The 142,745-nt window shown below is 43.3% G+C and overlaps 6 protein-coding genes across 17 annotated transcripts in view; 3 read left to right on the top strand and 3 right to left on the bottom strand.

Annotated features, from left to right (window-relative positions):
- The window catches only part of CAMK1 (calcium/calmodulin dependent protein kinase I), a 48,030-nt gene extending 21,498 nt beyond the window's left edge, over positions 1–26,532 (bottom strand). The window contains exons 1-3 of one of the 4 annotated variants that reach the window (XM_026682620.2): positions 26,328–26,532; positions 13,778–14,006; positions 7,238–7,369 (exon numbers count right to left, since the gene is read on the bottom strand). In XM_026682620.2, coding sequence (XP_026538405.1) covers positions 7,238–7,369; positions 13,778–13,863 — 218 coding nt within the window. In that variant the 5' untranslated portion in view covers positions 13,864–14,006; positions 26,328–26,532. Of the gene's footprint in view, positions 1–7,237; positions 7,370–13,777; positions 14,007–14,783; positions 14,842–15,837; positions 16,158–17,999; positions 18,263–26,327 lie in introns of those variants that run through there. The other 3 variants (XM_087954475.1, XM_087954473.1, XM_087954474.1) reach the window with 3 other exon arrangements.
- A 5,058-nt stretch (positions 26,533–31,590) lies between these two features.
- On the bottom strand, positions 31,591–45,635 carry TADA3 (transcriptional adaptor 3). The gene is made up of 9 exons (XM_026682633.2): positions 44,802–45,635; positions 44,439–44,658; positions 43,399–43,640; positions 42,719–42,824; positions 40,926–41,067; positions 39,878–39,981; positions 38,650–38,759; positions 35,706–35,891; positions 31,591–33,899 (listed from the first exon to the last, which is right to left on the bottom strand). The coding sequence occupies exons 2-9, from the start codon at positions 44,643–44,645 to the stop codon at positions 33,707–33,709; spliced, it is 1,290 nt and encodes a 429-aa protein (XP_026538418.1). The 5' UTR covers positions 44,646–44,658; positions 44,802–45,635; the 3' UTR covers positions 31,591–33,706.
- A 214-nt stretch (positions 45,636–45,849) lies between these two features.
- On the top strand, positions 45,850–58,116 carry ARPC4 (actin related protein 2/3 complex subunit 4). Its single transcript, XM_026682626.2, has 6 exons — positions 45,850–45,981; positions 46,442–46,560; positions 53,251–53,362; positions 53,453–53,548; positions 54,240–54,410; positions 57,133–58,116. The coding sequence occupies exons 1-6, from the start codon at positions 45,979–45,981 to the stop codon at positions 57,136–57,138; spliced, it is 507 nt and encodes a 168-aa protein (XP_026538411.1). The 5' UTR covers positions 45,850–45,978; the 3' UTR covers positions 57,139–58,116.
- A 4,626-nt stretch (positions 58,117–62,742) lies between these two features.
- TTLL3 (tubulin tyrosine ligase like 3) lies at positions 62,743–104,627 on the top strand. 8 transcript variants are annotated; one of them, XM_087954483.1, is made up of 16 exons: positions 63,337–64,026; positions 64,212–66,062; positions 75,551–75,613; positions 80,710–80,822; positions 82,868–83,042; positions 85,510–85,562; positions 86,890–87,018; positions 87,969–88,083; positions 88,963–89,091; positions 90,412–90,604; positions 92,662–92,810; positions 93,761–94,004; positions 96,074–96,509; positions 98,408–98,905; positions 104,066–104,223; positions 104,493–104,627. In XM_087954483.1, exons 2-15 carry the CDS (start codon positions 65,996–65,998, stop codon positions 104,138–104,140), a joined length of 2,439 nt encoding a protein of 812 aa, XP_087810609.1. In that variant the 5' UTR covers positions 63,337–64,026; positions 64,212–65,995; the 3' UTR covers positions 104,141–104,223; positions 104,493–104,627. The 8 variants fall into 8 exon arrangements, with proteins under 8 accessions (XP_087810606.1, XP_087810603.1, XP_087810605.1 ...); XM_087954480.1 differs by lacking the exons at positions 63,337–64,026; positions 104,066–104,223; positions 104,493–104,627 and adding an exon at positions 62,743–63,253 and having other exon boundaries at positions 65,978–66,062; positions 75,547–75,613; positions 98,408–100,136; XM_087954477.1 differs by lacking the exons at positions 63,337–64,026; positions 104,066–104,223; positions 104,493–104,627 and adding an exon at positions 62,743–63,283 and having other exon boundaries at positions 65,978–66,062; positions 98,408–100,136.
- A 3,135-nt stretch (positions 104,628–107,762) lies between these two features.
- RPUSD3 (RNA pseudouridine synthase D3) lies at positions 107,763–122,160 on the bottom strand. Of its 2 annotated transcripts, none has more exons than XM_026682636.2 (9): positions 122,008–122,160; positions 119,681–119,820; positions 117,936–117,980; positions 117,527–117,623; positions 116,348–116,455; positions 116,067–116,151; positions 115,558–115,684; positions 112,581–112,720; positions 107,763–111,145 (listed from the first exon to the last, which is right to left on the bottom strand). In XM_026682636.2, exons 1-9 carry the CDS (start codon positions 122,082–122,084, stop codon positions 110,939–110,941), a joined length of 1,026 nt encoding a protein of 341 aa, XP_026538421.2. In that variant the 5' UTR covers positions 122,085–122,160; the 3' UTR covers positions 107,763–110,938. The 2 variants fall into 2 exon arrangements, with proteins under 2 accessions (XP_026538421.2, XP_087810610.1); XM_087954484.1 differs by having other exon boundaries at positions 121,645–122,113.
- A 192-nt stretch (positions 122,161–122,352) lies between these two features.
- Positions 122,353–125,498, top strand: JAGN1 (jagunal vesicle mediated transporter 1). The gene is made up of 2 exons (XM_026682638.2): positions 122,353–122,480; positions 124,166–125,498. The coding sequence occupies exons 1-2, from the start codon at positions 122,392–122,394 to the stop codon at positions 124,626–124,628; spliced, it is 552 nt and encodes a 183-aa protein (XP_026538423.1). The 5' UTR covers positions 122,353–122,391; the 3' UTR covers positions 124,629–125,498.
- The last annotated feature ends 17,247 nt before the right edge of the window (positions 125,499–142,745 follow it).

Raw genomic sequence — 142,745 nt, 5'->3', positions numbered from 1 at the left:
CACAGGGTCCCCAATCTTTTGGCTACCAGGAACCAGTTCCGCAGAGAGAGGTTTTTCCACAGATTGGAGCGAGCTTGGTTTCACATGCTGCTGTATCCCACGGGTGGGGCTTCGCTTGTTTGGGCGGCTCATTTTCTGGCCTGCCGTGGCCCAGTGTTGGCCCACAGTGTTGGAGACCCTTGATCTATCGGACAGATCCACTGGTCAAAAGAATTGGACCAGATTAAACATATTGGGAGTGTAGGAAGTTAGCACCCAATTTTCTCTCCTAGAAAATTGAAATATCCTAGGAAATATTAAAAAGGCAGAATATTTCCCCTAAAAAGAGTAGAAACTCAAGAGCAGAAACTCACCTCAGAAGCAGATGCTCACCTCCACCTTTGTTAATGGGTGGGCCATTAAGGCCTGGGCCAGAATACTTTACACAACAAAGATCTCCAGGTAAAGGTATAGCAATTGCTCAAGAGCCCTTTCAGTGCATCATCATCACCCAGCAAGGCTCAACCAAGCCTGGAACTCAGGACAGCCTACAAAATTAGCTAAGACCCCTGTCCCTGGGAACCTGAGAGCCAATGGGATACAGTTCTTACACAGGAACAGGAAACACTAAGGTAGGGCCCAACAGAGGGTATATAACTAAGGGTCTCTCAGCATCTTGGCCGGCCCCTTTTTTCTCTTTTCCTTCACCTTGGAGCATGTGATCATCCTTCTTTGGAGCTTCGAGCCATGTGGTCCTGTCCACCATTAAACCATCTTTCCAAATAGCCTCTATGTTTCCGGTGTCTTTTTCCCCACTTGGAACTGAACCCAGAAGGATATTTCTTCCAACAGGGGGATAAAGCATTTGATTCAGCGGTGGTATTCAGCCAGTTCTGACAGGTTCTGGAGAACCGGTAGCAGAAAATTTTAGTAGTTCGGAGAACCAGTAAATACCACCTCTGGTTGGCCCCGCTCCCATCTATTCGCTGCCTCCTGAGTCCCAGCTGATTGGCTGGGTTTTCTTTTGTTGCCCTGCACAGGAGAACGGAGCTGGAAAGCAGGTTAGTGGGGTGGGGAGGGAATGGGGATTTTACCGTATCCTTCCCCTGCCACACCCACCAATCCACGCCCACCAATCCACACCACACCCACCAAGCCACGCTCACACAACCGGTAGTAAAAAAAAATGAATACCACCACTGATCTGATTATCAAGTAAAAACTAAATTCCAAAGAAAGAAATTTAGAATGAGATGTGAATTTGGGGGGGAAAGTTCTTAAAAGATCAAGAACATTTGACTGATCTGTAACAAAGGACTGGTCTAATTAATGCCCCACTGAGAAACAGTAATTAACAGATATAAACATCATTGGAATGCATTCCTTGATTTCTGTTTCCTTTTTAAATTACCAATTAAGTTCTTTTTGTCTAATTTGTTTCCCTGTGGCTAACTTAACCATGGTATTCAATTAGCTTAAAGTGTGAATACTGTAGCATAAACTAGCTGCATAGGGTTAGGCTCAAAGCATGCCAGACTTAAACCCAGTCATCTCGTTGGGATTCAAGTTGTCTCATGAACACAGCCTCCAAATCTTTTCATTTGTTTCCTCCAATATGAAACCTTTACCCCTCTCACAAAGTCACTTAGATTCTTTAATCAAGATGCAAAAGGCTTTCCACACAAACAACGGGGGGTGGAATTCCAATTATTGCCCTTGCTACCCTAATTTGCTTGTTTATGGTAAGAATTAATGAGCCATGGCACAGAAATGACAATAAAATGCTAAATGGAAACTAGAGAAACACAAAATCACTATAAATCTGCCCTTAAAGGGAGAAAAAGGATACAAGCTTTTTTTTTTTTTTTAATGGCAATATATTGTTGTGCAGATCAGTTTGCTGATATCAAATTGGTTTTGGTTTTGATTGCTTTTGAAAGAGTGTTGCAGGCACTTTGACAGAGGTATTGTCTACTCTAAACCAGTAGATAAGTTTAGGATCCGTATCCCTAGGAAATGTTTGATTAATGTTCACATCCCCTACAAAAGTAATTGTGACTTATCCCTAAGGGACACTCACGACTGTTTATTGCAACCCCTGAAATTCCATCTCTAATCCTCTGGGGTGTGGGCACCCTAGGTTGGGAACTCCCGATCCAAATTATAAGAGGCTGTTTTCTATATGACAACATTGAAGCCTATCAATGTTAGAATATAATTTTGGTCATCCCTAATTGTGATAACCATTGGCTAAAACATCTGAGAATGGGAAAATTGCCTTACCCAAATGGTTGAGACTAGATTTCCTTGGTGAGGTGATTTTTTCCTTCCTCCTTCCTTCCTTCCTTCCTTCCTTCCTTCCTTCCTTCCTTCCTTCCTTCCTTCCTTCCTTCCTTCCTTCCTTCCCTTCCTTCCCTCTTCCCCCTTCCCTTCCCTTCCTTCCCTTCCCTTCCCTCCTTCTTCCTCCCTCCCTCCTCCTCTTTTCCTCCCTCCCACCCTCTTCCTTCCCTCCCATCTTTCTTTTTTTCTTTCTTCCTCCCTCCTTCCTTCCCTCCTAATCTCCCTCCCTCCCTCCCATCTTTCTATCTTCCTTCCTTCCTTCCTCCTTCCTTCTCCCTCCTCCTCCTCTTTTCCTCCCTTCCTCCCTCTTCCTTCCCTCCCTCCCCCATCTTTCTTTCTTTCTTCTCTTTCTTCCTCCCTCCTTCCTTCCCTCTTTTCCTCCTACTCCCTCCCTCCCATCTTTCTATCTTCCTTCCTTCCTTCCTTCTTTCCTTCCCTCCTTCCTTCTCCCTCCCTCTTTTCCTCCCTCCCTCCCTCTTCCTTCCTTCCCTCTCTCCCATCTTTCTTTTATTCTTTCTTCCTCCCTCCTTCCTTCCCTCCTCTTTTCCTCCTCCCTCCCTCCCATCTTTCTCTTCCTTCCTTCCTTCCTTTCCTCCTTCCTTCTCCTCCTCCTCCTCTTTTCCTCCCTTCCTCCCTCTTCCCTCCCTCCCTCTCCCATCTTTCTTTCTTCCTTCTCTTCCTCCCTTCCTCCTCTTTTCCTCCTTTTCCTCCTCTCCCTCCCTCCCATCTTCCTTCCTTCCTTCCTTCCTTCCTTCCTTCCTTCCTTCCTTTCCTTTCCTTCCTTCCTTCCTGTTTTCAGTCCCCTTGTCCATGGAACTCTACTTTGAAGTGAGATGTTTAGAACTGGGTGGAGGAGCGATAGTTCCCCAATATGATCAAGTTTCCATTCACAGTTGCTTTAAAGCAAGCACATCAGTGGCCTTCTGCACCAGCCAGATAGCCTTTTTTTTTTAGTTACCGTATCTGATGTGGAATATCAGCTTTTCTGAAAATAGTCCAGGTTGGCACCACACAGTGTTTTCTTGTGACCAGAACAAGCCGTGTGACTATGACCATCCATTGCTCATGCTTCATTAGGGCACCCTATCTATCTGCGTGCTTTGGCATGACCCCTTTGCTGACTATTCAGCTGAAATTATCACATTCACTGTCTGTTACAAAGCTGGAGCTCTTCCAAGACCTACTCGTGAGTTTTCAAATGATCCGCTCTTGCTTACCATCAACTATCACCAAATAGAAAGCTGAAACGAGCAAGCTGGAAAGTTAAGAGGAAAGAGCTGTGCAAATTCTCTGGGATCAATGATTGATTGCTGATGTAGTTTATTTTTTAAAAAAAGTATATCATGAAAGAAAACATTATATAACATGATAAAGGCAACAGTGAGGTGAAAGCACACTTATACAGTATCTTATCTCCTGCCTCCAACCACAAATATTAGTTTTAATCCAAGGATTTGGACATTGTTAACTCCGTATTTACTTTGTCGTTGCTATTTTTTTTTTTTTGCTTGTTGTCATTGCTATTTTTTTTTTAGCTTGCTGTCTTTCCTTAAAACACCCAGACAAAGCTACCACCAAATTCTTGCAGCTCTGTGGATTTTATTCTTTTTTATACTTTAGTTTGGGCACTATTATTATTTTTAAATAATTGCATTAGTACTTGATCCTGTCTGGACTGGTGAAATCTTGTTGAAGCTTTTCAAGACTCTAATTATCTTTAATTAAAATCTCCCTGCTCACTGTATCTGTTTTTATGCTTCCTGCTAATCATGGTAGCAGGATTACTGATTTTTTTTTCCCCTTCCTGAAGTGCACCTTGAATAACTTATCCGAAATGTCCTTAGTATCCATTTCAGAGGTGGTATTCAGCAGGTTCTGACCAGTTCTGGTAGTGGAAATTTTGAGTAGTTCAGAGAACCGGCAAATACCATCTCTGACTGGCCCTGCCCGCATCTATGCTCTGCCTCCCGAGTCCCAGCTGATCGGGTGGGTCTTCTTTTGTTGCCCTGCACAGGAGAACGGAGCTGAGAAGCAGGTTAGGTGGGGTGGGGAGGGATTGGGGATTTTACAGTAACCTTCCCCCAGGAGTGGGGAGGGAATGGAGATTTTACAGTATTCTTCCCCTGCCACGCCCACCAAGCCATGCCCACAGAACTGGTAGTAAAAGAATTTGAATCCCACCACTGCTCCAATCCCGTTCTACTGCTGGAAATGACTCGGAGGACAAAATTGCTTGAAGCAGCCGCAGATACAATCTCCAGGGCTAGAACTCTATGCTCGGGGTGGGATTCTTCCAGTGTAACAACTGGTTCGCTAATCACGCACACCTAATGCACACTGTTCGCGTGTGCACAACTACCGCAATTACTTACCTTCAATGTTACTTCAAGGAAGTAAAACAGCTGAGGTGCAGCTATCCGCTCTGCTGTGCGAATCAACTGAGTGAGAACAGCGCAAGGGCGGACGTGATAGTTGGATCAAACATGATCCACATGATAGTTGGATCAAACTGGTTCGAAGCCAGCTGATCATCACATATAGGGGTTCCCCCGAATCGGTCCAAAACGGGAGAATCCCACCCCTGGCTATGCTGTTCATTGTTGAGGGCCATTGTCATGCACCTGATGGAGACTGACTCTGAGGGAGAGGAGGAACAGCAGACAGGGAGTGGGAGTGTGGCTCCAGAGGTTGTGGAGGAGGCTGGGGAAGGGCAGAGGCCAGCTGAGCAGTCAGAGGAGGACCCAGGCCTATCCCCTATCCATCCTAGGGCACGCAGGGAGGAGAGGAGAAGGGAGAGACGTGGTCTACTCAGGAGGAGAGGGCTTTGATCCTCTTCATGGGATGCAGCTGTGACAACTGCATGAGAGTTTGGACCTGTGTACTGGCAAACGCTAGAAACAAAGCGTGTTTCATTTTGGTCTGAAGTTATCTTAGTTGGCATCCTTCCAACACACTGTGCCTTGTTATCTCCTTGAATTTAGTAAATACTTCTCCTGTTCTGTTGTGGAAATTTCATCACTGTAGTTCGTTTGGTTTTTTTATTTCACCTCTATCTGCTCGTTAAATTCGGACTGTATTGCTTTCTTTTGAAGACTATTTTTGAGTATGTTTTATCTCCAGCTGAGTATTATTGAACAGTGGGGCCAAGTTGGAGGCATTAAAGGACATTTATTTACGTTCTGGATCTTGTTACGGTATATTTGTGTTACACTCTGGGTCATCACAGCCATGCAGTATGGAATAGACAATTCCACTGTTATCTCTGCACTTCACTGAATGATATGCGGAAAGATGCTCTGGCATAAGAGAAGCAATGCATCACTATGTTCTTTTAAAAAATAAACTTATCTTAAAATATACTACTTTATCCTGAAATATACTACAGGTAGTCTTCAACTTATAAGAGTTTATTTAGTGACTGTTTTGAGGTTACAACGGCCCTGGAAAAAGTGAGTTATGACCGTTTTTCACACTTTTGACCATTGCAACATCCCCATGGTTATATGATCACAATTCAGATGCTTGGCAATTAACTCATATTTATGGCGGTTGTGGTGTCTCAGGGTCATCTGATCATGGTTTGCAACCTTCTCACAAGCAAAGCCAGATTCAGTTAACCACCATGTTACTAATTTAACTATTGCACTGACTAACAACTGGGGCAAGAAAGGTCATAAAATGGGGCCAAACTCAGTTACCTTATATTTCACTTAACAACAGGAATGTTGGGCTCAGTGGTGGTCGTAAGTTGAGGACTTACCTGCACCAGGATTTCTCCTTTGCCCTGCTTCCCACTAATGGAATAAAAAAGCAGTGCACCAGAAACATGTAACATTCATAATGCACGCCTGCAACTTGACAAAGAAGCAACAAGCAACAGGACAACGTCCCTAACCTAAATCCCTCATGATGTGCCAGGAATCAAATCTTGGACAGATGCAATAGAGCAGGGGTGTCAAACTTGATTTCATTAAGGGCCACATCAGGGTTCTTTGACCTCGGGGGAGTTGAATGGACGTGGCATGGGTGGACATGGCCAGCTCGATGTCCTATAGCAGTGATCCCCAACCTTTTTTACGCCGCAGCCCGGTATCCCCAACCTTTTTTATGGCGCGGCCCGGTACCGACATCAGCTGGGCGCCGCCATCTTGTTTTGATGAAAAAGTGCTTCCGGTGAGCTCACCGGAAGCACTTTTCATCAAAACAAGATGGCGGCGCCATGCTCTCGTGAGCTTTTCGGGTAGAAATGGCTTTCTACCGGAAAAGCTCACCGAAGCGCTAGCGCCGCCATCTTGTTTTGATGAAAAAGTGCTTCCAGTGAGCTTTCTACCTGGAAAAGCTCACCGGAAGCACTTTTTCATCAAAACAAGATGGCGGTACCTGCAAGCCAGCGGCCCGGTAGGACTTGTTCCACGGACCGGTACCGGTCCGTGGACCGGTGGTTGGGGACCCCTGTCCTATAGCCCTCTGCCAGTGAAAGGGCTCTGGTTTTGGCTGCGACGGCCTCCTGCAGCCCTCTGCCAGTGAAAACAGAGCCCAGGAGGATCCTAGGCAGCCATCCCAAGCTCTATTTTCGCTGGCGGAGGACTGCAGGAGGCCATCACAGCCAAAAATGGAGCTCGGGGGGGGAGGGGCACGCACAGCCCTCTCGAGCTCCGTTTTCACTGGCAGAGGCACCATAGGATGGTCCTTCGCTGTTTTCAAGCCAGCCCTGTGGGCCAGAGGCCCGCAAGTCCTTGAAATTGACAGCCCCGCAATAGAAGTTAGCTTGCTCCTGGTTTGCATTGCTTCGGAGTTTTCCAAAGCAACTAGACTGGTGACAGATCGGAAAAGATCTGGATTTCAGCATCTATTTTCTCTGAACCAGACTGATAAAGGAGTCGAAAGAAGGAAGAGAATGAGGAGAGGCACCACGCACTTGTGCAGCACGGCAATCTCGTTTTCAATGCTGGTCTCTTTTCCTTCTAGCACCTTCTTGGCAATGCATTTGACGGCCACCAATTTCTGAGTCGATTTCTCTTCCGCCAGCACCACCTCTGAGAAGGCACCTCTGGAAAACAAGATGGACGGGGAGGAGGAAAGTGGGCAGATTAGGCAGATATCTCCCTGGCCAAAAGATGCCCCATTTAGACGGGCGATGCGCCTGTGGCAGAGTGCCAACGGATTTAAAACGTTTGAAGTCCAGGAAGGAAAGGACGGAATGAGGTCCATCAGCCCAGCAAAGCAAAGGAAGGGAGAAAAAGGAAAAAGGGAGGGAGAGGGGAGGTCAGAGCAAGTGACCTCACTCTTTGCTCTGCCCTCCTCTCAGCACCAACCCCCCCACCTCCCCCTTACACCCGGCTGGATCTCTCACCCAGCCGCTGTCACCACAGCAACCTGCAGAATCTCAGCTATTTATAGGAGAATATGTGAGAGATGGCATTGGGCAGGAAGGAGAGAGAATGTGCCAGGAAGTGCAGAATCTGAGCTTATCAACCGTGGCAGGCAAAGTTGGTATTGGAAGAACCACTGAGACTCAATCTGTTTCAACCTCAAAGCTAGCGAGATCTCCCCCCAAACTGAGAGGGATGAGGGGAGAAAAACATCCCACCCCCCTAGGTTCGAAGTGGAACAAAAATAAGTAAGGATAAGTAGGGCATCCTTTCCACTTGGATGGAGAAATACCTGGACCTCAAACCAGGTGCCGGTATCCCCTCGTGTAAACAGAGGTGTACAATTCAAGCGCGCACCCTCATTCTTCTGGAGACAGGCACCCTTTTTTCCCCCCTGAAAGACTAGTCTGTGCTTTGTTCAGAGTAAACATGCAGCAGGCAAGCAAGCGGATCTCCCTCTCTGTTACGATTGCAACCACACCTGGGTGGAGTGCTAACAGAAGATAGGGAAGAGAAAAGAATACATCCAGCTTGCTTTCTATTTGGAAACCGCTTCTAGAATTGAGATAGGGGGAAAAATGGGACTTGATGATTAGACAAGTTACAGAAATGGCTGGTACACTACTATCAAGAATGCAAAAGTAAAAAGTTGATGCTGTCATATTATTATTTTATTCTTCTGCCCTGAAAAGAAGCAGACGTAAATGCTTTTTTCTTTCTTTCTCTCTTTCTTTCTTTCTTTCTTTCTTTCTTTCTTTCTTTCTTTCTTTCTTTCTTTCTTTCTTTCTTTCTTTGTTCCTTTCTTCTTTCTCCCTCTCTCCCTCCCTCCTCTCCTTCCTTCCTTTTTCTTTCTTTTTTCTCCCTCCTTCCCTCCCTCCCTTCTCCCCTTCCTTTCTTCCTCCCTCCCTCCCTACTTCTTTCTTTCTTTCTTTCTTTCTTTCTTTCTTTCTTTCTTTCTTTCTTTCTTTCTTTCTTCCTTTCTTCCTTCTCCCTCTTTCCTTCCCCTTCCTTCCTTTCTCTTTCCTTCCTTCCTTCTTCCTTCCTTCCTATCCTTCTTTCTTTCCTTCCTTCCTTCCTTCTCTTTCTTTTTCTTTCTTTCTTTCTTTCTTTCTTTCTTTCTTTCTTTCTTTCTTTCTTTCTTTCTTTCTTTCTCTTTCTTTCTTTCTTTCTTTCTTTCTTTCTTTCTTTCTTTCTTTCTTTCTTTCTCCTTCTTTCCTCCCTCCTTCTTTCTTTCTTTTTCTTTCTTTTTCTCTCTTTCTCTCTCTCTTTCTTCTTTCTTTCTCCCCTTTCTCCCATACTTCCCACACTTCCCACTTCCCCCTTTCTCCATTATTTTCCTTTTAATTTTACTTGTATTTTATAAATTTAATAAAAAAATATATTTTTTAAAAAACCAGAAGGCCGGGAAACAGCACTGATTCAAGGCCCAGATTTGATACCTGAGAACAGTGAAAAAGAAGAGACATGGGTGAAAAAATTAGCTAATTGAAGAACCACAGAAGAGAAGGGTTGCACCCCTATCTCCACATCCACCAATATTTACACTGATATGTAAGCAATCCATTTAGCCCCACCAGATAAATTCAACTTGCCAGCTGCTATTTATGGCCTGGGGAAATTTGTGGTGGATAAGGAAATGACCAAGAAATAAGTTATGATGGTGATCTGGTACAGTATCTCCAGCAGGCCTCTAAATACCACTTGCTAGGGAACAACATGACATGACCTCTCCAACAGCTGGTGGGCTTCCCAGAGGGACTTGGCTGACCACTGTAGAAAACAGGATGATGGATTAGATAAGCTTTTGATCCAATCCACAGGGGCTCCTCTGATGCTTTTTATACATAAAACAAACCGCACTGCTAAAAACAAAGGCTGGCAAAAGCTAATGGATGGGCTGCGCCCTACTTTTCTCTTCCAACCATTAGGAAACGTGGGGAGGAATGTTTGACTCAGTTCACATAAGATCCATTCATTCCAGACTGACTGAGTAATAAACAAAATGGCTCCCATTTCATTTTCCTACATGTAGTCGTTATTTATATGCATTACCCTAAACATGTGTTAACACTCTTTAAAGTACCATATGATGCACACATGGAAACTCAGGGAATGTTGGGCCTGAATAAACAGGAGCTGTGTCCTGCATCGGTGATATAGTTATAGCAATAGCAATAGACTTATATACCGCTTCACAGAACTTTACAGCCCTCTCTAAGCGGTTTATGGAGTCAGCCTATTGCCCCCAACAACCTGGGTCCTTATTTTACTGACCTTGGAAGGATGGAAGGCTGAGTCAACTTTGAGTCAGTGGGAATCGAACTGCCAAAATGCTGGCAGCCAGCAGAAGTAGCTTGCAGTACTGCATTCTAACCACTGCGCCACGCTTCCTGAATACTTAACAAAGACACCCCCAAATCTCAAAGTATTAAAATATTCATAATTATGGCATGAGTTTTTGTGGGCCATTGGATGAAGGATCAGAAGATAGAGGTTCAAATGGTTATCATATTTAAGAACAGCCTATTACAGGGATGGGGAATGATGGTCCTTTTATGACTTGTGAACTTCAATTCCCAAGTCATAAAGGAGTCCACAAGTCATAAAGGAGCCATCATTTCCCACCTCTGGTCTATGACAACTCAATTTCAGATAAAAATGGTCAGTTGTGTTACTGATCCTTCTGGAAAATAATGCTTATGTTGACCACACCGTTATTCTGAACAGCATTTGTGAATAGGGACCTCACATTTGCAGCTCCCTACTGCACAGCAATGCTGGAAGAGAAACAGTAAAAGAAAAGATAGGCTTTGGTTTTTAATGGTGGAGCCACATTTGTTTGTCCTCTAATTTTACCCATAAAGGATCAACTTTCAGTTCCTTTGAAGAAAGGACCATTTCAAAATGGCAGCCGGCTTATCTGAATTTACAGCCTTGCCATCTCCAGAATGAAGCTTTTCACACTGAGTGCCACAGCTTAAAATAACTAGTCACCTGGAGTGAATCCTCTTCCTCAAAAAAACAGCACATGACAATACTGAGCACGTACTTAAGTTGCAGCCCACACCTCCTGTCAATATTAATAAATCCTATGCTAATATTTGAGGCCATGAGTTGACTGAATTCATATACAGCTGCTGTTGAACCAGTCCTGACACTAATTTCAGATGTAGTGTGTGGGGCAATTTAAGAAAGGAAACAAGGAGCTTTGTATTCTCGTACAGCGGCCATTTTCCTTCATGGCTAATTTGCCAACCTTCTCCAAGCTGATCCATTCCATGAAGGTGTGGATCAGCAGTTCCCAAACTTATTTGGTTAGGGGACCCTTTTCCCCCCCTATGGAACCCTAACTCTATCCCTGATTTTTATTAAGCGTTATTATTAAGAACCCATAACTTTAATCCGAGTGTTTTGCACTGCGTAGTAGGTTTGAAAATAAAGAGAAAACATTTTAAATATAACCACAAACTTTTATTTTGGTACAAGATAGTTGGTCTGGCATGATTTTATTTTAAAATCTGTTTTAAATTTGATTTTTGAGATTTTTCGTAGAGTCCCTAGTATGCTTTTGAGGAATTTCATGGAACACAGTTTGGGAACTGCTGGCCTAGACAATCCCCAACTGGAAACATGTGAAAACCCGCAGCATCTAGAGACATCTGTGTCTTTTCCCTTCTAACACAAAAATAATCTAAAGTAACTTCTGAAGGCTGCAGAAGTTTAGGGATAGTACTTTTCCTGCAGCATACGGGAGGTAGTTTCTGCTTTTCCAAAGCTATTTGCAGTCATGCATATTGGAGAGAATACAGATAGTCCCCAAATTACAACAGTTCATTCACTGACTGTTTGAAGTTACAACGTCACTGAAAAAAGTGAGTTATGACCATTTTTCATACATCACGGCCATTGAAGTATCCCCATGGTCACATGATCAAAATTTGGATGCTTGGCAATCGGTTCATATTTATGACGGTTGCAGTGTCCTGGGGCCATGTGACTGATTCCCTTTTGCGACCTTCTGAGTCAACGGGGAAGCCCAATTCAGTTAACAACCATGGTAAGAACTCAACAACTGCAGTGATTCACTCAACTGCAGCAATAAACATCATAAAATGGGGCAAAATTCCCTTAACAAATGTCTCACTTAGCAACAGAAATGTTGGGCACAATTGTGGTCATAAGTCGAGGACTGCCTGTATATTAGAAGTCATTAACATATCTGGAGTACGTTAGTTGGAGATGTCTGCTGTAGGGTAAAGATAGCTAAGTGATGCTTTAGCCTTATGTTTGGACAATAATTTTGTTTAGCCTCCTGGAAGAATATGGAACTGAACACACTCAAAAACCGTAGAAATGGTGGTAGACTTTAGAAGAAACCCTCCCATACTACCACCTCTTACGATACTAGACAATACAGTATCAACAGTACAGACCTTCAAATTTCTAGCTTCTATTATATTATAGACCTAAAATGGACACCTAACATCAAAAACATCATCAAAAAAACACAACAAAGAATGTACTTTCTGTGTCAACTGAGAAAGCTCAAACTGCCCAAGGAGCTGCTGATACAGTTCTACAGAGGAATTATTGAGTCTGTCATCTGCGCCTCTACAACTGTCTGGTTTGGTTCTGCAACCCAAGATAATTAGGGTAATAATTAATTAATAATTAGGACTGCAGAAAAAACAATTACTACCCACCTGCCTTCAATTGAGGACCTGTATACTGCACGAGTCAAAAAGAGGGCTGTGAAAATATTTACAGACCCCTCACATCTCGGACATAAACGGTTTCAACTCCTTCCCTCAAAACAACGCTATAGAGCACTACACACCAGAACAACTAGACACAAGGACAGGTTTTTCCGAACACCATCACTCTGCTAAACAAATAATTCCCTCAACACTTTCCAACTAATTACAAAGTCTGCACTACTATTACTATTAATCTTCTCATCACTCCTTATCACCCATCCCCTCCCACTTGTGACTGTATGACTGTAACTTTGTCGCTTGTATCCTTACAATTTATATTGACTGTTTCCTAGTATGATTTGATTGCTTACTGTACCCTATGACTATTATTAAGTGTTGTACCTTATGATTCTTGACTCTTGATGAATGTATCTTTTATTTTATGTACACCGAGAGCATTTGCACTAAGACAAATTCCTTGTGTGTCCAATCACACTTGGCCAATAAAGAATTCTAATCTATTCTACTCTAAACTCCAAAGTGGAGTGTTAGTCAGATTAATGAAGATAATGGCAGGAAGGCACTATTGCTTGAGTTACATTTGCCAATTTGCTTCAAACCCAGCATCTCAACTGTATCTTTATCTAGGCTTCGCTAAGGAAAATTTTAAAATGACTCCTTCCATACATCCTCCGCAACAGCTATCACAACTAAGGTAGCCCAACTTTCAGCAATTTGCTCCAAAGGTTCTGCCATACCCACGACTTTTTAAAAAGTTGAGTCTTCTCACTTCTATAGATTCTATGTATTCAGTAGATTTGAATTAACTAACCTACTTCTAGTTGGATTAGCAAAAAAAATATGGTTTTCAAATAATGGATCTAAGCCAGCTGGCTAAATTCAAGACAGCAATCAACAACAGGCTTATTTGCAGAAAACTTTCAAGATAGCCCTAGTAAACAAGATTAAGAATATTTACTTCTGCTGGGTGTAGTAGTTCAGAGTTGCGTAGAATATAATAACCTGTAAATGACCCTATCAATCTATGAGAACAGGCAACAAGGATTGCTATTTTAGATTACAATGTGTTGAATAAACAAGCTTGCAGACAGAACACTGTTGGGATTTGGATCTTGTGGCAGATGACTCGGTAATTAGGAAAAGATTTACAAAGATTACCCTCCTAATATAAAAAGAATTCTATTCCCATCATGGTCTTCTCTAAATTAGTCTAAGGTTGCTGAAATGAAGAAGGCTCAGGAGGAGACTTTTTTTAGATGAAACAGCTGAAGTTCAAATTTTGGCACTCTTGAGTGGAACCCACAAAACTCTCTGCTTTCTTGGTGCAACAGCCTCTACCCAGACTGCCCTAGAGCTAAAAGAACTCACGTGCCCAGCACCTCCCGAAATTCATAGATTTCCCGGATGTCTTCCGCTTGTTTTTTCCAGCTGAGCTCATCGTCTTCCAGAGGCATGGTTCTTCCTGGGCTCAGAGCTGGGTTGTTCAATTCCCAGCTGGCTTGAAGCGGAGGAAACGGGCAGAATGTAGTCAATTCAAGGTATAGTTAGCCGAGTACAGACAGATGGCATTAGAACAAAGGCATCGGAAGGCTTCACCCTGAAATTAAGCAGAAGAAAGGGATGGTTGGCAACGTGAGGCTGATGAATAAACTGCATATTCAGCCCAGTTCTCCTCATACATATGGAGCATTGCATCTGATGAAGTTTGCTACAGGTCCTGAAAGCTTCTGCCTTTTAACAGAATTTGGAAAAAGGTGTTCCCAGACAATCTGGTTTTGTTTTGGTTTTTTTGCTACCATAAACTAACATGGCTCTCTTCCTAGAACGTGAAGCAAGGATTTCCTCTTCCCTTCTTTGAACAGGTTTTAAGCTACATCAGCCTTTGTGGTGATTGCCTCGGCTGAGGAGGGTTAGCTTAAAATCAGCACAGCACACACAGCCTCGGTTTATAGTTTGCCAAATCGTTGAAAGTCCCTCAGCTGAACCTCTGCCCTTCTGAGAGGTTGTAGCCTCAAAGACCCTTACACTTCCCAGCAAAGTCTTCATGACCAAAGGGGTCAGGAGGAACTGTAGTTTTTGGGCTTTCATCTTAACCTTCCTTTCCCCAATTCCTCTTTATCTCTGCACCCTTCAGCATATTTTTCTGATTTTATCCTGTTTGGTAACATTACAGCTGTCTCCTTGGAAACAGCTGTAGTGCCTGCAAGCACTGAAAATCCAGCACCTTCCTGTGCCTTACACATGGTCTCTTGGGGTCAGATCTGCTCATATTTTCTCTCACACACACACTCTGTTCAAAGAGGAAGTGCCATGCCTCCATAGGAGGCACAGCTAGCATTTCCACAACTATTAGCCAGCTTTTAGCAAAGGCTACCTTAAGACTGGGTTAGTTTGGTCACAAGGGTTATGCTTTTGCATTGTCTGAACTTCTGCCTGTGGCTGGGAAAAAAACCAAGGGTATCATTTAAATATTTTAAACCCATTACGATGCACATGCCAGCATCTGAAAAAGCAATGACACAATCTTCTTGCCCTTCTCACCCAACCAAGGTCTTACACGTGAGTGCAATTAAAGTTCCTCTTGGCTCAAATTCCCACAGTGCAAGCTAGGTTGCTTTTTGCCAAAAAAACAGACACACCCCAGCAAGCAGGTACTCGAATAACATTCATTGAGACTGAAGGAATCAGGATGTTCAGCCTTCTGAAAGAAGATTCCTTCCCAAGCTCGGTACAGATCAACAGACGTGATTTTTAAGGTCTGAGAATGTCCCACCATATCAAATAAATAAATAAATAAATCTTTCTCTGTGGAAAACCAATATTTTGGGGGAGACAGAATCTTCTTCAGTCCTCCTCTTCCAATTGATGCTAGCTTTCAATGCGCAGGAAGATCTTGAGGAAGAGGAAACGAGAGGGACATGTATTTATGCATTTTTAAATGGGTCATTTTCCCAAGATGGCTGCACCAGATGATGCTTTTTATGAATGGAAAGTTCATATGAACATACGCTTGTCAGAGGGTACTAATGCTGCACTGAAATGATCGTCTATTGTGTGAACAAAAGGAACTGGAGTTGTTAACCCTCTAGTAAAATCTTAAAGTCATCAATTATCTCTAACTTTCCATTTCTTTCGAGAGACAGTCTCCCTCAAAACCTCTCCAACACACACATCAGCCTCCACAGTCAGTGTCGGTGTTCTTCTGTTTATAAGGCCTTTGTGATGGGTCAGGTGTGTGGGTGTGCCACGTGAGGGTCTCCCAATCCAGTGGTGGGGTTCAAAAACTTTTACGACTGGTTCTGTGGTGTGGTGGGTGTGGTGTGGTTTTGTGGGAGGGGCAGGGGAAGGATACTGCAAAATCCCCATTCCCTCCCCACTCCTGGGAAAAGGTTACTGTAAAATCCCCATTCCCTCCCCATCCCACTAACCTGCTTTCCAGCTCCGTTCTCCTGTGCAGGGCAACCAAAGAAGGCCCATCCGATCAGCTGAGACTCAGGAGGCAGAGAATAGATGGGGGCGGGGCCAGTCAGAGGTGGTATTTGCCGGTTCTCCGAACTACTCAAAATTTCTATTACCGGTTCTCCAGAACTGGTCAGAACTGGTGCTGAATACCACCTCTGTCCCAACCCTAACCCATCACAAAAGACCCTCACTTGACACACCTACACCTGACTCATCACAAGTCCGAACCCATCACAAAGTCCTTATAAACAGAAGAACTGACACTGACATCTCCTAAACCAGGGTCAAACTGGCAGCCCGCAGGCCGGATATATCACTGGCAGGCCACGCCCACCTGGGCTCCTCAAAGGCAAAAAAAGTCATGATACGTCACGCTCTGGCCTGTGACGGAATCGAGTTTGACACCCGTGTCCTAAAGCTTCACCTTCATCTTACACCCGAGCTACAGATATTCACCACTGTTACATTCTTAACAATATTTCTGAATTACAACTTTTACATCATCACTCATCATTGACTCTAAATGAGTGGGGCTTTGAGGGGTGGCTGTACTTCATCCATATCTGGCCTACTCCCAAATATCTTTATTTCTTCCATCCAGTTTTTGGTACCTATCAATGAGGTACCTATCATTCTGGTACCTATCAATTTTGGTACCTATCAATAATTTTTCCAACAGAAAAATTAGCAGGATACTATAAACATGGTCATGGGTTGCTGGTCCGTCATGTTCACATCTTCCCAAGTGGCAAATGGGCCTTTGATCATCCTTAGCAATGCAGCAAGGGGAGTTCTACTGGATTTCTTCCTTTATGTTCAGGATAGCAGCCACATCTGCCTCTCCAGATATTGCTCATTTCGCATCTACCCAAATGGCATAGGGGCCTTTAATTACAGTAATGTAGCAAGAGTTGTTCTACTGGCTTTTCTCCCCTTATGTTCAGGTTAGGCTGCGACGTATGGCTCCACTCTCCAGATACAGACAGACTTCGTCTTACAACCACAATTGTAAGCCCAACATTTCTGTTGCTAAGTGAGACTGTTCTTAAGCGGGGTTTGCCGCATTTCACAACCTTGCTTGCCACAGTGAAGTGAATCACTGCAGTTGTTAAGTGAATGGAGTGAAGTGGAGTGGAGTGGAGTGGAGTGGAGTGGGATGGGATGGGATGGGATGGGATGGGATGGGATGGGATGGAATGGAATGGAATGGAATGGAATGGAATGGAATAGAATAGAATAGAATAGAATAGAATAGAATAGAACAAGAACAAGAACAGAATAGAATAACAAGAGTTGGAAAGGACCTTAGAGGTCTTCTAGTCCAACCCCGTGCTATACCATTTCAGACAAATGGTTATTAATAACATGGCAGTTAAGTGAATCTGGCTTCCCCATTGACTTTGCTTGTCAGAAAGTCACAAAGGCAGATCACATGACCCTGGGACACTGCGACCGTCATAACTATGAGCCGGTTGCCAAGCACCCTGAATTGTAACCTCATGACCCTGGGGATGCTGCAGCGGTTGCAAGTGTGACAAATGCTCATAAGTCACATTTTTCAGTGCTGTTGTAACTTCTTACAGTCCCTAAACAAATGGTTGTAAGTGGAGGATTACCTGGACTGCTGATTTCACGTCACCCACAGCTGTCTAGTGCTAGTGGTGAGATTGACTGAGATGGGGAGTGCCAAGGCTAGTGGGGAGATCGATGGTGGAGAATACACTCCAGCAATATCTGGATAGTTGCACCTTCTTATCTTCTGCAGTTACCTATGCCTGGCGTGTCCATATCTTTCCTTTCAAATAGCCGTGGTGAGCGCAGTGGTTAGAGTGCAGTATTGCAGGCCAGCTCTAGGGGTGGGCTTCAAAAATATTTAGCAACGGATTCTCTGCTGGGTGTGGCCATGGTGGGCGTGGCCTAGTCGGCCTCCTGCACCATGGTGGGGGGGCGTTTTTGCCCTCCCTGGGCTCCAGAGGCTTTCCTCAAGCTTCCAGGAGGGCGAAAACAGCCTCCCCCGGGCTCCGGAGGCTTTCCAGAGGCCAGAAACGGGCAGGTTTCCGGCCTCCCCAAACTTCCAGGAGGCCCGTTTTTCACCCTCCCCAAGTCTCCGTGTGCACCCTGCACTTACCTGCTTCCAAAATGGGCTGTGTGGGGACTCCTGAGAAGAGGGGTGGGCGGGGCCAGCCAGGATTTGGGGGTCCTTCGAACTGCGCAGAATCTTAGCTAGAGGATCTCCTGAACCCCTGCGAACCCCCAGCAGCCCATCCCTGGCTAGCTCACTGCTCTCTGTCAGGGAATTCGATCCTCACCGGCTCAAAGTTGTCTCATCCTTCTGTCCTTCCGAGGTCGGTCAAAGGAGGACCCAGATTGTTGGAGGCAATATGTAAACCGCTTAAGAGAGATCCGTAAAGTACAATGAAGCGATATATAAGTCTAAGTGCTATTGCTATTGCCATATAGCAGGGAACAGTTGCTTGGTAAGATAAGTGTGACAAGGGACAAAAAGGGGTTAAACAGGCCATTGGATGCATGATGCAGAAACAGCAATGTGTACTGTAGATATGCCAGGAAGGAAGGAAGGAATCTTTGCCTGAGAAGAGAACTTGTGAGATTACCAGCGGCCAGGAGCCTAGCCTAAACTCTGTATGTTGTTACATAGATAGCGATCTGCCAATTGCCTATATTTACTGTTTGCCCGATCAGAGAACGTTTAATCTAGTCCTCAGGCAAAGTCATACCACCATAGTTTCCTTTGAAAAGATAACCAAAGATGCCAAAGATTGAATTGCACTTTTAACATGGAACTACAGTTTCGGCTTCTGCTTTGTCACAGCAGTTAAATAAAGAGTGGATCTTGGACAACCTTTTGCCTGAAATGGTACAAGGCTACCCTGCTAGAGCAGGGGGTTGGACTAGAAGACCTTCAAGGTCCCTTCCAACTCAGTTAGTCTGTTATTCTCACCAATTATCACATTAAACAAGAGGAAAACCTTCCACGCACCAATTCCACCCGCGCTTTCTACAATTTTGTAAACAACAAACTAAAAGACTCAAGGTCCATCCCACCTCTGAAAGGACCTAATGGCAAAGGCTGCAATGATGACACCATTAAAGCCAATCTCTTTAATACATTATTTGGCTCAGTATTTGTAAACAGCAATGGATCATGCCCAGTATTTCCTAGTCGAACCACAGACAACTACAATGATCTAATACATATCGATTTTACAGAAGACAATGTTGAAAAAGCACTATGCAATCTAAAACCATCTCTATCTATTGGACTGGATGGAATATGTGCCTACTTCTTTAAAAAGCTATCCACTGCCATAGCCAAACCTCTAAGCATAATCTTTGAAAAATCTTTCAGGACCAGCTCCTTGCCAAAACTATGGTCACAAGCCACGGTCATCCCCATCTTCAAAAAGGGAGACCCCAGCCTAGTTGAAAATTACAGACCAATCTCTTTATGCTGTATCACCTGTAAAGTCATGGAATCAATTATTAACCAATCCATCATCCTCCACTTAGAAACAAACAACCTACTCTCTAATAAACAATTTGGTTTCAGGAAAAAAATTATCCTGCAATCTGCAACTCTTACACTGCAAAAACATATGGACTAAACAACTCGATCAGGGCAAAGCAATAGATGCAATCTACCTAGACTTCTGTAAAGCCTTTGATTCAGTGGTACACGACAAACTACTCCTAAAACTAAAATCTTACGGCATCTCTGGACATCTGCATAACTGGATAGAAACATTCCTGGCAAACAGACAACAAATGGTCAAAATTGGGAGCGTCCTATCAAATTCTGTACCTGTAAATAGTGGTGTCCCCCAAGGCAGTGTTCTAGGACCAACTCTTTTCATACTCTACATAAATGACCTCTGTGATCATATCAAGAGCAACTGCGTTCTCTTCACTGATGTAAAGCTATTCAACACCACAGACAATACTGCTACCCTTCAAAAAGACCTCAAATATGTATCAGAATGGTCAAACAAATGGCAACTTCAAATCTCAACAATTAAATGCTCTGTCCTGCGTATTGGCAAAAAAATCAGAAAATAAAATACAAGTTGCCAAAAAGGCATTAAGAGTTGTTAACCTAATCCTACGTAGCTTCTTCTCTGATAATATCACACTACTAACTAGAGCATACAAAACATTTGCTAGACCTATACTTGAATACAGCTCATCAGTCTGGAACCCATATCATGTATCTGATATTAACACAATTGAGAAAGTCCAGAAATATTTCACAAGAAGAGTTCTCCGCTTCTCTACTCATTGCAGAATACCTTATGCCACCAGACTTGAAATTCTAGACCTAGAAAACCTAGAACTACGCCACCTTCAGTCTGATCTAAGTATAGTATATAAAATCATACATTGCAATGTCCTACCTGTCAATGAATACTTCAGCTTCAACCATAACAATACAAGAGCACACAATAGATACAAACTCAAGGTTAACCACACCAGACTTGTTTGCATGAAATACGACTTCAGCAACAGAGTGGTCAATGTCTGGAATACTCTACCTGACTCTGTGGTTTCTTCCCCAAACCCCCAAAGCTTTAACCTTAGACTGTCTACTATTGACCTCACCTCTTTCCTAAGAGGTCTGTAGGGGGCCTGCATAAGCCCCCCAACGTGCCTACCGTCCCTCTCCTATTGTTTCTTTTATTTTTTATTTTTCTTATATGTATCCATGTGTTCATAACTATGTTTTTACTTATGCCTATTATCTTGCAAGCAATCGACAAAAATAAATAAATAAATAAAAATCAATAAAATAAATAGATTATGACCGTCTCAGATTTTCTGCAAGTAAACCATAGACTCGAACTGCTTAACAAAGGGGCCACAAAATCATCCCACCCTCCTCAAAGTGCCAAAATGAAGACCTTTTAAAGGTACTTCCCATGGAAGATAGTGGCACAGGGGCCCGTTTATTCTTGACACTCAGAACAAATTGTTTAATGCCAAGAGTGACATAGTGTGCACTGGGCAGCCGTCAATGGTTCTTAGGACTGTTATTGAAACCACCACAATCTAAAATCTAGCTATCCCTTTATTACAGCCATCTTATCAGATCTCCTGGTATTTTCTGAGCGCAGAAACGGGCCGCCTGACTCCTGATATGACTCTCGAAAAGAAAGAAGACTGTAAGATAAGAGGGTATAAGTAGGCGTGGCAATAGCAGAAGGAGGCGATGGCAAACACTATCAACATTCATTAGCAGGCAGGCAGCCCCTGCCACACTGAGTCAGCTACTACAGACCAAGCTCAGAGCGAATTATACAAGCCCTTGTCATCTACAGACACAACTTCCTGCTTAGGCTGTTGCAACATGCTCCACTACACCCAGCTTCCTTTGAAGACCACTCAAAAGCTTGTCAGGAATGCAGCGGCATAGGTAGCTATGGGTACATCACGGTATGTTCCATGCAATACCACAAGAGAACAAACTTCTGGGGCTCCCAGGATGTGGATCGCCATCTGGAAAGCTCTTCATGGCGCATGGCCAAGTCGTTGGAGGAACTGCCTATCTATTCATCTCTGATCCGAAAAGGGTTGATGTGCTCTGGATCCCCTCTATGAAAGAATGGCATCTAAGGAGATCTAAAACAGGGGTCGCCAACCTTTTGGATCTCAGGGACCATCAAACTCATCATTTTAAATCCCGTGGACCAGAGACCCTGGGAAAATGCCCCCAAAAGTCTGCAGGAAAATCCCCCACCCTGTTTTCCTACCAATCAATCATTCTTTATTTGTGATTGCAGGATACTGTCTCCAACTCTGTTGGGGGGGAGGGAAGGGAGGGAGAGAAAGAGAGAGAGAGAGAGAGAGAGAGAGAGAGAGAGAGAGAGGAGGGAGGGAGGGGCTGACTTTTGGCTTCATGCAAGGAAAGCAGCAGAAGCAGCAGAAGCAGCAGAAGTCTTTCTTTCTCTTCCCCAAACTTGCCAGAAATGAGTCTTTGTGAGACTTATCGTGCCAGTGCAGCCTCTTGGAGCAGGATGCCTTGCAGGATCCCAAAGACTCTTTCTGGTGGAGTTTGGGGGAGAGAAAGAAAGACTTTTGCTGCTTTTCTTGCGTGCAGCCAAAAGCAGAAGAAAGAAGCGGAAAGAAGCAGCCCGGTGGCCAGGCCAGGTGCTTGGAGTGAGTGTGGGCAAGTGTCCCCTCTGCCCTTTCCCCCCTCCGCTCACTCCTTCATGTTGTTTGCAATGCAAGCGACGCAAGCTTTGTGTTCCCGTGGACCATGTGGGCGGCAAAGCCTTGTGTTTCCGTGCAGCCTGGATTAATTGCTTTGGGGGTGACATTTCTCTGCGGACCACCAAAATTTTCTCACAGATCACCAGTGGTCCCCGGCCCACTGGTTGGCGACCACTGATCTAGAAGGTACAGCTTCTCTATTCTCGGTAGAACAGTATACAGGTAGTCCTCGACTTATGATCACCATTGAGCCCAAGATTTCTGTTGCTCAGCGAGACAGTTGTTAAAGGAGTTTGACCTCATTCTACGATCAGAAGGTTGCAAAAGGTGTCACTGCAACCTTCATAAACATGAGTCAGTCACCAAGCTCCTCAATTTTGATCACATGGCCATGGGGATGTTGCAACGGTCAGGAGTGTGAAAAACGCTCACTTTTTTCAACGTCGTCGTAACTTTGAATGGTCACTAAAGAAACTGTTTATAAATCGAAGACTATCTGTACTCACTCTCCCCTCCCCCTTGATATCCTGAGGACTCGACTCTGCTGCCCTTCCTTCCTGAGCAGGGTTTCGAAGAACTGGCTCCTAAGCCAGGCATTGAGCCAGGGTGTGTTATATAAGACCATTCTACAAGGGTTTAAGGGAAAGATCGCCTTCAGATTTGCTCTGTTGTTTTCTTTCTTTCCTTTTTTTAATTTTTTTGTTGGGCTGTTTTCTGGGCTCAGTTTTTTTTTTTTTTTTTTAATTCCAATGTTAGCTGCCCCAGAGTCACACCTGCAAGTTCTAATTCATGGAAGTAAATTGATCTGTCCTGTGTTGGATTTTCCTCCCTATGCCGAGGCTCGATACTAAGCTGGCAAGAATAGCTAACACCCAAGAAGATAGGCTCAAGAACCAGAATATTGGGCCGTACCTAACAAAATGAAATTCAATGTAAAGAAAAGTAAAGTCCTACACTTAGGCAAGAAAAACCAAAAGTAGACATACAGACTGGGTGAAACCAGGCTCAATAGCAGTAACTGTGAGAGGGATCTTGGAGTCTTAGTGGACAACCAGCTAAATATGAGCCAGCAGTGTGCAGCAGCAGCCAAAAAAAAGCTAATGCAATCCTAAGTTGTATTAACAGAGGGACACAATCGAGATCAAGGGAGGTATTAATACCACTCTATAAAGCCTTAATAAGACTATATCTAGAGTACTGCATCCAGTTTTGGTCACCACATTATAAAAAAGATGTTGAGACTCTAGAAAAAGTACAGAGAAGAGCAACCAGGAAGATTAGGGGACTGGAGACTAAAACAATTCAGTTACAGGAACTGGGCATGGCTAGTCTAGTGAAGAGAAGGACCAGGGGAGACATGGTAGCAGTCTTCCAATATTTGAGGGGCTGCCACAGAGAGGAAGGGGGTCAAGCTATTTTCCAAGGCACCTGAAGGCCAGACAAGGAATAATGGATGGAAATTGAACAAGGAGAGATTTAACCTGGAAATAAGGAGAAACTTTCTGACAGTGAGAACAATCAACCAATGGAACAGAAGTTGCCCTCGGAAGTTGTGGGAGCGCCATCACTTGAGACTTTCAAGAAGAGATTGGACTGTCATCTGTCAGAAATGGTGTCGGTTCTCCCGCTTGGGTGTGGGGTTGGATTAGATGACTTACAAGGTCCCTTCCGATTCTGATTATGTGTTATCTGTTATTGATAACTTATGGACTTTTGGGTCCCCCTTGCAGCCGCAGCCTACCTTCCAGGGATCCTGTTTGTGAGAATATAGGGTTGCGGAGATCCTCATGTTAAGCCACTTTGAATGCCTGGGGAGCGGGGGGGAGATGAGTTGGCAATCAAATAAATCAGGGGTCCCCAAACTTGGCAGCTTTAAGACTTGTGGACTTCAACTCCCAGAATTCCTCCTCCAGTCATGTTAGCTCAGGAATTCTGGGAGTTGAAGTCCACAAGTCTTAAAGTTGCCATGTTTGGAGACCTCTGAAATAAATATATAAACAAACAAACTTACACATTGCGTAGTGCCTATTGGAGATGTGAGAGAGGCGGCACCTGCCTGCCGGTCTCAAGAAAGCCGAGAAGGGGAGTTCCTGGTCTATCTCTGGTGGAAGCCATATGGCAGAACAGAATGACCAGAAGCTGCTTAGGAATGTTCACAGGAGGTGGTGAAAAAAAAGGCCTAAATAACCGCCTGGTTGTGTGATTGCAGCACACCCCACCCGACCCCCTTTCTGTGTATCATATGCAAAAGTCCACATAAAAAGAGGTGGGGCTTTGAGTATTGGGCTAGACTAGAGCCACCATCTTATAATAATACTTTTTTATTTTTTTACCTTAGTCTGTGGACATCCCTGGAGCTGACTAATGTTGATTTTCAACAGCAGCAGCCAAACAACTGCAAGATCTGGCCAGATGAATAGAAGCTAAACAGAACAGTGCAGGGCTCAATTTTCCCTCAGAAAACAAAACAACAACAACAAAAAGGGAAGGAAAAACCTATAAGGCAAGTCATAATGGTTATGATGACAACGCAAGCACAACTAAGAAGCTGTCCATGATTGTAATCTACATTATTAACCTGGTGATTCGCATTAGCAGTCCTTTCCCCATTGTCTTCCTTAGAGCATGATCAGTGCATTGAGACCGGGAGATCTCTGAGCCAAGGAAATGTTCAGTGTGACAAACCCCAGTCTTGTCACCTTTGTGTGGTCACACAGCAATGTCGAAAGAAGAATGAAGAAGATATTAACATTCGATATGAATAAAGAGAGGGAACAGAGTTGTAAAGGCGGATGATTCTTTGCCAAGGTTTCGGATATGCCCACTTCTCAGCTGACTGCCTTTCCAGTATACCTGTGTGATGGACTACAAAATCCATCATATCCAGCCAGCTGGGAGGGGGAACCGCAGTTGAATTAGAGGATGCTGGGATGGGATAGATAGATAGCACAAAGATTAACCACTGTGGTAGAAAGCAAGCTAGACACCGCACTCGTAAAGAGAGCGGTGATGACTGAAAGAACCTACAAAACAATTATATAATGCGCACACCCAAAGACGGGCAGGAGCTATGACAATCATCAGCTTACCTTTACTGAAACACACACACACACACACACAAAACCAGCATGCCTGCACACAGACACAAAGAAGCAACAAAGCCCAAGTTCTAACCCATATTGTTTTCTACTCAGGTGTGTCTTTCCAATTAAATAAATAAATAAAATCAGTAGATGGCATATTGACCAACCTATCAATTCAAGGAAAATAATCTGATCTTCCCTGCACACCTCCCAGGTGTAGAGAAGCCCCCCTCCAAAAAAAGCCTGTCATATTGTCCAGAGTTTGGTTTCCGCACAAAGCCCACAGATAGTCGATCCATTCAAATAAATAACAGGTGCCCAGGCGTGAGAAGGTGATGGTCAGGGATCCTCGCCTGATGTAGAATCCAGTACAGGTTTCATTGTATCCGCTCAAAAATCAACTGAACATTTCAGGCGACCTGCTGCTGTTTTCATTCATGCACCCAGAGTACGCTATACTCTCCCCATAATCTCTGCATTGGCCATGTGGGCAGGGACTCCTGGGAGCATCCTTTTCAACACTCCCTGCTGCAACCCAAGGCTCCAGGTACGCAGGGGCCAGCATAGGCCCACCACCTCCCCTGCACAGGGGATACTCACAGGGCGGGCAAGCAATGCCGGGAGGGAGGGAAGGAAAGGCGTCCAGAGAGAGAGAGAGAGAGAGAGAGAAGTGCCACTAATCAAGAGGGACAACTGCACAAGCCACCACCCTAATCCTGGGCTCCTCCAACCACCCTAAGTCCCGCCGTTTCAGCCGGGCTAACTACTCTCTCAAGTAAGGGTGTAAAAGAGGAGCGGTCTTGAAAACGGAAGATCGCACCCCGCCAGCTTTAGCAACTCGGCTTTAAAGGATGGGCGGAGAGGGACAAGAAGTCCACCGCTAATCCTACTCAACGGCCCTGGGGACGGACGGGCGGGCGGGCATCCTACAGCCAAAAGCGGACCACCAGCCCTGCAAGGTTGTCTCCGGCCGCCGCCAGAAGCAGCTGCGGGACCGAGCCAAGGCAAAAACACCCGGGACTCTTCTTAGCCGCCGCTGCTGCTCTCCGCAATAGGCAAGCCGATTGCGGACGGACACCATGCCACGCAGACACAGCGCTCCTCCATCCTTGCCCCATCTGGTCCTCGCCGCCGCCGGGCTCACTTACGGGGTGGGAGAAGGGGGTCCCGTCCGGCGGCTTCCCGGGGAAAGGTGGGTCCGGGCGGGAAGAAGAAGAAGAAGACGAAGAAGAGTCCTTTGCGGCCCCCACCCCGCCCCTCCCCGCCCTTTTGTGGCCGGAGCTTTCCAAGGAGCCTCCTCGGTCCCGCTTCTCTCCTCGCCTTTGCGCTTGGCTCTCCAGCCACCCGCGAAGTGTCAGCACGAGTGGGAGGAGCCGGGTCGCTTAGAAAGGGAGCCAATCCGCGGCCCCGGAGGGTGGGAACGGCCCGGCCGTGGGGTTTAAACTCCCATTAACGAAAGGGCTGGAGGAGAGAAAGCGCTGGGGCAGAATGCCAAGAGGGCCCCATTCATAAACTTCAGGCGAGCGCGTGTCCGCCCGGGAGTAACCTTTGCATTTAGGAAACGGCGCAGTAAACGTTCACCCTTGCGGCCCTGACTCGCTTTCTCTGCTTGCCTCCTGCTGCTGAGCCTCCTCTCCTCTTGCAAGGAAGCCGCCGCTCTTCTTCTTCTTCTTCTTCTTCTTCTTCTTCTTCTTCTTCTTCGATGCACCCGAGCAAGGGCGCGATTTCTGCAAAAGAGCGCGCTGCTGGGTGGACTTCTTTCTTCCTGGATTTCCAAAACCTTGGACGCATCTTGGGAATGAAATCCCAAAGGGGCTTTCCGCCCCCCCCCCCCCCCCGCCTCAACCCCCACCAAAGAGGCCACTGGGACTTTCTGGTTTTTTCTTTGAAGACGGTTTCGCTTCTCCTCCAAGAAGCTTCATCGGAGCTTGAAGAAGCTTTCTCGGAAGGAGAAGCCAGACGAGGCGCGTCTGCGAAGAAAAACCAGTCAGTCTCAGTGGCCCCTTGAAAAAGCTCAGATAACAGATAACCAGAGTTGGAAGGGACCTTGTAGGTCATCTAGTCCAAACCGCCCCCCCCTCCGCCCAAGCGGGAGACCCTACCTACACCATTTCTGACAGGTGGCAGTCCAATCTCTTCTTGAAAGTCTCAAGTGATGGCGCTCCCACAACTTCTGAAGGCAAAGCTGTTCCATTTGTTGATTGTATTTTTTTATTTATTTAGTATTTATTTGATTTGTCAATCGCTTACAAGATACAGGTATAAGAATAAATATAGTTTTGAATGCGTGAGATACTTATAAGAAAAATAAAAAAAACCAATAGGACAGGGACAGTAGGCACGGTTGCGCCGCTTATGCACGCCCCCTACAGGCCTCTTAGGTTAACAACTCTTAATGCCTTTTGGGCTATGTAGTTAGAGTGGGCTCTAGCACTTAGATCATTAGAGGTGAGTATTCCAAGGTCTTTGACAGAGCTTGGATCATCAACAAGGTCTTGACTATTCAGCTTGTATTTTATTTTCTGATTTTTTCTGTCAATATGTAAGACAGAGCATTTAATTGCTGAGATTTGAAGTTGCCATTTGATTGACCATTCTGATACATAGTCAAGGTCTTTTTGGAGGGTAGTAGTATTGTCTGTGGTGTTGAATAGCTTTACATCATCAGTGAAGAGAACACAGTTGCTCTTGATATGATCACAGAGGTCATTTATGTAGAGTATTAAGAGAGTCCGTCCTAAAACACTGACTTGAGGGACACTCACTGTCAGAAAGTTTCTCCTTATTTCCAGGTTAAATCCCTCCTTGTTCAGTTTCCATCCATTATTCCTTGTCTGGCCTTCGGGTGCTTTAGAAAATAGCTTGACCCCTTCCTCTCTGTGGCAGCCCCTCAAATATTGGAAGACCGCTATCATGGTCCTCCCCTGGTCCTTCTCTTTATTAGACTAGCCAAGCCCAGTTCCTGTAACCGTTCATGTTTTAGTCTCCAGTCCCTTAATCATCCTGGTTGCTCTTCTCTGTACTTTTTCTAGAGTCTCAACATCTTTTTTATAACGTGGTGACTAAAACTGGATGCAGTACTCTAGGTGTAGTCTTATTAAGGCTTTTATAGAGTGGTATTAGTACCTCACTTGATCTCCATTGTATCCCTCTGTTAATGCAACTTAGGATTGCATTCGCTTTTTTGGCTGCTGCTACACACTGCTGGCTCATATTTCCCGAAGAAGCTTCTTGGATGAGAAGAGAAACATCTTCAAAGAACATCCAGAAAGTCCAGTGGCCTCTTGGAGAAAAAAAAAAGCACCTTTGAGACAACCATGACCTAGATCAGGGCTCTCCAACCTTGGCAACTTTAAGACTTGTGGACTTCAACTCCCAGAGTTCCTCAGCTGGCAAAGCTGGGAGTTGAAGTCCGCAAGTCAAAGTTGCTAAGGTTGGAGACCGGTGACCTCGATGACTGAGAATCTCCATAGACACACTTGGGAACAAAAGCATTCTGTACCATTTCCATAGAGGTTTTGCTGCAGGGATGAATTTCTACCTGGGAAATTAGCTTTGGAGATCCGTTTCATTTTTTAACAGGTTCACCTTCCCTCCCCTACAGTATTCAGCCCATGTCTGTGCTTGTACAGTAACCACTGCCTTCCTGCTTGAGCTGGACTGGGCAGGACAGGTGTCCAACTGGTATAGTTACCAGGAAAGATCATCAGTTGAGAACTGGTAGCCACTAATATCTAGATCCTTACATACCAGTCTAGCTTTCTTCAGTTTAACATCCTCCAGTTGTGTTGGCCTATCCCAGTCTTTCAGCATTGGTTGAAAAACATTTACCAGGAGTTGTAGTCCCAACACAAGAGCAGGGTGCCAAGTGAGTTATGATGTCTCTAAGATCAGCTCAAATTCAGTAACCTTCCTTGTATTCCTTAGGTCAAGGGTCTTCAAACTTGGCAAGTTTAAGACTTGTGGACTTCCACTCCCAGAATTCCTGAGCTAACATGACTGGAGAAAGAATTCTGGGAGTGGAAGTCCACAAGTCTTAAAGCTGTCAAGTTTGAAGACCCCTGCCTTAGGTCATCTCCACCAAATTCTCCCATATTTTTGGGAGATATGATAACCAACACTGAAAGCCACTTAGTACTCAACTGCAAACTACAAATAACTAGAACCCATTTAACACACTGGCTTTTGTTTTTTATTATTTATCATTTCCCTCCAGTTCAAGGCAACATGTCTGGATCTTCTTCCTATCAATTCTACACTCATAGTAAGTTTCTAGTAGACTATTGTTTGGCAGGCTATTAGGCTAGACTACTGAAAGAGGACCCTGAACAACATGAAGGATAGTGATGCAAGCTGGAGGTAAACTAGAAATATTCTGAAAAGCGGAAGAAAATTGTCCAGTGAAGCTAATGAATTGTTTCATGATAATCCTCTGATATAGAGATTGAAAAAATTGTAAGACAGGACATGGAGATTTAAAAATATTACTTGTTTGGGATGGAACCTAAACAGAAATGTTGTTTTTACACTGTACAATTTCCAAGTTCTTTGCTTGTTGCCTTTATAAAGCTGCCAAAAAACGCTAGTCCTCTCTCTGCTTTTAATCCCGAGTGATGTGTTGAGAATTTATATCTTTGAATTATTTTGGGATAGACTTGTTTTATTTTTGTCCTTTTTACATCACACCCAGAATCTATAGCTTGAGGCAGGTGACAAAAATTGTAAATAAATAGAATAAGCAAACAATAATTCCTGTTAAAAATAAATCAAGAAAGCATCTGGTTTTGGTATCTGGAGCATTTCCCCTTCTTTCCAATATAACCATTGTGAACAGCAAAATTTATGTGACAATCCCCATTTCTGTTTTATCATATCTTCATCTCTGTGCCAATCATTTCAATCTTAGAGAACACAGGAAAGCAAGTGTTTTTTTTGGGGGGCGGGGGAATGTTTCGTAAAGCCAATATTCCACATAAACTTTTCACAGTCCTAGCCTGTTAAGGACAGCCAAGAAAACAAATGAATAGATTATTGAACAAATAAATGCAGAATTCTCACTCATGGCACAAATGACCAGCTTCAGACACATTCTGTGAAGACCCAGCTCTCTGGAAAAAGCTCCAATCCTGAGAAAGGTGGAAAAGAGAACAAGAGGACGACCAGCAGCAAGGTAAATGGATTCAGTTGTAGGGGCAATGAATGCATCATTGGGAGACATGAAAGAACAGGTGAGGAATAGATTGTCATGGAGAAAATCTATGCAGTTGCTAGGAGTCGAAAATGACTTGATGGCACATAATCATTCAACAGTCAATCATCCTGTTATATGGAAATCACGTGAGTTCATTAAATTGACTATGATCACCAGGCAGCTAAACAGCCACATCCAGCCCACATATTAACTTCACTTTTAACTCTTTGGGAGATGCTTTAGAGCAGCGGTCACCAACTGGTGGGCCACGGCCCACTGGTGGACCGCGAGAAAAATTTGGTGGTCACCCCCAGAGCACTGAATCCAGGCTGCACGGGAACACAAGGCTGCACCAGCCACATGGCCCGCAGGAATGCTCCCGCCCACTCACTCCTTACCTGGCAAACTTGCCTGCTAAGTTGCTATTTTTCCTCCCCCGCCCACCATCAGCTGTTCTGCTGTGCTGGGAGATTTAGATTAGCCAGAAAGCAGGAAATCGTTGGATTTCTTGCTTCCTAGCTAATCTTTAGATCTTCTCCTTAGGACTGAAGCTTCTATTATTCAGTGCAGAATCACTGCAAGCAAATTTTATGTGACCGACTCAGGTAGCCCATGGCAGATAGATAGATCTCTGAATGATTCTGTGAGCAACTCAATCTGCCTGCCTGCTTTGCCTGATTTTGGGTAAAAGTTGCTTTTTTTAATAAAAAATTCAATATTTACATATTTATATTTACATACAAGCCATGCCCAGCCAGTCACATGACCACCAAGCCACACCCACAAATTAGGCCACGCCCACAGAACCGGTTGTTAAGAAATCTGAATCCCACCCCTGCCTCTGTGTGTTTGTGTGTGAGGGAGAGAGGGAGAAAGGTTAGATCAGCTCTCTCTCTCTCTCCCCCACAAACGTCAGCAAGCCACCGTCAGTCAAAATACATATTATTGGTCCCCGGGATTTAAAATTATGAGTTTGGTGGTCCCTGAGGTCCAAAAGGTTGGCAACCCCTGCTTTAGAGTACTGTATAAACCCAATCGGTTTGATGAGCTTTTAGTTCAATATATTGGACATGCCCGCACAGAACATTTAACAATGAGTCAACATGTTGCGTGAAACTAGACATTCAGCCATTCAAATACTGTGCATCACCACCCTGCCTACAAACTCTGACCCTCCTCAAAGAATTGTGGGGGAGGGGAGAAATCAGACACGCCACAGCTACCAGTTGCTCCTGGATTTATTAAATCTTTGGGGATGATTCTGATCTTTTCTGCAAATGCCAGTTCTTGTACCTAGCATCACCATGGATGTATTTTTTTATTTATTTTCCAACTCTTACCCTAAAAGCCGTTTACGGTTTTTCCCCCAAAGCAACGGCGTTTGAAAAATCTTCACACAATGGACCGAATGTTGAAAACTTGCTGGTAAACGGGGAAGCAAAAGGAAGTCCAAACTGGGGAAGAGGGTTAAAAAAGCATTGTATATGCTTCGTAAGAAAACTGGGAGGGATCAGTCAAATCTTTGAAGGAGGTTAGTGGTGGAAGAAGTCTGTCCACACAACAGGCAGATATAATCCAAGCCAAATGCGAACATGTCCTCAAAGCCTCTTCTCCAACTGGTTATCAACACAGAATTAATTAATTAATTACCTCCCGCTCCCTCTCCCACTCCATACAGCACTGTATTATGATCGATTTCAGTTGAGAAGAGTGGGCACGGTCATCCTGGAACAAGTCGAGGATGCAAAAGGAGCCTAAAGCCAAAAGATGAAATAAATCAAGGAAGAGATGGGACAGGCAGGCAGACTGAAGTGCCCATTGCTTTTTAACGAAGACAAGCAAGGCTCCGGGGTGATGATTTATCTGTACCCAAGTGAGGAAGAGACGCAGATGGCCCTGTCCCGCCCTTGTGCTCTTTCATCACCAATCCGCCAGTTGTTTCATACAGTTTGCCTGCTTAAATGGCTGGTGGAAATAAACGCTCCCCAAATGGATTCAACCCAGATGCAGCTTGCAGGAAAAGAACCACGGGAGGCACAGTGGTTCATTTCCCAGCTTGCAAACGGCCCACGGAAGAGCGATTCTTTCCTATCTCTTTTGATGAAAGACTTTCAAGTTAGGCTTCTTCCCAGCTAATTTTCTCACTTTCTTGGGAGTTTCTGGGTGAGGTTGGGTTAAAAATACAGAGTGGGGGGTGGGGGAGGAATCTCTCCTTCCTCCCATCTTGCGTTTCCTGACTGCGCTTCTAGCTGTCTGCCATGTTGATACTGAGTAGTGTGCTTCTGGAATTGGTACGGGGCAGGATTGGGTTCGCTCAGCCCCTTTCCACCCAAATCGCGAAATCCTTTTCCCACCCCTTGGACCATTTGGATGTTCTGGTTGCTCAGCCCTTTGCTCCAGAACCCACTGGCATTTTCTCTGCTTGTTTCCACGGAGGACAACTCCTTTCTAGGGGGGGCTAGAAGGGAGAACGTGCAATATCCCTCAATATCCCCACAGGAAGACAATGAGCAAAATAGGAAGTAAAGACTTCATAGCTGCCTTGCAAAAAATTATGCCCAGCCAAGTAATGCACACCTCTTCCTTGACAGGGTTTGGATTGTAACTTAGGTTTGAACAGTGAAATGCAGGAGGAGGCCCTACGGATACGACAGGCATCCACTTAAAACCACCCACAGAACAGCAATTCTCCCCACGCCTCGGAACTTCCCTGGCTGTTCCATCTTAGCTCAGCCCTCGTTGCTGGTGAGATACGTCTGGTGCAGCCACAGAGTCAATAAATCGTTCCCAAACTCAAGAAAAAAAAAAAAACCCGGCCTTTTAGAAATCATGCTCCCACACTTGACCTTCGTTGTGCCTATATAGCTTTCAAGGTGCTGTTTTCCTTAACCCGAACAAAAGGAAGAGCAGCAGTAGGAAGGAGGACCAAAATAAAAAATAAAATAAAAAAAATCTAACTTCGGTTCCAGTTTATGCTGATGACTGATCCTGAAACCTGGTATTTGGTAGGTAAGACGAATAAAAGGTTTTGTTCCGTCTCGTCTTCGACGCCGCAGCGTAACTTGTCCCCCTGCAGGTGTCGAAAAGAGGGACCGCCGCTTTTAAGCAATCCGGGCGCTCATTTCACCACAGGGCTCAAAGCCACGCCCAGAAAGAGAAGGCACACAGCTGGAAGCCAACCTGTCCAGCGTCTCGGGCTGAAATAGCGCAAGAAGTGTGATGACAAACCAGGGAGGGAGGCTGCTATAGTCTACACCTGCGGCTGACAGTCTCCCCTTCGGCGGGGGCCTCGGTTAGGGGCTCAAACGGAGAAGCTTGGCCGGGCGCCTCGTGGCATTAACCATCGAGCAGCTTCAGGATGCTCTCGCGCTCCTTGAGGCTCTTCCAGGCTTGATCTTTCTCCTTCTTGGTTGGGGTGCGCTTCTTCTGCCGGGCGGCCATGATCTTGCGGAAGGCATCCATGACTTCGTTGTCAGCTATGCGCACGCGTTGCCGCAGCTCTTGCCTGTGAAGTTCCTCTTTGGCCAGCCTGTCAGGAAAAAAAACAAAACACACCAAATTCTTGAGTCATCCCTGGATCCTCGCCTCCTCGCTCAGACTGTTTACGGGTAAGTCCTTGACTGACAACGGTTCACTGAGTGACCGTTCAAAGGCACAAGGGCCCTGAAAAAAAAGTGACTCAGGAGTGGTTTTTTCCACACACGTGATTGTTGCCGCGCCCACGCGGTCACATGATCAAAATTCGGACGCTTGGCAACCGACTCGTATTTAATTAGACGACTGCATTGTCCCGGGTGTCAGGGCTCCAACAAATCACCTCTCACCCAAATCGAAAGTCTCTAGCCGCATATCAGGAAAAAAATAAATGGGTTTATTAGAAATTGCCATGTTGGCGCGTGGCTGGGTGCAGCCGATACTAAATCACATCATACATTTCCCCCTTGACCCTGGTATTCCCCCCACCCCCTGGATGTGACTTCTCCAATGGGACACACCCGTCTCCAAGGGTCATCCATCATGCTCTCCAATAACGTTCTTATGCTCCGACAACTTTGGGCTGCCAAGTTGACTGTCTACCTTGTTTTCCCCCACTCCCTTTTTCTGGCAGCTAAAAAGACCAATATCTTTTTAGTTGGCACTGGGGGTGACTGGGATCCCTTTTGAACAAGCAAAGTCAACGGGGGAAGCTGGATTCGCTTAACAACCGTGTTACTAAGTTAACAACTGCCGTGATTCACTTAACGAGGCAGTGTTGTGGCCTGCCAGCTGCTGGGCCCTCCAGCAGCCAAATCAGAGGAGGAGAAGGTGTGGGAGTCCAGGTCAGCATCAAGACAGCCTGAGAGCTCCAAAGGGAAGAGGGAATGGAGCTGGCGGAGAGAGGCGGAGGCAGAGACTGGGGCTGTCCGTCAGCTCTCAGATGGAGAGTCAACAGCCTCCAGGTTTGGAGGTGGCTGATGAGGAAGAGGAGGAACAGCTGGGTCCAGTGCCTGACAGGTGGATGTGCAGAAGGCAAGAGGAGAGGAGAGCAGTGGAAATCCGTGGGCTGATCCTTGGGAAGGAAGAGCCAGCACCACTGCTAACGAAGCCCCACCCTAGCTCTGGGGATAAAAGGCAGGGGGGCGGAGATGAATAGATGGGGCAGACAGCTACTCATCTTCCGGCCAGATGGACTTGTTAGCCTGCATTGAAGAGAGAAACGTTTTGCCGGGGCTGCCGGGGCTCCTAACAAAGGAATCTTTTGAGTTCACGTCAGAAGGTTTGCCCCCTGTTTGGGGGAGTTGTAAAATGGGCCAAAATTTACTTACCAACTCTCTTTGTTTAGCCACAGACGTTTTGGGCTCAACTGTGGTGGTAAGTCAAGGACTACCAATATTTCCTTCCATTTCAGAGAACAAACGTTCAAGGCAGTGGTGGGATTCAAACGTTTTTACTACCTGTTCTGTGGGCGTGGCGGGGCAGGAGAAGGATACTGCAAAATCCCCATTTCCTCCCCACCTCACTAACCTGCTTTCCAGCTCCGTTCTCCTGTGCGGGGCAACGAAAGAAGACCCAGCCGATCAGCTGGGACTCAATGGGAGGCAGAGAATAGATGGGAGCGGGGCCAGTCAGAGGTGGGATTTGCTGGTTCTCCAAACTACTCAAAGTTTCCGTTACTGGTCAGAACCTGCTGAATGCCACCTCTGATTCAAGGGTTAAAAACAAAAACAAAAAGCCAGCGAAAAACAACGAGTACCAGCAACACCAAAGCCGCCTCGAGGAGTGGATTATCAGAACCTGCCTCTGGTCTCTTGTCTCTCTCTTTCTCTCTCTCTCTCCTTCTCGCTCTCTTTCTCACCTGAGCAGCTCAACTTTCTTGGTCCGGTTGTGGGTACTCAACGCCTTGAGCTCAGCCTGTCTCTTCCGCAGCTCGGCTAACACTTCGTCCTCCGAATCCTCCGCCGGCCGGTCCTCTGACTCCAGCAGGCCTTGAGCAATAAGCTCTTCCTTGATGCGGCCTTCAAGAGATTTTGTGTGGGGTACGCTGAAGGGGACAAGACAACCGAAGCGGCATTACAGGTAGTCCCCGACTTACAACGGTTCTGTTTAGAGACCCGTTCAAGCTTACAACGGCACCGAAAGGAGTCTTTGGAAAAGGTCAAAGCATTGGAAAGAATTACCATGAACCTTGTTAAATAAAAATGGGGACATCGGGTGCAAATAGAAAAATACATACTATCTCTATAGCAAGGAAGATAAAAGCAGGAATGGTTAAAAATGGATTGTTTTATTCAAAGAGGAAAAATATAGTCTCATTTGGATATCATTTCTGGAGGTTGTGCTTGTGATGAAAAAAATATGAAACTTTGACTTTGGTTTTCTGTTGATCAGAACGATTTGTCATTATAGAAATAGCTAGAGTTATATTAATGTGTAAAAGCAAACAGTTGAGTCCCCCTTGTATTTCACACCCTCTTTTCCCTGCTTCTTTTCCTTCCTTTAATTTTCTATTTTTATTTTTTTTCTTTGTATCTCAAACCCAGGCTGTCAGCTTTCCGACAAGCTCAATGTCTTTTAAGTGCTGAGCCATGGGACATTCCCTGAAATTCATTAACCTGGGGCCAATATTACTATCATTGCCTATTTTTTAAGTATTCTTATCTCTGTATTATATAATACTGATTATTTTATGTAATTTACCGCCATTCTTATGTGCCGATATTTTTTTGTTATTCAGCTATTACTTGCCACTGATTCTTTGTGAGCCTATGGATGACCGTTAGTACTGCCTTCTTCTGATTTCTCATATGCTCCCGCTTATTTTGTCAGTGATGGTATCGGGTCAGCTGTTGGACTTTTGATTTTTTGTAAATATTGGAATCTCTTCTAATGATTTTTGCTTTCACGGTTTGTGTCCAAAACATCTAACATCTTGATTGCAGCATCCACTGGCTAGTCTGGTTTTACTTCACCTACCCTTGCTTTTCTTGAGGTCCAAAGTATTGTCAACAATGTTCTGCAAAACAATTTAAAGCATCTGTTTTTCTTTACACAACCTTTCTGATGGTTGAGCTTTCCTGGGCATTTGCTTCGAAAGTAGTGATGTTCATGTTACCGGTCACTATTCTTGTGATTTCTTTTGAGCTTGGGAAGAAAAAGTCAGCTAGAATTTCAACTTCTGCACTGGGTTTACATTACTGTAGCCTTTAAAAAATAGTAAACAGCAGACTACCTTTTGTTCTCTTGTCCACAAGAGTTCTCATAAATATTTCTTGCTTATATCTCATCTGAGGTTATTGGTGTTTATAGTTACAGTTTCTATTTAATGCAACGTTTCTTGTGATATTTTCTATACATAACTTAAATAAAAGTGACAACCATCAGCCTTAGCATACTCCTCTTCAAATTCTGAGTCATTTGTGTAGCCTAACCGTTGACATATTCATCAGACAAATTCTGCCCTGGACAGCTGAGGTGGTCTGATTTTAAGGATTATTCACAATTTGTTGTGGTTTACACAATCAAAACCCTTTATATGATCAATAAAACAAATAAGTCATTTTGATTTTGAAACCTGTAATTTTCCTGAATCCAGGCTGTACATCGGACAGTTCTCATTCCAGGGATTGTCTGGATCATAAAATCTTGATTATTATTTTAGCTGACTTTCAGAGAAGGGCAATTGTTTAATAGTTTAAGCATTCTTAAGACTGTCCTTTTTTGGTAATGGAACATAAACTGATCTTTTCCAGTCCCTTGGCTACTGCTTTGTTTTTCACAGCTGCATACATACACACTGTATCACTTTAACTGCATCACCTGGCAGGGTTTTAAATGGATATATTAGTGTATCATCAACTAATGTAGCTGTTGTGAGCAATCCTTTCTGGAATTTTTTAAAACTTCACTTTTCTGACTCTAACTTTGCACACATCATCAAACGGGGGAGAACAACAATTTCATGCTTTTCTTTCCATAGCTTATTTCTCCAGTTGATCTTTGCTTTGTCTTTTATTTGCCTTATCTGTTTATTTATTGTGCTTGACTTCATCTTTATATTTTCCTTAAATAATCTCTTGTCCTTCTGGTTCTGCGGTCATCCTCAATTCCTTTGCGTTGCTTATTTCAATGCAACTCCCTGTTTTGCTTGCTCTTCTGTGGAATTTAGCATTTGGCTGGACAAACATTCCTCCCTCTGCGTTGCCTTTCTCTTCACAGATTTTCAGCATGGCAAGCAGTTAGCCATTTTGTTTAGCTTTTGGGGTTATTTTATTTGTTTCAACTTTCATAAATGTCAGTCCCAGGTTCTTCAGCATCCTTAGCAAATTTAGTTCATTAAATCTGATCTCCGTTTACACTGTTTATTCTCCTTGCGTGCTACTTTTCTTCAGTTACTTAGTCTAGATTTTTCCAAAGCTATACGGATACTTATTTCGGTTAATTTAGACAACCACCCTTTAAAACATGACTAGGAGCAACTGAACAAAAAACATGAAGTAAATCATCTTAAAAATATAACAAAACATTACAGATTCCACCAAGGCAACAACCAAAACAATTATATATCAGACAGGAACGCCCATTACCCTGAAGGCCTTGGGAAAGGCAGGCAAGGTTGGCGGTCTCTGTATTCCAAGCAGAAAGACTCCATGAAATTTAGCAGGAATTACCTTAAATAGATCTGCTTAGGATTATACTGATATTCTGCAATGCTTCCTGAACAGCTAAACATGAGGGGGAATGGGACAAATATTTCAAGGAATGAAATAGGTTTTCAAAAAGGAAAGAATTGCTACGCTCACCTGAAGGGCTTGTTCTGGCTGCGGGGAGAAGTGCTAGCACCATCGATTGCAGAGTCTTTGCCGGCTATCTCAGGAATAGGCGAATCTTCAATAGGGGAGATGATGTTCTCCTAGAGAGAGAGGTGGATTGAGAGGATTACACAGTTCTTGGTTGTATAAACGGAGGCGCGGAATCAAAACCACGTGAAATATTAGCACCCCTTTATAAAGCCTTAGAGTTAAGACCACACCTGGAATACAGCATCCAGTTTTGGTCACCGCATTACAAAAAAAAGAGACTTTGGAAAAAGTGCAAAGAAAAGCAACTAAGATGATCAAAGGCCTGGAGTCTAAAATATAGGAAGAACAGTTGCAGGATTTCGGATAAAAGAAGGACCAGGGGGGACATGATAGCAGTATTCCAGTATTTGACAGGCTGCCACAGAGAGAAGGGGGTCAATCTATTTTCCAAAGCACCAAAGGGCAGGACAAGAAAAGAATGGATGGAAACTAATCAAAGGAGAGGAGCAACCAGGAATTAAAGAGAAACGTCCTAACAGTGAGAACAATTAACCAGGGGAACAGCTTGCTGTCAGAGGTGAGGGCTTCATCACTGGAGGTTTTTTAGAAGAGACTAGACAGCCACCTGTCGGAAATGGTATAGAGCAGGAGTGTCAAACTCAAGGCCCTTAGGCCAGATGTGGCCCGTGGGGCCGCCCTGGAAACAGTGAAGGACTAGCCCAGGGTGTCTCTGGCAGCAAAAACGGAGCTTGGGAGGGCCGTGCGCATTGGCCCTTTTCCCTGGCAGAGGGCTGCAGGAGGACGTCACAGCGGAAAGTGGAACCCCGGAGCAGGGTGTGTGGGCCCCCCGGGCTCCATTTTCAGTGACAGAGTGCTAGAAAAACAAACTACTAACAAAAGTGGATCTCTCCCAGCCCTGCTGGGACCACCACAGGTGCCCCCAACACGAGTGGCGTCGAGCTGGCCGTGCCTACCTGGCCACCCGCCCCCCCCAAAGGTCTAACACAACCCTGAGGCGGCCCTCAGTGAAATCAAGTTTGACATCCCTGGTATAGAGCCTCTTGTTTGAGGAGGGGGCAGAACTAGAAGGCCTCCATGGTCTCTTCTGATTGACTGGAGAGAAAAGGAGCCGAGACCAAGGTAATTCTTTTCAATAGGTCCTCCCTTAGAAAATCTGAGCCTGCTGGAGCTGAAGAAGCTGGCTGTTTTTCTTTCCTTCATTCCTTACTTCTACGAGTGCCTGCAGGAGGCGCTGGGTGAGTGGTCCAAAAGGGCACCCGTCCTCTGGCTGTTCATGCTGGGACTCCGATTTCTTCAACAAAGCATCAACATCTGGAGAGGAGGGAATGAAGAAGCAGCTAAGAACTAGGAAGGACGGGGTCATTATCAGTGGCAATCATGTGGCACTTTGCAAGCGAGCAATTCTGGGGTTCTTGCCATGCTATTAAAAACGAAGGGACTTAAACCTTCAACAGAAGGGGCTGACTTTATTCGACATACTATGCTCATTTTAATCGATGAACCTCTCAATCTCAACTGGGCTTCATTTCAACATCACCGACGGAGGAATTGTGGGAGTTGAAGCTTAGGCATTTTCAAAAGTTGCCAAGGTTGAGAAACACTGATCTGGAGCAACACATAAAGCAGAGATAAAGAAATCTCTGATTTTTTTCTGTTTTTGCTAAATGATAGTTCCCGGAACCAAGGAGCTGAAGTAGACAATAGGGCTACCAATTTTTTTTTTCACTTTCCCTACACAGGTGATCCTTGGTTAATGACTACTCGTTCAGCAAGTGTTTCAACTTACAGTGGCGACAAATGGGTGGTTCTTATGATCGGTCTTTAAAGTTCCAAAAGTTGCAATACTCCTATAGTCACATTATCATAATCCAGGCACTCAGCAACCGGTCTGGATTTCCGACTGTTGCAGCAATCTGCAGTTACATAACCTTCTCGCCCAGCTTTCTGCAATCAAAGTCAATGGGGAAGCCAGCAGGAAATTGGCAGCCATTGGTTATATGAGATCCTTAATGACCATGCTGATATGCTTAATGTCGGCAACTAGGAATTGCCATTGCTAAGTGCCATGGACACCTGACATCATAATTTATGACTGCATCCCATAACAGTGGAAATTCCACTCCTAGTTACTGCTATTAAGTGAGGACTACTTGTAAAGCATGACTTCTGCAAGCAAACTAACAGAGCTTTCTAGTAAAACAGCATCTTTAGTCTCTGCTATTCTGGAAAACATGCCAGGGAATAGCTCAGGATACCCTTAGTGTCCAGTTCGGTCAGAGGTCCCAAGATGCCTTTCTTCTTATCAGCAGTAGCAGCAGCCCGAGCCCCATCCTTCTGCTCTTCCAGCAGGTCTTCCTGGGCCCAGCGCTGGGAGTAATGCTTCCCTAAGGGTGGAATCTACAAGAACAGGACAAGGGTGCATAAATGAGAGCCAGCTCACACACCAGAAAGGGCAAGTATCTCCAAACAATTCAGCTGTGCCTCAGTGCATACATGTGGCCAAACGCTGTCCCTGTTTTTCAGATCTGATTCTAATTGGGCTGCCTCCATTCAACTCAAATTATTTTTTTCCTCCCTTCCAAAATTTTCTATTTTAAATGATTGTAGCGCAATGTCCTTATTCCCTAATGGATCTAAGGAGTTTTGCAGTGAAGGTGGGAGAAAAAATACTCTTCGTTCCCCATCGTGGTTCAGAATGTCATTCCATTTGTCGGTGTAGACTGAATTTCCTCAAGATAAGCCAGAGAAGATACTAAAAAGAGATAGCTAAAATGAAACGGGGAAATGGGAAAACGCGTTTTCTCCAGACAGGGAGCCTCAAAGATCAGGGCAAAAAGAGTAGCAAAGGCATTTTTTCTGCAGCCATCCAACTGTTGCAAACATGGGCAAAACCTCAAGCTTTTTTCTCCTGCAACTTTTCCTAGTCTTATGCCCTCCATTCCACTAATGGAACCAGCAGGGTTCCCTTTATCATTCTACAAGAAGCACTGAGGGGAATGGAAGTGAGAAATAAAGTTGGACAAGTGACTGGCCCAAAGGTGCTTTTTTTCAAAAAGCAACTGGACTTTTTTTGTTTTTCCTTGAAGACATTTTGCTTCTCGTCCTAGAAGCTTCTTCAGTTCTGACTGACTGGTGGAGAGTGGAAGGATTTATATTCCTTGCAGTCATCTGGTCGTTAGCACTCTTTCTGATAGTCGTTGAGGCCACTTGGAGGTTTATCTATGCCCTCAGAGTCACCTGAAAAGTATAAATGGGTGTGGAACCTTCTCGGAACCGCTGAAAGGACCGTGTTGTAAACAGGAGATAGGTGGTGTTATATCCCAACTGTCCTTTCAGCAGTTCCAAGAAGATTTGACCAGATGACTGCAAGAAGTATAAATCCTTCCATTCTCCACCATTCAGTCAGAACTGAAGTTTCTTGGATGAGAAACAAAACTTCTCAAAGGAAAAACAAAGTCCAGTTGCCTTTTGAAAAAGCACATTTGGGACAAAACCATGACCTGGATGATTGAGAATTTCCATAGATAAATGGGCATGTGATTCCCCCCCCCCCCCTTCAGTTTTGTAACTCTGGGATTCTTAAAGGAAAAAGGTTGTTCTCTCCATCCAAATTTGGAAATGCTACTATTTAAAATTCCTAGAAAACGTATTTGCTTGAGAACAACTACAAAGCTTTGACCCTCAGAAAATATTGGGACAAATCAACAATACATATTTTACAAAATACACATTTTAGCAATCAAAATTATCAGGAACCTCTGGGTCAGAAACAGACCTTCAAATACTGAACTGAAACACTTATTGTCTCTTGCTTGGTCATGCTGATTGGAGCTGTTAAAGTTGTAGTTTAGCAACATGTGAGTAACTTGCTCTGTGCTCCAGTAAAGTCAATATAGAATCCAACAGCCTTTTAGTCCTATTGTTTCACCCAATACAGAATTTGTCTTAGATCAAAGTACCACAACACAGTTTTTACATGAGGAATATACGGAGAATTAACTCAATCTAAATTTAGGACAGGTTGAATGAAATGTTTCTGCTTTTTTACCTTGTAGTGTTCAGCTTCATCTTCAGGTGGCTTAAGAAGGTCGTCTAAGGTACGAACCTCCTCATTGGTGAGGTCAGCACAGTATGGCTCCACTGAGGCCCAGAATCTACGAGCATGAACAGTAAGAAGGAAACAGAATCATGGTTCAGGAAGATTGCTTATAATAAGCAATATGACAACCCAACATAACACATTATGACTTGCAAGGGCCAGAACCAAGGGGGCCTCATTTCAATTTAATTGAACACATGTTCTGCATTGACAATAAATGTTTGATGAATTAAAATCTGGATTACTAAGAAGCTAGAACCTTTCCTAGTTGGCACTAGCAGTATACAGCCTTTCCCAGACAAGAGCCTCCAGTCATATGGAGAATGGGAATTATGGGAATTGAAGTTCAACACGTGGAGAGTCCCACAGCACTTATTCTGGTAGGGCAGTCCATGTAATGAGGGCCAGTAATAATTGCCAGATGTTAAGACAAGGGATGGCAAACTGGGTGGTATGTTTAGCTGCAGGCATTTTTTTTTCCTGTCACCTCTTTTGAATATAAGGCAGGAGGCTGCCCGTTCTTGCTGTAACTATTTACTGAACTATACACCTGTTTCTTCTTTATGTTTCATAATGTAGATACTTATGGGGATGATAGATACGATGACAGCAGTCACTTTCATAGTTACCTGTTAGGTGCATCATTTTTAGGAATACGAGGCACATCAATTGGATCATCTGAGAATTCATACTCTTGAATTTTAGGCTGCAGGTTCTTGGATTTGGGCCGCCCTGGAGTGCTGTGGCTTCCTTTCACATCTAGCTTCTGCTTCTTGAGCTTGCTATGTTTGATAGAAGGACCCACCTCATGGTCCTTGCCAATTTTCAGAAGCCGCCTGTCTCCTTTCTTGTCTTGCCAATCTGTCAAAATCTGATGAGAATGAAGGAAAAGGTCATATAGCAAGGTACCTACACCTATCTTGGAAAGAGGAAGCCAAAAGGGGGTTCTTTAGCGGGACTGCTACATTATGGAATTCTTATTAACATCAGAAGAGCCCTGATGGAACAGAACAATAGCTTGTCTACAATTCTGTGTTGTGTGGTTAAGCTAATGCATGTTGGAAGCAGGGTCCTTAGTGCTCTCTGAGGTTGGTTGTTGTTGTTGTTTTGCAGACGTTTCGCTACCAAAGTAGGTAACATCATCAGCAGAATAGAATTCTATATTGGCCAAGTGTGATTGAACACACAAGGAATGTCTTGGTGCACTTTGACAAGCACTAGATTAAACTAGCACTGATGATGTTACCAAATTTGATTAATAAAACATCTGCAAGAAAACAACCAACCTCTCAGCACCAATGATCCCATAGTTCAAATGTGAGCTACAATTGTTTTTTTCTATCACCATTTGGAAAGCTAACTTCTTAGCTAACTGTGACACAAAATCCTCCAGTAAGGGCACGATCATCTGAACTAGGTGTGACTTTTGTCTAAAAACTACACAGGTCTAGTTTTTCTAAACAGTTTCTCAGGTGATCTTTAAAGGCATGGAGCCAAATGGGCTCTGCCATCTAGAAAGCAGACTTCACTATATTCTTGCTTTCTGAAGATGACTTGCCTTTCACAGACATAAGGACTGTGTGATCCATTATATTTAAAAGAAAGAACAGCAACTGGAAGACTCAAGCTGAAGGGCCTTCTCTCTATGAGGGCTCGATTACCATCTGACCTGGGTTTCAGTCTCCAGCACCCGAAGTCGGCGGCTTGCAGATGACAGCAATGTTTCAAGCTCCAACTGTAACGTGTCAAGCTCTTCAATGCCAATACCATCATCTTCGGAACGGGCCAGTACAGCTGTATAGCGTGGGCACACTTTCAGATGGTCCACAGACTTGAAATCATGGAATTGAAGGGGGCAATCTTTCAGTTCAGACATGGTGTTGCCGGGCCTGAGAAAAGAAAAGGAAAAAGAAAAAAAGGAAAGACAACATGCAAACATGAAAAGAGCAACATTAACAATTTGATACCTAACAGCAGAACTGAGGAGGGAATGCAATTATTTGAATTTATTCCCCATCCCCAAATATCTTACCCTACATAAATAGTGGAGACAAGTAGTTCTTCACAACCAGGAATCTTGCCGAGATGGAGGCATCACTGCAGGCACCGTTGCATTGGGAAGAATCCACAGAGTGGAAAAACAAACGTTATTTTTTAAAACAAACGACGACCAGAACTGAAGGGCTGCTATGGCAAATGCAGGCTTGACAGGGTAGCTACCGCAGTCGAGATTAAGGAAGTGAACGATCGTGGCAGAGGGAAGGCGAAGACAAGGAATTTGGGGGAATTCTTTTGCCCAGAGAGGACGAGGTCCTAAAATAACGAGGACGGAGGGAACTGGAGCCTGATGCTGCTGCTTAGACAAGGATATAAGGAAGCACTATAAGAACTATGGACGGTGGAGAGACAAAATGATGAATGAGGGGGGGAAACAAGCCAGGAGGGGGCGCTGGAGAAAGGCGGGGGGGGGGAATTATTGGGCGAGTTTCCGGTTCCAGAGGCTCCTTCCGGGTTACACCCATACGGAGCGCATCAGGAAGGGAAAAGGGGCGACTCGTATCCCCCGGAGATGCAGCGGTCGAGCGCGAGGCTGACTCCCAGCCGCCATAGCGGCGAGAGGGGGGAGGGGTGACGGGAAAAGTATCACGCCGAAATCTGCCACACAACACACAAAATCTCTCTGCCCAGAGAGTTCCGCCCCTTCCGCTTCAGCGGTCGAGCCTAGTCATTGGGCACACGCTCCCCTTCTTACTTCGCCCTCATTGGCTACAAACCAACCCGCGGAGGGCGCGGAGCCGTTTTTTTTTTTTTTTTTTAACTTGGCATCCTCTTGACCCCACCCAGACCCTCTTTCTCCTGGCCAAATATGGAGGCAGGGAGGATGGGTCATACCATATTCACCGAAAAACGGGGGGGGGAGAGGAGGAAAATGAATGTGCCTCTATTCCTACGGGAGACGTTTCGGTCTCCTTCGCTGCCGTAATGGATAACACTTTATCCGCCGCCTGGCGTGTTGCGAATACCTCAACAATAATAATTTAAAAAGAGGGTTAAGAAGATCCCTCGCGCTCACCCGGGGAGGGGGGGCGTGTTGGAACGGTCCATCCAGTGCGGAAGTGGAGAACTTTGTTTGGTGGAGGCCACTTCCGCTTCCGTTTTCTGGACCAGGTCTCCGGGGCTGCAGCGGCTGCTAGTCTCTCTTTGCTGCCATGGTGAGCGGGCTTTGGAGGGCTTTGGAGGGGCCGAAGGCGACGCGGACGAGCGGGAGTCGGGGTGGGCTTGACGATATGGAGGCCTGCTTAGGGTTTAAAAAGAAGGGGCGGGCTGGAGATGGGTAGAGAGAGCGGTCCATGGCGAGGCGGGATGGGAGCGGAAGCGGCAGGAGAGAGAGAGAGAGAGAGGCGAGGCTTGGTTCGGCCGGGATCGAAGACCGGATCGCCGGATCCCGCGTTGGGATCGGAGGCAGGGAACCCCGGGAAAGGAAGCCCGCCTCTGTGGTTTTGGAAAGCGCTGACGTCAGAGAGAGGCGGGGGGGAGAAGATCTCTGCTGGACGGGAAGGGGTGGGGAGGAAGGGGAGGATTGGCAAAGGACCCGGGGGGGGGGGTTGAGGATCTCCCAAATCAGTGACCCCTGCTTTCTCCCCCTTCCCTCCATTTTTCTCCTTCCTGCAGACAGCCACTCTGCGCCCTTACCTCAACGCAGTGCGTGCCACCCTGCAGGCTGCCTTGTGCCTGGAGAACTTCTCCTCCCAGGTGGTAGAGAGGCACAACAAACCCGAGGTGGAAGTCAGGTCTGTGCCTGAAGGTTCAATGGAGACACCATGACGGTTTATGTGTTGGCTTGCAAGGGGGGAGAATGGGATGGGACGCCGATCTCCTGCCCCCCAAAAAAATCAATTTCCGTGCCCAGCAGCTATATAGATATTTTCTCTCTATTTTTAATCCTGTTCTTTTCACGCCTCTCAAGGGTGGTGCGCTCATTGACGCTATAGCTGAACCTGTCCGCCTTGCTGCTGGTGGTCATTCTTTTCCTACACTTTCCTTGCACCTTTCCCACTGTTGAGGCCTTTTTCCGGAGAGTTGGGTCTTCACATAACCGCAGGGGCGTCAAACTGGTAGCCCGCGGGCCGGATGTGTCACGCGCAGGCCACGCCCCCACCCGCAAAGGCAAAAAAATAATAATCACTATACGTCATGTGATGCGGTCGAGTTTGGCACCCGTGACATATTGTGTCCAAAAAGTTTTATCATGGCCTCGTCAGGTGTAGCTTTTCCCTCCTTCAGAAATTGGATTTGGAAATAGGCTTTTAAAATAAGAATACAGGTAGTCCTCAGCTTAACGACCACAATTGAGCCCAATGTTGCTAAGTGAGAAATTTGTTAAGGGTGCTTCACCCCGTTTTACGACTTTTCTCCCCACATTTGGTCCTTGAATCGTTGCAGTTGTTAAATTGGTGATACGGTTGTTAAGTGAATCTGATTTCCCCATTGGCTCTTGGTTGTCAGAAGGTCGCAAAAGGGGATCACATGACTCTGGGACGCTGCAACCATCATACATGTGAGTCAGTTGTCTAGCATCCAAATGTAAATCACGTGACTGTGGAGATGCTGCAATGGTCATATGTGTGAAAAATGGTCATAGGTCATTTTTTTCAGTGCCATTGTGACTTTGGTCACTAAGTGAACTGTTGTAAATTGAAGGCTATGTGTATCCGCCCTAATTTATCAAAGCTGCACATGCAAACCTAAGAGGCAGTTGAGGCCAAAGCTATTTAAAGGTAATTTAATTTAATTAATTTAATTTAAAGGTATTTAATAGTTATTTAAAACTATTAAAGATAAAGGGAGGTAGTTTGGTCTAATGGTTAAGGCACCAGGCTACAAACCAGGAAACTCTTGAGTTTTAGTCCCATCTTAGGCATGAAAGCTGGCTGGGTGTCTTTGGACCAGTTGCACTCTCTCAGCCTAACCCACTTCATAGGGTGGTTGTGAGGAAAAGCAGAGGAGGAAAGAGCATTGGGCATGTTGGCTGCTACTTGTATTTTAAAAAGATAGGGTATAAATGTATAGAGAATAGATGGACAGAAATTTGATAGCATGTGAAATTGTGAAAACAGCTTGGAAGTGTCAAAATGAATGGCACGTCCTATATATTGTCATGGAACCAGAGAAAGAATGTTCAATTAATTTGTTGGACTAAATTTTTAGTAAAAAGAATCTTGGCACATCTTTCACTTTTGTTCTCTTGTCCTACACTTTCTGAGGTTTCTCATGGTACTGTATCACACAATCATACCCCCCAAAATGCTTCTGGAAATTGTAAAAGCTTTTTTATTTATCTTGAGCTTTGGAGTCTGTTAGTTCACCAATAAGGTTATATTTTATTTTATTTTCTTTTGCTTCTGTTTATGGTCTGCTTCATTTTACGGTTGCAATAGCTTTCAGCCTAATGTTCATGGTTTCTATATTGTTATATATTATACTGTCCTATTGGGATACTGCCTCATACCACTGCTTAATTCCAAATTAGTGATTCTTAAATAAACCTTTAGCTCCTGGTGTAGCCACAGGTCATGAATGGCTGCTGCTGATATAAAATGGCTTATAAGCTTACACATTTCCTTCGCACCTTCCTCAGCATTGCCTTTATTTCTTTTTGTAAATACTATATGGATATTTCTTTGAGCATTACCTGGCACTTAAAAAAATACACTGAACTCATGTTACAATTCTCTCAGCTCCAGTCAGTCTGTCTTGTCTTTTCCTACATTGAATTTATGGATTCATGTGTGTCGCATTTTAATAGATATAAAACAGTATTTTAGGTGACATAAAAACATTAACTGTGCACCCATCTGAGGAAATCTAGTCTACATGCATCACATGACAAGTCTACTCAATATTGGACTCACTAATGTCTCCTGCAATAAGTTCAGCTAACAAATTATGGAATGTACCATTTATGGGCTGTTGCCATTGTGGCATGACAGACATTAATTCATTAAATACCTAGATAACTAAAATGTATCTGAGGTGGTTTTCAAATTTCAAACATGGGACCATAAGATACAGTGATGGTTATTAATATATTCCAGAGGTCTCCAAACTAGGTTACTTTAAGACTTGTGGACTTCAACTCCCAGAATTCCTCAGCACAGCTGGCTGAGGAATTCTGGGAGTTGAAGTCCGTAAGTCTTAAAGTTGCCAAGTTTGGGGGCTCTTGATATATCCTATTAATGAAAGTTGTTGACCAAGCTTCAGAATATGAGTTGCTATAGAACACAAGGCAGACAGTGTTAGGGGCCCATTTTTTGCTTGGGGGCTTCCCATGTAGTGTGGCCTCAGTAGAAATATGCTGCACTGCTCTCATTTATTAGAACTTTTATTTACTTAAGTTGACACAAATAGGGAAATATTAGATGGAATCAGTGTAAAAAAATCCTTCTGTATAAATCTATGGAGTATTTTTGCTGCTTTGCTGTTGGATCTGAAGTGATATACTGTATATGTGCTGCAGAAACAACAGTTTCTTTTACTAGCTCAATCTCCATTCTGTCCCACCCCTATATTATACCGTACTTCATGTCTTGATCATATTGCTGTCTAGGTCTACCTTGCTTACATTTTTCCATTTGTATTTTCTGTATTTCCTTTCAAAGACTTTTTGAGGCCTTTGAGCTCACCCCAACCCTCATCATAATCTTTTCCCAATTAGCATAAAATAGTTGCTCTGTGTGGGTTCCTATCCAGTCCCATCCTGACAGTTCATAGATTTCACTTGCAGATTGTTCCTTAAAACATTCTTGTAGCATCTTCAGGCACATGGAATATATTAGTTATAAGCTCTACTAAGAAAAGGAGTACAATGACTAAGGCCTATAGTTCAGTAGGAAAAGCCCTTCCTTAAAAAACCAAATTGGCAAATGGACCAATGGCCTGATTTAATAGATGAGAGCTTTATTTTTTGTAAGATTCACTACTTTCCTCAGTCTTTTTGAAACACAGTTCCTCAAGATAATTTAGGAATCTGGCTAACTATATGTCCGTTGCAATAGTTTTCTGTAAAATTGTGTTAATCAATCAAATGTTGTAAGGCTGTTGCTGCTGCATACGGATGGTTTCCATCCATTTTACTTGGACTTGTTTAGCTGTTTATAATCAGAGCTGGAAACATTTGTTAAGGTTTGTGTCTGTATTTTGGAGCAGTTATAGGATGTCCCTGGAAATCTGTGCAAATTACTGTGCGTTTTAGAATGCAGTCACCTGCAGCTAGAGAAAAGTGATCCAACAACCTATTTGAAATTGTGTAAAGAGGAAGCCCTGTAATTCTGGATGGTCAAGAATACTTGTAGTTCAATTTCAAGAAACTGAATCACGAGAGTAAAAGTGTAGGCAAATATTTAAACAGTCTCACATGTGAACCAGATTCTCACATGTGAACTAGATTAGTAATATCGAAATGCAAATAGGGCTAAATGCAAATAGAGCATTGCAGTTGAAATGGTTGCATTAGGTGGTAATATCAAAGGCAGCAGTGTTTCTATCTTGCAAGCAGTAATAGAGCTCTGATTATCTCTTGCTGCTTCCATCGCCCACTTAATATCAGCTGTATAGATTTGTGTTCCCTGTTCTTTCTCTTCTTTTCTTAGAGGGCTTCTATTTTGTAACAGAGTTTTCAACAATATCCTGGCATATATCAGGACATTTGTTTAATTTTTCCTAATAGATAAATAGGTATTTGATTTTCCCTCTATATAATCTTCACACCGTGCTGCTTTTCCCCATATTTGTTGGCAGAGGGCTGTAATGGCCTTTTATTGTTTCTATGCCAGCCTCCTGGGAGATCATCCATCCCTTGGGGCTTTCCTTTTTGTCACCTGTTTTATAGCTCATCTGACTTTCTCCTCAAGCACCAGGAATTCATCCTCAATTAGAAGAGTTGCTGGTCAAATTTGCAGAGGATACCACACTGGGGGGAATTGTTAACACTTTGGAAGATAGATTCAGGATTCAGAAGGATCTTGACAGACTAGAGCCATGGACTGCGTCCAGTAAGCTGCAGTTGAGTAGTGAGAAAAGCAAGGCCCTGCACTTAGGCAAGAGAAACCAAATACACAGGTATAGAACAGGCAGCACCTGACTCAACAGTAGTGACTAGGAGAGGGATCTAGATGTCCTAGTGCAGGGGTCTCCAACCTTAGCAACTTTAAGACTAGCAGACTTCAACTCCCAGAGTTCCTCAGCCAGCAAAGCTGGCTGAGGAACTCTGGGAGTTGAAGTCCGCTAGTCTTAAAGTTGCTAAGGTTGGAGATCCCTGTCCTAGTGGACCACCACTTAAGTATTGGGCAACAGCGTGCTCCAGCTGCCCAAAAAGCCAATGCAGGCCCTAACAGATGGCATTAACAGAGGGAGAGCATCAAAATCACCAGACTATAGAGTATGGCTCTAGTGAGGCTTCCAGTTTTGGTTCTTGAGGGGCAGTCATAAAAGAGATGGGGCTTGACTTGTTCTCCAAAGCATTTGAGGGCAGAATAATAAGCAGTGGATGGAAGCTTGTTAAAGAGACATCCCACCTGGAATGAAGGGTGTTGAAGTAATTCCCCGTTAGGAGAATGAGCGCATACAGGGAGACGTATTTGAGAGAAGTGTTTGAATAATACACGCACAGTACACAGATACACTGTACAGTAAATGTAGGTTTTTACTTCCAGAAAGGTTTAAGCAAAGTTCAAAATAAGCAATCCAAAGTCATTCACAAGTAAAACAGTCAGTTTTTCAATCCAGGGATAATCCAATAACAAATTCTAGTGTCAAAAACAGTTCAGTATCAGACTTACATTAAATCCAGTAATATCAGTCAATTAGAAGAAATGGAGCAACGGCAATACTTTCCAACAGAAGGAAACAGAGATACACTTACACTCTCTTCTGAGACTAAGACTAAACAACCCAGGTTTCTGGCTCCATCTTATGGCTGTTTGAGAAACCACACCCAATTGCATGCTCTTGCATTCCCTTAAAGATATAGTACTAAAATGTTTATCCTGATTTATATATTTCTAACCCAAATACCATATTACCATACTTATATTAGGAATATAAGTCACCTAACAAAGGGGAAATTTCTTGACACTGAGAGCAGTTAAACAGTAAAACAGCTTGTGTCCCAGCGTTGTAGATGTTCCATTGCTGGAAGTTTTCAAGAAAAGATTGGACAACCATCTGTTTGGGATGCTATAAGGACTCCTCCCTTGGCTAGGAGACCTCCCAGATCCCTTCCAGCCCTGTGATTCTTCTTCTCTCAGGTGGGAGAGTTGGCCTTACACAATTATTCTGCATAATCCTTCCATATTTTTTTTAACATTATGATCCGTTATTAACTCTCTTTCGTGTTCCCATGATTTCTCTGAATTGCTTAAACAGATCTCTTGTTCTTCACAACCTGTTGCTTTCTGCAATCTGCACCCAAATATACTCCCTTATCTCTCCTTACTGGTTGGTGAAAGTTTTCATTAACTTCTCTGGTTTTCCCAGGATCTCCTTTGGCTTCTGCCACTTTTCTCTCCCTAGCTATGTCTGTGGCCTCGTTTGATAGCTAGCCTGGTTTCTTAGCTCTTGTTATATGCTTTCTTCTACCTTCATCATTTAAAAGCACTTCGTCTTACCACAATTCTTCATGTTCTCTATACCTAGATCCAGGTCCTTAAATCTGTTTCTAGCCTGAATCTTGTGTTGTTCTGGGTTCTACATTGTATATCTCATTAGGATTTGATCTTTTCTGGTTCCCCCCCCCCCTCCCCCAATCTGATGTATACTCTAATTAGTGGATCATGGTCTGATCCACAGTCAGCACCCAGAGTGTTTTAAAATTCAGCATAGAGCTTTTCTTGCTGTTGCCATGTAAGACGCCATGTATTTATTTATTATGATGTTATTCATTTGGGGTTGTCCAGAGAAAGCAGAGCTGCTTAACTCATTCTTTGCATCGGTCTTCACGCAAAAAAGAAACGATAGTCTAACCTACCAAAAAACAGAACTGTTTAAAAAAAAAAAGTGTAAAGCCATCTTCCCTGTCGCTGAAATAATGTGCTATGCCAAGGGACTTCAAATTTGACCGCGTTAAGACCTGTGGACTTCAACTCCCAGAATTCCTGATCTAACATGACTGCAGGAGGAATTCTGGGAGTTGAAGTCCACACGGTCTTAAAGCGGTCAAGTTTGAAAGGCCCCTGTGCTATGCAACCCACAGCCCGTTTTACATACAGCAGCCTATCAGCTGGTGTTCTGCGTCGCTGATGGTTTTCGGTATCATTTTCATCACGAGAAGCGCATTTTCACGATGGTGGGTTTGGAAGTACAATGAGCGGGATGAGGACTGGTTTACAGGGGTCATGTTAAAATGTATCCAGAAAGGATGGGAGTGTATGGGCCTCTGTATTGCCCAGTCCCTGGTGTAAAAAATGTCTTCCTTGGTTTTGCAGAAGCAGCAAAGAACTCCTCTTGCAGCCCGTGATCATTAGCAGGAATGAGAAAGAGAAAGTCTTGATTGAAGGCTCTATCAACTCCGTGCGAGTTAGCATTGCTGTGAAGCAGGTAGGTCACACGCGTTACAGGTTGAGGCGCTTTTACTGCAGCTTAGGCTGGAGGAAAAAAACCTCATGCATTCCTATTTTCCTTCGGCAGGCTGATGAGATTGAGAAAATCCTATGTCACAAATTCATGCGGTTCATGATGATGAGAGCAGAAAACTTCTTCATTTTACGTCGGAAACCAGTTGAGGTGGGAAATACAGAGTCACTGTTGTCCTCTAAGTGTGCAATTCTGTTGACAGTAGTGGTAGTACCAACATACGGGGTTATTTCACATCTTAAGCTTTCCAGCAGGCCTAAGATTTCAGTGTGCCTTTTTAAGGCATATTTAAATCAGTAACAATACTCTTTTTTTTTTTTTTTTCACAAAATCAAATAATGCGGCTTTATTACACTGCTTTTATCTCTGATTTGGTCTGTTTAACCGTGAATGAATTTTGGGAGACTTGGTTTTTGTGCTAGCTGTCAGGATAATGTCTGTTTGTTATACATATACTTGGAAAAAAAATAGATTGAGGCTGAATAATAAACTAAACAAATAAATATTGCATAAGTGGTCATGCTTCCTTACTATTAAATTGAATATTTTCTCTGTTCTCTTGATTCTTTTTCAACTGTAGAACATCTTATGTAGATAGCATAGACTGATTTCAAATATTATTATGGCATACTTTACTTCTTATGCACAAGAAGTCTTTAGATCCCCACACACACACACAAAAAAGAAGTCTTTAGATCCCAACCAACACACACAAAAAAAAGGCTAGATTATTTTAGTCAATGCTAAATCAATAGTCAACGGTATAGAAGAATTAATGGCCGAGTCCTGGCTTCACTGATGCTAATAATTTGCTATATGTGTTTTTTTTTTTTTTTTTTAGGGCTATGACATCAGCTTCTTGATCACAAATTTCCACACAGAGCAGATGTACAAGCACAAGCTGGTGGACTTTGTCATTCATTTTATGGAGGAAATTGACAAGGAAATCAGTGAAATGAAGCTGTCAGTCAATGCTAGGGCCCGCATTGTGGCAGAAGAGTTCCTTAAGAATGTAAGGGCTTATTAGACACCTTATAGCCGTGTTGGCGAACCTATGGCATGCATGCCGGAAGCGGCACGCAGAGCCAATTCTGCCGGCACGCGAGAGCTCGCCCGGAAATGCCCTGCTGCGCATGTGCGCATGCCTCTGCCGCCCGACAACTGATTGTCGAGTATCTGGCGTGCATGCATGGGGTGTGGGAGATGTGGGGGGCCAGCACGCATTGCCTTCTGGGTGCTGGCATGTAAGCCCGCACGCAGTTGTCAGCTCAGCAGCCAAAAAAGGTTAGCCACCACTGCCTTATTATAGAAATGATGTTCAAATAGTATGTCAAAAGTCATCAGTCTCTTGTGGCTGTTTATTAGGCAGGACTTAAATTATTAAAATGGAAGATGGAGTTGTGGTCTTTTACAACCTTTAGAATTAAGAAGGGCTTTCCCACCCACCCCCAATATTATCTGTGAGCGTGGGAGTCCTAAATTCAAATCCCTCATCTAAAGGCTTATCACACAGTCTGAAATGAATATGTTCTGCACCGATTTACCATTGAGAATTATTTATTACAGGATGAAAATTAGTAGTGTTATATAAAATGAGTTGAAATTTGTGGTTCATTTGTGCAAAAGAGCTCTAGTGGGGATCAAATTGTTCCTTGTAGAATGTTATGCTCCATATGGTATGAATATGAGTGACGTGCTGGGAACAGTAAATGCGAAAGCTTTAGGAGAGAGTATAATGAAAGGTGTATTTTATTCCGTTACAAAATTCAGAGCAATTTGTATCTTGCTGATAAAAGATATTTTCAAACTGCGTTCTGCAAACCCTGGGGTCCTAGGGAAAGATTAAAGACAACACAGAGATTTGCTCAAATATAGTTGAGTAGGGCATCCATAGTCATTTTTCTAACACACTATAACAGGAAAAAGGAGTAACTGTGAGGAACAGGAGGAAGAGCTGTCACCTAGACAACAGTCAAGACCATAGGATTCTGAGTCTGGGACAGAACTATAATTTGAGAAAATGTCTCAAACAAAAAAAACCTCCCTAGTTCTCAGAAAGGAGGGAGAAAACACGGATTTGCAAAGTTCTGTTACCATCATCTTATTGGCCTGCATGACTTTGGTTTCCTAGACTAGTGTACCCTAAACAGGTGACAGGTAGTTCTCTACTGATGAGAAAAGGGACTTATGACCTGGTTCTGAAGTTCTGGGGTTTGGAGCCCTCCGCAGTCACGTGGTCAGATGTCTGGTGCTGGGCAACACAGCTGCATTTATGTCCATTTTTCAGCTTCCTGGGATCCTGTGACCATATTTTAGGACAGTTTTGTGGAATGCAACACTTTCGGTTTTCAGCAAATCAACAACAGTAGCAAATGATTGACTACTGTGGCAATCATTTAATGACCACAGTGATTCATTTAAAGACTGCCGCAAAAGGGTCACAAAATGGGTCAGACATGTGGCTATGAAATGACCCTTAAGACCTACAACCATGATGGACAAGCGCCACTACAGTCGTATGTTGAGGACTACCAGTACTATGAAAAGAGTAGGCCTAGTTCCCCATGAAGAAGCTCCGTCAGCTACTGTTTTGTGGATTATGGTTCAAGGATTTATTTATTTTTGGAACAAACAGGTTTTGCAGTACGGAAGTTTGAAAAGCGCTTAGACTTAGAATAACTTTATTATCGCTCTGAGTGTACACTAATTGGCATATATTAAAATAAAATTTCATTACATACAGCTCTCAAAGGGTCTCCACCTCTAATATACACTACATAAGCATGATTAAAATACAAAATTATGCATATACCCACATATATGACATGGTGAAACAACACAGTCTAGTTCGGATGTACACGTGTACATGGCGAGAGAAACAAATCTTGCGAGTTTCCCAGACAGATGGCATAGGGAACAAAACTGTCACAGAATCTGGTAGTCCTGCTAGAAATATTTCAAGACCTCCTCCCAGAGGGGAGTAACAGAAACAGACTGTAAAATGGGTGTGGGGTCTCTAACAACGCTTCGAGCTCTGAGCACATAGCGCTTATAAGCAGTATCCTGAATGACAGGTGGTGTAATGACGAGGCAGTCGAGGTGTTTGATCATGATCAACTGATTCATGATGATCTTTATTGGAGTCTAGTCTTGCATTTATACACATTTTTAGTTATCCTCCAACATTGGTTAACTTTGGTTTCTGCTTGACTTTCGTTATTGTTCAGCATAGTAACTAACACAATTAATGATCTCTAGTCAAAAGTCCAACATATGTTTACTTCCTCTCTCTAATCCTCCTTTAGATGAGTAACTTTGTTTGCCTGAGTTGTATTTGCTTGGAAACATTCTTTCTCTGAGGTTTGCCATCCAAGATAAGAACATTCCTGCAATATTTGACATTACAACTCTACAGACTGGGGAGCGAGCTTCCTATAACCTTGGCTGTCCTTACCGCTCTCTGTATGGACTTTCTATCGGAGACACTGCTGCCACCAAACCAAACGGTGATGCAGTTTGTTATAACGCTCTCAGTCATGCCCCTAAAGAGTGGCCAGGACAGAAGGAGAAAGATATGCCCTGCTGTAGGATACTGTCCTAAAAAACGGCAGTGATAATACTGCGGGTCCCTCTGTGAGAAGACATGGATGGTGTTTGCTTTGGTTAATTTGTATTATGTGAGCAGGAGTCCTAACAATTTTGAATTAACTGCTTTCCTTTTGTTCCCTTCCCAGTTCTAGACCAAGGGCTGGAATCCACAGCTTTGCTTTCTCATCCTCTCTGCCCCGCGACCTTAGGGCGGCTCCAGAGAGGCCACAGCTCAGGAGTGAAATGAGAAGCGGCTAGACCTGCAAGGGCTGCCCCGGCTGTTCACCGTTCTCGCCAGTGTGCCCGGGGTCGGGAGGAGGGGGGAGGGGAGGGTGCTTTTTAATATTTTTGAAACAAAAACTGTGCTTGTATAAGATTGTGTTGACTTGATATTCTTCTTCTTCTTTTTTTTTTTTTTTTTAAAATACACGATCACTTGCTGTAATTCGTCTCCCTGAATGTACTAGCGGAGAAAGTGGGATTGGTTGCTCTAGCAACCCTCTGCAGAAGTTGCTAGGGGAGCCCCAGCTCGGCGATGTGCATACAAAGATTGCCTGCAATCGCTGACAAAAAAGAAAGGAAGAAAAATAAAATAAAACCCTGCCATTTTCTGTACTGTGGGAGACCGGGGGGGAGGGGGGACGAGAGAGAGAGAGATCTGGACCATTTCTGTCATTTGATGAATTGATGGCCAGTCTTGGAGCCTTTTGTTCAGAGGTGCTTTGCTGGATGACTACCGTGGTCCACCTTCCTACTGATGTTGTAAGGGTCATGAGGGCAGGCTAGTTGGGCGTTGCAAGTGGCAACCCTTTTGTGCCAAGTCACTCCATAACCTGGAGAAAGTGCTCTTTCCCTGCCCATCTTTTCCCATTCCCTTAGGGGATCAAAGCATTCTGACCACTGCACTGCCTCCTGATTCTACCCTTGGCTTCCCTTTCCATACCTGTGCCAGAAGGAACTGGGGGGGGTGGGGAGGGGTGGGGGGAGGGAGGGAGGGAAGGTTGGCCAGGCCAGGCATCAGCTGAATGGGACGGAGCTGGAATCTGTAACTCTTTTTCTTTTTTGCTATGGCACTTGCTGTATCTTTCTTACTTTAACCTATTAAAGCCTTTTTGTCTTTGCCTCCTGAAGTAAGAATTCTTGTCTAGCTTTACTGGCGTTTCTTATACATTTCCATCTTGCCCCAAAAAGGTGCTTTTTCCAAAACTTTTTTGCGGATTTTTTCTTCTTTTCTTTGAAAACGTTTTACTTCTCATCCAAGGAGTTTCCTCAGTTCTATGAATTGGAACGGAAGATGCTTCTTGGAGGAGAAGTGAAACGTTTTCAAAGGGGGAAAAAAAAAACCCCGCAAAAGTTTGAAACGTTGCCTTTTGGAAAAGCACCTTTGGGACAGCCATGATGATTGAGACTCTCCAGAGACATTTCCATCTTGCCAAGCTGTCTGGGAAGGGTTTTGAATTTCTGTTTGTGTCACAATGACCTAATAGGCCACAAAGAGAGGAATGCAGAATTATGTTGGCATCTTTTGTGGCTTTGTTTTTTGCATTGCTCAAGGAAAGCAAATCAGTTCTGTAGACTTTTTCACGGTTAATACATTATAAGTGCGTGCCCCTCTCATATCCAGCCCAAATTCCAAAAAATAAAAAAATAAAAATGACACGAGATTATTATCTGTTTGTGAGTGCCTATGTTTGAAATAAGAATGGTTTTAACAAGTTGGCTTTGCTATACCTTTTCCTAATATTTAGAAACAGGGAGTTTACAGTTCCATTTTCTCTTCCTACTGGCTTGCAGTGATACTTTCGTGGTATGGTTTCAATAGTACAGTACCTTTTATCTGAATAAGATCAAGGCATTGTTGGTATTTAGAAAGTTTTAAACAATGAAATAACTTAAGTCACTGGCAAAAGCTCTGAGTAACAAGTAGATGATCCCTTCCCCGCCTCATTCTTGAAAAGATACAAATAAAAACCAACAAACTCTTACTTCAAACTTTTCTCTCTAACACTATTCCCCCACCCAAAGTCCTATGTTGTCTTGACAAATTATAAAGTGAATCGGTTTATGATATTTCCTTCCTTTACATAAAAAGCTGCCTTGATCATTCCTCAGTTCAGCTGCTATTGCAGTTTAGAGACTGTAATCAGTAAAAAGAAGGTGAGGGTTGTTTTGATCTGATGCACTGCTGGCAAAGTGCATGCATTACATATGTGTGGGTGTTTCGTATTCTAATCTAAGTAATCTAAATCAGGAGGAGGAAATTTACTTCAAACGTCCATGTGTCCTAGCAGGCATGGCCAATTGTGAGGAATTCTTGCCACTGCCAGCAACATTTATGCAATCACAGGTTCTCCACCCATGGTCTAGATCAGGCCTGTCAAACTGGCAGCCTGAGGACCGGATATGGCCCATGTAGGCCACTGCCACCCTGGCTCCGCAAAGGCAAAAACCATTGTGATACGTCACAATACGGCCCGCGATGCAATCAGGTTTAACACCCACGGTCTAGATCAGGGGTGTCTAACTCAAATTTCATTGAGGGCCACATCAAGGTTGTGTTTGACCTCGGGGGCCGGAGTGGGCATGGCCAGCTCGATGTCACTCGTGTCGGAGGTCCCTGTGGTGGCCCGAGTGCTCTGCCAGAGAAAACGGGCTCCCAAGCTCCATTTTTGGCTGCGATGGCCTCCTGCAATCCTCTGCCAGCAAAAATGGAGCTTGCGGGAAGCATGTGTAGCTCTCACGAGCTCTGTTTTTGCTGGCAGAGGCACCGTGGGCCGATCTTTTGGTGTTTGCAAAGTGGCCCCGTGGGCCAGATTTAAGCATCACACAGGCTGGATCCAGCCCCAGGCCTTGAGTTTGACATCCCTGGTCTAGATCATCAAATGTCATATTTACAACTTGTTGCCCCCCCGGGTATTACACATAAAGCCTTTTACCTCACATTTCTTGCAATCTTATTGGGTGCCAGGATGACTATAAGAACTCACGGCTGAGGTATTCCTGGTTTACTTTACTCAGCTGGGTCTGGTTCCAGTAGGTCTCACCATAAACAGTGCCCACTCTAGCAGTGTGCCTTCTATAAATCTATGGACAATAATACCAAAATAAAGGCATTATTCCCGTCTTTTGGAAGAAATGTAGCAGGCGTCTCCTGAGTTTTGGATTAAATGATTCTGGAAGCAGAAACACAAGAGAAAGAAATAGAAGTTTGGCCCATGAAATGGTTCTGGTGCCTTCTGATGTCATAGCTAAGATACCTTGAACACTCTGTAAGTTCCATGTAGTTGACTCAACAATACCTTTCATCCTCTTTGAAGGTAGTCCTCAAGCTTTAGGGGGCTTGTTTGCTAATGAGCCATAAACAGTCTCACAGGATCCCATTTGAATTGCATATGCTCTGGACCTGAACATCCTTTTCTGCTTGCTTAGCTTTGATCACAATTCAAGACAGAAATGTGAAATGATTCATCCAAGCTAGCAGGGTAACCGGATGAGAGCAGCATGTTAGGGAAATGCTAGCAAACTCACTTTTGGGATGTTAATGTTTTAAAATACTACCCTCATGAAGCAAGAGAACTACTTACAGCGGCATCCAATCAACAAAGGAACTTGGTTAGTGTGATTTTTTTTTTCATAATTTACCATAAAACCTTGCAGGAATATCCAGATATTTTTTTTAAAAAAATAATAATCTATATACACAAGCAAATGGAGGAGGTGGACTTCTTGGATTAAGTCCTTTTGTAATAGAATGCGGTGTAGGAAATCCAGATGCAGTTCCAAGCCGGGAATAAAATGGAGGCTACTTAAGAAATAAAAGTTAATTGATGAGCAGAAGTCACCTACAGCATGTGGTTCTGGGACAGCTGATAAAATGGTTGAATGAGTAGATGGATCTTTATAGGTTTCCGAAGTTTGAACTGTTCTGGGGATTGTGCAATGAAGGGGCTTGTGTCTTTTGGTATTTCAGTGGTGGGTTAATTTTATTATGTCTTAAAAAGTCACGTCCTGTCCTTAGAATTTGGCCTGGGGTGTGTGCAAATTCTTAATCCCATCACCTGGAGCTGATGGTGTTTTGTTTGTGAATAGATTGGCCCAGTGTTTCTTAATGGACACAAAATATCCATCTCTAAAGATTTCAAGCATCTGCTGGGGGCTGTTTTACTATGCAGGAAACTGGGGGTGCTTTCTGTCTTTAAGCTTTCTGTCTTTTTCTCCATTTCTCCTTTGGGGAAATATAATATTCTGCCTCTTAATATTCCCCAAAATATTTCATTCTTCTAGGAGTGGGGGACTTCCCACAGCAATTAATGAGAAGACCCTTTTCTTAGCTGGCGTTCAACCAGGCTGATAGATTTCCATCCTAGTTTGTTAAGATCTCTGTCTCTACTTATTTTATTTATTTATTTTTATTTATTTATTTTGTGAATCACTTACAAGATAATAGGTCTAAGTATAAACATAGTTAGGAATACATGAAATGGATACATATAAGAAAAATAAAAGAAACAAAAGGACAGGGACGGTAGGCACGTTGGTGCGCTTATGCACACCCCCTACAGACCTCTTAGGAAAGGGGTGAGGTCAATAGTAGACAGTCTAAGGTTAAAGTTTTTGGGGTTTGGAGAAGAAACTACAGAGTCAGGTAGAGTATTCCAGACATTGACCATTCTGTTGCTGAAGTCGTATTTCCTACAATCAAGTTTGGTGCAGTTTACCTTGAGTTTGTATCTATTGTGTGCTCTTGTGTTGTTATGGTTGAAGCTGAACTATTCACTGACAGGTAAGTCATTGCAATGTATGATTTTATATACCATACTTAGATCAGACCGAAGACTTAGGAATGGATTTATCTGATGCGGCTTTCCTAAGGGGTGGCTTACAGATCACACAAAGTCAAGGCTATCCAGTCATCATTTCACCTTGTCCCCTGCATACCCACACACACAATCTCTCTCTCTCTCTCACACACACACCCTTGGGACATCTCCCTCGGGTTTTACTTCCTCCACATGCATCTGCTCCAAGCCATGTCCAGTTGTTTTCGACATCCTCGCATCACTCTGCTCACAACAGAATACCCTATATCAGGGGTCTCCAACCTTGGCAACTTGAAGACATGTGGACTTCAATTCCCAGAATTCTGGGAGTTGAAGTCCACAAGTCTTCAAATTGCTACGGTTGGAGACCCCTGCCCTATATCACCAGGCTTGAGATTTTGGGCTTGGACAACTTTGAACTACGCCGCCTATGGTTAGACTTAAGCATAGCACACAAAATTATCTGCTACAATGTCCTACCAGTCAATGACTACTTCAGCTTCAACCACAACAATACAAGAGCACACAACAGATACAAACTCAAGGTAAACCACTTCAAACTTGATTGCAGAAAGTACAACTTCAGCAACAGAGCGGTCAATGCCTGAAATGCACTACCTGACTCTGTTGTTACATCCTCTAACCCCCACGCCTTTAACCTTAAACTATCCACTATTGACCTCGCCCCATTCCTAAGAGGGCTGTAAGGGGCGTGCATTGTGCCTACCATCCCTGTCCTACTGTCCCCATTTATTCGTACCTATTTTCCTGTATTCTTACTCATGTTTATACTTATATCTATTATCTTGTAAGCGACTGACAACTCAAATCAAATAAATAAATAAATAAAAAACAAAAAATCACCCTCTTGCCAGACATGTGGTCACTCGGAATGGGCCTGCTCTCCTCTTTTCGGCTCATTTCACCCACATACAGTATAAACAAGATCGTCAGTCACCAAAAAGGAAGGGTGGGCAGGAGGTGGGAAGGGTCTGCGTGAGAAAATGCAGGACCTTTAAAAAGGGGCTTCCCCGCATTTTCCATGGTGCCATTGATTGATCCGGAAGAGGGTAAGTGGTGTCAAAAGAGGGGCATCGCCTTTTTTCGGTGTGTGTGTGTGTGTGTGAGAGAGCGCGTGCTTGGGAGTTCCTAGTTATGAAACGTGCTTCCCCCCCCTCAAACCCTCTCCAATCATTGCAATGACTTTCCGGTGTACCGGGATGCATGATGCGTTCTGCCCGAGCGCGATCATAATTAAAACAAAAACATCCATTAAAATGGGGAGAGGGCAAGTAAGCCTCCTCCCCGCCCAGCGGCATCTACCCGGGCGCTCTTAGTTTCCATAGAAACTCCAAACAGCCTCCAGGGAGTTATCTATGGGGAAGGAGCTGTCCGGATCCGGATCGGCGGGAAAGTGGGAGTCAGCCTCGGAATCCCGTCCCCGGCGGTTCGTATTGCAGATCTCCAGCCTTGAGAGGTGGGCGTGGGAAGGGCTCGAGGTTGCGCGACGCTGGCGAAGGACCCGGGACACTTTTGGAAAGGCAGAAGGTCCCAGCCTGCGCTAAATAGATTCATCTCTTCTCTCGTTTCCATCTCGTCTTTGGCGTCGAGAAAAGTGCCCTTTACACATGCCCAGAGGCGCTCTTCCCATGTCTGTCCTGCAATGCAAACGGTCGGGGTTTTGAATCCCGGTTCAAAGCCGTGGTTTCGTGCACGAGAGGAATTGGGCGTTCGTGGGAATGTGGTGCCTTATTGTTACGTGCATAGTGTAGGAGATGGACGATGGGTAAAATTCCCAGCTACGGACAGTTGGTGTGTTAACCATTAAGCAGACTAAGCACCTGCTTAGGGCACCAGGCCCAAAGCGGGCACCACAAAGTTGAGAATATGGCTTCCTTTGTACAGCGTGTACAAAGGAGGGAGTGGGGCACCAAGATTTGTCTGTGCTTAGGGCACCAGTGAGCCTTAAATCCACCACTGGCTATGAAAATGGTTTCAATTTTGGAGGTGGGAACAAGGCCGGATAATAATCCAATAGCTGGGGTTGGGGGGAGAAATGCATTGGCATGAGGAAGTGCAGGACACAGGTACTTGGGACAATGAAGGAGAGCTTCAGTTCTAAAAGAAGGTTGTTGGTGTGAGGTTCAAATTGATTTGCAAACTGTCCTCAGCTCTCATGTGATTACCGTGACAGTAATTTTTTTTTACCCTAAAGCAGGGGTGTCCAACCTTGGCAACTTTAAGACTTGTGGACTTCAACTGCCTTGTGTAACTTGTAAAATAAAATGGGATCCAATTAAACGAATAGAATTCCTCAGCCAGCAAAGCTGGCTGAGGAATTCTGGGAGTTGAAGTCCACAAGTCTTAAAGTTGCCAAGGTTGGACACCCCTGCCCTAAAGCAAAGGAAAAATCGTGAAAAAACATCTGTTAATAAAAAAAGAATCTAGCGCAAATACGATGAATTTAGTTGGGGCACCGATGCGAAGCTTTTTTGACAATCTGTCAACGGCTGTGGTGGGTGTTAATTTCCTACATGTGTCTCTTTTTTTAGGAGTTCAGGGTGGTGTAGATGACAATCACCCCTCAGTTTTGCTCACAATAATCCTCAATCTTGGTTAGATTGAGGGGCAGTGATTGGCTCAAAGTTGCCCATTGAGTTCTGTGGTTAATATGAAATCTGAATCTTGGTTTACTTGGTCTCAGTCAAGCTTTCTAACCATCACACCTCAATGGCAGCCAGGAATAATCTAAATATCCTTGGACCTAGAAGTGTCTTGCTTACAACAGGGCTTTTTAAAAAACATTCTTTTATGGAGCCCTGGTTCGCAACCTTTTAATAGTTGTAAATGCTCCAACACTGGAAGTTTTAAAGAAGTAATTGAATAACCAGTTGTCTGAAATGGTATACGGTTTCCTGCCTAAGCAGGGGGTTGGACTAGAAGACCTCCAAGGTCCCTTCCAACTCTGTTATTCTGTTATTCTGCCATTGAAACCTTTCCTTTGTTTTGGAACATTGCCACTTGTTATTCTATTCTAATAGGAAATGAAGCCAGGTTTGGTGTAGTGGTAAAAGCACCAAGCTTGAAACGGGGAGATTGTGACTTCTAATCTTGCCTTAGGCACGAAGTCAGCTGTAAGTCTTTGGGCCAACCAACCACCAGGAGATTATGAGTTCTGGTCCTGCTTTAGGCATGAAAGCCAGGTGGGTGACTTTTAGCCAGTCACTTTCTCTCTTGGCCCTGTTAAAGAAGAAGGAAACAATGGCAAACCTTTCCAGAAAAGAAAACCTTGCCAAGAAAACTGCAAGGAGTAGCCAGTGGTGGGATTAATTTTGTTTTTACTATTGGTTCTGTGGGCATGGCTTGGTGGGCGTGGCAGGGAAGGATACTGCAAAATCCCCATTCCCTCCCCACCCCACTAACCTGCTTTCCAGCTCTGTTCTCCTGTACAGGGCAACAAAAGAAGACCCAGCTGATCAGCTGGGACTCGGGAGGTGGAGCATAGATGGGGGCGGGGCCAGTCAGAGGTGGCATTTGCCGGTTCCCCAAACTACTCAAAATTTCCGCTACCGGTTCTCCAGAACTGATCAGAACCTGCTGAATATCACCTCTGGGAGTAGCTCAGGCAGTCACCAAGGAGTCAAAAACTGACTTGAGGACACCATTAGTCCTTGATTTACAACAGTTCATTCAAAGTTACAACGGCACTGAAAAAGTGACATGACCGTTTTTCATGCTTACGATTCCCCAATGGTTACGTAATCAAAATTCAGACCCTTGGCAAGTGATTCGTATTTATGACGGTTGTAGCTTCCCAGGGCCACATGATCCCCTTTTGCAACCTTCTGCAAAGTCATTGGGGGAAGCCAGATTCACTTCACAAGCGGGTTACTGACTTTAACAACTGCAGTGATTCACTAAACAACTGTGGCAAGAAAAATCGTGAAATGGGGCAAAAATCACTTAACTGTCTTGCTTAGGAACATACATTTTGGGCTCAACTGTGGTTGTAAGTCAAGGATACAGACACACACAGACAAAGACAAAAACATTGAGTAGCTGCCTCAATTATAAGGCAGATTGCGCTGACCCTAAGTGAAATATGGGGTAAGTAAGGAGGAGAAATTAGATAGCACATGGTTACGATGAGCTGTCACTTTTTCCTTTCCAGGTGGCTGTGCAGTGCGCCATGACTGACGTACCTGGTAATTGTGAGTTGCTGTACAGACGGTGGATCTGGCACCTAGAATATGCAGGTGAATTGAGAAAATAGTGTGTGCAAAATATTATGTTTATACGTAGCATTTTGGTGTCATGAATTGAAGGTATCATTTATCTAGGCCATCAAGTACTTTGTTCCTGTTTCTAAATTAAAACATCAATGACAGATGGTGGCACTTTTGCATGAAAACATCTGGCAAAGAATAGTTTGCTATCTCTCTAAATAATTAATCATGTATAATTTGATATATAAATAAATACTGAGTCACTTCTGGTGAGATGGGCAACTATATAAATTTGAAAAATAAGGTTATTTCTACTATCCAGCTGCTCTTGTAATTACAAATGTTTTCCTAACACTCAAACATAATTTACTTTCGGTGATTTGAGTGCCATTGCTATTACTTAATGCTCTTTTAATGAACTACAGTTTGATTCTATGTCTTATTTATAAAACAGGCATTAGTACATAGCAATAAAAATATTGCAGTCATTCGTTCATTCGTTCATTCATTCATTCATTTTAATCAAACACCGTCCTATTGGCAATATCATTTACATTTCTTTATGTGTACAGGTAACCTAGACTTACTTCCTGTTGTTTCATGACCATTAGAAGTTACAACAACCTTGTTTGGTGCTTTATGGTTCATAAGTGCTTTACATGGCTACTGTAAAACATGTTGACCCCCCCAGTCATATGACTGCATTCTTTGTAATCTGTTCACATTTAGGACTGGCTGCCAAGTACTCTGTGATCATGTGATTGTGAGTCGCGATCTTCTCTACTGGCTTCCCCAGAAAGTCAATGGGAAAGTTGGAAGAGAAGTTGCAAGCTGCTGCCACTTGCTGAAAGGACTCCTTATCTCTTGGGGCTGGCTGAAAGAGCTATTGGCTGAGGGGAGCTGACATTCTTCCATGGGGTGGAGAAATGAAGGTTGGGAACTTGCTCCATACCCCACCATGTCCAGGAGGCTTCAGTCAGTTATAGGGCCCCAATAAGGAGCGTAATCTCAGCCGGTGATCTGGATGATCGTAGTCATCTGAGGTACTGCTGGCGGGTGCCGATGCACACGGAGCCCGACACATAAATTGCAAGAACCTTCCATATGATTATGAGAATGTCACTCACTTACAGAAAGTCCGTGCCTTGCATTGGTTGGGTGTCTCTGTCAGTAGCTGCAGAGCAGGGGTGTTAAACTCAATTTCATTAAGGGCCGCATCAGGGTTGTGTTTGACCTTGGAGGCCCGGGATGGGGATAGGCAGGTGGGTATGGCCAGCTGGACGTCACTAATCTTGGGGGCACCTGTGGGGGCCAAGTACTAAGGAAGGGCTTCCCTCAGACCCTCCCTCACCCTCATTATAATCTCCTTTTTAAATACATTTTATTGATTTTACAATTAAAATAGACCAACAACATATACATAAATGTAAGAGAGAAAAAGAAAATAAGAAAAGAAAAAAAATAGAAAGAAAAAGATAGAAAACAATTAAAAACATTTTCATCTTCAACAGTTTGTGAGACCTCCTTTTTATCCTTATTTTATGGCATATACACACTTAATCCTTACATATATCTGTATATCACTACTACGATTCTATCCTATCTTCTTTTGCATTTTAGTGTGAAATCTATCTTTGGTCTATCCATTTGTACCAGCAGTTCCAGCTGTCGTAGTATATTGAAGTGTCTTTATCTTTTCATGCCAAGGTTAATTTGTCCATTTCTGCACAACTTGAAATTTTTTGAATAATCATCTCCTCTGATGGAACATGAGGCTGTTTCCAACATTGTGCAAAAGCCAATCTGGCCGCTGTCAAAATATGTAATATTATATATTTCACTTTTTTGGTATTTGTTTATCAAAGATCCCTAATAGAAAGGACTCTTGTTTGAATTCGATCTGTTCTCTTGTCATTTCCTCCAGCCAATTTCTAATTTTCTGCCAATATTTTTGAGCTTCTGTACAAGACCACGACATATGGAAGAAAGTTCCCTCTTTTTTTTTGCATTTCCAGCAGTTCAGACTCATATTGGAGTGCATCTTCGCTAATCTCAAAGGAGGAAGGTGCCACCTATAAAACATTGTATAGGCATTTTCTTTGTATGCTACCGATTTTGTAATTTTGTTATTTCTACCCCAGACCTTTTCCCATTCTGTTATGGTGATACTACGTCCTATATTTCTACTCCAGGCTATCATGTTCCCTTTAACAATTTCTTCTTCTAATTCTACCTCTAATAAATAAATTCTAAAACATCTAATACTATTCTTAAATTATTCCTGATTTGTCTGGTCGGGAGAAATCCATTTTGGTCTTCGTGTATATGCTCATTTAAATTTTTTTTTAGTCTACTTGCTATAATAGAAGTAGATATTCTGTAATCAGTATTTAGCAAAGAAATTGGCCCATAATTTTGTATATATCGGGGGTCTGAATCCTCCTTCGGGATCAGCGAAATCAATGCCCCCCTCCATGAGTCCAGCATCCTGGCTGCCAATAAGACATCATTAAAAACTTCCACCATGAGGGGTCCTATTTGTTCTGCTGTTGCCTTGTATAGCTCCCCTGAGATCCCACCTGGTCCCGGGGATTTGTTGTTTTTCTGGTTCTCTATTGCTGATTTCAATTAGGACCAAGTAATGTCTTTGTTTAATAGTTCTTCCATTTCTTCCCCAATTGCTTTATCCTTCATTTCATCTAAATAGTTTCTTATCCTATCTTCGTTAACTTCTTCCTTTTTATATAACTCTTCAAAATATGTATGGGCAATTTCTTTTTTCTGTCCTATCCCTTGTTGTATATCCCCCTTTCCATCTATTAGCTGGTAAATCAATCTTTTTTCTTTCCTTTTTAAAAGTCTATATGATAGCCATCTCCCTGGCTTGTTGGCATGCTCAAAATGAGTTTGTCTGGTTGTATTCAAATTTATAATCATTCTCTCTTGTTCAATTAAATTCAATTTATGTTTAGTTATTGTTATCTGATTTTTCAATCTTAAATCCTTTGGGATACTCTGTAATTGAGTTTCTAATTCCTTAATTTTTTGTTGTAGTTTGTTTTGCTGGGCGTATTTTTCTTTGTTCCTCTTGGTGTTATAAGAGATTGTTATACCTTTTATTACTGCCTTCATTGTATCCCAAATGTTTTGTTTCGTAGTTGCTCCATTATTATTTTCCTTTAAAAAATAATTTAATTCCTTCTTGAGTTTGTTAGTATATTCTTTTTCTTTTATTAACTGAGTATTTAACGTCCATCTTTTCTTGGGTTTTTCCCTACCCTTCCATATTATCTGAATTGGATTGTGATCTGCCCATTCATTGGGTAGGATTTCAATCCCTTTTATCTCATTTGCTATTTCCCCATTCATCCATGCCATGTCAATTCGTGTCCATATTTGATGAGGATTTGAATAGAATGTAAATTGTTTTTTCTCACGATTTAATCTTCTCCATATATCAATCAAATTTAACTCCTTCATCATTTCCATGCATATTTTGGGAAGCTCTCTCTTTTTCCCTTTGTTCTTTCCCCCATTATTGTGGTCTTTTTGATAATCAGCAATAGAATTAAAGTCCCCTATAATACAAGTATTTCTTTTTTCCAATCCTACTATTTTTCCATAAAGATGCTTAAAAAACTCTTTTTAATCTCCATTCGGGGCATAGATTACCACTAAGAGAATTGGGATGGCATTAATCCAGATCTGCAAAACCAGAGTTCTTCCCTCAGGATCCGACCATATTAAATTTGCTTTTATATCCTCTTTAACATACACTGCAATTCCTTTCTTTTTCCCGGCATCTGCTGGTGCGGTGAATAGCTTTCCTAATTTCAGGCATTCTAAGTATTTTTCATCTGATTTCTTTATGTGAGTTTCTTGTAGACATACTATATCAGCATTTTGTTTGATTAATTTGGCTATTATCCTTTTCCTTTTTATCGTTGAGTTTAAACCATTTATATTAATTGATAGTAGTTTCTTTTCTTTTTTCATTTAATTAGTTCTGTTTTGCTCTTTGCCTTGTGACTGCTCCGGTCTCTCCTTGTGCCTGAAGTTGTGTCCTACTTTCTTCTCTCTCCTGTTGTAATTGAGTATTTTCTTGATTTCCTAAAGTTCCGTCTCTGTTCTTATGATAACCTTGGTCTTCCTGGGAGTTCGTTTCCAGTTTGTCCTTACTGTTCTGATCTTCCAGGCCTACCAACCGTTCATAAAATTCCTGGGCCTTTTCCATAGAGTCTATTTTGATTTTCCTCTCGTCCCATGAAACTAACATCCCCTCTGGGATTAGCCATTTAAATACAATTCTTTTCTGATTTAAGTAAGCCGCTAAAAATGTATAATCTTGTCTTTGTTCTCTTACTCTTCTTGGTATTTGTTTGAGAACCAAGACTTCTTTGCCTTTATACGTGATTGATTCATCTCTTGACATCTATATATATGATGTCCCGGACACTTCTCGCAAATCGAATATGGATTTTTCTTGGGCATTTGTGGCGTCTTGCATAGTTAGTGCTAACCCTGTAAACTTCATCAAACTCCCTCAAAATGTCATCTTTATCCTTTTCCAATAGTCCCGCCAATATTCCTGTCATTAGTTGTTCCAAGTCTTCTTCTTTTGATTCCACTGTATTCTGGAATCTTAAGTATGTAGCAGCCTTATCCATCTCTAGGTAGACCAGTGAGTCCTCCATTTCTTTACTCACATTCTTTAATTGTTCATCTACCCTTTTTAATTTCCTTTCAGTTCATTCTGTCCTTTTCTCTACCTCTTTTATTGTTGCTTCATTTTTCTCCAAGGCCTGCTGTAATAATCCAACTTTGTCCTCTACTTTGGAGATGTCCGCTTTCATTTCTGCTTTTAGTTTCCCCATCTCCTCTTTTAATTCATTTATATCTGCTCTCGTCTCATTATGGTTCTTCATCATTGTTTCTTGCAGCTTCATCATTGATTCCTGTAAAGTAAGCAGAATCGATTGGATATTGGCATTCGAGGTGTTAGCTTGTTTCTCCACTGGTAATGTTTCTTCAATTGTTTTTTGTGCCATAGGCAAAGCTGTCGCTGATGTGGTTGTTAACGCTGGGGTGACCTTTCTTCCAGTTTTCAGAGTTGTAGTTGTTGTGGAAGTCATTTCTTTTAAGATTTGTTATTGTTGTTGTAATATATTAATTATATTACCCCAAATTAACATTCAGTAATAGAATCTCTATATTAGGATTAACCGGTATCTAATTACTTAATCTATCTATCTACTGGATATCTGTAGTCTTTGCCAATTTACTGGAGTATAGGTTCTTGTAGATAAGAATATTATCACCGTATTATTTTAAATCCAAATTCTAAATCACATATATAATTTTGTAAGGCCTCAATGCTCAGCCTCTATACATAACTTCCATGTAATAGAAAAATATATATAAATATTATACCCAAATCCAACTATATTTAAATATTATAGATAAATATATGTATTATATAACCTTATTTTGAATATTCTTAAACACAAACAGTACTACATTTGTCCCCAAATGGATTAATTAAATATTTAGAGTGATCGCACAATGAATTGTAATATTAATATATAAAATCCTCTATAATTATTAATTAAATAATACTTAATGTTCTTACTATTTTTTCTATATATCTAATCAAAGTATAACTATCACTATTATTAATAAATCAATTAAATCAGTTAATTCAATTATTTAACAATCAATTACAACAATCAATTTTCCTTTCCCCAGGTGTACATATTTATGAACATTATAAAGAGAGATTGAAGGAGGAGAGATAATTCATCATAGCGCCGGAGGGTGGGGGAGTAAAGAAAAAAGAACAGGTGTATTACAGGAGAGAGGGAATAAAGAAGGAGAAAAAGGAGTTTTAAAGTAAATTTTTAGCTTTCTGTCTCTAAGTTTTAAGAGCTTACACTCCAAACACACCGGAAGTGGGGAGGTAAGAAATGCTGAGTAGTGACTGTAATTACACAGTATCTCCACACATTCAGAAGCTTCCACTTTTCCTTTTCGTCTTAGCGTTCCTAAGTTCAATTTTCCTGATTTTCTTCAGATGGAACCACCTCCTCAGTTAAATCAGTATACTCCCTGAAGGGCAGTTATGTGGTTTACATCAGTTATATTGTTACAATAGCTTCAGGATTTCTAAATATCGCCTGTAGCTCCACACTGTTTCTATTCCGCCGGCTCCAATCTTCTCCCCATCTCCAATTTAATAAAGACTTTCAGAGTAAAAATCGAATGAAATAGTCCGAATCCCCACATCTTCCAGTCACCTTCCAGCCACAAGATTCCCTTCTATTAATATCGGTGTGGTATATCTCCCGACCTCGTAAGCTTCCCTGTTTACTTGTTATTGTCCTCTATCTTTCTTCTGTCTGCCAAGCCCCTTCACTTTCACTTGTCTCGCATCCGCTTTTTAGCCGCTTCCTTTTAGGGCTCTGAACAGACTCTTGTAGCAGCCTTATAAAAGTCTATAGCATTCCAATCACCCTCTCCACCGCTAATTTTCTCTGCCACACTCTTCACCAAAGATCCCACAAACTGTCACTCACTCGCTTCTTTACATCGGTGGCAGTCCGGACTTCAGAGCCGCCATTGATGAGCGGCTGTTTCTTGCTTGTTGGGCTCTGGAGGGCTCCTCTTCGCTGCAGGGGGTTTGCCTTCCCCACACTGCAGCTCGAGTCTCCCCCACGCCAGCATGAATCTCTCCGGGACTTGTGCACCCTCAAAGAATCGCACCAACCGCAAAAAGAGGTTAACTGAAACCACAGGCAGGCTTCTGCACCTCTGCTCGTCCTTGCCTTACCACTGGAAGTCCTATAATCTCCTTCTTTCCTCCCTCTCTCCCTCCCTCCCTCCCTCCCTTCTTCATTCTCCTTCCTTCTTTCCTTCTTTGTCTTTGTCTTTTTCCTCTTTCCCTTTCTCCTTTCCTGTCCCTTCTTGGATGCTTCGAGTGCAAAAGAGGAAACATTTATCCTTTTGTTTTGTTTTTAGTTTGTTTTGTTAGCCCTCTGTCAGTGAAAATGGAGCTCGTGGGGGCATGTGCTCCTCCCCCAAGCTTCATTTTAGCTGACAGAGGGCTGCAGGAGGCTGTTGTGGTTGAAAACGGGGGCCGAGAGGGCCATGGTTGAAAATGGGGATGGTCCTTTGCTCTTTTCAGGGTGGCCCGAGGGCCAGATCTAAGTGGGCCTTGAGTTTGACACCGTCGCTGCAGAAGGTAAATGGAGCATTTTACATGTGCTGCTGCCTCTGTAGGCAGCTGAGGCCGCCCAGCCCACACCAGCTTTCCACATGCTGCTGGACCCTGTAGCTGGACAAAGCCTCCAGGGTCTGGTGGTTTGGGGTCTCCAAGGCTTTCCCCACCTTTTGAGGCACCCCCATGCTCTGTTTAACAACCTGTATGGTTGCTTAACAACCACAGCTGGGAGAGCCGAGATTGTGCTCATTGAGAAGCAGTCACATGGCCACCTCACTTAATGATCAAGATTATTAATTATTATGATTATTATGATTATTAATGTTTCAATTGTGGTCATAAGCTGTACTTTTAGCATATTGGTGGAACTTCTGCACATTTTCCATTGCTTCTGTTCCTTTTGAACATATTGTACACTTCAATTGCTATGTTCCAAACATGGGAGTCATCCTAACAGGTCACAGTTACATTTATGAGTCATGTGTCTTTTTGTACTAGGAATTCAATCTCATCTTATTCATGTGCCATAATTGAGGCATCAGTGTATTTTAAAAAATGCCCGTGCACTTCCTGTTCCAATGTTCTTTCTGGTTTTTTGTTTTTTTTAATCGAGTGGCTGATGTTTCGTAACAGCCACATTCCTACTTTCTTCTACAGTGCATTAGACTTTAATTTTGATGTTTCTTTCTGTTTTTTTCTTTCAACCCTCACAGGATTCAATTTCAAGCCCTCTTGAAAAAGATCTTTGCATATTTGGCCAGGTATATTTTTACCAGACCATGTGCAGTTCAATCTATCCTTCACCATCCATCCATCCATCATTCCTATAACTTAAACCATGGTCTCAGAAACTAAATCTCCCTAGTTGTAAGGAATGAAGTTGAGGGGGGGATATAAGCATCCACTGAGTTGGAAAAAGAGGAGGGAAACACTTAGCTCTTTGACTTGGTACTAATAAAGGAGGGTATTTGTAGCTTAGGGTTGACATGCAGACATTCTTGCAGATGTTTCGTTACCCAAACTAGGTAACATCACCAGTCCTAGTACACGTCTGCAGGAAAACAAGCAAGCTCAACAGCACCAAGGACCCTTCTGACTTGGCCTATACAGTGGTATCTCAGGATTCACCCTTAATTGTTTCTAGGAGGAGCAATGAATACCAAAAACAATGAGCACCAAACAAAAATTTCCCATAAGGAATAATGTAGTGAATCACAAAAAAGCCGGCATCAAAAAGTTCTAGCTTCTGTGTTGAGTACCAAACAAATGATGAGTAGTACTGTGACAAAATTTTCACGTCAGAATGTGTAAGTACCAAATTCGACGAGTTTCAAAGCAGTTGAGTACCAAGGTATCACTATATAGATTTTGATTTTTGTGTACTACAGCGGGCAAGTCTTCTATGTACATATGCAACCTCATTTTTTGTCTGCTAATAAAGAGATTACATCTAAACAAGTCATTATCTGAGAGCTTTCTACTGATAAGGAGCTGTGGTGAACCCAGTGGTTAGAATGCAGTATTGCAGGCTAACTCACTGCTCACATCCAGGAGTTCGATTCTGACCACCTTAAGGTTGACTCAGTCTTCCATCCTTCCGAGGTTGGTAAAAATGAGGACTCAGATTGTAAGCTGTTCAGAGAGGCCTGTAAAGCACTATGAAGTGGTATATAAGTCTAAGTGCTATTGCTATTAGTCAAGCTCTGAAAAAGGGTTTAAATGGAGAGCTTGGCTAAAGCAAAGCGTGGTATCAAGCTTGATATATGTGGACAACATTTCCAAAACTAAGTGTTTACCTATTTTCTTCTTCTTTTCTTTGCTACTCCTATTCTATAATCTGAAAAGAGGCTGAGAACACCATTGTTGTGTCTGCAAACAAACACACTTAGACTTATATACAGCTTCACAGTGTTTTACAGCCCTCTCTAAGCGATTTACAGAGTCAGCATATTGGCCCCAACAATCTGGGTCCTAATTTTACCCACCTTCAAAGGATGGAAGGCTGAATGAGACGGAGTGAGGCTGGTGAGATTCGAACTGCCAAATTGCAGTCAGTCAGCAGAAGTAGCCCGCAGTACTGCACCCTAACTACTGCGCCACTGTGGCTCAAGTAAGACAAATACTTTTGAGGAAGTCCCATCTACCCCTAGATAGCAGTCTACTGGAGGAGCAGATTCACTGTTGGAGGTGCTGCTGAATTGGTCAGGAATTTTTTTTTTTCATGTTTTAAATAGTTTTCCAGAGAACTTTGGATTTAAAAAAAAATTAATACCTAACTTTTGTTTTTTTTTGTTGCAGGCAGGTCTGAAGTGTAAAGGAGAAGGAGATAATGACACAGAAGGCAGAAAAAGACTTAAAAGAGGAGGTGAGGGAGCAGCTCCTCCAAATTAAATTAAGATTTATTGATTTAAAATCTGTATGCTAGATTTCTACCTTGCTTTTTCTCAAGGACCTTAAAGCAGCTTCCTTGAGAAAATCCTTTCTTTTCTTTTTTCTCTCCACAAAAACAAGAAATGTTTGGGCTCCATAAGCCTGTATCTGACAATAAGGGGGAAAATGTGTTATGGCCTTCAAAACAATGGGACTCTGAGGGTTGTACAGCAAAAGAGCAAACAAATAAACCCCCAAACCGTATATTATTAAAAACACATGGAATAATATCACGATGGGACAAACGCCTTTGGGATTGTTTTGTTGTTTTAAAATCCTAAAAGCCCGAACCTGTTTGTTTCATGACAGTAACAAAGATTCTTTGGGATATTAATGTTTTGGTTCAGGTTTTTTTTTTAATTACCACAGGAGGTGGAAGTGCTCAAGGCTTTCATTTTTTATACATGCAGTAGAAACATTCTTTGTTCTATGCAAACGTTTACCTTAAAAAAAATCTTTATCTAAATGAGTTCAGTTGGTAAGATTAAAGCCGGATGTAGATGTGTCCTGCAGTGTTGATCATATGTGCCAGTCATTGACTGCATCACATACTAACAGATACAAGCCAGAAGGTAAGTAAGTGGCCAGGATCCTGTCAGGTCCTATTTAGTGTGAGAAATGCAATCCACAAGCTTAATGCTCCATTCAGTAATAATGCCTGGGTTAGGAAAAGGCCAGTTGATGCCCTTAGGTTTTAGTTGATGCTTTAAGGTTTTAGGACATTCTTCATCTACGTCAGCCATCACATTCTATTTAAGAACATCAGGAGAATTCTGCTGAATTAAATCCATGACTCACCTAGCTCTGCACTCTATTTTTTTGTGTGTGTATCAAATGGTGACTAAAAACACAGCAAATGGTTGCCTTTTGTTCTTGGGGTAGATACATAATCAGCTGAGGTTTTGGTAGGCTTCTTTTTAGACTCTCAAAGTTTGTTAAAAAGCACAAGCTATTGTGAACTGTAGTTCATTACATCAAATGGATAGAATGGGCTAGAGTGGTGCAGAATTTAAATCAGGATGAGGTAGAGAGAAAAGAAGATGGTTAGGCAGATACGGATTACATATAAGACTGATTACAATACAGTTAAAGGTAAAGGTTCCTTCGCACATTCGTGCTAGTTGTTTCCAGCTCTAGGGGGCGGTGCTCATCTCCATTACAAAGCCAAAGAGCCAGCGCTGTCTGAAGACGTCTCCGTGGTCATGTAGCCGGCATGACTAAACGCCGAAGGCGCACAGAACACTATTACCTTCCCACCAAAGTGGTCCCTATTTTTCTACTTGCATTTTTACATGCTTTCGAACTGCTAGGTTGGCAGAAGCTGGGACAAGTAACGGGAGCTCACTCCATTACGCGGCGCTAGGGATCAAACCGCCAAACTGCTGACCTTTGTGATTGACAAGCTCATTGTCAACTAAAAAAATACTTCTTTGGTCTTTTTAGTTGCCAGCAAAAAGGGAGTAGGGGCAAACAGTGCATTCCTCAAATGATTCAGATAATTGCTAGACAGACGAAGCTGTTGGAGCCCTATCACTCGGTGTCTTAGCCACTAGATCCTGTCAACTAAAAAGATACTCCTTTGGTTTTTTTAGCTACCAGCAGAAAGGAAGTGGGGGAAAATAGTGCATTCCTCAAGTGCCTAGATAATCACCCTGGAAGCCCAAAGTTGTCGGAGCGCAAGAATATTACTGGAGAGCATGATTGATGGCTTTTGGCTATGGATGTGTCCCATTGGAGAATATACATCCAGGTAGTGGTGGGAAGACCAGGATCAAGAGGGAAATGAATGATGTATTTTAGTATTGGCTGCATCTAGCCAATGCCAACATGGCCACTTCTAATAAATCAATTTTCTTTTCTCTGAGAAATGCACCTAGAAACTTGAATGGGGGTGGATTTGTTGGGGTCCATTATGTTTGTTTGTCAAGCATGTATTAGATAACAGATATAAGTACCGTGTTACTCACAAAATAAGGCCGGGCCTTATTTTTTTTTTGACCCCCCAAAAAACGGCTAGGCCGTCTTTTCGGGGGTGACTTAATTCCCCCCCCCTTGCATCCTCGAGTGGGTGGGCAGCGACAGCTTGGATGTTGACCTCGGCGTTGGTGGAGCACTTCGTATCAGGAGACCTTCCGCCACTGTTGCTTTCCCTTCTCCCTTGCTGCCGCGGCGTTTAGAGCAATGCCGTGGCGTTTGGCGCAGCCATGTGCGGCCAGCCAGGGCTCCTCCCTGCAACCGGAGCCTGGTGGAGACACTCAACTTCAGGCGCTCCTGTCACCGCCTTCCCTTTGCCTTCGAAGCTAAAGCCAATTATTTTAAAAACGACGCCCTACTACAACAAAGCCTCCCCTGTCCATGAGGGCAGCCCAACCCCACGTGGGGAGGCGAATCTCCCAGGGCCGCAGCACAGGATCGGCCCACCTCAGGAGAAGCGCCCAGCCGCCATCCCTGCCTAGCACCGGGCAGAGCATGAAGAGCTTCGCCTGGGGCACCCAGCGCAGCTGACAGGCAGGCCTCCTTCCCAGCGGCAGAGCTCTCACCAAGGCAGCGAGTGCCTCCCCGCCGGACCCCCCACTCATCCTGCCAGGGCCGTGCCAGAGCCGTGCAGGCTGGGCAGAGCCAGGAAAGCGAGCCGCAGGTGTCTGCCTGCCTGCCAATCAAAAGAGCTGGGCCGACCTGAACTTGGCTTCCCTCCCAAGTCTCTCCAGCGTGAACCCGAAGGGGCCACCGGGAGAGGCCGCCAGAGGCAGTGATAGCACCCACCCATCCGCGGACAGGGAGGCAAGGTGATGGCAGTGCTGCTTCCCTGGCCGGCGGAGAGAGCCCGAAGCCGCCCGTCCTTTCTACCCCTCGCCCAGCCCGTCCCTGTCCCCACGCATCTCCAAATGCGCTGGCAGCTCAAACGCTGCAGCGGAATGGGCATCAGGCAGAGGCACTGACTCAGCGGGGCTCAGCTCGGAGGAGGACGCGGCGCAGGCCATCGCCTTGCCTCCCTGTCCACGGATGGGTGGGCGCTATCACTGCCTCGGGTGGCCTCTCCTGGTGGCCCCTTCGGGTTTGGGCTGGAGGGACTTGGGAAGGAAGCCAAGCTCAGGTCAGCCCGGCTCTTTCGCTTGGCAGCAGGTGCGCACCCGTGGCTCACTTTCCCAGTTCTGCCCAGCCCGCACAGCTCCGGCGCGGCCCTGGTGGGATGAGCGGAGGGCCCGGTGGGGAGGCGCTCGCTGCCTTAGTGACAGCTCCGCCGCTGGGCAGGAGGGCCTGCCTGCCAGCTGCACTGGGCACCCCAGGTGAAGCTCTTCACGCTCTGCCCGGTGCCAGGCAAGGATGGCGGCTGGGTGCTTCTCCCGGGGTGGGCCTATCCTGTGCTGCAGCCCCGGGAGATTCGCCTCCCCACATGGGGTTGGGCTGCCCTCTCGGGTAGGGGAGGCTTTGTCGTACCGGTAGTAGGGTGTCGTTTTTAAAAGAATTGGCTTTGCCTTTGAAGGCGAAGGGAAGGCGGCGACAGGAGCACCTGAAGCCGAGTGTCTCCGCCGGGCTCCGTTTGCAGGGAGGAGCCCTGGCTGGCTGCGCGTGGCTGTGCCAAATGCTGCGGCGTTGCTCTAAACGCCATGGCAGCAAGGGAGAAGGGAAAGCAACGGTGGAGGAAGGTCTTCTGATACGAAGTGCCCCATCAACGCCAAAGTTAATGCAAACAGCACCATATCCGGGTATGCAACAAAAGTACTTCCTAACGGCAAGCCCCGCCATTCCCCCCCCATTTCGCATGTTTAATATAGGCCTTAATTTGGGGGGAGGGGCTTAATTTGATTTTATGCCGATAAAACATGCTGGGCCTTCCTATTGGTGGAGGCCGTATTGTTGGGGAAACACGGTATAAACATGATTATTAATACATGAAGTGGGTAAGAATAAAAGGGAGCATTAGGACAGGGGCGATAGGAACGTTGGTGCGCTTATGCATGCCTCTTAAAGACCTCTTAGGAATGGGGTGAGGTCAACAGTAGACAGTCTGAGGTTAAAGTTTTTTGGGTTTTGTTTATTGAGATCCTTCTGAGATAACGTCATGATTCCAAGTAATGATCCCAATCAATTCAGGACTCTTGAGGCTGTAGCTTTTCTCAAAGATCTCCTTTATTGGGTTTGTTCAGGTGTGATTCCAACTCTAAATATTTCCTACAGTTTGGTATAATTAAAAGATTACATATTCCCCACCTCCACCCCACCTGGTTGACCAACCAGGTAAGTGGCGGGCTTCTCAGCTGCTCCCTCCAGCTGTTATGAGTGCTCATTGAGATGACCTTGGTTCCCACCAGCCCTATCGCTGTTATGTCTGGCACATTAGAAGAAAACATTTCACAGTCCCTTGGCCCCCTCTTCCCCCATACAGTATGTATGGCAACTAAGAAACGAAGCAAAAGAGAATGTGACTTCAGCTAAAGTCATTTCGAGAGCTGACAGATAAGCTGAAAGCTTTTGACATTATATGTGTTGAGCCATCTCCTGTTTAATTATATTGGCAAACTTTCTTTTTCCCAGAATGGCTACTTTACAGAGTACAGAATAACAGAGTTGGAAGGGACCTTGGAGGTCTTCTAGTCCAACCCCCTGCCCAAGCAGGAGACCCTATATCATTCTCTTCCAATCGCTTCTTAAAAACCAACCCAATCTTTACAATCTAGAATGGAGATCCTGTGAAATTGAAATGCTTTTACATTTCTTTGCCCTTGTTTTGATCCATCTCATTACCCAGTTCATAGGGTTCTAATTGCTTCTTAAAATGGTTGGTAATTTCCTTAATTGGATATCAACAGCATACTGATTTCACCCCAGATTCCAGATGACCTCTACTGTGGCTTTGCACTATATAAGGGATGAACAATGCGTGGGACAACGTGGAACTATACAGGGCACTAACAATCAGCAGCTCACGGGTCAAGCTGACACTAGACCTGTGGCATGAAATAAGTTTCAGAGTTATGAAGCTAGGAAAGCAAATTTTTGTTTCTTTTTCTTTTTTCTTTCCCTTCCTAGGATATACAGCTTCATTGATAGATGGGCGCACACAACGCAGTATCAATGTCACCTTTTCTCTCAATCCAGATCGCCTCAAGCAAGCCAGACAGTATGTGGAGAGAGCTATCAAGGTAATGATATTGACTGAATTTGCCTCCCTAGATTAGCTTCCCTAGATCAGGGGTCCCCAAACTTGGCCACTTTAAGACTTGTGGACTTCAACTCCCAGAATTCTCCAGCCAGCTATGCTGGCTGGAGAATTCTGGGAATTGAAGTCCACAAGTCTTAAAGTGGCCAAGTTTGGGGACCCCTGCCCTAGATCAACCTCAGAGTACAGAGAAGGGCAACAGAGAGGATTGGGGGAACCAGAGGCTAAAACCAGGGGAGGGCTTCAAAAATTTTAGCAACAGGTTCTCTGCCCGGTTGCTGGGTGGGCGTGGCCTAGTTGGCCTCCTGCACCATGGTGGGTGTGGGTGTTTTGCCCTCCCTGGGCTCCTGGAGGCTTTCCTTGAGCCTCCAGGAGGGCAAAAATGGCCTCCCCGGGCTCTGGAGGCTCTCTGGAAGCCAGAAATGGGCCCATTTCCGGCCTTCCCGAACTTCCGGGAGGCCCGTTTATCACCCTCCCTGAGCCTCTGCGCACACCCTGCACTTACCTGCATCCAAAATGGCCTCCTGGGAGGGGTGGGGCAGGGCGGGGTGGGCGGGGCCAGACAGGAGTGGGGTTTGGGGGTTCTCTGAACTGTGCAGAATCTTAGTTAGGGGATCTCCCAAAACTCCGGCAGCCCATCCCTGGCTAAAACATATGAAGAACAGTTGCAGGAACTGGGTATGTCCAGTTTAACGATAAGAAGGACTAGGGGTGACATGATAGCAGTGTTCCAATATCTAAGGGGCTTCCACAAAGAAGAGTATGTCAGCCTCTCTTCCAAAGCACCAGAAGGCAGGACAAGAAGCAATGGATAGAATAATCAAGGAGAGAAGCAACCTAGAACTAAGGATAAATTTCCAGTGGAATGGCTTCCCTCCAAAAGTTGTGGGTGCTCTGGAGGTTAAAAACACTGGTGGTTTTTAAGAAGAGAGTGAACAGCCATTTGTCTGAAATGGTATAGGGCAGTGGTCCACCACCTTTGCGGCTTGGCAGCCTGGCGGAAGAGGGGAAGACGGGAATCAGGCCTGCCGCTTGCGCAATCTGGTTGCGAATAGACCATGGCTTGGTAGTGGGCCACGGCTTGGGGGTTGGGGAACCCTGGTATAGGGTTTCCTGCTTGAGCTGGTGATTGGACTAGAACAGGGGTCACCAACCTTTTGGATCTCAGGGACCACCAAAGTTATAATTTTAAATCCCGGGAACCACTAACCAGTTCTGTGGGTGTGGCCTAATTCGTGGGTGTGGCTTGGTGGTCATGTGACTGGTTGGGCATGGCTTGTATGTAAATATTATAAATATTTATATAAATATTGATTTTTTTATATAAAAAAGAGCAACTTTTACCCAAAATCAGGCAAAGCAGGCAGGCAGATTGAGTTGCTCACAGAATCACAGATTCACTTAGAGATCTGTGTTTCTGCCATCGGCTACCTGAGTCCGTCACATAAAATTTGCTTGCAAGCAAACTCACAAAATTAACTCCCAACACACCATGTATATAAATATTGAATTCGTTATTAAAAAAAGAGCAACTTTTACCCAAAATCAGGCAAAGCAGGCAGGCAGATTGAGTTGCTCACAGAATCATAGATTCACTTAGAGATCTGTGTTTCTACCATCGGCTACCTGAGTCTGTCACATAAAATTTGCTTGCAAGCAACCTCATAAAATTAACTCACAACACACCATGTATGTAAATATTGAATTTTTTATTTAAAAAAAGAGCAACTTTTACCCAAAATCAGGCAAAGCAGCTTTGTGTTCCCACACAGTCTGGATTAATTGCTTTGGGGGGGGGAGGTGCTCTGGGGGTGACATTTCTCTGTGGACCACCAAAATTTTCTCTGCGGCCCACCAGTTGGCGATCGCTGGACTAGAAGACCTCCAAGGTCCCTTCCAACTCTATCATTCTGTTATTCTGCCATTGAAACTTTTCCTTTGTTTCGGAACATTGTCCCTAAGCTCCACTTGGTCTCCCTCCTGCAGTGCAAAGTAGCTTAATCCTCTAATTCTCCTGCCAACTCCTAGCAAAGGAAGATCTTTATGGTCCATGGTCCGTACCCCATCATCCGAAGACAACTTCTTGTCAGAGGCTGGGTGGAGAGGAAGTTCCCAAAGATGCCAAAAATGGTTACTAAGCGGGAACGTTTCCCTGATGGCGAAGCTGATGAAGATGGTGATGACACTGATGTAACTGATGATGGTAAGCCTCAACCACTTGTCTGGAATGGTATAGGGTCTCCTGCTTGAACAGGGGGTTGGACTAGAAGACCTCCAAGGTTCCTTCCAACTCTGTTATTCTGTAATTCTCCAAATTCACTCCTGCAAATACTTTGGTTTTCATTTTGCATTACTCCTGGTGACCGGTGAAAATAGATCATGCAACTTACCATCTAATTATTAATTATTGAGTCTGTCATCTGCACCTCTATAACTGTCTGGTTTGGTTCTGCAACCCAACAGGTCAGACACAGACTTCAGAGGATAATTAGGACTGCAGAAAAAAACAATTACTACCAACCTGCCTTCAGTAGAGGACCTGTATACTGCATGAGTCAAAAAGAGGGCTATGAAAATATTTACAGACCCCTCACATCCTGGACATAAACTGTTTCAACTCCTTCCCTCAAAACAACGCTATAGAGCAGGGGTCCCGAACCACCGGTCCGCGGACGGTACGGGTCAGCTTGGAGCTTGCTGGCGCCGCCATCTTTTTTATGAAAGTGCTTCCGGTGAGCTTTTCCGGTAGAAAGCTCACCGGAAGCACGCTTTCATCAAAAAGATGGCGGGCGCTAGCGCTTCCGGTGAGCTTTTCCGGTAGAAAGCTCACCGAAGCACATTTTCATCAAAAAGATGGCGGCGCCAGCGCTTCCGGTGAGCTTTTCCGGTAGAAAGCTCACCGGAAGCACGCCATCAAAAAGATGGCGGCGCCCAGCTGATGCCGGTACCGGGCGCGGGCGCCCAGCTGATGCCGGTACCGGCTGCGGCATAAAAGGTTGGGGATCACTGCTATAGAGCACTGCACACCAGAACAACTAGACACAATGACAGTTTTTTCCCAAATGCCATCACTCTGCTAAACAAATAATTCCCTCAACACTGTCCAACTATTTACAAAGTCTGCACTACTATTACTGTTAAATCTTCTCATCACTCCTTATCACCCATCCCCTCCCACCTGTGACTGTATGACTGTAACTTTGTCGCCTGTATCCTTACGATTTATATGGACTATTTCCTAGTATGATTTGATTGCTTATTGTACCCTATGACTATCATTAAGTGTTGCACCTTAAGAGTCTTGACTCTTGAATGTATCTTTTCTTTTACGTACACTGAGAGCATTTGCACCAAGACAAATTCCTTGTGTGTCCAATCATACTTGGCCAATAAAGAATTCTTTTCTATTCTAATTCTAATGGCAGCAGATCAGGGAAATTTATTTTATCCTGTCAATATTTATTTTGGCTATGCAATCCTTTAAATTCAATTCCATGTAGGTACCGTGGAACATGCAAGGGCATAAAATACCACTGTCTGTAATTCTTTAAAACAGACACCAATTTCCCCAGGACTGTGCAGCGAAAGCTGATACTTTCAGGGAAAGTTGAAGTTGCTTTTAAACATTTGGCAGGCAGGTGCTTAATTCATGATCTCATATGCCACAAAACAGCAGGATATTTTTTTGAATGTTTGTTACATTTACAGTTATGTGAAAAAGAAAATACACCCTCTTTCAGTCCCATGGTTTTAGGTATTAGAACATAATAAAAATCAGCTGGTCCTTAATAGTTTTTAAAATTAGGTGAATGCAATGTCAAATGGACAACAACACAGGACTTATTACACCATGTCATCATTTGTTTTTGCAAATTTTATTTTACAAAAAGAAAGTCAAAATGGAGAAGCTGTTGAGATGTTCAGACTCTAAAAAAGATGTTGAGACTCTAGAAAAAGTACAGAGAAGAGCAACCAGGATGATTAGGGGACTGGAGTCCAAAACATATGAAGAACGGTTGCAGGAACTGGGCATGGCTAGTCTAGTGAAGAGAAGGACCAGGGGAGACATGATAGCGGTCTTCCAATATTTGAGGGGCTGCCACAGGGAGGAAAGGGTCAAGCTATTTTCTGAAGCACCCGAAGGCCAGACAAGGAATAATGGATGGAAACTGAACAAGGAGAGTTTTAACTTGGAAATAAGGAGAAACTTTGTGACAGTGAGAACAATCAACCAATGGAACAGAAGTTGCCCTCAGAAGCTGTGGAACCGCCATCACTTGAGACTTTCAAGGCGAGGTTGGACTGCCATTTGTCAGAAATGGTGTAGGGTCTCCCGCTTGGGCGGGGGGTTGGACTAGATGACCTACAAGGTCCCTTCCAACTCTGATTATCTGTTATCATCTGTGTGTGAATAACTAAGTACACCTGAATGACTCAGGGATGCTGCAACTGTCATAAAGATGAACCAGTTGCCGAGCATCCAAATTTTGATCCACGGATGGGGATGCTGCAATAAGGGTGAAAAACGGTCCTAAGTCACTTTTTAAAGTGCTGATGTAATTTTGAACAGTCATTAATGAAGTAGGTGGTAAAGCCGAGGACTATCTGTATGTCCATTGTACGACAGCTCTTTCTTTCTGATTTTTATTCCTTTTTTTTTCATACTACAGATTATGAAGAGGAAGATGAGCAGGATGATACTGATGGTATCTATAACCTCATGGTTAGTTTGGGGTACCAGAGCGATCTTCCCTTTAAACGCTTCATTTTATTACTCTGCATTTGTTCCATTTTCCTCCCCATAAAATAGGAGCAGGTTCTACTTGGTTCTCCCTTTCCCATCAAATTTATTTTGCACAGAAGGCCTGAGAGGTAAGCTGCTTTAGAGAGCAAACAGACCCCAATGGTATCATAGTCCAACTGTCGGGATTCTGGCAGTTACCCCCATTTAAATCATGAGTCTCTAGCTGAACTTCCAAAACATAAAGAAGATTTATTAGGAGTAAACATGCCGGCACTGCCTGGGTGTAGCTGACTCTGAGACACATCATTCTTTGTCACCCTTGACCCTGGTTTTCCCTCACCCCCTGGGTGTATCATCATTCATATTCTCCAATGGGACACATCCATAGCCAAGACTCATCAATCATCCTCTCCAAGTCCAGTTAGAATTTTGCGCAGCAGAAACTTCAGTCACCTAGAAACTATCTTTGAAAACATTTATGGAATGCAAGATTCCCACTGTTCCCCGCTCCCTTTCTGTTGGCAACTCTAAAAAGATCATAGAAATATTTTATGAGTTGACACCAACAGGACTCTCTCGATCCAAGACACAGCATCCTTTGATCGCATTCACGTAACAGGCTCAATTTGATTACTGAACTTAATGTGTTAATTATAGACTTACACAATATATTATATAATAAACTAATCCAACCAACTGAAGTCCCCAAACATGCTAAGCCAGCAGTCCGCAATCTTTCCAGTTTGGCAAGTCAGAGGGGGTGGTGGAAAGGATGGTAGGTGTGCGCAAGTGTGAACACCTGCTGCTTGTGCAAATGGGGCTGCATGTGCACAGGTGCTCACCCACTTCTTGTGTGGCCCAGTTCCAAATGGGCTGCGGCCCAGTAGTGGCCTGCAGCTCTGGGGTTGGGGACCCCTGTACTAAGCCACAAAAATCAGACTCCTGCTAAACCAGTGATTCCTAAGCTTTCCAGTTTGGCAGAGCAGTGTGTGTGTGTGTGTGTGTGTGTGTGTGTGTGTGTGATGGGACCTCTGCACTAAGCCACAAAAATCTAACCTGGATTGGAATTCAAATTTAGTACACTGCAAGGAATGGACTTGCCGGGCCTTAATCCATCTATGCATGTTTACAGATCCAACTTGTCTCTTCACTTGACACTCATTTATTTTGAATTCTTACAATTATTTGCCATTGAACTCTTTACTATGCCCTATTAATTTTCAAAGATGTTGACATGATTTCTTATTATTACACGTCAGTCCTTTGTCTTTACCCGCTGTTCCTTTTTGCCCCCTTTCGTTGGCAGTCAAGGTTGGTTCGTAACCAGATCCCCTACTTCATCTGGACCAATCGGCGAGATGTGATCGATTGTCGCTGCCTGCGCAAGGACCAGATGATGAATCACTACGCCAAGGCAGGGACCTTCACTACCAAGGTGAGCAGAGGACCATTACGTAAACATCTGGACCACACGAGTAGTATGTATTTGTTAAGAGCCCTGGCGGTGCAGTGGTTAGAATGCAGTATTGCAGACTAACTCTGCCCATTGCCCAGCAGTTCGATCCTGACTGCCTCAAGGTTGACTCAGCCTTCCATTCTTTTGAGGTCAAACACTTAAACCAGTGGTGTGTTTCAAAATTGTCTACCACCGGTTCAGTGGGCGGGGCTTGGTGGGTGCATTTTGTGTACGTGCACACACTTTGCGTGCACGCGTGCGCCAAATGCGCACTTTGTGCAGGCGCAGAGGCGTTCCAACTCACCTCCTGCAAGCCTGCACTCTCTTGGTCGCTTCAGCAGCTGCCGGGCGGCACTCTTCTGTGCCGCGCAAAGCAGCTGAGCTTCAAATTCAGAGGATAAAGGTGAGTATGGGAGCCCAGGTAGGCCGGTGGGCCCAACAGGAGAGCAGTGGAGAGAACCAGTTCGGTCTCCATTGCTCATTGGCGCTACTTGGCTTGGCAGAACCGGACCGAACCAGTAAGATACCACCACTGACTTAAACCCAGATTGTTGGGGCCAATATGCTAACTCTGTAAATAGCTTAGAACAGGGGTGTCAAATTTCTTCGAGGGCCGGATCAGCATTGTTGTCCTCTCTGGGCCGGCCGAGGGGTGGGTGGGAGATGGGATGGACACCTCCTGCAGTCCTCCCTGTGCCCCGTTTTGGCTGGCAGAGTGCTACAGGAGACTGTCCAGGCCGAAAATGGGGCACAGGGGGGCGCATGCGTCCTCCCGCTTCCCATTTTTGCTACCCGAGGCACCTCAGGCTGATTCTTTGCTATTTAGAGGGCCTTCAGTTTGACATCCCTGGCTTAGGGAGTGCTATAAAGCACTGTGAAGCGGTATATAATTATAGGTGCTATTGCTATTGCTATATCCTCTCTCTCAGGTAGGGCTGTGTCTTAACCTGCGTAACCTGCCATGGTTTGACCAGGCTGATGCAGATACTTTTTTCCCACGGTGTTATCGTCTTGGAGCTAAAGATGAAAAACATGCTTTCATTGGTAAGAAGTATTCACAACAACTGGTCGGCAGAAATCTGTTTCCCATTGGCCAAATAATCACACTGTTGTGGTTCGCCGGCAGCCTGTGCAGACAGCAGCGGAATCGGACAGTGGGGAAGAACAGGGACCAGTCAGGAAGTCTGGAGAGGACTCTGATGAGGGTCCTGCGTCCAATGCAGGGATGGGACCAGGACCATCTGGGTGTGGGGTGCTGCCTCTGGAGCCTTTGGAGTCTGGCAGCAATGAGGCAGAGGACCCAGGGGAGCCTGTTCCCAGTGCGCGTATGCACAGAGCTGCTAGAAGGCGAGAGCAGCTGAAACAAAAGAGGCAACTTAGGAGTAAGGCTGGGAGGTGATTGCCCCTCCCATAAGGTATAAAGGACAGGCAAAGATGACAAAACCTTTGCAGGAAGCAAAGTAGTTCATTTGATTCAGATTCATTCTTGAAGCTCTTCAGTTGTTGTTGTTTTCTAGTTCATTTGACACTTCTGTTATTGGCAGCACTTCAGAGAAAAGAAAGGTGGGTGCTTATCTCGAGGGACTGTTTGAGATTCATTATCAGCTGGGAATGAAAACAATTCCCAACATTGCAATAAAACAAGACTTGTTTTTAAAATAAGTGTGTGCATAATTACAGTCTTGGAAGCCTTGATCAGAACACACACTGGTCCGCAGATTAATTAGAAAAATAGACAGAAACTCCTTTTGAATCCCAGGGGAAAAGGAAAAAAAAATATCCCGACTTACATGTGAGAGTTGTGTGTAGTTTGCCGGCTGTGATTTGTGTACCACTGCTATTAAATTCTTGGGATGAAGCAAGTTTAGAAACGGAAATAACTGCTTTGCTAGGAATTGCACAGCTTTCTGCTTTTTATGGTAGAGGACTTCCAACTCACTGCAGCCAGGAGCCTTCTCAAAGTAGTGGTGAAACGATACTGGAAAAAACCGACTTTCCTGACAGCCTTGGATGAAAATCAGAATGAGTTCCTAAGTGGTCCAGGGTCTTCAGGTGGGTGCAGCTAGTAGAAAATCTGGGGGAATTAAAAGAACTGTAATCTCGTGCAAGGGTGGGCTTCATAAATTTCAGCAACAGGTTCTCTGCCCGGCTGCTGGCTGGGCATGGCCATGGTGGGCGTGGCCTAGTTGGCCTCCTGCACCACGGCGGGGGGGAGTTTTCACCTTCCCTAGGCTCCGGAGGCTTTCCTCGAGCCTCTGGGATGGCGAAAACTGCTTCTCCCGGGCTCCAGAGGCTCTCCGGAGACCGGAAACAGGCCCATTTCCGGATTTCCAGAACTTCCGGGACGTCCATTTTTCCCCCTCCCCGAGCCTCCGGTGGGCCCTGTACTTACCTCGCATCCAAAACAGGCCACTTGGAGACTCCTGGGAGGGGCAGGGGGGTGGGGCCAGCCATGGGTGGGATTTGGCGGTTCGCCGAACCAGCAAATAATGTTAGCAATGGGTCCTCCTGAACTCGGGCACACCCGTAGCAGCCCACCCCTGATTTCGTGGCAGAGTCTATGGAAAGTCTGAAAGGCTGGACTTCATGGAGCAGGACAAATGGCGAGAAGCTCGAGGGTTTTAAATGCTTTTTGCCTCACTACTTTTCATGATGATTATATCCTGTAGGGAAATAGCCTTTGTGATCTGGCTATTTTAAGGGCTTGAATTCTACTTTGTGAATCAAAGCAGCACAACCGGAGCGTAGAAAGGCTTCGTTTCCTGTACTTGAATGCTTTGTTATCTTCCCAGAACCATTTTAGGGATTTTATCTCATTTTCTTTATTGTGAATGCTGGTAAAAATGCACTCCAGCTACTTGGATGCAATCTTCGCTTGCCCAGCTCTAATTAGACCAAGGATGTAGAGGGTATTATTCTGCTACTGATCTGAGAATTATTTTAAAAGGAAGCTTGGTTGTGAAATTGGGGAGTTAGAACCACACCGGGGACCTTGACGTAATCTGAGACACATTTACTTCAGATTCAGAAGATACAACCCTGGCCCTTGTGAGCTTTGTTTTCACTGGCAAGAGGCATTGAGGGCCAGTCCTTCACTGTTTCCAGCCCCCGGGCCTTGAGTAGGTAGAGCAAGATGGGGAACGTATTATGATCAATCGGACCTTTTTGTACATGTAACAAAATGACATCTAGGCACTCATCAGGAGTCAACTCTGACTTGAGATATTTAGGTACAAAACAGGCAGGGGGGGGGGGGCTTGTATCTTCTACCTGTTTGCCTTTTTGCCCCTCACCCTCCCTTGGACACCAGTGCTCAGGCTGTCCCTTGTCACCTACCCAGGGATTGCTGGGTCTATAATCTCTCCCTTCTAGAAGCCAAGCATCGTGGTCGCCACAAGAAAGGGCCCAACTTCTCAGCCCAGCTGATTGAGACAGCAATACATGCTTGTGAGGAGCACTTGAGCAGCCTGAAACATCAGGACATCGACAGAGATTCTGGATCTGCCTTGCAACTTTCGAAAGGACACTGGCAGGACTTTCTGCACAGCTACTACCAGATAGCCCAGTAAGCACAAACGTTTGAACTTTGTGGGGGGGGGGGGCAAGGAAGCCACCAGTTTCTGCAATCAATAGACCCAGGGGTGGGATTCAGCCAGTACGGACCGGTTGGAGCAAACCGGTAGTTCGGGTGCCGAGTTGGCCCTGCCCACCTGCCCCTGAGCTAGTCTGTCCTATATTTCCTTTGTTTGAAGCCCAGCTGATAGGCGCGGCAGAGCGGATTGCCACGCCTCAGCTGTTTTACTTACCGGCGCTGAAGGTAAGGTAAGTTTTAGAGCTGTTTTCTAATGCACCGCGTGCGCTCACCGAACTAGTTGTTACATCAGTTGAATCCCACACTGAATAGACCTCATTGTCAGGATTCCAGCAACCGCTCTAATTAAATCATGATTCTCAAGCCAAACTTCAAAAAACATCAAAGGATTCATTAGAGGCAACATACTCGCACTGCCCTGTATGAAGCCAACTCTGGCATACGTAATTTACAGTCACCTGTGACCCTGTTTTCCCCCTCCCCCGGGTCTCTCATAAACCAGATTCTTCAATTGAGTACATTCACGGGTTGTATGTCACCAATCACATTCTCCAATTAAGGATTTTCACGGGCTAAAACTCTGGTATTTTAGTTACAATCTTTTAAAGATAAGAGTTGAATGTGCCTTGGCTTTCAACTGCTCTTCCAGATTTCCTCCCCCCCTTTTTTTATGGCAACTATTAAAACAGGCATAGGAATGTTTTATGAGTTGATACTTATTTTTACAACTGTACAGGTAGTCCTCAACTTAAAAACTATTGCTTTGTGACCGTTTGAAGTTAAAACAGCACTGAAAAAATAATTCATGATTGATTTTCATCCTTATAATTGTTGCAGCATTCCCATGGTCACCTGGTCAAAATTCCGGTGCTGGGCAACTGTATTAGTGATGGTTGCACTGTCCCGGGGTCATGTGATCACCGTTTGTGATCTTCCCAGTGGCTTTCCAACAAGAAAAGTTAATGGGGGAGAGCCAGATTCACTTAATACTGCATGAGTCCCTTAACAACTGCTACACTTCATTTAACAATGATGACAAAAAGGTCGTAAAATGAAGCACAATGCTCTTAACCAACTACTTCACTTAGCAATGGAAATTTTAGACTCAGTTGTGGTCGTGAGCCAAGGACTTCCCCTCAATAAAAAATAAATAAAGAAATACATAGGCAGCCTTCTGACAATCAAGGCCTATAGTAGGGAAACAGTGGCATGATAATGCCAAGGGACTATTTCCAATGGTCTTCCTGTTGAGGGAGGTGGATGAGAACTTTCAGTATGTTGACATGAACGGTGTCAACTCATAAAATATTTCGGTGGTCTTTTTAGAGTTACCAACAGAAAGGGAGGGGGAAGCAGTGCAAGAGCTTGCATTCCATAAATGTTTTCAAAGATAGTTTCTAGGTGACTGAAGTTTCTGCCCCACAAAATTCTAACTGGAGAACATGATCGATGACTCTTGGCTATGGATGTGTCCCATTGGAGAATATGAATTATGATACACCCAGAGGGGTGGGGGAAAACCAGGGTCAAGGGTGACAATGAATGATGTGCCTCAGAGTTCAGCTACACCCAGGCAATGCCACATCTTTTGACTCCCAATAAATCCTTTTGGAGTTTGGCTAGAGACTCATGATTTAAATGGAGTTAAGCGTCGGAATCCTGACAGCTATCCGACTCCGAGGCACATCATTCATTGTCACCCTGGACCCTGGTTTTCCCCCCACCCCCTGACAAACGGTTTATGACACATTTTTTTCTCCATATGTTAGGAATTTATTTATTTATGTATGTATTTATTAATTATTAAATTTATATGCCACCCATCTCACTAACAAACGACTCTGGGTGGCTTACACATTATGCTGTTGTTTCTTAATGGCTTGCCCTCAAATGTTGTGCAATAACACAATTTCTAGGGGCTCAGAAGCCATTTGCCACCCCTAGGCCATAGGTTCTCTCTCCCTGGCACAGGTTATGACCATGGAAGGGCATTGTGTTCAGGCTATTGAGTCGAATGTTTGTCACTGCAGTGAAGGGGCCCAGATGACGCAGACAGACAGCCTCATTGAGCGCTGTGAGGATATCTTGCAACGGCTGCAAAAAGTCGTCCCTCAGCTGGACATGGAAGGGGACAGAAACATCTGGATTGTCAAACCAGGAGCTAAGTCCCGTGGCAGAGGTAAGTCCGCTGGACATGAATTAAATACCTCAAATAGCCTGAGAGATGGAATTGACAAAGCAGTTGGGTGATGCTTCAGGCTGTGCAGAGGTTTTGGCTGGATTCATATATCATATCAAACCATTCCTTAATCATGGTTTGTTAGGCAAGAAACTATTGTACTAGATGAATTTGCATGAGTAAGACTAAGAAAATCATATTGTGGCTCAGTATGACATCTGGACTCAGATTCTGTATTTCCACATAATTGGTAAAGGACATTGAAAGCTGCCGGGGAACTGTTCAGTGTAATTTAACGTCAACAGACATCATTCAACCCTAATTTTGGCCTTGTCAACTTCATGGCCCTCTGGCTTCCCAAAGCTCTTCATCCAGATTATTTGTAAATAATATGCTGCACTGGTAACAAACTGTGGGTTTGGATTTTGATCCATTATTATTGTGGTTGGTTACAGCCAGTAAGATGAATGAAGCATTCAGTAAAAGGCATGTATAAGGTATTTGAGCAAAATTTAGAAGGGCGCTTCTCTTTTATCATGCTTCTAATTGTTAATTTACTTTATGATTTGTTTAGTGTTAATTTTGATTTTATGTTTTTAATTTTCTACACTTTGCTTTTGCCTTTTAAACATTTCATTAGCTGGCTTAAGTACTCATCAGAAAACCAATTTAATGCAGTGGTTAAAGCGCTGGCCTACAAAGTAGGTGATTATAAATTCTAGCCCCACTTTAGGCATGAAAGCTAATTGGGTGACTTTGAGCCAATCCCCAGGAGATTGTGAGTTCTAATCCTGCCTTAAGTACGAAAACCAGCTGGGTGATTTTGGACCAGTCACTTTTTCTCAGCCCAACTTACCTCATAGAATTGTTGTGGGAAAATAGTAAATATGTAAATAAATATGTAGAAAGGCAGGGTATACATCAAATAAACAAAGAGCATTTTCCAATAGGCATTATGTGCATGGACCGCTTAGAGGAGATTGTGAAACTAGTGGACTGTGACCCCATGATTGTCAAGGACGGCAAATGGGTGGTACAGAAATACATCGAGACACCCCTGCTCATCTTTGGCACCAAGTTTGACTTGCGGCAATGGTTTTTGGTGACTGATTGGAATCCCCTCACCATCTGGTTCTATCGACATAGTTACATCCGTTTCTCTACACAGCCCTTTTCCTTACACAATCTGGATACGTGAGTTTGTCTTCTTGTTGACTCTATCATCTATATTATTCCATGTGTGGATGCACACAAGAGCAAGAAGAAGCAGTGAGATTTTCTGCCTCATTAAGAACTTCGGTTTAATCTAGTCACTGTCTTAATTGGGGAGGGGGGAGATTGATGTCGCCTTAAAACCTTCAGGATTATTCATCTTAATCCAGAGTAAATATTTGGGGAAGTCTATATGAAAACATTGGAGCACTGCCTCTAGCATGGGCAGCTACACATGGTCATATGCTTCCAGTGACTTAACTGGCAATCCTATTGCCATTAAACTAGGGTCCTTTGTATAGAAAAATTTACTGAACAGCAGCTATGAAATAGCATGTAATTAGGTTTGTCCCTTATAGAAAAGACAAGGAAAAGGAAGCAGGATCATATGGGGTGACTGGAAATGGAAAAGGAAAAAAAGGGGGAAACACAAAGATACTAAGAATCTGAAAATGAGTATCAGTTCAATACAAATATGAAAAAATCACCTGAGAAGTAGATATATATTTGAAGGAATTTTTAAAAAGAGCTGTAAATAATATATTTCATAGCAGAATGAGCAAGGAAATATTGTTTCAAAGGAGTGTTATTTTGTGGGAATCAAAAGAAGATGAAAAAAAACAAGAATGAAGTCTATCTATTAAAGCAAAGACGTGTGTGTGTGTGTGCCCAAAAGGCTGTCTCTGCCTGTTACCGTAGATGAAGTGCTAAAAGGAAGGACTCCGGGCTTAAATCTTAGAAAACTATTCTCATTTATTATGGCAGACTATGCAGAAATACTGTAAATAATAGATCATTGATGTGACTCTGTAGAACAGGGGTGTCTAACCTTTCACCTTCCCTGGGCCACATTAGAAGATGAAAATTTGGTTTGGGCCGCACATAATTAAATTAAATAATTAATTAAATTAAATAATTAAATTAAATTAAATTAAATTAAATTAAATTAAATTAATAAAATAATAAAATAAAATAAAATAATTATTTATTATTAATTATTTATTAAAAATTATTTATTTTTATTTTATAATTTTCCGGCCAAATTTTGTGGGGAGGGGGAAGAAAGCTCGTCGCCTCGCGCCTACCTCTCCTGCAAATGCAGCAGCGGTGGCGGCGGCGGCGGGCAGAAGCAGCGGCGGCGGCGGGGGCAGAAGCAGCGGGGCGGGAGCAGAAGCAGCAGCGGTGGCGGCAGCGGCGGCAACAGCAGGAGGTGGTGGGCGGGACTTTTGGGCTGCGGCTGCCCGCTTTTCTGTTGCTCGCCTCGCCCGCCTCGCACCTACCTCTCGGGGGCAGAAGCAGCGGCGGCGGGGGCAGAAGCAGCAGCAGTGGCGGCGGCGGCAACAGCAGGAGGTGGCGGGCGGGACTTTTGGGCTGCGGCTGCCCGCCTTTTCTGTTGCTCGCCTCGCCCCGCCTCGCCTGCCTCTCCTCCTCCTCCTCGCTGGATCTTTCATGAAGGTTGGGGTGGGCGTTGGGTCCGCATTACGAGGCGACCTGGGCATGCGGCCCGTGGGCCGGGGTTGGACAAGCCTGCTGTAGAACATTGCGTCCAATATCTGTTTGCTTGATTTTTCCAAATTGAACTTGTGCTATTGTTAATTTTCTTATATTTAGTACTGCTTAATACTTTTCTTAATGCTATTCCACTCTACTACAAACAGAGAGTCAATTTGGTCTAATGGTTAAAGATTACCTAGTTTAGGTAATGAAATGTCTGCAAGAAGACAACCAAGCTCAGAGAGCACCAAAGATCCTAAATAAAATATAATAATTACGAACATCAAATCACAATTATCATATGATAAATACCAGTAGGAAAGATAGTAAAATGAGGTATTTTTATGACTTTTCTAAAAAAAACAGAGGAAGTGAGGACTGATTCCAGTTCCAAAAAAAGTATGTTCTATAATTTCAGATCGAGACAGGAAAAGGACCTGTCCTATGTGCCCAATAAGGAGTTTCTATAGGCTGCGCTTTGTTGACATATCCTGTGTTAAAATCCTTTGCATATGATCTGGTCCCAGTTATTGATCCCTTCTTCTTCTTCACCCCAGTTCCATCCACCTGTGCAATAACTCCATCCAGAAACATTATGAGAATTCCCTGAACCGCCATTCTGAGCTTCCCTCAGACAACATGTGGTCCTCTGATCAATTCCAGATCCACCTGCGGAAAATGGGGGCGCCCGAGGCCTGGTCCAAGGTGATTGTGCCTGGTATGAAGGCGGCCATCATTCATGCCATACAGACCTCTCAGGACCTCGTGGAGTTCCGCAAAAACAGCTTTGAGCTTTATGGGGCAGACTTTCTCTTTGGAGAAAACTACCAGCCGTGGCTGATTGAGATCAATGCGAGCCCCACCATGGCAGCTTCTACGTCTATCACCACTCGGCTGTGTGCCAGTGTGCAGGAGGATACCTTACGAGTGGTAATTGACCGCAAATACGATCGCAATTGCAACACAGGAAACTTTGAGCTCCTCTATAAACAGGTGAGCGTTCCGGTCTGAATCCAGTTCCGTGGAATGTCTGCCTCACGTTTTCCGAGTTGATTCTCTTTCTTTCGGATCTACCTAATTTGGGGTTCTGCCTGTGCAACTCAGAGTACAAAGTAGTCCTTGACTTACAAGCACAGTTGAACCTCCATTGTTTTTGTTGCTAAGCAAGACAGTTGTTAAGTAAATTTTGCCCTTTTTACAACCTTTCTTACCATGGTTGTTAAGGGAATCATGGTAATGATTAATAATATGGTGTAATATGGTGGTTAATTAGTAATATGGGGTTTAAATGGATTTGGCTTACCCATTGACTTTTGGTTGCAAAAGCTGATCACATGACACTGGAACTTCTGGGAGGGTCGTTTTTTGCCTTCCCAAAGGTCCGGAGGCTTCTCTTGGGCCTCGGGAGGGTGAAAATGGCCTCATCCGAGTTCTGGAGGCCCTCTGGAAGCCGGAAACGGGCCCGTTTTGCGACTTCTGATTCTTCCAGGGAGAGAGGCATTTTTCATCTTTCCAAGGGTCCAGAGGCTTCCCTCGGCCTCTGGGAGGGCAAAAATGGTCTCCCCTGGACTCTGGAAGCTTTCCGGAAGCCGGAAAAGGGCCCGTTTCTGGACTTCCGGAAGGCCCATTTTCTCCCCTCCCAGAGCCTCCACACGGACCCTGCACTTACCTGCATCAAAAATGGGTCGCATGAAGACTCCTGGAAGGGGTGGGGCAGGATGGGCAGGGCCAGCCGGTCGGTTCAAATACTGGTTCGGGGAACCAGATGCAAATTTAACATCTGGTTCACCCAAACCGGTCTGAACAAGTAGAATCCCACCCCTGGCTGGGACGTCCGTAGGGGTGCTCAATGCTGGGGGTGACTGATGGGGTAAGAGAGAAGCCTCCACCCCGTGCTGTCTGCCCCCTTGGTCTTTAGTTCTTTGGTTCTAATTTAAGTCTTATTAATGTTAACTTTTTATATTTTTCCTGGTACCATTTTGTCAACCACCCAGAGTTGCTTTATTGGTGAGATGTGCGACGTATCAAAATAATAATTAATAAATACATTTCTGTGCAATTCCAGTGGCTTAATCAGTTGAGCCTTTTTCCCCTTCATTTCCTTAGCCAACAAAGCCCAAGGAATAGGCAGGGAAATTCACACTGGTATAATTGTAGCACATGAGTCTAGATATTTTCCCTGCTTACATTCTGTGTTTGTGTGTGTGTGTGTGTGTGTGTGTGTGTGTGTGTGTGTGTGTTTGTTTGTTTCCTGAGCTGGAAAGAAATTGTATCTATGGCCCATTCTGACGCCATGTCAGTTGGCATCTAGATCTCAAATATGAGTCAAAAAAGAACCCACCAGTAGAAATTGCATTTTATGTTTCTTTATTTCAATAGCGCTATAGAGCTCTCCTTCAGGGCATTAAATAATGACTTTATTGCTTAGCAACCAAAACTCCGGTTACAAGTCAAGGACACCTGTATCTACATAACATTAGTGATGGCAATAGCACTTAGATTTATATACTGCTTCACGGTGCTTTACAGCCTTCTCTAAGCAGTTTACAGAATCAGCATGTTGCCCCCCAACCATCGGGGTCCTCATTTTACCGACCTCGGAAGGATGGAAGGCCGAGTCAACCTTGAGCCGGTGAGAATCAAACTGCTGGCAGTCGGCAGAGTTAGCCTGCAATGCTGCATTCTAGCCACTGTGCTACCACGGCTCTAGTGAAGTGCTGCACCCTGCCTCATTCAGTTGTGGTGTGGTAATCAGCTATATTTCCTGACTTATCGTTTGCACCAGACTAAATAGTTGGTCAGATGTTTTCTCCTGCGCTTGCTTTGCCCTTGGCAGAAATTCATAGATTCCTTTTGGCCCGCCCCCATCATTCCTCTTCTTCTCACGACAGGCTGCCGTGGAGATTCCCCAGTACATTGGCATTAACCTTTTGGTAGAAGGATGCACAGTGAAGAAGCCTCAACCTCCACCCCAAAGAAGCCCCCCGCCAGCCACTGACACCAAGAATGCTCCACAGCCGCAAAGAGTTCCTAAACCGATTCACCGGCGCAATAACCAAAGTCTTCCTCGGGCACCTACCCCATGCTGGACAGCAGCAAACAACAAGACCGCAGAGCCAGGAGCTCCTGGGAAGGAGAACAAAGTCAAAGAGAAACCCACCCCTAGCAAAGTCGCTCCTTCAGGCTCGGTGAGGTTTAAGCTGCCCAGCAAGCTCAAAGCAGACCCCCGTAACCGAAGAGTGCTGATGGCACACAGTATGGCTACGACGATGGTCATGTCGGAAGATAAAGTGTCACAGCCAGCTCCGCTCTGTGCCAAATCGAGCTCTCAAGAATTGACTGCTAACCCCCAGGAACCTACTGTCAATCATGCCAAGCTCACCAGTATGGTAGGTAGGAAGCCGGGCCTGAGGCTACATCTGCAGGAAATCCATACTGTCTCCGGTGAGCTGCCTCTTTCTCATGCTCCCTTTTCTTCCTCCTATCCGGTGAGGCCCAAAGTGCAAGCCCGTTTGCAATGCTTAGGACACTCCTTCCTACATAACATACCCCTGCCCTCCACGCCTTCGTCCCCCAGGGGGGTGGATTTAGTTTCCACTGTGGAATTCAGTGCCATTAGAGCGTCTATGATCAAAAGGCGACTGTCCAAGAGAGCCAGAAACTATCCGGGACCCAAGAGCAACCCTCCCCTCAGGTTGATTGCTGTAGGCAAAAATCAAGCTATAGGGCCCAAGGAACACTTCTTTGTGCCTACGCAAACAGGAAATCATGTCGTTGGGAGTTGAACTCTCCTCCTTCCCAATAAAATATTTTTACACAAAAAAACTGCCCAGGATGTGTAATAGCAGGGTGAGTTCTAGGCCAGGGTGACTGAACAGCTGTTAGGATGACCATCTTCGGCAGCTGTGTGAAAAGAGGAAATAAGTAACGCTTAGGCTGGGAGTCAGACAGACATGAGAAAACCAGGGTCTACATCAAGAGTAGAGAACGATGGCCCCTTTCTTTACAACTTGTGGACTTCAACTCCCAGAATTCATGAGCCAGCAGGAATTCTGGGAGTTGAAGTCCACAAGTCATAAAGGGGCCATTGTTCCCACCTCTAGACTACATGGTAGCTTGGGAAAAAAAAACCAGGGTCGCATAGGTTTTCATAGGTGAAGAACTGAGGGATGTGCCTACAGAGAAAAGCAGAGTATAAATGTTGCCATAAATAAAATAAAAATATAAATGTAAGCAGGGATGGTTCTAGAATCTAATGCAAATCAGAAAACAGTTGTGATACACTTGACTAAATATGTTCAATGCCTGAAAGAAAGAAAAAAAGTTAGCCAGCATGTTGAATTCAGACAGACAGGGCTAAGCAGGTTATAATTAGCATGCGTGTACTGTAATCACTCTTGGCCTCAGAGTACTGTTTAAGCCCAAAAGGAAGGTGACTTCTGAGGAAAATGGGTAAGAATTATGCCAGTAAGAATGGGCATTCTTGAGGTTTTTAAAATCTTCAGTGTAATGCTAGGACATGTAAACAGGTGCATTGAATAAGAGTACTATAAAAGGGTACAAATAGGTTTTGGTCAGAGAGATGGAACAGAAGAATAAGAGGAGACAGTATTTTTATACTGCAGGTCTTTTAGGTCAGTGATCCCCTTTTTTACGCCGCGGCCCGGTATCCCCAACCTTTTTTATGGCGCGGCCCGGTACCGACATCAGCTGGGCGCCGCCATCTTGTTTTGATGAAAAAGTGCTTCCGGTGAGCTCACCGGAAGCACTTTTTCATCAAAACAAGATGGCGGCGCCCAGCAAGCCAGCGGCCCGGTAGGACTTGTTCCACGGACCGGTACCGGTCTGCGGACCGGTGGTTGGGGACCCCTGTTTTAGGTGAAACCTAAAATAGTTTTTTAAATCACTCAGATTAATCTTGCAATTGATATATCAAAATATTGCTTTTCAGATTTAATTAAACATATTTAAAGTTGGCCAGATAAGACCCAGAAATAGATAAGGGAGCCCTTTCTAAAAGATATAAGGTAGCTAAGAAGCATCTTCTATCTTTGTTTAATAAAAAAAAATGGCACATTGGAAAACTAGCTCTTGGAAGACTAGAACTTTTTTCAGAAATGATCCTATTATGTTTTTAGAATAATTCTAACATTTTAATAGTTGACTAAAAACTCCCTTCAACCAAATTGCAAAAAGCGAGTGAAATCTTCAATTTCCATCACATTTCCCCGCTCCCAAAACAGGACAAAAATTTAGCTTGGCTTCATTGCAGTTAGCATTTTTAGTGTTGTGAATCTGCCAGTGGCAAAATGTCCCAATCCATTCTTTTTAAAATCCCCTTTATTATCCAGAACTCCTCATACATTGCAGCACATTGCTTCTAACACTGGCACAGAAAGTTTTGGTCTTTTAAAATCTTTTGTAAAATTGTTATAAAAATATAAAGGGAAATGGGTCTGTATAGAATGATTACATGCTTTGCCTCTCTGGAGCCAGCTTGATGTATCATGTTCCTCTTGGTATATTCATCCATAAATCAAAAAGCAGGGTGGCATAAATTGGTTGGCATGATGAGAGCCGTATTTGGCCTTTAAGTGATGTGTTTGGGGACACACTGCAAAAGGTAAGCAAAGGCAAAACCAAAACTGAATTTCATGAATGTGGTGCTTTGGATTTCATTCAAAAAGGTGCTTTAAAATATGTAGGTCCCTAAATATAACAGCTGTCTACAATTCTTTAGAGGCGCCTTTTGGAATTAAATTCAAAGTATTGTACAGACTTATTAAATACAGCTAGTATGATTGTTCCCAAAGGGACATGGTGGCTCAGTGGCTAAGATGCTGAGCTTGTCGATTAGAAAGGATGGCAGTTCGGTGGTTTTGAATCCCTAGTGCTGTGTAATGGAGTGAGCTCCCGTTACTTGTCCCAGCTTCTGCCAACCTAGCAGTTCGAAAGCATGTAAAAATGCAAGTAGAAAAATAGGGACCACTTTGGTGGGAAGGTAATAGCGTTCTGTGCGCCTTTGGCGTTTAGTCATGCTGGCCACATGACCACGGAGATGTCTTCGGACAGTGCTGGCTCTTTGGCTTTGTAACGGAGATGAGCACCGCCCCCTAGAGCTGGAAGCAACTAGCACGTATGTGTGAGGGGAACCTTTACCTTTATGATTGTTCCCACACATTTAACAGTGCCACATTGGTATCTCGTAAACTAAAATAGTTCAGCAGCGAGTTTTTAAAGAGCTCTGCTTAAAGATATTGAGAGGTGAAAATTTGAGGCAAGAACTTCAAAGAAAAACAAACTAATGAGAAATGAGCTTGTTCAAGAGCCCCAAAATATTGGCTTAAAATATTATTAGGGGAAGAAGAGAAGGAGCAGAGCAGAGAGTGTATTACAGGTGGTTCTCATTTACAGGGCCTGGCAATTTTTTAGGCAGAGTGATTGTAAAGTAAATTGTCATGTGACCATGTCGACTTATGATGTCATTTTGGGCTCCGGTTGTTAAACAAATTACCTATGGTTGTTAAATGCAATATCACGTGACTGTGACTTGTGACTTCCTGCCAGTTTCCCCCTTGACTTTGTCAGAATCTGGCTGTGAAGGTCGCAAATAAGCAATCATGTGAGTGTGGATTTCTGTGAACATCATTTGTGTATGCTCGTTGCCAAGCACCTGAATCACAATCATGTGAATGTGGGAATCACTGCAACAGTCACAAATTAGCGGACTGGTCATAAATCTCTTTTTTCAGCACTGTCTTAACTTTGAAAGGTCACTGAACAGGTGTTTGGTAAGCAAGGAGTACTTGTATTTTGTTGTAGATTTCATTTATTGTTCCAATAATGTGTACATGGATCCTGTAAACTAAATCTCTAGCAGCCACTATGTGGGAAATCCCCAAGCTGAAATGACAGCTTTGGTTGTTGGCAAGGACTATCCATTCTTTATAGAAATCTGATCTACTATCTCTGTGAATTTTGTGACTGATATTATTGCATTCTACAGAAGTTCCCGATCCGGTCCTCACTTTGAGTGGGAGCCAAAGTTCATTTGTATTGGCTGAGCCGTCTGACAGCTAACTATAAAAGGGAGCTGTCAGACGGTATCAGCTGTTGCCCGTCAGCTGGCCATTCTGTTAGTTAGTGGCTGCCGCGGGTATCTCTGTGAATTTCATGACTGATATCAGACGCTATCCAGTTTGTATTCTCAAGCCATCATGCAGAACCATCTCTGAGATACAGTGATAGAAATATTGTAGTTGAGTTTCACATTCTGAAGCAGAAAATGCCTCTCCCCAACCCCTTCTCACAGTTATATCACTGGAGTGGTCATAGGAGGAATTGCAATACAAGTTTTGTTCAGCCATATCTCCTTTCCTAGACAAGGCAGCAAAAGCATCCCTCAGTCAGCCCATAAAAACCCAAGAGAATCTTCCTCCCCTTCTTTTTCTCCAGATTTCCTTCTCCTCCATTTTGAAAAGTGCTGCTCCCTTTTTTCCATAGTTCACATAACATTTACTATGCTCAAGATATTTTTAGACTGCTATTTGAAGAGTTCCTGCCCTTAAGGAGAATTTGTGATTTGTGATTAGTGTGTAGTTCTGGCATGCCTTGTCTTTTGTGGGCCCCTTTGGCTCGTGTGAACAGGGCGCAGCGGCTCGGTGGTTAAAGAGGCTGAGCCTGTCAGCTGGAAAGCTTGGGTTTGAGACCTGCCTACCTAGCAGTTTGAAAGCATGCAAATGTGAGTAGATAAATAGGTACCACTTTAGCAATAAGGTAACCGTGTGTTTTGCACCTCAGCATATAATCATGTTGGCCACATATCCATGGAAGTGTCTTCCAACACTACTGGATCCCTCAGCTAAGAAACGGAGATGAGCACTGCCCCCTAGAGTCAGGCAGGACTGAAAGAGGAAACCTTTACTTTTTTTGGCCCATGTATATTTCTCCCAGAATTATCCTTTTACCCCCTAGAACTGCATCCCTGTCAGATTCCAAAAACCAAGAAAGAGATGTGGAATTACTTCCGAGCAGTTTCCTTTATCGTTCCTCCCCTATAGACAGAATCTTGCCAAGCCATTTGCAGCACAGAATATACACAGAATATATATACAGAATATAGAGAACTATCTAAGCTTTATTGACTCTTGGGAATGCAGCCCCTCCCTCTTGGGAATCCAGACTACATCCACCACAATCCCCAATTGTTGCCCTCCGACTATGTGGAGATACGATGCTCAGTATTCTTGAGAATAGCCACTTCTGGACAAAACCAGGTTGGGGGTGCTCTCTGGACATTTGTCTTGATGGTTTTCTAGTAAGTATGACTTAAACCATAATTAGTTTGGGAAGGTAGCTTAATACTGCCTACTGCCAATCTTCAGTTGACTCAGGCAATTTCTAGATAATTTCTAAGTCCACTCTGTAGTTTTGGGTGGTTGTTTTATTTTCTTTGACTGAACAGCTGCATTGAAAGGATGTTTCACTGTTTAGAGCCGTCCAGGTACTCGCCAGTAAGCCCATGTGCTGTATTATTGGTTCCTCTCCAGGCCTGGCTGTTTCCTGCAGGCTCCCCTGCCTCTTCTGCAAAGATGGAAAGGCTGTGGCAAATTTGCAAAGGCTGAGTTGCTGTTCCAGAGCTGGGCCTTTACTTCCTGCAGCTCCCAAATTCTTCTACAGCAAAGCAGTCACCACTTGCCCGGCTCAGGTATATTATGAATCTTTTTAAGTGCTCACAGAAGAGCGCATTCCACCTGCCTAGGAAGATTTCCTGATTAATCCTGCGTGTCAAACAATGGATGGCCTCTCTGTGGTTCCTCCCGCATCCCTGCCTATCAAGAGAATGGCCCAAACCTATTTACGGCTACAGCCTCTTTGCAAAGATGTCACCCCACCCACCCACCCCCAGCCCCAAATGGACCTGTTTCCTTCTCCCCATCCCGTAACCATTCGTCCTTTCTCCACCCATGTGCCTAGGATCAGCAGCAGCTGCCACCTCTTGTACCGGCTTTTGACAACCAGATGTGTGTCTTGCCTCCTGTGGGGGGGAAAGATTCTGAATCCGCATTGACTAATTCTACCCGAGCAGCTGACTCTGTGCCTTCATTCTGATAAAACAGGGAGAAGTTGCTCCATGTGAATTGCCCTTAGGAATTCACCTTGCTTGGCCAAGCCAATTTTTTTTTGTTTTTTGTTTTTGTTTTTAGTGGTTAACGTTTTTTTTCCGAATTGGTGCTGGGAATCTGAAAAAAAATAAATAAGTGTCGTTCAGAAAGGGGAATTCAATTCCTGCTGTGGCTCTCTTCGGGGACTTTTTTTTCCCCCCTGTGATTGGAGGATGTTCTGAAGTTCTCGCTCACTTGTCCTGGAAAATAAGTGGGGTGTTTTTTTTTGTGTGTGTGTGACCCCCCCGTTCCTCTTTGACACAAAAGAAAGGGAAATGACTGAAAACCGTGGGAAATGATTATGGGGAATAATAATAAGACTGAATTCGTCAAAAGCAAAGAAACATCCGGGCCGATGAAGCAAAGAAGAGGGGAAAACAGCATTCGAGATTCAGCTACGGGCTGTGCTTGCAACAGAGGAGCTAACTCAGAAAATAATCCTTCATTCTTCTAAAAAACGGTTTCTAACATTATTTTAATGAAAAGTTTGTGCAGTTTTATAGCAGTGGTGGTGGGTTTGGTGCTTCTAAGTGCTGTATTGGGAGGAGACAAAATTATTTTGAACATCCTGCTCCAACAGTGTGCATATTTCACAATAATTCTTTGGTACCACCCAACTTATGTGCCAACTGCTCATATGTGCCTATGTATGTGTGTGGGGGGGGGGAGTCAATCCTCCATCTTGCCAAAATACATCTTTCTAAATGTTGTTTCCATGGCCCTGCTTTTCCTCACCCTCCCCTTTTGTACAAGCCTATGTTTTCCTGCTCTACTCAATATTCACCTTCTATTTTACTTCTTTTTTCAAATCCACTAGACACAAACATAGTTCAGCCATTTGATTCCTCTACAAGAATCTGATATGCAGTAAGAAAAATAGGCATCTGCAGGGAAGGCCAGCGAAGAATGGGAAACAATTGGAAACCCATGCTGGCTGTGGTATTTTGGGAGTTGAAGCCCATACATCTTCAAGCCAGCAAGGTTGAGGAACATTGCTTTAGAGGGATGACATTGGCAGTATATGTCCTGAAAAATCATCTACAAGATTTAAAAAGGTGGAAGGATGGTTTTCCATCTCCAGTGGTCCCTGTGCCTGCCTTAACTGTGTTCAACCTGCCTCAATTTGGTTACTTCTGATTGGCAAGGCTGTGAGAGGTTTCTGTGGTGCCGAAAAGATGATAGAGTATGTGGAGGCATGCCCACAGCACTTGTCTATGACTCAAGAAAGTAGCCATGCCCGTTTCCAGAATACTGGGGAAAGACATGGCTGCTTTAGTGAGTTGTAGCCAAGTGCAGTGGATGCATTTGTAACATTGTACAACCTACTGATTGATCCTGGTTGGACATGCCATTTGGCCACAGCAGTACATTACCTTGAATTCTGTTTTGGGGTATTATAATCTAGGATGGAAAGTTTGGAACTGGCCTGGATTGCTTCAGTTTGTCATTCAGGTGACAATGCAAGCAATTGGAGTGTTCTTAAATGTTTAGCTGCCGAAAGACCTAAAAATGTTTCAATAACCTAAAAATGTTCAAATGCTAAAAATGTTTCAATAACCACTTTATTATAAATAAGCACGTTTTTTAATAGGTGTCCCATAGTTTCAGTTCATGATATGCTCCCACAAACAGAAATGCTCCACTAAAGAGAAAAAAACTGGCCTACCAAAAATGACTGGACTATAAATACCAATTTTCCATCGTTCATACTGACTGGCAATGAGATCAGAGTACAACAGCACCTGACAGTCCCCACATTCCTCACTTCTGTTCTTCCTGTTACCTTCCATATTTTGAGGCACAATCTAGGTTAATTCTTATTCTAGAAAGCTCTAAATCAGTAATGAATCTCCACGCTGTCCATGAAACTGTATGTTCCTGTGCCACAGCATATTCTTTTCCTTGATGTTTCCTCCATTTATTTCTCCTTCAAAATTATTCCAACGTCACTAGGAGATTCTAAAATGGTTCTCTTGCCTTTCTAAATACTTCAGAGCTTTCTCAGGATCTTCTCCAGAGATCGATGTCCTTAACAGCAATTCAAACTCATTACTTTGGGGACTTTTTCCTATCTTCATATTATTGTATTTAGTCATCATCAAAATTATAGTAAATGTCAAATTTTTTCTGTTTACACTGGACATTCGAGAATGGAAGAAAAATAATTACCAGTTTGCTTTCTTTTAAGCCACTAGCTAATTTTGATTTTTGCTGGTGGATGTATTATTTGACTGACTAGTTTTGGATGTCTCATTTCCTATTAGAATTTGGTTAATAGGACCTTTGGACTGATGTCTTCAGCAAATAATTAATCAAAGTACAATATGGTTAAATTTTGATTTAGTTTATGCAATGCATGTAAAGATGGAATGTTGAGGTTTTTTCCTCTTTGGTTTTTTGGGGAGTAATTCATAATCTTTACTAGCCACAGCATATTCAGCCCCTTAAAAATATACCTTTTATTGCTTTTGCATGATGACTTGGAGTGGAGGTAAGGCCATAATCTACTCTGCCGTCTTGGAGTATGACTATAACTGTATTTGTACTGGGTCTTCCAAGGCCTTTCCCAGAGATTAAATTCATCTCTTGAGTAAAGGAAACCAATTGATTGTAATGGAGTACACATTTTGTATTCAGAAAATTCCAGAACCCACAAAACGTCCTTAGATGGGACTTGTATAGTCTTCTGCTTGTGATCTTGGTGAGATATTATCAGCCACAATGTTTAATCATGGCTTTGGTGATTCCTAAGCTTAGGTTTCCATGCATTATAGGACTGAATCTCTCATCAATTTAAGATCCAGGGTTAGAAATCACTAGATCAGATGGACTTATTTACAAGACTGCTTCTTAAACGAGTTTGAAGTTCCCACCTATTCTAGCATGCCATTTCCATAAAAATATATTCCAAATATATTCCATATATTTCCTACTAGGCCTGGCACCATACATAAAAGGAGCCAGTGTCAGGGTAATTCCTCTCTCCCCCAACTCTGCTAAATTTCAGATTTCCATTAATACGCATAATATATTTTAATTTATTTTTCTTAAAATGGGAAAGAATGCAATAGGATACCAAAAGTTTTATATATTTATAAATTTTATTACAATCCATAAAGTATGTATTTTAGGTAGTAAGTATATCTTTCCTTATTTTACTATTAACATATTTACACTGAGGTCTTGTAACAGCATGGTTTGTAAATTATTTGTAAAACAATAAATTTTACTTTTGTAATCCATTAGTCTAATCCCTGTTTTAATATTTAAAGCAAACAAGTCAAAACCATTTTCAGGGCTATCAAAAAGAAGAAAATTGGATAATCGTGTATATAAAGTAACAGAAGCTGAAACAAGCATTAATAATAATGTTTTCCCCATTAGCAGTCCTTACTCCACATGAGATAGAGCTATTTATGTTCTCCACATAGAAATTTCCTTAGAACAGTAATCTTTTAACCCTAGCAAGTTTAAGATGTGTGTGGACTTTGATTCCCAGAATTCTAGGAATTGAAGTCCACACATCTTAAAGTTGCTAAGGTTGGGGAACACTGCCTTAGAACACAAGTAACTTTTAAATGTCTATCATTCTTTATAGAACTACTCTTACAACTAACAGAACCGCTTTCTCAAACACCTACATTTATGCAAAATAAGAGATGGGGAAGCTGTGTTCTTCTGGATGCTACTACTGGATTCCAACATTAAGCCAACACATTTAAGACATAGACATTATATATATTCTAATTCATAATTTAAGCCACTTTCTGCAGTCACCAAAACATTACCATACATGCTCATGTATAAGCCATACTGCAGATAAACTGACCCTTAAATTTTTTGTATGTTTTAATGTTTCACAATTGGTTTATCTGCATGTGGTGTATTTTATGATGCTTTGGTTAAAAATTCAAGGATTGACTTATCTGCAAGTGGGCTTCTACATTGGTATATATGAGATATAAGGGTACTTTAAAAATAACATTGCCACATATACTTGCAGAACCCAACCAAATTTTGGAGCTTAATTTTGGCTCCCAAAATTCGTGGTTTATCCATGAGTATCTACGGGATTCTAAGATCAAGTATTTAGCCTAAGAAAAGTTGCATATAATTGATATACACTTTTTCCAGATGTTGCAAATGCTATGTACAAGGATAAATTTCACTTCCTCTTTATTCTCTCTTGTCCATATAATATAGTTGCATCAGGCCTAAGACCACATATAATTTGCTGCTTCTTTCCCATTTCTGAACACAACTTGTATTCCTTGTAGCAGAGAGAATGTGCAGAACTTGGTGTCTGGAATAAGCTGTGTACAGATATGGGCAAAGCTTGTGAAAAATATCTAGGTACTGGCTATATCTCACTTTAAAAGTCTTCTCACCCACTAGCAGCCAAAGATTCCAATTGTTTCTGCAGAGGAAAGCTTTTGTAAAGGAAGATAAACCTCTGGCCCTGATAACAGTCTCTGTCCAAAGTCCATATAGGAGCCAAGTGATTTCCATATTAATCATGCTTCTCCCTTACAAAACAGGGAGAGAAAACTTTCATGTTAGCAGAAGATAAACTTTCAAATCACAAACGGCCATTCACACAGAACAATAATGAAAAAGAACCAGCTGCAAGGAATAGGCACATGTTTGAATATGTCGACTTATTTTCAACTTACGAAAACTGCAAAACTTAAATGCCTGTGTCCAGAAATGATAAAAGAGGTGAAAAGATGAGGAAGATCAGATGAAGCGTCTGCTCTTTATCATTAGTTGAAATTTAATAATTAAAAGCCTTGGAAAAAAATAAACTCTGCTTTATTGCTCTCGCTCTATCTCTTAATTAATATTTACCTTTTTTGTTTGATATCTCATCCAAGCAACATCAACAGAACCCATGCTAGTCACCAAGACAACTTTGAAGTAATTTGTATCCTGAAAACTAATTAAAATGTTTTATGAAATGCTGACATCTTGTATAATTAGGCTATTTTCAATTTTATTATTTTTAATCCACCAATACAGTACAATAGCAGCTGAAAAAATTCCTGTTCCCTGATTTAAGTCACTTTGAGAATATTTAAGAGTGGATTAGATTAGATAACTTTTTGACATGAAAACTCTGAGCTCCGTGCAATTGACAACAAGACATAAATATTTTCCTCTGGAATCAGCAGCAACCGCCTACTGTACTGTACGCCAAAGAAGTAATTGATTGGCAAAATCGTTCTGCAAATTCAGAGCTCTCCTTGGCATTTTTCAATATGGTAGCTAATTTGATAACTAAAAACAATTGGAAAAAAACATTCCCCTAATTTTTCTCTGCCTGGATGTTCAGCTCCTTCCTATCCACCCAGGGGGCATCAGTCCCAAGTCAACATATAATTTGTTCAGTGGTGGGCTGCAATTTTTTTTAACAAGTTCTCTGGCTGGGTAGGCGTGGCTGATTATTCATGTGACTGGGTAGGTAATGTCACTCATCACACCCAGCCCCGCCTCCCAGACACTCGTTGCAAAGGAAGAGGTAAGGTTCAATTGGTTGGGGCTAATCCCATCATTGGCTGGCTCCACCCCTGCCCATTTTTCAGCCTGTTTTGGAGCAGTTTTCAGGCCATTTTCCAGGCCAAAAACGGCCCAAACAAGGCCTGAAAATGGTCCAAAAACCAGGCCTTTTTCAGGCCTTTGGGGGGCTGAAAAATGGCTGAAAATGGCTCAGAAAAAGGCCCCAAAACCAGGCTGAAAAACGGGCAGGGGTGGGGGCCAGCCAGTGGTGGGGTTTGCCAAACTGCATGTGATCTTAACTACCAGTCCACGAGAACCGGTGCGAACCGGCAGCAGTCCACCTCTGAATTTGCTGCTTATTGCTTCTTAATATTAAGAAAATATTAAGTACATTTACCTTCACATAATATATTATCTAGATATTAAGAATGCATAAATCCTAATAATAATAATAGGATCTGGGTTCCCATGACACTACCACGCTTTAGGCATAAAGATGGCTAAAAATAAATCAATTCCATGGGTATAGGAGCACCTTTACAAAAAAAAACCAACCAATCAGAAATGCCCACCTTAAAATATGTTCTGTAGCCAAATTATACCAGCTAGTTACAAACTAGGTTTTTACTTAGAAATTTCCTTCTTATCACACTTTCTGATAAGAATTTTTTCATGGTCAGTCATTTGTATGCCACCTATTCAAGAAATTCTGGAGGAATACGATATATATCCGAATCCAGATAAGCGCTTTGCAGACTTTTTTCACTGCTTGCTGCTCAGAGGGGGCAGGTTAAGTCCGAGGTGACGAAGAGTCTGGAGGAAAAAAGGAGGGGGAGGGGCCACCAATAGAGTGCGAGAAGAACAGCAACCATCAGGGAGGAGAAGCTGGTGGAGGTGGAGATGAAGCTGCAAGCGGAACATCACTTGTTGCCGTAACCGGAGCTTTTGCATCAAATGTTCCTCCAGAACCTATCAAGAGGTTGGGAAAGGAAGAGAAGGAATGTTATTATAAATAATTCCTAGGTCAACCTACCTACAATCATTATGTCAGGATTCTGGCAGTTAGCCCAATCGTGAGTCTCGAGCCAAACTTCCAAAACTTCAAAAGGATTTATTGGGAGTTAACATGTCCGGCACTGCCGACTCTGAGGCACATAATTCATTGTCACCCTTGGCCCTGGTTTTCTCCCTCACCCTCTACATGTATCGTAATTCATATTCTCCAATGGGACACATCCATAGCCAAGAGTCATCAATCATGTTCTCCAGTTAGATATTTGCGCGGCAGAAACTTCGTTCACCAAGTTACTATCTTTGAAAAACTATTTATGGATTGCACTTTCTGTTTGCAAGCTGCCGCACTGCTCCCCCCTCCCTTTCTGTTGGCAACTCTAAAAAGATCATAGAAATATTTTATGAGTTGACACATTATTTTACAGGTGGTCCTCGACTTGCGATCATAATTGAATTATGGTCGTAAGTCACCGTCATTATTAAGTGGGCTAGCATGTGAGTGGACCTGATTTTTTTTTTACAATAGTTGTTAAGTGAATATATTTTACCCAATGGGTGTTTTTTTTTGGATCAGAAAACAGAAGTAAAATGCTGGAAACCAATTTAAGAAAAGTCAAAAATTGTGTCCCGAAAAGGGCTTTTTCAAAAGGCAACTGGACTTTGTTTTTCCCTTGAAGATGTTTTGCTTCTCATCCAAGAAGCTTCTTCAGCTTCTGACTGAAAAACAAAGTTCAGTTGCCTTTTGAAAAAGCACCTTTGGGACAACCATGACCTGGATGACTGAGAATCTCCACAGATGTCAAAAACTGTGGTAATGTGACTGCAGGATGCTGTGAAGAGCCATTAAGTAAGCTGGTTGCCAAGCAACCAAAATGCACGACAGTGCCTGGAATGTCCCACAGTCCTGTGACACTGTTTCATGATAGTTTTGTCAAAAAACAAGGCTTACGTGTGGCTTTCGTCAAAACTGCAAACCACTGGTTCGCTTAAAGAGCTTGGATTCACTTAACCATCATGTTGATTCGCTTAACAACCACTACAAAAATTCATAAAATCGGGTCAATCTCATGACTCCCCCTTTTTATGACTGTCACATCATACCACTCTAAGGGGCACAGGCTCCATTACAGTTGAATGTCGAGGACTATCTGCATGGAACGTCTCTACCAGAGGTGGTATTCAGCAGGTTATGACCAGTTCTGGAGAACTGGGAGCGGAAATTTTGAGTAGTTTGGAGAACTGGCAAATACCACCTCTGACTGGAGAGTTTACAGTATCCTTCCCCTGCCATGCCCACCAAGCCACACCCACAGAAGCGGTAGTAAAAAAAAATTTGAATCCCACCACTGGTCTCTACATTTCTCAGACTCCAGGATCAGCTTCTACCAACCTGCGTCCGAGGCGGAGTCTCCTCAGCAGGCATGAGAAAAGGTTCTCCAAGAACTGTTCCCACCCGAGAAGAATACACATGATCTCCTAGCACAGGGCTCAGGATCTGGGTCAGGTGTACCTGCATCTGGTTCCGGAAAGCTGCAACAAAGAACACAAGAGAAGAAGAATGACACCTAGAGCTGGCTATCCCCACTAAGAAACATCAGCTCCAGCTCCAATGGTTTGGCATGAGCTGCTAAGCTTTTCTATTTATTTTATTTGTTTGTCAAACATGTACAAGATAACAAATATAGGCATGAACATAAACATGACCAAAGGAAGTAAATACAGATAAATGGGGACAGTAAGACAGGGACAGTAGGCACGCTGGTGCTCTTATGCGTGTCCCTTTAAGGACCTCTTAGGAATGGGGTGAGATCAGAGGTGGTATTCAGCAGGTTCTGAGCAGTTCTGAAGAACCTGTAGCGGAAATTTTTAGTAGTTCGGAGAACTGGCAAATCCCACCTCCGACTGGCCCCGCCCCCATCTATTCTCTGCCTCCCGAGTCCCAGCTGATTGGCTGGGTCTTCTTTTATTGCCCTGCACAGGAGAACGGAGCTGGAAAGCAGGTTAGTGGGGTGGGGAGGGAATGGGGATTTTGCAGTATCCTTCCCCTGCCATGCCCACCACACCACACCCAGAGAACCGGTAGTAAAAATTTTTGACTCCCACCACTGGGTGAGGTCCACGGTAAACAGTTTGAGATTGAAGCTGTGAGGGTTTGAGGCCGTAACAAAAACTTTATAAGAGAGTCGACACACGACATCCAAAAATAAGATTAAATAAAAACAATAATGCTTTCTCACTCTCTCCCAATCCTCTGCCCCAAACTATGATCTACGCCGGGAGAAAAAAGGACTTGAAAGGCCAAAGCTTAAGTACATATTTTTTCCCAGCATGCATTTTGCAAAGCATTTGGAAATAAGTAGAGAAACAACAAAGTGATGGAACATGGGAAACACACAGGAAGTATAAGAACAGGTAATTTGGGGTGGAGTTGTAAGAGAAAGGGCAAAGAAAGAGCATTAAAATGAGAGACAGACAACAGAAACTAAGAGATACAAGAAAAACATAACAGTCAACTTGCCAGAAAAGCCTCATCCTTTATATAAATGAGGATACTGTCAAATTCCATTCAGTTTTTGGGAAATCAAGTACAAATAATAGTTTCTCTACAACCATGAGAATCACAACCTGATCCTTGTTTTTAAATGCCAAACTGCATGCTGTAAAGCTTTAACACATGTGGTTTGATCCCCAAAAAGGAGAAGATAATAAGTAGTCCTCAACTTACAACCGTATGTTCAAGATTATGATGGCCTCAAAAAATGGTGCTTTACAATCCATAAAGCTCTTCCAGGCATCATAAAATGTCACTCCCCATCTTGTGGTCATGTGACCAATTTCTGGTGCTTGGCAACCAGCTCTCCTTTACAACCAGTTGCCAAGCACCCTACAGTTATGTGGCCGCCATTTGCAATCCTCTTGGGAGGCAAGGAACGTAGCAAGCAGAGGGGATGGGGTGAACTGAAATCCTTTTGTGGGCTATAGTAACTGAGCGGAAACCATCCAGCTGAAAGATTTCTCCTTCATGCATGGGGGGGAGGGAAAATCCTAAAGATTTCAGCTCTGTTCCTGCATCCCTTTGAAGGACCTCCCCTCTGTGCACAGAGGGAAGGACAAGTCTCTTAGTCGGTTACAGGAACATTAGTGAGTGAAAGGGCTACCTGCCAGCAGGATTTCAGCTTCATACCAAACGGAATTCCTCCCGGCAGGCAGCTCTTTTGCTCCGTCTGCTTTACAATGCAAGAGACTGCTCAATGACTGTAATCAGAATGCTGGAATTGCTGTTAATGAGCAAAGCAGTCATGTGGGCGTCTTGCTTAACAACCGCTTTACTCAGCGACTGAGTTTGGGAATTGTGATCAAGAACTCCATCACTAAGCAATGCAGTCATAAGGGACATAGCCATGCGGCCGTGCCAACTTATAATGGCTTGTTAAGCCTGGATTCCCCAACGGGTGTTAAGGAAAACAAACTAAACAGAACGTGCAGCAAAGTCAGATAGGAAGACAGGTAAATGTGTGAGATAAGTTTTCTAGTTAACACGCAGTAAAAATACAGATATGCTTGTGCTATCAAAAATATAGTTTATTCCATTTAAGAATTATAGCATAGTCAAATAAACGGTCCATTAGTCATATATCAATTTCAGTCAAGTCTTGTCGGGGATACTCTATTTGCAATATCTGTATTGAGTAGCCAATGTCAGTTCACTTACAATAAATCAGTCCAATCTTTATTTTCTCTCCGTTGAGAAAAATAAACACTCCTTTATCTCTCTCCGTTCCAGCAAGAACGCAGTCATCAATCCATTCAGTAATTAGGGATCAGTAAGCCAAAGAGAGCGAGCTGCAATTGCCTCGCTTCTTATATTGTGCTTTTACAACCACACCCTTAATTACATTCTTGCAGTTAAAGTTACACACACTTTAACTAACAAACCATGATACCATATTTATTATTTTTACCCAAACCAGTTAGGGTAAAAATGTGATCCCTAACATGGCTGTTCCACCAATTCCTGTTGCTGCCATTAAGTGAAACCTGTATGGTCACAGCATCCCAGAGTCATGTGTTTATGCGACCTCCTGTAAGCTTCTCAAAGGTTATCAAAACTCAGCAGGGAAGGTGGCAAATAGCAATCACATGACAGCCATCCTAATTTTAGCTGGTTGCTGAGGTCCCACATAGTAATCATATGACTGCAGCGCAATTACAAGGACCATTGTTAAGTACCTCTCATTCAGCACCATGACTTATAATGGTCACTGAACAAATGGACATTAAACAAGGACTACCCGTAATCCACTTTGCCCACTTTGGTCTATTGCCCCCTCATGCCCCCTCTGCCCTACTGAGGCTTTGTAACTCACTTGTCACTGGCTGCAGCTGCAACAGGGCACAGCCGTCCTTTGAGTCCAGCACTTTGTAGCATGTCAATGTCTTTTTTACCGCCTTTGTTTGGAGACTCTTACGAGAAGGGGAAGTCACTGGCACTACCTGTAATCCAGACAAACATCAGCATTAGCACATGCTCTGAGCACCTAGTAGACCACCTGTCACCTGCCTATAAACAAGAATCTAGTCAACTAACGGCCTGCACTAAACTGGTGCTAGATAAGAGTCAACAAAATTTAGAGGGGGGAGCTAGACTTGGATCTTTTGTGGTGAGGCAAGGATTCCAAACTGATAATGCATTTAACTCCGCCTTCCCCAGCTCTGCTTGCTCTTCTTCCACATCACCTAACTAAAACCTGTGTCCATGGCAGGAAGTGTAATCCCAGACTGGCAATCCTGGGATTCTTCTGAACCTGTTACCCTTCTTGTCCAGAACAGCAGCTATAAGGCTTCCAGAACCACTGTCCAGTATCCCTGCCCTTACCAGGTCAAAGCCATCAATGTCCACCATCTTGAGGCCTATATGAATTTCTCCTTCCATAGCTACTGGAGTCCTGGTAGTAACAGCACTGCAAAGAGAAGGATATCAGGCAATGCTTTGGAAACAATAGGGAAGGTGAATGAAAAAAAAAATTCCTTTAGGAAAATCTTTCCTCAACCGATGCACTCCAAATACTTGGATTGCAAATTTTCCAACTGAGGAAATGAATGATTCCACACTTTCCCTTTCATCTCCCAAAAGGAAAACAGAAAATGTTTTCTCACCAGTAAGTAGCAACTGGATGTTTTTTCTTCTTACGCTGACTATAAAAATCTTGGATATATTGGGTGGTTTTGGGGCAGCTTGACAGCAGAACAAGTCCAGAACCTTCCCTATAAAATGCAAAGTCTTTAAAAAAATATCCATCCATTCTTTAACAGGAGCTATTAATAAATAGGGATTTGTTTAAGACCACTCAACTAATTTACAGAAGTGATGGGAGCTGAACTTCGGACATTTTCCATTCTAAAATGCAGCTTGGGTTTACATCATATCATGAGTCATGGCTGGTTTGACCGATAGTCCTGGATAATCATATAACTGACTTGAATTTATTAACCAAATCAGACAAACTACAGGTAGTTCTTGACTTATAACCAATTAATTCCATAATTATGTTGGGATGATCATTAAGCAGGTCACCACATGACATACCCAATTTTATGACCCTTGTTGTGAAAGTCAGTAAGTGAATGCAATGGGCATTAAGCAAATGTGATGGCTTTTAAGCAAACACGTTATTTCTATTGGGCCATTTTTTTTTTGTTGGAAAACAGAAGTAAACACCAGTTTCCATGCTGGCTGGGAAATTCTGGGAGCTGAAGTCCCCAAATTTTAAAATTGCCAAGATTGGAGACCTGATTAAGCGCATCATATGATGGTCTGTGAAGAAGCAACATCGTTTTTAAAATTAAGCAGGCCTGGAGGCTAGATGATGGAAGAGAGGAATGTGTGCACATATGAAATCATGATGTCTTGATATGACTTTTCTCTATCACTTTTACATTTCCCCCTGGAACTACCGTGTTTCTCATATAATAAGGCCGGGTCTTTTTTTTTTTTTTGAGCCCCCCCAAAATGGCTAGGCCGTCTTTTTGGGGGTGACTTAATTCCCCCCCTTGCATCTTCGGGCGGGCGGGCGGTGGCGGCTTGGATGTTGACCTCGGCGTTGGTGGGGCACTTCGTATCGGGGTCAACGCAGGCAGCACCATATCCGGGTGTGCAACAAAAGTACTTCCTAATGGCAAGCCCCCCCACCATTCCTCCCCATTTCGCATGTTTTAATATAGGCCTTAATTTGGGGGGAGGGGCTTAATTTCATTTCATGCCTATAAAACATGCTGGGACTTCCTATTGGGGGAGGCCGTATTGTTGGAGAAACAGGGTAGGATTCAGCTACTTACTTTTCTGGTGCTTTGATCACCTGGAGATCTTGTGGGAGATTTAGATTCTGGCTTAGCTGTGGCAGAACAGATTGCAAAGTCAGGTCTTCTGGCTTGCCTTATTGGAGGAAAAGAGAGTTTATCAATGGCACACCTTCCAACCAAATCCCTTTTACCACTCCTTCGCTTGCAGGAGATCTTTTCCCCTTACCACTGGAAGTCTGCTTGTCCTCCAGATTAAAATTAATATCAGTTCCCAATTTATTTTAAGAGAACACCTGTTATCATCACGTCTCCTAAATTATTTGGAGAACAGTGCTAACAGAGCCAATATGCAAATACTTTCACTGATTTATAAATAATGTTTCATTTATAAGAAAAATATCCAAGGCAGCTGTCCCATACCCCATTCAATCACAGGACTGCATACCTGATACAGAGATACCACAAGGTTTGTTAATAGCCACGAGGGTACCTGAAATACAAAATTGAAAGGATAAACAGCAATGAGTTCAAAACAATTCCAGAACAGGCTAACAGACTGCTCCAAAATTCAAAACAATGCTACGGTGGGATTTTATAAGTCAGAGGTTATAGTGGACTTGGCTTTGGGAGAGTGGCTATCTTATTACACTTCACAGTTCCCATGGTCATTCCTTCCTTCCCATTTTCTTTTAAATTCAGGGGAAGGAGAGAGAGAGAATATGTACACATTTAAAAAATGTACAAAGTGACTCAAGTTGTATTCTACCAGTTTCCCACATAGGTAGTCCTTATTTAACAATCACAAATTGTTTGTTAAGCAATCACAAATTTCTTGTTAAGCAAAACAATCGCTAAGTGAAATCACAACCGTGCTAATGATTTTACTTCAATTTTCTCTGCTTTACAGTTCTATGAAGGTCATAAGTGGAACGCTTGGCCGTAAAGTTACTTTTTCATCACTGTGGTAACTGTGAATGATGCTAAATGAGGACTACTTGTATCAGCAGAAAGGATTCCACTGCAAATGTCTATGAATGGCAAAAATAGCACTTAACAATAGCAATAGCACTTAGACATATACTGCTTCACAGTGCTTTACAGCCCTCTCCAAGTGGTTTACAGAGGCAGCATATTGCCGCCAACAACAATCTGGGTCCTCATTTTACCCACCTCAAAAGGATGGAAAGCTGAATCAACCTTGAGCCGGTGAGACTCGAACTGCTGGCAATCGGCAGAATTAACCTGCAATACTGCACTCTAACCATTGAGCCACCAGGGTTCTTCTATGTTCTTTGTGACTATTTCTTTTTTTTCAACAATACAAAACCACTTCTGATGTTCCATTGCAAAGTTTAGAAACCTGCAAGTCCAAGTGTACATGCAGGTAGTCCTCGACTTATAACCATTTGTTCAGTGACTGTTCCAAGTTACAATGGCATTGAAAACAAAGCAAAGTCAATGGGGAAGTCAGATTCACTATAACAACCGTGTTACTAACTTAACAACTGCAGTGATTCACTTAACAACTGTGGCAAGAAAGGTCGTAAAATAGGGCAAAGCTCACTTAATAATTGTTTTGCTTAGCAACAGAAATTTTGGGCTCAACTGCGGTCATAAGCTGAGGATTACCTGTACACGAGATTCAACATAGTTGAATCATAGTTGAATTTACTCAGCCATATCATTTACTAAATAAACCACACTGGCTGAGATCACACAGCCAACATCAAGCCACATTGTAACTTAGTCTTAGCTCATATCCCTCCAATAGTCTTAAACAGAGTTGTGCTCCACCAAGCAAGAGGAAGCTTCCTAATCAAGTATGGTAGTACATTAAAACTCAATAAAACTCCAGTTCCCCTACTGGAGCCAAGCAGATGTCTCTGGATAAACCCAATGAGGTGAAGGCAAAAGCTTGCATACTCCTTTGCTGCTGGGTACTAATTTGGGATATTGTATGAAAGTTCTGTATAGTCTTCTGCTCGTTCAAATCTCCTGCCATTCGGTCTTAATGTTTGCCCATAACTTCCAGCACAAGGATGATCAATCAGGCCTTCCAAATATTGTTGTGGTCTACTGACCATAAACCCCAGCTGGCACAGTTAACCAAGGATGATGGGAATTTGAATTCAGCAACATCGGCAGGTTTCCCTACCATCGGCTCAAGAATGATGAGAGAAGACAACATACCGTCCGCATGAATTATAGATGTTTTCAGTAGTTTCAGCAACGAATCAGGCTCCAGTGACTTTAATGGCTTCAAGTAGCTTATTTTATTGGGGGTTTCTCCCATGGGCTTGTCTACTTTTTTAAGGTTCAGCAAGTGATACCTAAGTCAAATGAAAGTTGTTTAAAAAAACATTTTAAGCCATCTTCACATTATTTTTTTCCCCAGTAATTGTTTTTTTGTTACACATCAGGGGTGTCAAACTCTCGTCGTCACGGCAGTGTCACGTGAGTTTATCGGGACTTTTTTCTCCTTTGCTAAACCGGGCGTGGGCAAGGCCAGCACTTGACGCATCAGGCCTGCAGGCCAGGAGTTTGACAGCCCTGTCATAGATGAATATCTTACCACCATTAGATATTCTTGGCAGTTAACAACTGGAATTATGCTCATCAAAAGCTTCACAAAAGGTAACTGTGGAAGTCTAGATGTGGTTGTATTGCAGTTGAGTGTTTGGAACTGCAGAATAGCAACATCCAAACCACCACCAATTCCTTTATTGTACATAAGAGATCAAGTAAATGGATAGCAATACCACTTTAGACTTATATACTGCTTCACAGTGCTTTTACAGCCCTCTCTAAGCGGTTGACAGAGTCAGCCTATTGCCCCCAACAATCTGGGTCCTCATTTTACCCACTTCGGAAGGATGGAAGGCTGAGTCAACCTTGAGCCTGGTGAGATTCGAACTGCTGGCAGTTAGCAGTGAATTTATTTATTTATTGAATTTATATTGCCGCCTATTCGCCCATGACGACTCAAGGTGGCTCACAGAATTAGCCTGCAATACTGCATCCATGGATGCCCGGGGAGGAGAGAGATTTTAACATGAACACAATAAATGAATGAACTACTCTAAAGATTCATTCCATTCTAATTTTGAAACAAAGTTAGCATCATTGACTTCATCTGTCTCGAAATTCTCACAGGGCAGCTAGGTGTTTTATATGCAGCATGGCTGAAAACAGAGCTTTCTATATTTGTTGAATGAACAGATTTTAGAAATATCCATGCTTAGAAGTGGAAGCTTATGTAAATACATATCTTGAACTTTATCCCTAACCGAACTCTTCAAGTTCAAACCAGGAAACAAGAGCAAGCTGTATATAGATGAAACAGTTACGCTTGTTTCAAATTTTCTTAGACATACATTGAAATACAACTACAGCCATCCAATACTTTTCTTGCTCACTTCCCATCAATTTCATTCATGCATTTATTTGGAGAGGCAGAAAAAAGTAGCTCAAGGTAAATAGATTCCCATTTATAAACCTGGAGAAAGAAAAAACTATCCTGCACATCAGATGTGGCATTCAGCAGGTTCTGACGAGTTATGGAGAACCGGTAGCGGAAATTTTGTGTAGTTCGGAGAACTGGCAAATGCCACCTGTGACTGGAGATTTTACAGTATCCTTCCCCTTCCACACCCACCAAGCCACACCCACAGAACCGGTAGTGAATAAATTTGAATCCCACCACCGCTGCACATCAATGTTTCTCAACCTTGGTAGCTTGAAGATGTGTGGACTTCAACTCCCAGAATTCCCCACATTCTGAGGAACTCTGGGAACTGAAGTCCACACATCTTCAAGCTACCAAGGTTGAGAAACATTGATGCACATGCTGAACAAGGTTGGTGCATGCAATAAACAGGTCCAGTCGAAACCCAAAGGACAGCTGTCTCGAATTGTCTCTCGGCTACTTTTCCTCTAATAGGAGAACTTCCAGTCATTCCGGAGGTGTCTCCCCACATCCCTCTTTGCGAGATATGTAGGCAGGGGGTGCAGTCACTGAAGAAACATACAGGTAGTTGTCGACTTACAGCAGTTCATTTAGTGACCGTTCAAAGTTACAATGGCACTGAAAAAAGTGACTTATGACCATTTTTCACGCCGACGAGTTACATTTGGAAGCTTGACAACTGACTCACATTTATGGCAGTTGCAATGTCCCGGAGTCACATGATCCTCCTTTTGCAACCTTCTGACAAGCAAAGTCAATGGGAAAATTCAGTTCATTTAACAACCGTGTAACTAATTCAAGAACTGCAGTGATTCACTTAACGAATGTGGCAAGGAAAGTTGTAAAATGGGGCAAATCTCACTTAACAACGATTTCACTTAGCAACAAAAATTTCCGGCTCAATTGTGGTTGCAAGTCGAGGACTACTTGCATCTCTTGCCGGCACGAGTCATGCCTGTTGAGTTTCTGCTGTCACGCACTGCACCGACAGAAGTCCGGGTGGAAGAACGCGAGTTAAGGCGCTAATCGGCAAGTGACCGATTTTTCTTACCAAGCCGGCGGAGTAGTGGAATGCGCGCGCAGCCTTCCGCGCGCGCGGACCACGCGGCGGAGGCTCAGCCCGAACATCCCGAGCGCGCCGCGACCAGCCCGGAAGCATCTACTGGCCGGTAGACAAGGCGTGTGACGTCCGCATGAAAAGCAAGGTGCCTGCTGGGAGATGTAGTTTCTTTCGAAGGAGAGGCATATGACGCATAAGCACCACCTTTTTTCCCTGTTTAAAAAAATAAATCTAGGAACGCCCCCCCGCCCCCACAGAACAGCCATTGGCTGAAGTACAAATTCGCAGGAGGCAGGGCTCCAAGATCAACACGTTAACACATGCTAACGCGCATGCGCTCTTCGCCTTGGCGGTCTCTCTGTGCCCCTCGTGAAAATGGCTTCGCGCGCGGGACCTCGAGCCACGGGAACCGATGGCAGCGACTTCCGGCACCGGGAGCGCGTGGCCGAGCATTACCAAATGAGGTGGGGTGTGGGGTGTCGCGCTCATGCACCCATTAGGAAGCCAAAAAATTTTTTTTCTTCCTGTCTTTAAACCTGCATGTGGGGTTGCAAACGGGTTTAGCATGCTGTTAGATTGCATTTGAATAATGAGGTTAATCATTAAACATTCATTTCTCCTTAATATTTTATTCTTGATGGCTTATCCTCTACGTCACAAGCCTACAAAAATACACAGCAGGTAGCTGTGGCAGCATTTAGCTCAGCTCAAAACAGCTAAATAGGATTAGTACTTGAATGGGAAATCCCCAGGACTCTGGGCTGTAGAGAAGCCCGAGAAGTTGAAAAGCTTTCTGGAAGAAATAGTAGAAATTTATTATTGCCCAGATGATGTGCCTTTGCGGTCAGCCAGATTTGGCTTGCCTGGAGGATCTCTTCATTTATAAGATGCTCTTGCAAGGTTTGAATGAGAAATATCCAACGAAGCCATTTCTGGAGATCTAAAGAGAGTTTATTAGGAGAAGAAAACAAGGAAAAACAAGGGTGGCAAGTATCACCTAGACAGGCTTTCAAATGGAACACATCCATTCAATCCAGCTAACTTTTAATGTCTTCGTTTTCACCACATTTCCAATATTTGTTTCGGCTGGAGAGGGAATCTGGGCCTCTTGCTTTGGTATGAATCAAGACTTCCTTGTTTTCTTGGCCATTGTCCTCTGCTTTTTGGAGTAGAGAAAATAGCTGCCTTAAAGTATATTTACTTGTAAACACAGGTTTTAGCAGGATTATTGTTTTATGCAAGTCACTTTCAACTCATGGAAACTTTCTGGAGGAGTCCCTACAGTCCTCATGGCAAGGATTTTTGATTTCAAGGGTTCTCTGATGATGTGAGTTTGGCCAACTGACCAAAATATTATTTGGTACTTAAGCCCACCTTACTTACTGATTTATTTATTGCATTTTTATCCTGCCTTTATCACTTTATAAATATATCAAGATGGAGAACATATATAATACGCCTTCCTCCTCCTCCTATTTTCCTGCAACAACAACCCTGAACTGGCCTGAGAGAGAATGACTGATCAAATCACCCAGTCAGCTTTCATGCCTAAGGCAGAAATAGAACTCAGTCTTCTGGTTTTTAGGCCAGCACCTTAACCACTCTGGATTGATACAGGAATTGACTTGGTTTTTACTATTGGCAGGGGTGGAGTTGAAGAGCCAGGGTACAAGTGGTTTAAGTAAATACTGTGTACAGCTGTCACACAGTGGTAATTTAGCTGGTGACATTTTTTCCATTGCAATATCATTACATTGGGAAAAACACTCACCGCATGTTTGCTTGTTATGCAATGATAAAAGCCCTGGGGCTTTGGGAGAAAAACATTTTTCATGAATGCCTCTTGACCTTTCTCACAAAACAGTTTTCCTCAAAGAAGCAAATATCTATCCTGTAATTGAGGAATGGGTAATGAAGCACCCATTGGTGATTTTTTTAAATAGCTGCCAGATTGTCTGCAGTAGCTGGATACTTTTTTCAAAAGATTATTTTAAATGAAATAAAAGGAAGTGCCCATTGAAAAATAAGTACCGATTTTATTTATACAGGTAGTCCTTGAAAATTGAGCCCAATTTTCTAGGCAAGACAGTTGTTGAGCGCAGGATCAAACTCACCCTTCCTCCTTCCATCTTTTCTCTGCTTTCCACAGCGTATCACTCAAGTCTGAGATTAAGAAGTTGATCTACATGCAGGTGGGCCTGTGGCTGTTGGTGGCAGCACAGATGTGCGTAGCTCACTTCAAACTTCTACCCCATGACAAGGTGGCCATGCCTTACCAGTGGGAGTACCCATACTTGCTCAGCATCATCCCTTCCCTCTTTGGCCTCTTCTCCTTTCCCCGAAACAATATCAGCTACCTGGTGATTTCCATGATCAGCACCGGCCTCTTCTCAGTGGCGCCTCTCATCTACGGCAGCATGGAGATGTTCCCGATGGCTCAGCAGCTCTACCGCCACGGCAAAGCCTACCGCTTCATCTTCGGTTTCTCTGCAGTCTCTGTCATGTATTTGTTGGTCGTGGTGGCAGTGCAAGTTCATGGCTGGCAACTTTATTACAGCAAAAAGCTCTTGGACTCCTGGTTTACCAGCACTCAGGAAAAGAAGAAGAAGTAAACAAGGGGTTGGCAGTCTCCTGAGGGAGAGGGAGATAGTGCTCTTGGGTTTCTCTCACAGTCATACTGAGCAAATGGGAGATCCAGGGGTTCCAGCTGCCTGAATGAACATTGAACTCTCGGTGTGGTTGTTTTCCAGCTTGTGTGATTTACAACTGGGAGTTGTAGGCTTGGGTAGTGTTGATTTGGAAGGGATTTAGGGGATCCTCCTTCCAAAGGAGAGGCAACTGATACCCTTTAGAGCAGGGGTGTCAAACTCGTGTCGTCATGTGATGTATCACGACTTCCCCCCCCTCTTTGCATGGGCGTGGCCAGCACGTGATGCATCCGGCCCGTGGACCGGGAGTTTGACAGCCCTGCTTTAGAGATAATGCTTTCCTCACTTGACTTAGGCAGATGAGACTCGCTGGAGTCTCCTGTTGGTTTGAACAAACCAATATTGAGCTATGCCACATGCACTTTAAAAGATTCACCGGTGCACAATAATTGGATCCTAGTAGGAATAGGAAAGCAGCACACAGCACGGCCAGGAACTCCCTCCCTCCCTCCAACTCCCACTTCAGTATATTATTGGGCCCAACCAAGAGATGTTTGCCATGTGTGGTCATGCTTCCCGGAGCAGCTACTTACCCTGGCGGTAAGAGCTGCCACCCAATTTTACTCTTTCTCCAGCCCTACCAACAAGGGACTGGTACATGCCAAGCACTGAGACCTCCCCTGCTGAATTTTCCCTTAGCTTGACTTGCCATCTACCCTGTCCAACCTCGGAGAACCACGTTCCAGGGACTGACTGCCTTTTGTTACAAGCTGTCTAGGTTGCCACCCATCTCTGCTCTCATGCTTGTGAACCAAATAAAATGCTACATTAAAAGTCTTGCCCCAGGATCTTTTGTGGATTGGAAGTGGGTGGGTGGTGGTTGTGATGGGCAGCTGATAGCAGTCGTATCAGTATTTCTCAACTTGGTTACTGTTAAGGTGTGTGGACTTCAACTTCCAGAATTCCCCAGCTGGTTGGGGAATTCTGGGAATTGAAGTCCTCACTTCTTAAACTGGCTATAGTTGAGGAACACTGAGTTGCATGCAGCATATTTTTTTTCTTCTACTCTGGCTTCCTGGCAGATGTTCTTTAACTCAGGCAACCTGGTGGGCAGTGCAATGGGAAAGACTAAAGTTAAATTTAAGCAGATTCTTTGCCCCCCTCTCTCTTTTCTCTTTCTCCCTGCTCTTCAGGTTGCCAGCTAAGGGACAGATATTCAGGTGTATCTGTCAACACATGTTTAAAAACACACCATGCACATATATGTAGTTTTCCTTGATGACAGCCATCAGATTTGTAGAGATGTTTTTGCCTCCACAGAGGAAGGAACAGCAGAACCACAATGGCGGATTTTAATTTCCTTGGGAGGGAGGATAATAGGAAGAATGGCAAAGAAGCGCCAAAATTATTTATTTTTCTTTTGGCTTCTGATAAAACACATTTACTTGATGGAAAGGGATAGTGTATATTTCAGGCAATCTTAAATTGCCACTCCAATGGATCAGCCTATCTGGGTTTGCAGAATGACAAGATAATGTGCTTGATTTCTCTGTGAAACGATGTTTTTGACAATGTTTAATACTATACCACCAATCTTAAGAGGCCAATGAAAATCCTGCCCTGAGGAAGTCGCAATTGCTGAGGTTTTTTTTTTTTTTAATGGTAATGGAGTACAAATTAATCCTTTGTGATTTTTTTTCCTGTGGAGGAGCTGAAGAGCAACCTCTTATAAAAAACACAAGCAACAAGATAAAAGAATATATTTGTATGGTTCGGTTAGGGATAAAGTTCAAGATATTACATAGGATTTACTAGAAAGCTTCAAAATAAGATTTCAAATAGCACAGGTTATATTATGCAAGATGTCCCACACAAAATAGGTCAGCAAAAAAACAGAATGATAATGGGATTATCTGAAGGATGAGGCTGCCAGGGAGAAAAGGAAATCCAGTAAAAATCAGTATATTGTTCTAATTCTGCTATGTCTCACTCAGGCACATTACATAACCTTTTTAAGCAAGAAAATATACATTCCATTGCTCCATCCACACTCAACAATTCTGTGAGGTAGGATAAACTGGGTGGAGTTTCATAGTTGAGCAGAAAGATTTAAATCAAGATTTTGGTCTAAATGAGGCATTTCAAACACTAGATAATTACTTTAATTCTTATAATTGAAATAATTTCTATTTTCAAATAATAGGAAAGTAAACCAAATTCCATTTTGTTCTCAGTAATATGTTTTTTTAAAGTGGGTCATGTTGTGTCTTTTGCTTTATTTTATGGTTTATTGTTCCAACAAATTCAGCCATTTTACTATTAGACCTTTAATCCTTCGAAGAAAATGAATTAGCTCCTGTAACAGGTACACTTGAAGTACAGGATGGGATGAAATCTATGTAGTAAAAGGTAAAGGTTTCATTGTCTAGTTGTGTCCAACTTTAGGGTGTAGTGCTCATCTCCGTTTCTTGGCCAAGACATTTTGTGTGGTCATGTGGCCAGCATGGCTATACACCAAAAGCGCATGGAATTCTGTTACCTTCTCGCTGAAGTGGTACCTATTAATCTACTCGCATTCACATACTTTCGAACTAGGTAGGCAGAAGTTGGGACAAGAATGGGAGCTCATCCTACTGCATAGACTAGAGCTCAGGTTTCAAATCCAGGCTATCCACTTGCCAGCTGACAAGCTCACCATCTTTAACTGCTGAGCCATCATACCCTCTAATCTTCTAGCACAGGGATGGCAAACCTTTTTGTTGTGGTGGGCCAAAAGCACGTGTGTGCTGGCACCCACAATGCAATGCGTCCTGCCCCCTCTGCATGCAACACCCCTGCCCCACCCCCTTACCTGCACTGCAGATGCACGCACCTCCCAGCTGATTTTTGGCCTGTTTGAGGCCGTTTTCGCCCTCCCGGAGGCTCGAAGGAAGCCTCCGCAACCTCAGGAGGCCAAAAACGCGCCCATTTTGGCACTTCCGGTATTTCTGGAAGGCCCGTTTTTTGGCCTCCGGAGGCTGCAGAGGCTCCAGCCTCCAGAAGGGCGAAAAAGACCTCAAATGGACTGAAAATCAGCTGGGAGATACGCACATGTGCAGCGCAGGTAAGTTTGGCTGGGGCTCATGTGCCTGCACAAATGGCTCTGAGTGCCACCTGTGGCACGCCTGCCATAGGCTCGCCATCATGGTTCTACAGGCACTTTCCCCACCTTCCGGCCACAGAATTTGGCCCCTTAAATAAAAATTAATATTAAAAAATAAATAAATAAATATAATATATAATAAAATATAAAATAAAAAAAAAAAAAAAAAAATTAATAATTTTTAATTATTTTTTTTTTTTTATTAAAATTTTTTCCAGGGGGCCCCCTCCCCCCCCTTGCCAGGGGTGGGGGGGAAGCTCGCCCCCCCCCCACCGGCGGGGGCAAGCACGCGGGGCGGCCGCGTGTGGGCGCGGCTGCCCCCCGCCTCCCCCCGCCCTGCCCCCCTCGCCCGCGCGCCAGCAGGAGGGGCGGGCGGGCTGCCCGCCCCCTTCCCCGCCCCCTCTCTCCTCTCTCGCTGGTTTTGCCTGGGCGCACGGCCGGCCGGTACCTGTTCTAGCAGATCATTTATTTTGAAGTAGGACATCCTGAAGTATCCAAATAAATAAAAGACCTCTGTTGGAAAAAAAAAAAAACAAAAAACCTCACCAGCCTCCAAAGTCATTAAAAAGTAAAAAATGTTCCTGGTGTTCAAATGAAATCTAAGTCAAGTCTGCGTTTACTCAAGTTCAGCTCCTGCTCACTTCATGGACTCACCCCTGTATTTCCTGTTGTGAAGGAGATATTTGCCAGTGCCTTTTCCTGGGAAGTTATTTTAATTTATCAGCCTAGCTTACAACCCATCCAAGTATTACTATGATCTAATTGTTGTATATAGACATTTGCATACTCGTAATACTACGTTCCGATTGGACAATCACTACCGCCTAGCGATTGGTGGTTAACAACATGTTATGATTGGCCGCCTAAACGGCGGGAGGTTTAAAATGATGCCATTGGTTGCGAGCCGCGAGCAGCCGCTATAAAAGAGGCTGCCGCGGCTCGAGTTTAGTTGAAGTTACTGACAGTTAAATAAAGAGCAGAACTCAACTCCGGTCTCGAGTCTATCTTGTTCTGGCGATAGAACACTAATCTTTGTTGTTGTTGTTGTTGTTTTGGTGCCCTTCAGTTGGTACTGAGCCCCGGCGAGTGCCTGAACTCTAGTCCCCTGCAGTGATCTTGGCAAGCTTTCAGAAGTTGCCTCCTTCCTAGAGGGAGAGACTGGCATAAGCCCCCCAAGCTGGCTTCATGCCTAAGGCTGGGACTAAACTCACAGTCTCCGAGTTTCTACCCTGATGCTTTAATCATTACAACAAACTGGCTCTTTGGTTTAATGAAAATCAGCCAAGGCCAGCTAGGTGCAGCTATTTCAATTCAGATCGGGAGAGGGCAGTGATTTACCACTAGCAGGTGATTGTTATGATAAACTGAGAATTCTGCAGTGCATGATTTAAAAGTTTATTCCTGGAATGTTGTACCGTAATGCTAGGAAAGTGGTGGGCATTTACAACAAGAAAAGCCACATTTTTCTTCCACTGAAATACTTTAAAACGAGACGAGAAAAACTGCGGGCAAATGAAGCAATGTTTTGGCCGGGTTTTGGGTTGGGGCCAGGATGTAATGAGTCTGCTCCAGCTGGCTCTTAACCAGAGGTGGTATTCAGTAGGTTCTGACCAGTTCTGGAGAAACGGTAGCGGAAATTTTGAGTAGTTCAGAGAACCGGCAAATACCACCTCTGACTGGAGATTTTACTGTATCCTTCCCCTGCCACGCCCACCAAGCCACGCCCACAGAACTGGTAGTAAAAAAATTTGAATCCCATCACTGCTCTTAACATGTTTTGTTACTTCTTGCCAGCCACCCTTTCCAGAGAGATAGTCAGTTTTTCCATGTCTACTGTCAGGATTCCAGCACTTACTTTTTGGGTACTGCGGTTACAGTATATATCTGTTCACAGTTGCTTTTTTGCATTCTTGAAAAAGTTTGTTTCTCTTGGGCTACTTGCCGGTTTATTCAGTTACAAGTGAAAACATTCTATTTTATGCTTTCTTTTATCCCATGGATTCCCTCCTCAACCCACAGTTGAAAGTACAGGTATATTCGTTTAGTGACCATTTGAAGTTACAACAACACTGGAAAAAAATGACTTATGACTATTGTTTACACATACAACTATTGCAGCATCCCTTGGTGACGTGATCAAACTGTGGACATTTAGCAACTGGTATATATTTATGATATATAGTGTCTCGGACTCATCACCTTTTGTGACCTTCTGACAAGCAAAGTCAACATACTGTTATCAACTTAACAACTGCAGTGATTCACTTAACAACTACATCAGTGAAGATCGTAAAATGGGGCAAAATTTACTTGACTGTCTTGCTTAGCAATGGCAATTTTGGATTCAAATGTCATAAGTCTGGGATTACCTGTCTAGAAGCAGACCCAGAAATACTGAAAATATACATGGACTTTAACGGGGAGCGATGACTCAGCGCTTAAAGATGATGAACTTGCCAGCTAGAAAGTTGAGAGCCCAGATTCGAGACCCTAGCATTGTATGACAGGGTGAGCTCCCATTACTTGTCCCAGCTCCTGCCCTTCTAGCAGTTTGACAGCATGCAAATGCAAGTAGATAAATAGGTACCATATCGGAAGGAAGGTAACAACAATGTTAAGACCCTTTCTGTGATCTTATGGCCATCATGACTATATGCATATAGTCATGCTGGCCATAAGACCATGGAAAAGGTTTTCAGACAACACTGGCTTCTTCGGCTAAGAAACAGAGATGACCATTGCCTGCAAGAATCAGACATGACTTGATAGGGAAACCCTTTATCTTTATACTGTACAGGGTATTGCCTATAAAAGGGAGAGAGAGAGATGCTATTTGAGTCAGTACAAAACTAACTTGTAAAATAGCTAGTTCACACAAGAGGGAGCTCTTGACTGATTTTTATTTCCTGCAGCAAGCAAGTCTAAGTTAGTGCTTTGGCAAAAGCCCAAACATAGATTAAATGCAGCCAGTGGCTTTCATTCTGCACCTAAAACATTGAAGAGCAGCGAAAGGCAGTGGGAGGAAAGCAAATTAATCTGTCCTCCTTTCCAAATAGAACCTGGCCCAGTGTTTCCTATTTTCTCTCTCTCTCTCAGGGCCCCCTCTCACTTTATAAAATTATAGACAGCCCCAAGAGAACTTTTATTTGTATGCATTATATTTGTCAATATTATTGTGAAATATTAAAATGAATATTGTACAATATTTACAACACTGTAAGTTGTAGTAATACAATAAATAATATACTTATTGGTATCATTACTATAATATTACTCTGTTGCTTTCCATGTACACTGACAGCTTTTGCACTGGAGACAAATTCCTTGTGTGTCCAATCACACTTGGCCAATAAAGAATTCTATTCTAGTCATTCTTCTATTCTATTCTATTCTATTCTATTCTATTCTATTCTATTCTATATTCTATTCTATATTCTATTCTATTCTATATTCTTTTGTTATATTCTATTCTATATTCTTTTATTCTATTCTATTCTATTCTATTCTATTCATCTGTTGCCACTACCCACAATTTTTGATCCAATTTTAATATTGTATTATTTTTCAACATAAGATGGCCAGTCTTTTTGATTTGGGGGGACGGGATACTTTAAGAAATACTACCTTGTTTTCTCCTTTGGCTTCTAAGGTGGTTGGCACTATAATAAAAGTTTGAACTTCTTAGGCAAGCTGTTTTCCAGTCTGGAATGGAAAGAGTCTGCTAAAGGCCTCTGATATCATTCCTTATTTGCTCTCAGGTACAGTATTACCTCTTCAAGTGTCCGCCCTAAAAGATAGACCAGACTAAAAAAATAATGTCGTGTAGGTAAGGACTACTTTTATTTTAAAAGCTACAAGTCCTTTATTTCAGAAAGGTGTCCTTTAGATTTGATTATTTTTCAAAAGCTCACTTTTGTCTTTTATTTGGCTCGTTTAATATGTCAGACTTGCCATGTCACGTTGTCATGTATCACAACATTCTCTCTTTTTTGGCAGCTGCCAAAAAAGCTAATGCAATCCTAAATTGCATTAACAGAGGGATACAATCGAGATCAAGGGAGGTACTAATACCACCCTATACAGCCTTAGTAAGACCACACCTAGAGTACTGCGTCCAGTTTTGCTCACCAGATTATTAAAAAATAGTTGAGAGTCTAGAAAAAGTACACAGAAGAGCAACCAGGATGATTAGGGGACTGGAGACTAAGGCATACGAAAAACGGTTGCAGGAACTGGGCTTGGCTAGTCTAGTGAAGAGAAGGACCAGGGGAGGCATGATAGCGGTCTTCCAATATTGAGGGGCTGCCACAGAGAGGAAGGGGTCAAGCTATTTTCTAAAGCACCCGAAGGCCAGACAAGGAATAATGGATGGAAACTGAACAAGGAGAGATTTAACCTGGAAATAAGGAGAAACTTTCTGACAGTGAGAACAATCAACCAATGGAACAGCTTGCTCTGGGAAGTTATGGGAGCACCCTCACTTGAAACTTTCAAGAAGAGATTGGACTCACATCTGTCAGAAATGGTGTAGGGTCTCCTGCTTGGGCAGGGGGTTGGACTAGATGACCTACAAGGTCCCTTCTGTTAGGGATAACATTGTTTACCCTAACTGGTTTGGGTAAAAATAATAAATATGGTATCATGGTTTGTTTGTTAAAGTGTGTGTAACTTTAACAGCAAGAATGTAATTAAGGGTGTGGTTGTAAAAGCACTATATAAGAAGCGAGGCAATTGCAGCTCGCTCGCTCTGGCTTACTGATCCCTAATTACTGGTTGGATTGATGACTGCGTTCTTGCTGAAATGAGGAGAGAAAAAGGAGTGTTTGTTTTCTCAATGGAGAGAAGATAAAGATTGGACTGATTTATTGTAAGTGTACTGACATAGGCTATTCAACACGGACTTTGCAAATATAGTATCCTCGACAAGACTTGACTGAAATTGATATATGACTAATGGACCGTTTATTTTGACTATGCTATAATTCTTAAATGGAATAAACAATATTTTTGATAGCACAAGCGTATCTGTATTTTTACTGCGTGTTAACTAGAAAACTTATCTCACACATTTACCTGTCTTCCTATCTGACTTCGCTGCACATTCTGTTTAGTTTGTTTTCCTTAACACCGCTTGGGAATCCAGGCTTAACACCTTCCAACTCTGATTATCTGTTATCGTTGCGAGCTGGGGTGGGTGTGGCCTGCGCATGATGCATCCGGCCTGCGGGCTGCCAGTTTGACACCCCTGGTATAAATGGTGCCAATCATGTACCATTCATTTACATTCCTGTGCAAAATTTCAGAAACTGAATTGTCTTTTTAAAAACAAATTTATATATAGTGTTTGATTTTAAATATTATGATTAGAAGGTAAGATTTTGTAGTTTTCTTGGTTTTGCTCTTGAATTTTTATTTTTAAAGCAAAGTTATAAAGAGAAAAAAATTTTTAAATTCCCCATGAATGTCTGTCACATATGCCTCTTTTTCATGTTTCTCCTCTATTTTTCCCCCAAGAAAATATGGTCACCATACTTATGGGCTATAAGGAGGAACTGAGCTAAATAAGCCCCAGAGTCAATTCCCAGTGCAGGAAGTCCTCAACTTATGACCACAATTGAGACCAGAATTTAATTTGCTAAGTGAGATGGTTGTCAAGTGAGCGTACTAGATTTTGCAAACTTTTCTGACACAGTTGTTAAGTGAATCACTGCCATTGTTAAGTAAATCATGCAGTCGTTAAGCGAATTCAGCTTCTCCCATCGGCTTTGCTTGTCCGGAGCAGGCTGGGAAGGTCTCAAATTGCTTTCGTGATGTGGAGAAAATAACTTGGTGCTCAACACCAATAAGACCAAGGAGCTTATAGTGGACTACAGAAGGAACAGATCAGACATCCAGCCCTTGATTATCAATGGAGATCGAGTGGAGCAAATGGCCAGTTTTAAGTTTCTGAGTGTTACCATAAAAACGGACCTGACCTGGGGTGCTCACATTTCAGCACTGGTCAAAAGGGCCCAGCAGAGATTATACTACCTGAGACTTCTCAGAAAACAACAACTGAATGAAAAACTGCTGGTGACCTTCTACCGCTGCACCATAGAGAGTATTTCAACTTACTGCACTTCTGTATGGTTTGCCAATTGCACAGTGGCAGATAGGACAGCGCTCCAGAGGGTTAACGTCATTGCCCAGAAGATCATTGGTTGCCCTCTCCCCTCTTTGGAAGAGCTTTAGATCTCCCGCTGCCTTAAGAAAGTTCAAAACATTCTCAAAGATCCATCTCATCCTGGGCACCCTTTTTTGGAACTATTACCATCCAGCAGATGGTACAGGATAATAAAAACAAGGACAAATAGGCTGAAAAACAGCTTCTATCCCAGGACAGTAGTTCTTTTGAATTCTACTGCATAGTGCAGTGTTGCTGTGGTGTTGGGGGTTTCGGTTCAATGTGTGGAAAATAAAAGATGTGCGTTTGTGTTTATTTTCATGGTCATGATGTGCACTGAAGATGATGTTTGATTTTGTTGCACGAGGTGCAATGACAATAAAGTAAACTACACTAAATGGAGATCACATGAGTCCTGGATGCTGAAACCACTGTAAATGTATGCTGGTTGCCAACCTCCCGAATTCTGATCATGTGACCATGGGGATGCTGCCACAGTTGTGTGAGGACCAGTCATACGTCATTTTCTTCTAGCTTCAAATGTTCACTAAATGAATGGTTACAAGTACAGGTAGTTCTCGACTTATGACCACAACTGAGTCCAAAATTTATGTTGTTAAGTGAGAAATTTGTTAAGTGAGTTTTCACCCACTTTACGACTTTTCTTGCCACCAACGTTAAGTGAATACTGCAGCTGTTAAATTAGTAACACGGTTGTTAAGTGAATCTGGCTTCCCCATGGACTTCGCTTGTCAGGTCACAAAAGGCGATCAGGTGACTCCGGGACACTGCAACCATCATAAATGTGAGTCAGTCATCAAGCATCCGAATGTAACTCCCATGACAATGGGGAGGCTACAACGGTCGTAAGTGTGAAAAACGATCACAAGTCACTTTTTTCAGTGATGTTGTAACTTGGAACGGTCACTAAATGAACTATTGTAAGTCAGGGTGGAAAGAAAAAAATGTTCTTCCTGAAATTTGGATGAAATGAATTCCAATTAGTGTCAGCAATACTAGGATGGGCCAGACCAGAGATCTGACACTTGTCTTTATCCTTGTTTCTATATTCTTTTGATAAAAATTATTGCAAGTGCTGCTGATATAGTATATGTCAAGTATCCTGCAACAAGGAAACTCTAGTAATAATGCCAAAGATTATTATAAAAAATGATAGCTGGTTAGATATGGTCCCAAGCGTGGTAGATTTTTTTAAAATAAACTTTATTAGTCTTTTATGTCTTTTAAAAACAAAAAGATAATCATTACATTAACAGTTTGGTGATATCAATCTCATACATTTCTATCTTTTGTGCATATTTACAAATATATATAATTTGTGCAAATATATTCATTTAATCTATAAATTGCTTATCTTAAATTCCTTCGTTTTCCATCTGTCTTAATTCAATCCAATTATACCATTTTCCCCCAGATTTTTTAATATTGAGACTCATCTTTCTCTTGTAACATTAAGGTCAGTTTGTCCATTTCAGCACATGTCATAATTTTTTGAATGATCAATTCATCTGGGGGAATACAGTTGTGGTAAGATTTTTTTTAATGTTGAAATCATCATGACATCATTATCATTAATCTTTATTTTGATTGTAGAGCAATGGAAAATGGGTAAAATTGCAATCATTCTAAGAATAAGAATTTAAGGTATGGAATAAAAAAATTCATAACAGAATACAGGTAGTCCTTGACTTACAACAGTTTGTTTAGTGACCCAGGTTACAATGGCACTGAAAAAAAGTGACTTATAACTGTTTTTCACACTTATGACCATTGCGGCATCCCCATGGTCACGTGATCAATTGTGGTCATAAGTCAAGGACTACCTTTACAAGAATTATTAACACAAAACTCTGTAACACTGAGATCTAACTATAACAATTGTATAGTATTTACTATTCATGTTAGACTTAGAGTTACCTTTACTGTTTATATTAGAAATATAAAGGCTAAGATAAGGTTATACAGTGTAAATAAAGCAAGTAGCATAAAATCAATGGAAAAACAAACATCAACTAAAAACAGTAGCAGATCACCTATCCAAGCAACATTTTATTTACTTATTTATTTGTCAATTGCTTACAAGATAATAGGTATAAGTATAAACATGAGTAAGAATACAGGAAATAGGTACGAATAAATGGGGACAATAGGACAGGGATGGGAGGCACGGATGGTGCACTTATGCACGCCCCTAACAGCCCTCTTAGGAATGGGGTGAGGTCAATAGTGGATAGTTTGAGGTTAAAGGAGTGGGGGTTAGAGGATGTAACAACAGAGTCAGGTAGTGCATTCCAGGCATTGACCACTCTGTTGCTGAGGTCGTACTTTCTGCAATCAAGTTTGGAGACGTTTACATTGAGTTTGTATCTGTTGTGTGCTCTTGTATTATTGTGGTTGAAGCTGAAATAGTCATTGACTAGTAAGGACATTGTAGCAGATAACATGGTCACCTTTCATAGATTTCATGACTTAAGAAATACATTATTTGCCATAAACATGCTATGTGAAATTACAGAAAAAAAGAATGTAACATATAGAATAACAAATCAATAACAACGTTATTGAGAGCTGTCCCAAAGATTCTTTTTTTCAAGAGGCAACTGGACTTTCTGATTGTTGAAGACATTTTGCTTCTCATCCAAGAAGCTTCTTCAGCTCTGTACATTGGGGACAGAGGACTAGATACTAACCCTAACCCCTAACCCCAGAGGTGGTATAGAATAGAATAGAATAGAATAGAATAGAATATTGGCCAAGTGTGATTGGACACACAAGGAATTTGTCTTGGTGTAAATACTCTCAGTATACATAAAGAAAAGGTACATTCGTTAAGAATCAAGAATCATCACGTACAACACTTAATGATAGTCATAGGGTACAATCAACAATCAAATCATACTAGGAAACAGTCAATATAAATCATAAGGATACAAGCGACAAAGTTACAGTCCTACAATCACAAGTGGGAGGGGATGGGTGATAAGGAGTGATGAGAAGATTAACAGTAATAGTAGTGTACACTTTGTAAATAGTTGAACAGTGTTGAGGGAATTATTTGTTTAGCAGAGTGATGGCTTTCGGGAAAAAACTGTTCTTGTGTTTAGTTGTTCTGGTGTGCAGTGCTTTATAGCGTTGTTTTGAGGGAAGGAGTTGAAACAGTTTATGTCCGAGATGTGAGGGGTCTGTAAATATTTTCACAGCCCTCTTTTTGACTCGTGCAGTATACAGGTCCTCAATTGAAGGAAGGTGGGTTGTAATTGTTTTTTCTGCAGTCCTAATTATCCTCTGAAGTCTATGTCTGTCCTGTTGGGTTGCAGAACCAAACCAGACAGTTATAGAGGTGCAGATGACAGACTCAATAATTCCTTTGTAGAACTGTATCAGCAGCTCCCTGGGCAGTTTGAGCTTTCTGAGTTGGCGCAGAAAGAACATTCTTTGTTGTGCTTTTTTGATGATGTTTTTGATGTCAGGTGTCCATTTTAGGTCTTGTGATATGGTAGAACCTAGAAATCTGAAGGTCTCTACTGTTGATACTGTGTTGTCTAGTATTGTAAGAGATGGTAGTATGGGAGGGTTTCTTCTAAAGTGTACCACCATTTCTACGGTTTTGAGTGTGTTCAGTTCCATATTGTTCCGGTTACACCACAAGGCAAGTTGTATAATCTCCTGTCTGTATGCAGATTCATCGTTGTCTCGAATGAGACCAATCACTGTTGTGTCATCAGCAAACTTCAGTATTTTAACAGATGGATCGTTTGAGATGCAGTCATTGGTATATAGGGAGAAGAGAAGTGGAGATAGCACACAGCCTTGGTGGGGTTTCAGCAGGCTGACCAGTTCTGGAGAACCGATAGCAGAAATTTTGAGTAGGAGACAATGGCTAACCACTTTTGAAAAACCTTGCTAAGAAAACTGCAGGCAGTCTTCAAAAACTGGACACAATTGAACAGAAGAAAGAAAAAACAAACAAAGTTATTACACTTATACACAGTTCCCTGGGAGCTTGTATGCATTCTAGAATTGTAGCTTTCACAACCAACTATCTAAGGCAGGCATCTCCATACTTGGCAGATCATAAAGTTGCCAAGGCTGGACACCTCTAGTCCAGTGGTGGGATTCAAACTTTTTTTACTACCGGTTCTGTGGGCATGGCGTGGTGAGCATGGCAGGGGAAGGTTCCTGCAAAATCCCCATTCCCTCCCTACCCCACCAACCTGCTTTCCAGCTCCGTTCTTCTGTGTAGGGCAACAAAAGAAGACCCAGCCGATCAGCTGGGACTTGGGAGGCACAGAATAGATGGGGGTGGGGCCAGTCAGAGGTAGTGTTTGCCGGTTCTCCGAACTACTAAAAATTTCTGCTAACGGTTCTCCAGGACTGGTCAGAACCTGCTGAATACCACCTCTGTTCTAGTCTAAGGTATTGTCTAGTCTAAGGTACTGTCTACTCTAGTCTTTAGGAGACTGGAGACTAAAACATATGAAGAACAGTTACAGGAACTGGGCATGGCCAGTCTAGTAAAGAGGAGGACCAGGGGAGACATGATAGCAGTCTTCCAATATTTGAGGGGCTGCCACAGAGAGGAAGGAGTCAAGCTATTTTCTAAAGCACCTGTAGGCCAGACAAGGAATAATGGATGGAAACTGAACAAGGAGAGATTTTACCTGGAAATAAGGAGAAACTTTCTGACAGTGAGAACAATCAACCAATGGGACAGCTTTGCCCTCGGAAGTTGTGGAAGCGCCATCACTTGAGACTTTCAAGAAGAGATTGGACTCCCATCTGTCAGAAATGGTGTAGGATCTCCTGCTTGAGCAGGGGGTTGGACTAGATGACCTCCAAGGTCCCTTCCAACTCTGATTATCTGTTATCTGTTACATCAGGCTCACTTTATTGAATTGCTACAAACCAGCCAATTATTTCTCAATTCATTATTTTTCGTCTCTTCATCTCAGTTCTTTCTTGCAGAGCTTTAAAAAAAAAAAAGACTTGTAAAAGTAGGGCTTAAATAAATTGACCATGTTTACCCATTTGACAATAATTAACCTCCCTTTTATGATAGTAGGGCTAACTAATTATCTTTTCAATGATTTCCCATTAATACGCTTAAGGAAACTCAGCATCTTACCCGGCTTTCATAAACCCAAAACCTTATTGCTAAAAATGCCGACTTTCACAAACATCAGCTACATACAGTATATTGTTTAGAATGAAATCCTAAAAATATAGTAGTAGTGCATTTCTGAGGCAAAACCAGAGGTGGGATTCAGCAGGTTCTGACCAGTTCTGGAGAACCAGTAGCAGAAATTTTGAGTAGTTCGGAGAACCAGCAATACCATCTCTGACTGGTCCCGCTCCCATCTATTCTCTGCCTCCCGAGTCCCAGCTGATCGGCTGGGTCTTCTTTTGTTGCCCTGCACAGGAGAACAGAGCTGAGAAGCAGGTTAGGTGGGGTGGGGAGGGATTGGAGATTTTACAGTATCCTTCCCGTCACTCCCACTAACCCACTCCCACAAAGCCATACCACGCCCACCAAGCCATGCCCACAAAACCGGTATTAAAAAAGTTTGAATCCCACCTGGGCAAAACTATACATTCTCTTGTAGCTAGAATCAAGGAAAAGCTTGCATTTAAGAAGACAATGAGAGAAAAGAAGAAAAAGCAAACTATTTTTTGACATGACAGTTTGATAGTCCAAGCACACGCCTTTTATAGAACAAAAGAAGTTGTTCAAAAGTTTTTGCTTTTATTCTAATTCAGAGTGAATTGTCCATAGCAGTAGCTTCTATGCCTGTATATTTATTCGGAAATCAGTTTCAATGTGTTTGGTAGGACTTGTTCCAAAGTAAAGAGTAAAATGGAGCCTTGAACTGTACACAGGTAGTCCTTAATTTAGCACCACAACTGAGAGTGGAATTTACAACCCTAATCTATGCAATTGTTGGAAGAAATGTCCATCTGGGTTCAGTTCCAAGTGGGGAGAAAGACACTGGAAACATGGAGACTGCTGGGAAGGATGGTTTAATGGTGGACAGCAGGACCACATGGGGTAACAGATAACAGATAATCAGAGTTGGAAGGGACCTTGTAGGTCATCTAGTCCAACCCCCCGCCCAAAAGGGAGACCCTACACCATTTCTGACAGATGGCAGTCCAATCTCTTCTTGAAAGTCTCAAGTGATGGCGCTCCCACAGCTTCTGAGGGCAACTTCTGTTCCATTGGTTGATTGTTCTCACTGTCAGAAAGTTTCTCCTTATTTCCAGGTTAAATCTCTCCTTGTTCAGTTTCCATCCATTATTCCTTGTCTGGCCGACAGGAGCTTTAAAAAATAGCTTGACCCTTTCCTCCCTGTGGCAGCCCCTCAAATATTGGAAGACCGCTATCATATCTCCCCTGGTCCTTCTCTTTGCTAGACTAGCCAAGCCCAGTTCCTGCAACCGTTCGTTGTATGTTTTAGCCTCCAGTCCCCTAATCATCCTGGTTGCTCTTCCCTGTACTTTTTCTAGAGTCTCAACATCTTTTTTATAATATGGTGACCAAAACTGGATGCAGTACTCTAGGTGTGGTCTTACTAAGGCTTTATAGAGTGGTTTTAGTACTTCCCTTGATCTTGACTGTATCCTTCTGTTAATACAACTTAGGATTGCATTAGCTTTTTGCCCTGGGCAATTGAGCACATTGGTGATATATCTATATCTCATATCTATATCTATCTACATATCTATATCTATCTGTATATCTATATCTATCTATATATCTCTATCTATCTATCTATCTATCTATCTATCTATCTATCTATCTATCTATCTATCTATCTATCTATCTATCTATCTATATCTAATCTATATCTATCTATCTATATAACTATATATCTATATATATAAAACTATATATGTTTTCTTAAATTTTCGTGGATATTTATATATATGGTATTCAGCTTTGTTCGGGTATTTTCCCACATCATTATAGTTGTGCTTTTAAAATTGTAGCAACATTTTGGCAGAATCTCATCTGCCATCATCAGGCTTCTGTATAGTGTTCTGTATAGTGCTACAGCCCCATGCTGAAGCAGCAGCTTCACATGTACAAAACTCATACCACCTCTTGGAAATGATCAAAGATCTACACGTGGAACAAAAAGATCTGCTTGTAAGTTTTGACGTGGTTTCACTATTCACTCAAGTCCCGATAAAAGAAACTCTCGAAATCATCAAAAATAAATACCAACCACCCAAACACCTCATGGAACTAACAGAACACTGCTTAACCAACACATATTTCATATACAAAGGAAAAAGATACAAGCAAATTGAAGGAGCCCCTATGGGATCACCACTGTCACCCGTCATTGCAAACCTGTTCATGGAAGAATTCGAATCCAGAGCCCTAGCCAATGCCACCCACAAACCCAAACTATGGCTAAGATACATCGATGACACATTTGTGATTTGGCCGCATGGAAAAGAAAACCTAAACAATTTCCTAACACACCTAAACAGCACACACCCCAAAATCAAGTTCACCATGGAAATGGAAACAAACAACTACCATTCCTAGATGTACTAATCTACAAAAAAACAGCTGCCACACTAGGACACACCATATTCCAGAAGAAAACACACACCAACCGCTACCTCAACGCCCAATCCCACCACCACCCAGCACAGATCAACTGCGTGGCCAAAACACTAATTGCCAGAACCAAACGTCTGGCAGACAAGACACACATAAAGACTGAACTATGCACCCCGACTAAAGTACTGACAGCCAACGGCTTCCACAAAAGCAAAATCACCGGCTTGATCCACAAAAACACACTGAGACATAATGGAGACCTAGAAGATGAACAGACCTATGGAACAGCTGTCCTGCCCTACATAAGAGGTACTACAGACAAAATCAGTAAGTTACTACACAGGCATCACATCAAGACTGCCTTCAAAACAGACAGAAAAATAGCAGCCATCCTTAGAAACCCCAAAGATAAAATTGACCTGGAAAACCAAGGCATATACGAAGTCCCCTGTGCATCATGCCCGGCCACATACATTGGACAGACCAATAGAAGAATAAGTACCCGCCTGGATGAACACAAAAATGCAGTCAAAAAGCTGGAACACACTTCCCCACTAGTCCAACACATGAAAGCCACAGGTCATAGCATCAACTTCAATGGCACCAAAACCCTAGCCACTATAGAAAACCCCAGCTACAGAATCATCAGAGAAGCCATTGAGATTGAAAAAAGACCTGAAAGCATGAATAGAAGAGATGATTCCACCAGACTGTCAATCATTTGGAAGCCTGCACTCACAAACAAAAAAAAATCTCCCCACCACTAGCCAGGCAAACACCTGGGCACAAACAGATCCCCCCTGATACCTCCAGCTCAAACACACCCCAACCAGGCACCCAGATGAAACCTAGCTTCCTAACAGATGATAGCTGTCCATTTACCCAGAGCCAAGCTGCACAAAAGGCCTCCAATAAAGGAACACAATGTTGCCAGCCAATCAAGATACAAAAAGAGCCACAAAACAGACAGAAGATATTAGAAACACCAATCAAGCAGAACACAGCAAACTCCAAGTCCAATAAACACAGACCAAGACTCCCAACCAATCAGGATGAAGAAAAAACAGTTCTGGCACAGCGTAGGCTAGCACCAAATTTAAAACAGAAACGGCTGGGAAAGTCTGACTCACAGACGAACACGATACAGAAGCCTGATGATGGCAGATGAGATTCTGCCAAAAC

This window comes from Notechis scutatus, chromosome 2 (genome assembly GCF_049901735.1).
Source record: "Notechis scutatus isolate UNSWTSFEM ecotype Mainland chromosome 2, rNotScu1.2, whole genome shotgun sequence".
NCBI classification, from domain to species: Eukaryota; Metazoa; Chordata; class Lepidosauria; order Squamata; family Elapidae; genus Notechis; species Notechis scutatus.
The sequence above is the reverse complement of the archived record's forward strand: the minus strand, read 5'-3'. Positions and strand labels throughout refer to the sequence as shown.

Coding starts and splice junctions, on each gene's coding strand:
- TADA3 (XM_026682633.2), bottom strand. CDS start 44,645: ATGTCTGAACTGAAAGATTGCCCCCTTCAATTCCATGATTTCAAGTCT. Junction 39,982..40,925: donor GACCGAACTGGACACTAAGG/GTATCCTGAGCT, acceptor CCTCCTCTCCAG/ATGTTGATGCTTTGTTGAAG. Junction 38,760..39,877: donor TCCTGCAGGCACTCGTAGAA/GTAAGGAATGAA, acceptor CTCTCTCTCTAG/GAGAACATCATCTCCCCTAT.
- ARPC4 (XM_026682626.2), top strand. Junction 46,561..53,250: donor AAACCCGAGGTGGAAGTCAG/GTCTGTGCCTGA, acceptor TTGGTTTTGCAG/AAGCAGCAAAGAACTCCTCT. Junction 53,549..54,239: donor TACGTCGGAAACCAGTTGAG/GTGGGAAATACA, acceptor TTTTTTTTTTAG/GGCTATGACATCAGCTTCTT.
- TTLL3 (XM_087954477.1), top strand. CDS start 65,996: ATGACTGACGTACCTGGTAATTGTGAGTTGCTGTACAGACGGTGGATC. Junction 89,092..90,411: donor AAGTGGTCCAGGGTCTTCAG/GTGGGTGCAGCT, acceptor TCTCCCTTCTAG/AAGCCAAGCATCGTGGTCGC. Junction 94,005..96,073: donor TCCTTACACAATCTGGATAC/GTGAGTTTGTCT, acceptor TCTTCACCCCAG/TTCCATCCACCTGTGCAATA.
- RPUSD3 (XM_026682636.2), bottom strand. CDS start 122,084: ATGTTCGGGCTGAGCCTCCGCCGCGTGGTCCGCGCGCGCGGAAGGCTG. Junction 117,624..117,935: donor TTGTGGTATCTCTGTATCAG/GTATGCAGTCCT, acceptor TCCTCCAATAAG/GCAAGCCAGAAGACCTGACT. Junction 111,146..112,580: donor AGACTCCGCCTCGGACGCAG/GTTGGTAGAAGC, acceptor ACCTCTTGATAG/GTTCTGGAGGAACATTTGAT.
- JAGN1 (XM_026682638.2), top strand. CDS start 122,392: ATGGCTTCGCGCGCGGGACCTCGAGCCACGGGAACCGATGGCAGCGAC. Junction 122,481..124,165: donor GCCGAGCATTACCAAATGAG/GTGGGGTGTGGG, acceptor TGCTTTCCACAG/CGTATCACTCAAGTCTGAGA.